Source organism: Vipera berus, assembly GCF_964194415.1.
Source record: "Vipera berus genome assembly, chromosome: 16".
In the NCBI taxonomy this organism is placed as follows: domain Eukaryota; kingdom Metazoa; phylum Chordata; class Lepidosauria; order Squamata; family Viperidae; genus Vipera; species Vipera berus.
The window spans coordinates 9,809,191-9,927,447 of record NC_138219.1 but is presented as its reverse complement, the minus strand read 5'-3'; the positions used below and the strand labels follow the sequence as shown (position 1 = coordinate 9,927,447).

The 118,257-nt window shown below is 57.8% G+C and overlaps 11 protein-coding genes and 1 long non-coding RNA gene across 23 annotated transcripts; 7 read left to right on the top strand and 5 right to left on the bottom strand.

Annotated features, from left to right (window-relative positions):
- Window positions 1-598: 598 nt before the first annotated feature.
- Window positions 599-22,850, top strand: ADAMTSL4 (ADAMTS like 4). 2 transcript variants are annotated; one of them, XM_081340586.1, is made up of 19 exons: window positions 599-710; window positions 1,140-1,214; window positions 9,836-9,995; window positions 10,915-10,978; window positions 13,073-13,722; window positions 13,811-14,801; window positions 15,882-15,984; window positions 16,600-16,736; window positions 16,888-17,092; window positions 17,289-17,449; window positions 17,590-17,689; window positions 18,069-18,371; window positions 18,694-18,823; window positions 19,369-19,573; window positions 19,910-20,083; window positions 20,291-20,464; window positions 20,649-20,828; window positions 21,049-21,193; window positions 21,436-22,850. In XM_081340586.1, exons 3-19 carry the CDS (start codon window positions 9,964-9,966, stop codon window positions 21,573-21,575), a joined length of 3,894 nt encoding a protein of 1,297 aa, XP_081196712.1. In that variant the 5' UTR covers window positions 599-710; window positions 1,140-1,214; window positions 9,836-9,963; the 3' UTR covers window positions 21,576-22,850. The 2 variants fall into 2 exon arrangements, with proteins under 2 accessions (XP_081196712.1, XP_081196713.1); XM_081340587.1 differs by lacking the exon at window positions 19,910-20,083.
- A 659-nt stretch (window positions 22,851-23,509) lies between these two features.
- PI4KB (phosphatidylinositol 4-kinase beta) lies at window positions 23,510-39,437 on the top strand. 3 transcript variants are annotated; one of them, XM_081340604.1, is made up of 13 exons: window positions 23,510-23,689; window positions 25,267-25,387; window positions 28,463-29,391; window positions 32,482-32,544; window positions 34,361-34,588; window positions 35,019-35,246; window positions 35,345-35,454; window positions 35,652-35,756; window positions 35,989-36,112; window positions 36,342-36,607; window positions 36,794-36,926; window positions 37,378-37,498; window positions 37,816-39,437. In XM_081340604.1, exons 3-13 carry the CDS (start codon window positions 28,492-28,494, stop codon window positions 37,995-37,997), a joined length of 2,460 nt encoding a protein of 819 aa, XP_081196730.1. In that variant the 5' UTR covers window positions 23,510-23,689; window positions 25,267-25,387; window positions 28,463-28,491; the 3' UTR covers window positions 37,998-39,437. The 3 variants fall into 3 exon arrangements, with proteins under 3 accessions (XP_081196730.1, XP_081196731.1, XP_081196732.1); XM_081340605.1 differs by having other exon boundaries at window positions 23,542-23,689; window positions 25,270-25,387; XM_081340606.1 differs by lacking the exons at window positions 23,510-23,689; window positions 32,482-32,544 and having other exon boundaries at window positions 24,536-25,387.
- Window positions 39,438-40,981: 1,544 nt separating this feature from the next.
- LOC308675349 (unconventional myosin-Ie-like) lies at window positions 40,982-58,045 on the top strand. Its single transcript, XM_081340595.1, has 28 exons — window positions 40,982-41,218; window positions 44,666-44,803; window positions 45,058-45,147; window positions 45,365-45,459; window positions 45,555-45,642; window positions 45,979-46,068; window positions 46,542-46,673; window positions 46,880-47,014; window positions 47,753-47,885; window positions 48,021-48,217; window positions 48,574-48,654; window positions 49,360-49,446; window positions 49,750-49,836; window positions 50,365-50,532; window positions 50,625-50,710; window positions 51,004-51,085; window positions 52,083-52,189; window positions 52,419-52,517; window positions 52,671-52,815; window positions 52,938-53,052; window positions 53,430-53,599; window positions 53,851-53,996; window positions 54,204-54,350; window positions 54,781-54,938; window positions 55,112-55,192; window positions 55,536-55,719; window positions 55,926-56,107; window positions 56,271-58,045. The coding sequence occupies exons 1-28, from the start codon at window positions 41,216-41,218 to the stop codon at window positions 56,345-56,347; spliced, it is 3,303 nt and encodes a 1,100-aa protein (XP_081196721.1). The 5' UTR covers window positions 40,982-41,215; the 3' UTR covers window positions 56,348-58,045.
- On the bottom strand, window positions 56,862-69,247 carry ZNF687 (zinc finger protein 687). 3 transcript variants are annotated; one of them, XM_081340590.1, is made up of 10 exons: window positions 69,147-69,231; window positions 65,299-65,474; window positions 62,401-64,787; window positions 61,576-61,754; window positions 61,228-61,404; window positions 60,962-61,124; window positions 60,526-60,861; window positions 60,256-60,368; window positions 60,023-60,164; window positions 56,862-59,478 (listed from the first exon to the last, which is right to left on the bottom strand). In XM_081340590.1, exons 3-10 carry the CDS (start codon window positions 64,615-64,617, stop codon window positions 59,008-59,010), a joined length of 3,798 nt encoding a protein of 1,265 aa, XP_081196716.1. In that variant the 5' UTR covers window positions 64,618-64,787; window positions 65,299-65,474; window positions 69,147-69,231; the 3' UTR covers window positions 56,862-59,007. The 3 variants fall into 3 exon arrangements, with proteins under 3 accessions (XP_081196716.1, XP_081196714.1, XP_081196715.1); XM_081340588.1 differs by lacking the exon at window positions 65,299-65,474 and having other exon boundaries at window positions 69,147-69,247; XM_081340589.1 differs by lacking the exon at window positions 65,299-65,474 and having other exon boundaries at window positions 60,086-60,164; window positions 69,147-69,247.
- Window positions 69,248-71,609: 2,362 nt separating this feature from the next.
- On the top strand, window positions 71,610-73,526 carry LOC308675443. Its single transcript, XR_014028124.1, has 5 exons — window positions 71,610-71,857; window positions 72,343-72,461; window positions 72,672-72,782; window positions 72,983-73,091; window positions 73,258-73,526. It is a non-coding gene; the product is annotated as an uncharacterized lncRNA (long non-coding RNA).
- A 376-nt stretch (window positions 73,527-73,902) lies between these two features.
- PSMD4 (proteasome 26S subunit ubiquitin receptor, non-ATPase 4) lies at window positions 73,903-77,504 on the bottom strand. The gene is made up of 10 exons (XM_081340702.1): window positions 77,344-77,504; window positions 77,033-77,173; window positions 76,560-76,674; window positions 76,041-76,127; window positions 75,702-75,770; window positions 75,399-75,614; window positions 75,039-75,147; window positions 74,807-74,938; window positions 74,630-74,697; window positions 73,903-74,271 (listed from the first exon to the last, which is right to left on the bottom strand). The coding sequence occupies exons 1-10, from the start codon at window positions 77,367-77,369 to the stop codon at window positions 74,104-74,106; spliced, it is 1,131 nt and encodes a 376-aa protein (XP_081196828.1). The 5' UTR covers window positions 77,370-77,504; the 3' UTR covers window positions 73,903-74,103.
- Window positions 77,505-79,070: 1,566 nt separating this feature from the next.
- PIP5K1A (phosphatidylinositol-4-phosphate 5-kinase type 1 alpha) lies at window positions 79,071-93,619 on the bottom strand. Of its 5 annotated transcripts, none has more exons than XM_081340625.1 (16): window positions 93,174-93,618; window positions 87,584-87,621; window positions 87,064-87,153; window positions 85,188-85,318; window positions 84,956-85,073; window positions 84,709-84,861; window positions 84,173-84,472; window positions 83,534-83,739; window positions 83,303-83,386; window positions 82,889-82,937; window positions 82,653-82,737; window positions 82,381-82,512; window positions 81,946-82,075; window positions 81,674-81,739; window positions 80,819-80,903; window positions 79,071-80,657 (listed from the first exon to the last, which is right to left on the bottom strand). In XM_081340625.1, exons 1-16 carry the CDS (start codon window positions 93,232-93,234, stop codon window positions 80,655-80,657), a joined length of 1,731 nt encoding a protein of 576 aa, XP_081196751.1. In that variant the 5' UTR covers window positions 93,235-93,618; the 3' UTR covers window positions 79,071-80,654. The 5 variants fall into 5 exon arrangements, 3 of the variants coding, with proteins under 3 accessions (XP_081196751.1, XP_081196752.1, XP_081196753.1); XR_014028111.1 differs by lacking the exon at window positions 79,071-80,657 and adding an exon at window positions 81,381-81,450 and having other exon boundaries at window positions 80,859-80,903; window positions 81,562-81,739; window positions 93,174-93,619; XM_081340626.1 differs by lacking the exon at window positions 82,381-82,512 and having other exon boundaries at window positions 93,174-93,619.
- Window positions 93,620-94,357: 738 nt separating this feature from the next.
- VPS72 (vacuolar protein sorting 72 homolog) lies at window positions 94,358-97,044 on the top strand. Its single transcript, XM_081340703.1, has 6 exons — window positions 94,358-94,551; window positions 94,844-94,996; window positions 95,327-95,435; window positions 95,545-95,727; window positions 96,102-96,246; window positions 96,364-97,044. The coding sequence occupies exons 1-6, from the start codon at window positions 94,393-94,395 to the stop codon at window positions 96,743-96,745; spliced, it is 1,131 nt and encodes a 376-aa protein (XP_081196829.1). The 5' UTR covers window positions 94,358-94,392; the 3' UTR covers window positions 96,746-97,044.
- Window positions 97,045-98,075: 1,031 nt separating this feature from the next.
- TMOD4 (tropomodulin 4) lies at window positions 98,076-104,734 on the top strand. 2 transcript variants are annotated; one of them, XM_081340721.1, is made up of 10 exons: window positions 98,076-98,218; window positions 100,181-100,345; window positions 100,970-101,126; window positions 102,094-102,216; window positions 102,707-102,796; window positions 103,384-103,514; window positions 103,651-103,758; window positions 103,868-104,011; window positions 104,226-104,370; window positions 104,529-104,734. In XM_081340721.1, exons 2-10 carry the CDS (start codon window positions 100,220-100,222, stop codon window positions 104,549-104,551), a joined length of 1,047 nt encoding a protein of 348 aa, XP_081196847.1. In that variant the 5' UTR covers window positions 98,076-98,218; window positions 100,181-100,219; the 3' UTR covers window positions 104,552-104,734. The 2 variants fall into 2 exon arrangements, with proteins under 2 accessions (XP_081196847.1, XP_081196848.1); XM_081340722.1 differs by lacking the exon at window positions 98,076-98,218 and adding an exon at window positions 98,229-98,440.
- Window positions 104,735-105,868: 1,134 nt separating this feature from the next.
- SCNM1 (sodium channel modifier 1) lies at window positions 105,869-108,414 on the bottom strand. Of its 2 annotated transcripts, XM_081340740.1 has the most exons (8): window positions 108,271-108,414; window positions 107,865-107,935; window positions 107,645-107,733; window positions 107,291-107,388; window positions 107,029-107,129; window positions 106,746-106,912; window positions 106,254-106,368; window positions 105,869-106,171 (listed from the first exon to the last, which is right to left on the bottom strand). In XM_081340740.1, exons 1-8 carry the CDS (start codon window positions 108,319-108,321, stop codon window positions 106,072-106,074), a joined length of 792 nt encoding a protein of 263 aa, XP_081196866.1. In that variant the 5' UTR covers window positions 108,322-108,414; the 3' UTR covers window positions 105,869-106,071. The 2 variants fall into 2 exon arrangements, with proteins under 2 accessions (XP_081196866.1, XP_081196865.1); XM_081340739.1 differs by lacking the exon at window positions 108,271-108,414 and having other exon boundaries at window positions 107,865-108,263.
- A 586-nt stretch (window positions 108,415-109,000) lies between these two features.
- Window positions 109,001-111,768, top strand: LYSMD1 (LysM domain containing 1). Its single transcript, XM_081340763.1, has 3 exons — window positions 109,001-109,382; window positions 109,909-110,237; window positions 111,135-111,768. The coding sequence occupies exons 1-3, from the start codon at window positions 109,212-109,214 to the stop codon at window positions 111,304-111,306; spliced, it is 672 nt and encodes a 223-aa protein (XP_081196889.1). The 5' UTR covers window positions 109,001-109,211; the 3' UTR covers window positions 111,307-111,768.
- Window positions 111,769-112,109: 341 nt separating this feature from the next.
- Window positions 112,110-114,653, bottom strand: TNFAIP8L2 (TNF alpha induced protein 8 like 2). The gene is made up of 2 exons (XM_081340764.1): window positions 114,511-114,653; window positions 112,110-113,051 (listed from the first exon to the last, which is right to left on the bottom strand). Exon 2 carries the CDS (start codon window positions 113,044-113,046, stop codon window positions 112,486-112,488), a length of 561 nt encoding a protein of 186 aa, XP_081196890.1. The 5' UTR covers window positions 113,047-113,051; window positions 114,511-114,653; the 3' UTR covers window positions 112,110-112,485.
- Window positions 114,654-118,257: the final 3,604 nt, after the last annotated feature.

Here is a 118,257-nt window from a genome sequence, read left to right as displayed (position 1 = left end):
AGAAGGCAGAGTGCTGACTTTCCTCACCCCTATCCCCAAGTCTGAAAGGGGGGGCTCCTTCTACCTGGCTTCCCTTGCAGACTGGGTCCCTTGGCCAATGAGGGAGCCCCGTCCTTTTCCGCCCCCTTTTCCTCCTGGGGACAGTGAGGGGAACAGGCCGGCCAAGCGCCTCGTTGGGGGGGGGGGAGCAGCGAAGAAACCGCAGCCCGCAGATCTCCAGGGCGCCGAGGGTTTAAGACAGCCGCTTCTCCACCCTCTGGACAGGGACAAGGACCCCTTGATCCAAAGGTCACATGGGGGAGACGGATGAATGGCTGGTTGTTACTTTCCAGGGCCAAAAGGGAAGAGATTCGGATCCTTGCCGGGGCTCCGTTCTCGATTTGCCCCCTGCCCCCCCCTCCTTGGCTCCTCTCGGGAATGCGCGGGGGGAGACCGATCCACGTGGAGGGGGAGCCGAGGGAGGGGGAGGGTCTCCCTTCTCTCGCTCTGCTCCCCCCACCGCGCCTGATGGGCGGGGCCGCGCTTCGAGGGGCGGGGCAGGAGAAGCCAGAGGAGGAGGAGCCTGGGGGGGGAGCGTGGAGAGGCCTGAAAGGAGGCGGGGGGAGCCAGGCCGAGGCTGTCGGGAGGGAAGCGCAGCAGCGCGCCCAGCCCGGGAGAACTCCGGCTCCGGCGGGAAGGACTTTCGCCCCTCCGGGCACCTGAGATGGCAGGTACGGGGCTCGGGCGCGGGAGGGGGCTTCCTCTCCCGCTTCTCTCGGTACACCGCTCGCTTCGCCTTTGGACTGCTCAACCGACCGGCAGCAGCTCTCCGAGGAGTGCCGGAGGGGTCTCCTGCGCGCCCGCTTCCCCTTTGCGCGGCTGCCCCGCTCTGCGCCCGCGCGCCTTGCGCTGCCCGCGGTCCTCTCTCTGCGCCGCGGGAGACCCGCCTCGGGTCCGGGTGTCCCCTTCTGCCCTCCCCGCCCGGCCTCTTCAGCTGCCCCCCCAGCTTCTCCCAAGCTGGGTGAGGCTGAGTGCAGCCCCCCGGCAGGCTCAGTCCGGCGGCGGGCAAACCCAGAGACGAGCCGACGCGGGTCGTCTGAACCCCGCCGGATCCGAGTTTTCTGGAATTCTTTATAAATCGTTTTCCCTTGTCTCTCCAGACGGATGATCAGCCTGTCTCCTGCTGGTCGCCACCCGCAACGAGGCTGCGGAGCGCAAGAGAATTAGAAGAACAGGTGAGCGCGATTTGACCAGCTCCTTTCAGGCGCTTAAGACTCCCCCCCCGTCGCCCTTACCCTCAGCCCAAAGAGAGGAAAGGAACAGGGAAGCACTCTGTAGATGCTCAGGGGCAGCGCCTCAGGCAGCTGTAATCCAGACTCTGCCCTGCTTAGTTTCATGATCTCTCCTCTTTGCCCTGATGGCGTTTTTAAAAATATCTCAGAAGTTTTTCAGAGCAGAATAATATTAAGCCCCCCCTCACCATTTTGATGCCCGCAGAGAGAACCTTTCGTCCTGCCAGCCCCCCCCCCCCGCCCCGGCTTCCACCTGGCGCCTCTCTGCCTTCCTGACCTTGCAAGAAGGAGCAAAAAAACGGGGGCTAAAAAGAAGGGGGGGCTTTGTGGGGCGGGGCGGGGGGGGGGCTTGAAGGAGCAGGGCAAACATCCTGACGTTCCGCAAGGCCCCCCTCTGGCTCGGGCGGTGTGGGGGGGGGCGGTTCTCGGAGCCCGTCCTTTGGACGACCATCAATGGGGCATTCTTTCGCCCTGGCTTTGAAGGCGTCTGGCCGCGGACCACCCGTGAGAGGAAGGACTTAGATAATTTCGGGATTTTTGTTGGGCTGGGGAGCACGAGGCAGGGATTCCCTCCCCCCTCTTCTAAGCCCCGGCTGCCTCCTTGAGGGCCCCTCTCCGCGATGTGTGTGTGTGTGTGAAGGTGTGTGTTGCTCTCCTTTTCAGACCTGTAATGTGATAAGAAGGTGTGTGTGTGTGGGGGGGGGGGGAGTTTGGAAAATGTCAACCCTGCTGATTTAATGGGGGGGAGGGCTCTCTTCCTTTCTCCAGCCTTCAAAAGGGTTTTATTATTCCTCTCCCACCCTCCAAAAACCAGGAGTGTCAAAGTGCATTGCATGGTCCTTTTCAGGTAGACTGCCTCTGACAAGAGAGCTTTGCTGTTCTCTTTCACTGGAAAAGATTTGCTTGTGCCGAATGGGGGTAGGAGGGATAAAGCCCTAACGTGAACTCCAACTCTCTTCTCGCCTTTAAAGCGCTTTAAGAGTGCTAAGAAGTCCTGGAGGGAAGAACTGGGTGAAAAGCTAAAAGTTTCTGGCTTCAGAAGGTTTATCTGTGGAAAGCAGCAGCTGAAAACCCAGGGGGTGAGGTCCTTCTTCTTTTCAGCCCCATATTTTGGGGAGGGAAGCGTCTTTTCTTCCTGGCTTCCTCTGTGGCATCACCTTGATTACCTTCTTGAGCAGGGGGTTGGACTAGAAGACCTCCGAGGTCCCTTCCAGTTTTCTTACACTGTTACTGTTGCCTTCTCCCCAAAGATTCCCCCATGTTTAAGGTCCTGGGAAGAATCCTCCTGTTTATTTCCGAAGAGTTTAGGGTTGGGGGGATTTTCTCCCAGCCCGAATCTATTTTAACCTCTGCTACTTTTGAGTTCCTGTTTTTTTTTTGTTTTGTTCACTTCTGTTGTGGAGATCCGTGCAAGGACTCGCCCGCAGCGCAGCCATGGTAAATGCACAAATAGCCAAAAACAACAGTAGCTGTGCGAAAAAAGTTTTTCCATTAAACTAAGGAAGTTCCACTTGGTGTCCAAAATAACTTTGACCACATTACAAAGTTGACCCTTGAATCAAAATTCCTTGTTTTACAGAAGGTGTCAACCCTAACCCTAACCCTCCCTCCCTCCTAGGTGTGCATATATTAAGAGTTACGTAGCTCTCTGATGTTACAACCTGCACCAGCTTTGCCAATCGGGCATCCTAAAAATGCCTGAGACTTCAGCTCCCATCATGCCCAGCCAATGTAGTTTTTATTTGCTGGGATTTCCAGGTTATTCTTTGGTTGAAGCTGGTCAGATGGGAAAATGTTAGGCTCCTCTGACAGCCAGAGAAATTCAGGAACTCCTCCAATTCCCTATTAATCAATATCACTGCTTGGGGCTTTGCTTGGGGGGGAGCATAATTCGTAAGTGTGTGAGGAAGGGGTGTTAATATATGGACTTGCAACAATCCCAGAGTTCCTGCACCAGGGAGTTCGTTTTTCCCGCAGGATGGTGAGAGCTGGGGTCCAGAAGCGGAACGGAGGATCCCTAGAACCGATAAAGTTTTCTTTCCCGTCGCTTCCCTTCCCTAAATGCGACCACAGGTGCTTGGGAAGAACCCTTTGGGAGCCCAGACTGGAAGGGGCCGGTTTGAAATGGGGGGGGACAAACTTGCTATCCTTCACCTGCCTCCCCTCCAAAAGGAGACAGGGAGGAAGCTCCTGTGGGGTCACCTAGAGGCCCGTCCGAGTCTCCCCCGCCACCAGGCCAAGGGCTGCTGCCATTCCCACGCTTGTCTCTGGGCTGAAATACTGCAGCTGCAGGCCGGCTCACCAAACAGCAGCGATTCTGACCCAAATTTTATTGCTGTATTTATGCGGGACAATCAATTACTCATCTTTTGGCTATCTTTTCTAGCGTTGTTTTGATCCCCATGTGCGCCAGGAAAAAAAGCTCCCATCCTTTCTCCTCCTGCAGCTGTTAGAGTAGGTTTTGCATCTGGGTTGCCCCCCCACACACACACTTTGCAGGGGGCGGGGGCTTCCCTGCAGAGAGGCTGAGGCATCTCCCTTGCTGGAGGGGGGGGCTGCAGGGTGTCTTCGCTAGGCCCTCCCCATTCCATTTTGCTCTGGGGAGACAGGAGGCGCCTTGCTCCCAGGTTGCTTCACTACTGAGCAATGTGCCCAGGGGGGGGCTCCTCCCATCAGCCCCAGGATGGGAAACATGGAGGCCCGCCCCATCCAGAGGACTTTGGGGGTGAATGGGCTCTGGGTCTGCTGGGGGGTGGGGGAGGGGAGGGGCCAGGAGGCAGCTGTTTGTCTCTAGTGCAAATGGGGGCAATGAAGAAAATGAAATTCTTTTCTGTGGGAGGTGGAGGAGTCCGGTGTGAAAATGGACCAGTGTCTTCCTTTCCTTCGGCCAGCCTGTTCCTTCTTCTGCAAAGGGGCTGGTCTCCGGGGGTTAAAGCCCCCCCCATCTCTCTGGGGAGCTTCCCAGGGCTCTGAGGTCCAGCCGGTGGGGGTGGGAGGGCTCAGGGCGGCCCCCAGTGGGAATCGGGGCTTTTCGGGTGTTATCTGAGGAGCTGAGGAATCTCCCAGGATTGTCCAGGCAACGATTTTAAAGCCCATCTTCCCCTTGGCAACTTTCTGATGCGCTGGGCTGCCATCTTGGGGATGGTGCTGGGGATGATGGGAGTGGTCATCCCAGGGAGCTGGAAGGCGGGGGTAACCTTGTGGGCTTGCCAGAGGATGGGATGAAGCCAGGGGGTGCTCAGCTGGGCTGGGCCTCCCCTCTTGCCAGCCGCCGAGCAGAGGAGCTGCGAGGTTCCCCCTCCTTCAAAGGGGGGGGATGGACCACAGTCCCCCCCCTCCCCAGAGGGGAGGGTCACATTCCTGGAGGTGACCCCGCCTTCCCCTCCTCTCCCCAGTGACAGGCGGTGGGCTTTCCTCGAGGTCAGCTGAGCCGGCCCCTTCTCCCAGGGAGTGCTGATGTCCTGCCAGCTCTCGGCCGGCCTCGCAGGGCTTCCCTGGACAAGTGAGAAGCACGACCCATGGCCGGCGGCCGGCCAGAGCCGATGCAGCGAGGAGGGATGCAGAGCGAGCCGCCTGGCCTTCCAAATCCCTCGGATCGCAGCTGCAGAGGCCGGGCCAGGTTAAGCCTGTGGGGCTGGGGCTCTTTTCCAGTCCTGCGGGGGCTGTCCTGGGGGTCAGCAAGACCCCCCTTCTTCCCACTGGACAAAGCTGGAGAAGTTGCAAACAGCCTTGCTGGAAAATGGCCGGGAACCTCCAAAAATTCTGGTTCCTTTAAAAATGAGTCTGAAATTTTGGGGTGGGGAAAATTTTCTAATGCTCAACACTCAGGTGCTTACATGTAGCCTACAACCTCCCCCTCCCCGCCTTAACTACATACAAGGTTTCCGTGTCATGCGTTCCAAAGCTTCGGGGCTTTGCTGAAACCTCTGCGGGGTGTGTGTGTGTGTGTGTTGTTCTTTCTCTTCCTTCCTTGTGCAAAGAAGCTGTAAAACTGGAGGGGCACAGTTTTAAAAGGGGGGGTGGGCGGGAGTGCAGAGCAGAGAGTGGGTGGGGGCCAGATGCCCCACCTGCAATGCAACCCCCAAATCTGCAGATTATCTTTTTCCTGTTGCAATGTCAGCCTCTCTCTTGTCCAAGCTAAATGGGGAAGGGGCTGTGGGGGGGGGAGGAGGAAGAGGAGTGGGAGAGAAGAAAGAGAGGGAGAGGAGGAGGAACGCTGCCCCACTTCTGGTGATCACGAACCCACAACTGGAATCTGTATTTTGTTTTTCCCACTTGGGGATCACTGCTGAGGCTCAGGCTGTGTTTGATCCTTGGCCCCAGGAAGGCCCCTCCCCAAATCCTGGAAAGCTACAGCTGGATCCAGCAACTGCTGAACTTGGCAAAGGTCACAAATGGACTTCCAGAAACTTTCCAGGATGCTGGAGTTGGCCTCCTGCAGGCCTCCCCGGCCTTTGTCCGGCGTTGGGTGGACAGTCCAGGAGAGGCTCCGTCCTTCCTTCCCCACCATTACGGGGCACAAGCAGGGCTGCATTCACACGGATTATCCAGGCCGGCACATTCCAGTGGCCAAAGCCGGATTCCTCAGAGGATCCTGTCCGATCTCTGCCCGCCTGTCCTGTTGCCAGGAGTAAATGGCTGACTTGCAAGCCATGTGGACTAGAATTTTGTTTTTCCTTCTACCAAGTCCACTAAAAGTGTGTTTTTCTTTCTTTTACGGTCTTCAGACTAGCCAGCCCTCCCGGCCCCTTCCCAAGGCTTTCGCAGCACAGCCAGCCAGCAGCTGATCCCCTGCAAAACCAAGTTTGTTGTAACTTGATTTCACGCAGTCACATTCTTCTCCCATCTTGTTACTCCACTTAGTTTGATGAGTTTCTGAAAGAGACTTTCGGGATAAATCAGCCTTCCTGCCTTGGCAAACTTACATCCGGCTCCTTTCATAATTATTTCACTGTTTTCTCCTGTGTTCTGGTGGAGTTTTTGGAGACTTTAAGCGAGGAGCTTTGCAGATGGCTGAGCTGCTATTTTTACTCATTTAGCATACTGCATCTGCAGTGGTCATGCAATCACTAATGTTCAAATATAAATTCAAATTCATCAGCAACATATATGTATGTGTATATGTATATAGGTAGATGTAGATAGGTAGGTATGTGGACAGTACAATATACGAGATAAAATATTAACAGAATAACAGTCAGAAGGGACCCTCAGAGGTCTTCCAGTCCGACCCCCTGCTCAAGCAAGAAACCCTATCCTATTTCAGACAAATGGTCGTCCAATTTCTTTCTGGAAAACCTTCAGTGTTTGAGCACCCACAACTTCTGAAGGCGGGCCCTTCCACTGGTTTATTGTTCTTGCTGTCCTGAAAATTAAAGATAAAACCATCATAAAGTCACCATTATATGGCGCCATAAGGGTTGCAACGGGATAGAGGTTTACTTGTTCAACAGGGGCCGTTGGGAATGAACTACAAGTGTTTAAACCCGTGTTTGTCAACCTTGGCAGGGTTAAGATGGGTGGGCTTCAACTCCCAGAATCCCCCAGCCAGCAACGCCTCCTCTTATTTCATTGCATTATTCCTCAGCCCTCGGGGCCAGCTGGGGAATTCTGGGAGTTGACGTCCACCCATCTTAACCCTGCCAAGGTTGACAAACACGGGTTTAAAGGAGGGAAGGCTATCCGGGACGTTCAGGAAGATTCCTCTGCCTGGCTCGGAGGCAGATTCGAATCCTGACGGTCTGCCCTTGGCAGCTTTGAGGAATGCTCGGAGGGGCTGGAGAAAACGCTGGCATCTCCCGCCTGGCCTCGCGGTGACTTTCTCCGGGACGTGCTCAGCTTTCCCTCCGTCTTCCAAGACCTTCCGTGACTGCTCGGCTTCTCAAGGTTGGCCAAGGCCGGCTCGGCGGAGGCTCCAACGGGCGGGGAGCCTCCGCAGGTCAGGCGTCCTCCCGGGCCGCACCTCGGCCTGGAGACGCGCCCGGGCCGGAGAGCGGAGGGCGGGCGGCGCTGGTTCAGGCGAGGCGGCTTGGCTCGCTGGCCGGGCCGGAGAGGGAATGGCGCCGGCCGAGAGCGCAACCTTGGCGGCCGCCGTTTCCTTTGGTCTCCGGCTGCTTTCCCAGCGAGCGCGTCCTTTTCTCTCGGCCTTTCCAAAACGCCCGCCAGGCGGAGGGCGGCTCAGTCGGTTTTATCAGCCCCCCCCCGCCTCCCCCTCCGGCTGACGATGAAGTAAGAGGAGGGGAATGTTCGCGTTACTGTAATTGTCGGAGCCAAGACGGCAGGGAGGGAGCAGCTCCGTCGACCCGAAAACTCCAGGGCGGCAGTTGTGTTTGCACCCCGCTGGCTGTTTGCTTTGACTTTTAGCAGCAAAGAGAAGCCCCCCCCCGCCCTGCACCCCGCTCCTTCCCCGGCGTCGGCTGCCCTGGCGAGGCGCTCTGCGCGTTCTCAGAAGCTGTCCTCTCCCTTTGCGGTCGCTACCGCTTCGCCAGGAATCCCAACCGCAGCAGCAGACGGAATCTGAGATGTGTTGTGGCTTGTAACAGCAAACACATGTGGATGCAAAAAGCTGGTCAGACCGTTGGCCAGGTGGGTCGCTGGGTTGGAGAGGCAGAAGGAGCCTTTGCTTCCTGCTTTGGTCCGGGGTCAGCGGGTTGCGCTCTGCCCTGAATCGTGGGGTTCCCCCATAGACTCCCTGCCCCAGCTGTTCCCAGATGCTCAGGAGCCTTCCCGATCTGTGAGATCCCCTGCCTGGGTGGTCCATGGGCTGCCTTGCGAGAGCCAATCCTGACAACAGAAAAAGGCCCATCTGGGCATTTCTTTAGCTGAGCAAACAGAGCAAACTTGGTCCTGCGAATGCAGGCTGCCTGCCTCTTGAAGACCGGCAAAGATGGGGCACCAGGGAGACTGCAGAGAAGGGACTGGGGCTGAGGGTCATCTAGGGACCCCCTCGCAGCCCCTTTCCCACACACCTCCAAGCAAGGGTGTTCTTTGGAAGGCCACCTCCCACTCTGGACTGGACCGATGTGGAAAGATAAACCAGGAGTGTGCCTGGTATAAGAAATTAAAAGACGCTTGCTCCTCGGGAGGGAAGCCATGGCAAATCTAGACAGCACACTAAAAAGCAGAGACATCACCCTGCCAGCAAAAGTGCGTATAGTCAAGGCTATGGTCTTCCCAGTTGCAATGTATGGCAGTGAAAGCTGGACCATAAGAAAGGCTGAGCGTCAAAGAATTGAAGCCTTTGAACTGTGGTGCTGGAGAAGACTCCTGCGAGTCCCTTGGACTGCAAGGCGATCCAACCGGTCAGTCCTAGAGGAGATCAACCCTGACTGCTCTTTAGAAGGCCAGATCCTGAAGCTAAAACTCAAATCCTTTGGCCACCTCATGAGGAGGAAGGACTCACTGGAGAAGAGCCTCATGCTGGGAAAGATGGAGGGCAAGAGAAGAAGGGGACGACAGAGAATGAGGTGGCTGGATGGAGTCACTGAAGCAGTAGGCGTGAGCTTAAATGGACTCCAGAAGATGGTAGAGGACAGGAAGGCCTGGAGGAACGTTGTCCGTGGGGTTGTGATGGGTCGGACACAACTTCACAACTAACAACAACAACAACAACAACATGCCTGGTATATTTGGCCTGGACATCCGATCATGGGCAATGTAAGAAAACTCTGCATGGTTCCCAGCGGGACAAAAATACCACTGGACAGATTAGGAAGCGGGCTGGACAAACAAAGGCCTGAGACCCAGTTTGGCAGCCATGGCAACGCTGGCGAGGTCTCCAGACCGCTCCCTTCGGCTACGGCCATTGCAGACCCGCGTTATATTTTGTGGTTGGGGTGGGGAGGAAAAAAAAAAGGAAGAGAGTGGAGAATTGAAACAAAAACTAGAAACTGGTTGATTTGTGGCACTGATTTTTTTTTTAAAAAAGGGTGGAAAGAAACTTCACCCTCCTGCATTTGAAGGATCGCTCGCTGCCCGTTTATACAAGGCCATCCATGAACCTGGCTTGTTCAGACAAATTGTGGCAGATTTAATTCCCCGGCCCGAGTGGTGGGCAGTCTCAAAGTTAGCACAAAGGGCTGCCGGAGGTGGGCAGGGGATTATGGGTCTGAAGGGAAAGAGTTTCTGGAGAGGAACAGCAACTATCTCCAGGAGGGCATTCTAGGGAGGGGGGGGTGTTTCACGTGCAGGAGGGGCCCAGATTGGGGTCTCGGGTTTGCCATGCAGAGGGTGCCCCCAGGCCATTCTGTGTTTTCTTGCGTGTTTTTGAGAAGTTTCTTAATTTCCTCTCTGCTTCCTCCCCTCTCCGGCCCTGGGTGAGTCACGATTCTCCCTTTCGGAAGGTCAGCGCAAGGTTGAAAGTTGAAGAAAAGTTCAAAAGCTTTAAGAGAAAGACCCCCCCCCCAATCCACTGGCCAAATTGACACCCCACACCCCCAGCCCTCCTTCCCTTTTGCAGATTTTGCAGAATCTGTAAGTCAATATTTAAAGCATTTTACACGTTCCGGATATTGACTTTAGCTCTCTGACTCCTTTTTACTCCTTCAACTTTATTGCACTTTTAGGGGATTGAAAGGTTCCTGAAAAGGGGGGGTTCCCCTCCCCACCCCTAAAAGGGATGGGCAGGCAGAGCAAACCTTAGTGGAACAAGGCAGCCTCTCCCTTTCCACGCTGAGACACATCCGGAGAGGCGATGGGAGCAGCGGGCCAAAGCCGGATTGGGAGGTAAGGCTGGGGAGATTATTTGGGGTGCCCAAGGTGGGTTTGGGGGAGTCTGTGTGGCTCTCAAAACTGTTGAGCCTCTTATTCTTCACATGTAAACTGCCATGATGAGGACTAGAAGCTTGCTTTGTAGCCCTTTATTTTCCCTAGTTGAGAGATTTTGCATCTCTGGGGATATTAAGGGGGATGAAAGCATAAATTGGCTTGGATGGATGCACTAAAAGATGGTCAGGGTCATTGCACAACTTTGCCATTACCCCAAACTGAGAGGCAGCTTGGGTTTTCTGAATTTTCTCTGCCTGGAAAGTTCGGAATCGCTCCCCCATCCCCCCCTGCGAAGGAAGGCGAAGGAAAGGAAGGGAGGGGTCTGCAGAAATATTCTGCTGTCAGTTTACTGGTCTTGGGATGACCTGCCCCGTTTGGTGGCCATTTTGACACCCCAGTGGCACATTCTGCAGCAGATTTTGTTGGCCTTGATACAAGCCAGGTGGATGCTTTCTTTGTGTGCACACGGGTGGTGCTTGCCGGGCTTTGAACAAACACACACTCACTTGTCCAAACCCTCAAAATCAGGGGTCTCCAAACCTGGCCCCTTTAAGCCTGGTGAAGCCAGACAGCCTTGAAGTTGCCGCCTTCGGAGTCCCCTCCCTGGTCAGGATGAACGGAAACCCAGAGGGAGGCCAGAGGGAGCCTGTTTTCGCGAAGCACATGCTGGGAAAAAGGAGCCTCGGCAAAGATATTCCCATCATGCCTTGCTCCCGGAGCATCCCGCAGAGCAAGGGAGGCAGCCGTGGTGCGTACAGTTTGGCCACGAGCTTCTTAGCCCTTCAGCGCTTCCTTTTTCTTTTTTTTCAAAATGCAAAGTTGCTTCCAGCCGCGGCAGCCTTGATGAACGCAGTCCTGGCCCTGTTTTTCTTTCTAGGTTTTGCTTGGCCGGCTTCTCGCTGACGTTTTCCCTGGTGGCGCTGAGCCTGGCCTCTGAGAAGGTGAGTCACTGTTGGCCAAGAGGCTTACTCACCCGCTGGCGGAGAAGCCAGGAGGGACCTTGGGTGTTGCGTTTTCCCAGGGAGGAAGCACCGCCTGCCACCTGCGGGCCAGGCGAGGGGCGGCCAGGGGCTCCTGAGGACCATCGACAGCCTTGATTTCCTATGTTGAAACTCCTTCGTAAAGGAGGACGTCTGTTTCTCGCCCCAAAATGCTGGAACCTCTGCTCGTTCCTATGTCTAACACTCTATCCTTGAGGACTGGAAACTTAAAGAAATCAAGTTTGCGGTCGATAACTTAAAAGTCCGACCCTCTTCGAAGTGCTGTCCCACCTTCGAAGTCTTGCAGTGAAGAAGCGTCCAGGAGGAGGACGCAAAACATGGGACAGGCCTTCCTCGTTTAGCGACCGCAATGGGGACCAGCAACTCCGTTGTTAAGCGGAACAGTCACTAAGCGAAAGCATGACTGTGCTTATGATCGTACTCTGCTTCCCTTTGCTTTACAGACCTGGGAAGGCTTCAAAAGTGAGGACTGACTGGAAACCATCGTAACTGCGAACGGTCGCAAACCGAAGCAGTTGCTAAACGGGGGACTATTTGCATTCTCTCTATAAGAGAGAAAAATAAACATTGGGGTTTTGATTGGCGATGGTTTAGGAAATAAAAGGAGGGGAGTTAGAGTATGGAAAAGGTCTTGAGGTTTATTTAAGAGTTTTCCCCTTCAGCTTCACTTCTCTGCATACCTTTTTATGCCTCATAGTTTATTTGAGTGAGAAGATGACAAATTTTGGCAGCCACCAATGAGTTTGCAATTTGGGCTTTATCCTGTGGATTAACTGTATCTTTTAAAAGGCCAAGAAATATTCTTTCTTTTTTTTCTAGGGGCACAGGATATTCTAAATTCTGACTGTGACCCCTCCTCTTGTAAAGAGGTTTTTCTTTAGACACACACCAGTCCTATCGTGTAACTAAACTGTAAATCTCTCTTGCCTGCATACGAGCAAGCCTGATCTTACGCAGTTACACAATTAAACCCAACCAGAATTCATTAGGGGAAGGTGGAACTTCCTGCCTTTTTTTTTACAGGAAGCAGCTCCTTAAAATCCTCACCTGGAGAAAGTCTCTAGAGCCCTGCATTCCTCCCGCTGCAAAAATCTGACTTTAGATCAGGGGTGTCCATCCCTGGCAAATTTAAGCCCGGTGGACTTCAACCCCTAGAATTCCCCAGCCAGGGTGGAAAGAAAGAGAAGGGAGAGAGAGAGACAGACAGAAAAGAAAGAAAAAAAGGAAGGAAGGAAAAAGGAAGGGAGGGAGAAAAAAAGAAAGAAAAGAGAAGGAAGGCAGGAACAAAAAAAAAATAAAAGAAGAATTCTCTGGCACCCCATGAACGAGTGGCACCTTGTGTATTTACTCTCCCTGTCTGGACTGCTTAGCAAAATCGTCTTCATTTTATTAATTTTCCTTTTATGGCTGAAAAATGTGCCCCTTTTTGTTCCTCCCCCCTTCTTGGTGCGCCTCTGACATCACCAGCCCTCCACTGGCTGCTGACCCAAACGCCACCGGCTGGGAACCATCCTGGACACCTCGGCGGGGGAGGGGGGGAAGGGGGGGAAGGAGAGTGGAAGAGGGACAAGGTAGACGGGCCCCCTTGCCTGGAAGGGAGAGAGGAAAGACGGCTGAAAATGCAGAGAATGACTGCAACGTTTTGATGATCCGATTAAGCCCCTGGGTTTGAAGTCTTAGGTTTCTAGCCCTCAAGGCTCAATAAGGGGGACGCTGCGCCTGGTGAAAGGCGGCTTGAGCAGAAACGCTGTTCTTTAGCAAAAACCTGCAAGGCAAAACCCCACGGATGGAGGAATCCTGTGGCTTTTTTGTGTCCATGATTAAGAAGAAACGTAGGAGCAATGCCACAAAGTGGGAGGGTAGGTTGCCCCTAAATCTGGAAGTTCCATTATTGACTTCCAGGTCTCTGGAAGGGCAAATTTCATGTTCTGTAAATGGATAGAAAGAGGAGGAAGGAGTAAAGGGGGGAAGTTGCTGACAGGTGTCGTGCTGAGCCCGGATTGTCAAATTCTTCTGGATCTGTTTTCCCCACAGGTTGCCCCAAGGACGCCTCGGCAGACTTCCGGGGAAGAGGCGGCGGGAAGCAGGGCGCCCGGCGTTTGGGGCAGCTGGGGGTCGTGGTCCGCTTGCTCGCAGCCCTGCGGCCTGGGGGTCCTGGAACGGACCCGGAGCTGCCAGTCCCCCTACCAGCGGGACCCCTGGGCTGGGAGGGCGGAGGGGGTCCCACGGCCACCAGTCTCGCAGCAGCAGCAGCAGCAGAGGTCCCGCTTCAGGGACCGGCCGCCACCCCCGTCCGGACACTCGCCGCCTCACCCTCTGCGCTCGGACAGGAACTCTTGGTCAGCCTCGTCCGTCTACGGGGGAAACCCTCATGGGTCAGTCAACCGCCACGTCCGCCAGGAGGCCGGGGCAGCTGTGGATGGAGCCCCGAGGGACCCCAACCCCTTCTTTGAGGCTACACGATCTTGGGGAAGCCCCCTTGGCCACGAGGGATTCCCCAGCCAGCCCCGACCTCAAAGGCCACCTACTGCTGGGGACTCCAGGACCCCTGCCCAGAAAGTAATCCCATTGTACAAGCCAGCCAGGCAGGGGGGCCATGAGGGGGGCTCGGACCAGGAAGAGGACCCTCCCAGTAGCTGGCCTGATGGCGATCCGAGGCCAGACTCCTCCCAGACAGCCTGGAGGTGAGTCTCACGGCCAATTGGGGGGGGGGGTGTCACCTCTTGCCTTCTGCTCCAACACACTCATCTTGCCCAACCTTGTGCCTTGCAGGTCCCGAGTTCGAGAGACCATCAAGCCTGGCAAATACGGCTATGGCAGGGTGCCCTTTGCTTTGCCCCTCCACAAAGAGCCAGCCGAAGGGGGCGCCCCCCGTTTTAAGCGACACCATGGAGAGAAGACCGGGGAACCCCCACCCTCCTCCGCCCCCTCGCCTCGCTTTCCTGCAGCCAGAAAGGAGCAGCCCAAATGGGCCCTGCCCGCTGGCAAAAAGCCTTGGACTCGGGGCAGGACTCGGGCTGGACCGGAAGGAACGGAGGGCCAGGCAGGAGCCGCCTTCTCCCAGGACCCGCCCACAGCCATGGGGCTGAAGAGGGGACATTTTGGGGAAGGGGACTCGGAAGCCCCAAGCAGCCCTCCCCAGCAGGGTCCCCCCTCCGTCCCTGCAGAGGAGGAGCCCCGAGGCAGCGTCCCAGGAGGGGGGGCAGGACCGCAAGAAGGCTTTGCCTCCGTCTCTCGTGCCGGTGGGAGCAGCCTGGCAGAGGAGGGGGCTTTGGCTCCTGCCCGGGGCTCCTCTTCCCAAAGACCCCCTCCCCCTGGCAGCCCCCCACCACATGCTCAGGAGGACCTGCGCCGAGCCCCCCAAGTCCCAAAGAGCCCCATCTCTGCTTCCCAAGACAAAGGGCCCGGAAGGGGGCCGAACCCACGGGCCACACCGGGGCGTCCTCCCCGACAGCTCTCCAGGCTCAGCCTGGACCCCCACCTGCCCCCCGGCCGGGCCCGTTCTCGGAACCAGAGGCAGCACCAGCCACGGGGGGGCGGCCGTGGCCCCCGACCATCACAACACCTCTTTGTGGACCAGCCTGGGCTTCGTGGCCCCGCCGAGCCGGACATCTGGCTGCTACACCGGGGTAGCCCTGTTCCCTTGCACCCGGGGGGGCAACGGCCCCAGGTGGAGCCCCCCCAGTGGAACCTCTACGCCCCCGGCACCGAGACCTTCCACTGCCAGGGGGAGAGCAGGCAGTTCAGAGCGTGCAGGCAAGAGGTGAGCCCCAGGTGCCCATGGTGCACAACCAGGTGTCCTCCTGGGTACAGATCTGCAGGTTGGGCCAAGCGATAGTTTCAGGAACAAAATACGGGCAGTCCTCGCCTTACCGCCATCCATTTAGCGACCGTCTGAAGGTGCAATGGCGCTTGCAAGACGCCGGACCCGTGCCCTTCCCCATTTGGGCGCTTACCAGCTGGCCTGCACTGGGAGCCAGGGGGCCCCTAATTGCCATTTGCAATCTTCCCAGCCAACTTCCCAACAAGCCAAAACAGTGAGGGGAGCGGGATTTGCTTAACGACCGTGGAATTCGCTTAGCGACTCCTGTAGCAAGAAAGATCGTCAAAATGGGGCTTGATTCACTTCACAATTGCCTCGCTTAGCAACAGAAATTCTGGTCCCCCTTGTGGTAAGTCAAGGATACTTGTAAAGTCTACTCGACTTTTCGTTGAAAGGGTGGCCCTGAGGACTAGAAGCATGAGGGTTGGGGGGTTTCTTTCCAACTTCTCCAGGGCTCCAATCAGCCAGCTTTGGAGGGGGGGGGAAAGATTCCTTTGCTTGGTGAACTGTAAATTAAAACGGAAGGAGAAAAGTGTACATTTTTTTAGTGTACACTTTTGTGCAGGCCCTGGGAAGCTGCTCTTCCAGGCTTCTCTTGGCCGGCGTTTTGGTGTTGCAGGAGGGGTGAAAGGTCACCAGGCCTTTGGAGTGGACAGCTGACCCGTCCTTAACCGAACTTCCCTGCTCCTTTGGGCAATTAACCTCCCGAACAACAACAGGCTTTCCCTGCTTGCACAACAGACCCACAATGCCAAATTCCAAGCGCTGGGGACAGAGAGCCGGAAAGGGTTTGGTCCTGGTTCCTGGCACTACCTTCACCCAACACACGAAAATCTTTTCTAAATTGGCCGGGTCCCCTCCCCAGCCAGGACCTCCTTACCCCTGAGAGGGCTGTTGGGGTGGGAACCTGGGGGTCCCACTTCAGGGCTGGGGGGGCACGTGCCGCCACACCCAGAGGGGGAATTGCAGGCTGAGTGTGGCAGGAGAGGCAATGCAGTCGGCTTCCTTCCTCTTCCCCAGCCGTGTCCTCCGGACCGCCCGGACCCCCGAGCTGTCCAGTGCGCTGCCTACAACAGCCAGGAGTTCATGGGCCGCTTCTACCAGTGGGAGCCCTTCACAGACGGTGAGTAGCTTCTCTGCCCTGCCTCTGGCCACCGGGCTGGGGGGTGGAGGCTCAGCCAGAGAAGGGGGTCTTCCCCTCCCCTCCGTTGCTGATTCTGGTGGCGGTGAGTTCCACAAGATGCCCTCTGTTCAGGCGCTGCATCCCAGGAGGGGACGGGTATGGCCCAAGATGGTCTTTCTCCATTCCTCCCCCGGGGGAGGGGCTTCGAGACATGCTTACACAGGAGCTTAAGCTTGTGCAGGACCCCACCACTCTTGTCCCTTACGGCAGGGGTGGGGAACCATGGTCCTTCTATGACTTGTGGACTTCCAACTCCCAGAACTTTTGGCTGAGGAATTCTGGGAGTTGAAGTCCACAAGGCGTAAAGGGGGCATAGCCCCCCACCCCTGCCTTATGGGGACCCCCTTCCTTGCCCGGATTCTCAGGGTGGAGAATGATAGCTGTGTGGTGCTGGCGCCCTCTGCTGGCAAGTGCTGGGATTGCCCGTGATTGCAATTCAATATTTTCCAACCAAGGGATTGAGAGAGAGAGAGAGAGGGAGAGGGAGAGAGAGAGAGAGAGAGAATGTGCAATTGGCAGAGGATCCTGATTCCCATCTTCCTGGGCGTTTCCTAGTGTGGGGCTCCCAGCGCTGTGAGCTGAACTGCCGCCCTCTGGGCTACCGCTTTTACGTCCGCCACACGGAGAAAGTGCAGGACGGCACCCCCTGCGAGGCCTCGTCCCAGGACATCTGCGTGGCCGGGCAGTGCCTCGTGAGTAGCTCGGCTTCTGGGGGACGGAGAAGGGGTCCCCCTTGCAAGGCAAGGCCAGCCGGGCACTGTTCGGAAGGGCACTCTGGGGAGGGAGATGAAGGAGGTCTATTTCGGGCCCCACCCCGTTCCTCCTTTCTCGTTGGACCTGCAGAGCCCCGGCTGCGATGGGATCCTGGGTTCGAATCGCACTCTGGACAAGTGTGGGGTGTGCGACGGAGACCACACCACCTGCAAACTGGTGGCGGGCAACTTCAGCGAGACCAGCGTCCCCATCGGCTACCACCGCATCTTGCAGATCCCGGTGGGAGCCACCCAGATCCAGGTCCGGGAAATGGCCCGCAGTCCCAACTATTTGGGTATGTCCAAGACGTAGGATACTCACCGGTTACACCGAATTATTCCCAGACGTTCACTCCCTGCTCTCTTGAGGCCAGTTGCAGCCCTTCTCTGGGATGGGGGCTCCTGGCATTGCCCGGCCAGTGTGGCCAGAAGGAGTGTCCAGGGTCTCTGGGGCTGGGCATGGGATGACACGAGCCCCCGTCCTCCCCCCAGCCCTTCGTACCCAGAGCGGCAAGTCAATCATCAATGGAAACTGGGCCGTGAACCCTCCGGGGCGCTACGAGGCAGCGGGCACCGTCTTCGTCTACAGTGACCAGGAGGAGGGCGAGCTCCTGACGGCCGACGGACCCACCAGCAAGGCCGTAGAACTGTATGTGAGTAGGGAGGGGCACTCCGGATGGCCTGACCACTGGAGATTTCGGCGTTCGTGTGGCACGAGGACGTCCTGGGTGGAAATGTGAAAGAGAAGCCAGGACGGGGCAAGTAAGGGCCGCTTTCCTTGCCCCCCCTGCAGATGATCTTCCAGCAAGACAACCCTGGGGTGTCCTACCAGTTCTTCCTGGCTCAGCCGGGGGACCCCCAGCGCCCCCCTCGCCGGCCTCAGGAGGAGTTTGGTGAGCAGCTTCTCCCTCTTCAGGTCTGAGTTCAAGTCTTCCCACACCCGGACCTCTCCAGCTCTGCCATTTTTTCAGGAGGTGGTTAGGTGCTGGGACTGAGGCTGAGCTAAATCCTGGCTCTTAAGTGTAGTCCTAAAGTTGGTTTAGTGACTGTTTGTCCCAGAGTCACGTGATCCCCTGTTGCGACCTTCTGAGAAACGTCACTTAACAGCCATGTCACAAACAGCGATCTGCTTAACAGCTGTGCCAAGGAAGGTCGTAAAACGGGACAAAATTCACTTAGTTGTCCTGCTTAGCAACAGAAAGGTTGGCCTCAATTGTGGACGTGACTCAAGGACTACCTGAGCTCCTAACTAAACCTCCTCCCTCTTTCCAGGCGCTTCAGCCGCGGTGGAGCCTCCCGCAGGCCAGGCAGGTCAGCTGCCTTCAGCCCCCAGACGAAGCCCGGTTTCCGCCCAGCTGCCCCCTCCCTCCAGCCCGTGGGGCAGCCGCCACGACGTGCCTCCCCCTCCTGCCTCAGCCAGCCAATCCCGCAGGAGCCTGGAGACTCTGCAGCGCAGCGCCCGGGTCCCACCCCTGCCGCCTCCCCCACCCCCCGTCCGGCACCCCTCCGGACCCGGCCAGGACTTTCACTGGAGGCGCTTCGGCAACACGGAGTGCTCCGCCTCCTGCGGGAAGGGTAAGTCGGGACGGGCGGAGAGGGCGCTGCCCTTTCTGCCAATTCCTAGGCAGGTAGAGTGCTGCTGAGCAAGGAGTTTTACCTTTTGTTCCAAGCTGCTGGGGTGTTTGCCTAAGCCATCTCTGGAGGAGGAGGAGGATTTAAGATTAGCCTGTCCAAAACTCAGGGCAAAAATGGAACCTGCTGTGCTTGTTGCATCAGCCGTGTGGAGAGACAGAGCCCCCCCCCCAAGTTTTGCTTTGAGTGCTTTTTGAGGCCCCTGACCAACCCTCCACCCCACTCCCCTCAATGTGACGGTTTGCAGCCCTCCTCCTTTCTCCAGGGTTCTGGCAGTCCGTCTTCCGCTGCGTCTCTCGCCTTTCCCAGGAGGAAGTCGGGGAAGAAAAATGCCACCTGCTCCCCAAGCCGATTGCGCAGGACGAGGTCTGCAACACGGAGCCCTGCCCGGCCTTGTAAGCCATCACTCCTTCTCTCTGGGGGCCTTTGAGGAGGGCTCAGCCCGCCCCCCCCCCTTTTGCCTTCTCCCCCAGTTGGGTTCAGCGCCAGAGGGCGAGAGATCCGGGGCGCCGAGGGGCGTCTTCCTCACCCCCCGGTTGGTCCAGTGGCAGGAGGGTCTGTGGCCGAGAGATCTGCCCAGGGTTTTGGATCGGGGACAATTTGAGTAAGGGTCTTTCGAGCACACCGGTGGGATCTCACTTTGCAACCCCCCTGTGAGCGGCTCCCGTAAGGCTGGATCAGCCCCTGGTGGTCTGGAAACTTTTGCCCTTCCCTGCAGAGATGTTATCCTTTTGCACAAAGCTGGAATTCGAGAGCCTCGGGATCTGTGCTCGGGCGGGGGAAGCATTTTGTCCTGAATTGTTTCCCCTGCTGGTTAAAACACGTTGGGCGTCAGGGGCCCAAGGAAACCAGATTATGAAGTTGTTTTCAAAATGTGTGATTGTTCTTATTAGCAAGCTCCCATTTTTGCTCCGTGCTCACCACTCCTTGTCTGTTCCAGCTGGGATGCGGGCGAGTGGTCGGCCTGCAGCAGATCCTGCGGGCTGGGAAGCCAGCACCGCCAGGTCCTTTGCCGGCAGATCTACGCCAACCGCACTACCATGGTACACCCCCAGCGCTGCAGCCACCTGGAGAAGCCGAGCACCACCCAGGACTGCCAAGTGCACGTCTGCAGCCACTGGGAGATCCAGACCAACTGGAGCTCGGTGAGGCCGAGAGGAGGGTGCTGGGGGGGAGGGGTTGCTGCCCAGCCTCGGCCCTGGGCATTGGCGAGCAAGGAAAAAAATGCATTTATTTTTCAAGGGCAGGATTCTACCCCCGTGGTCGATGTGGCTCTGCCTGCCACCCCAGAGCCACCACAAACCAAACAAGTGTTTGCGTCCCCATTTCTCCCCTCTGCCCCAGTGCAAACTGGACACGATCAGAATCGCTGCGCTCTGCCTTTGGCTGCAAGAAATGCGAGAATGCGCAGAGTTTTGGGGTTGCGCCCCTTAATGCCGTGGCTTTTGGCCTCTCTGCTCCTTTTCTCCCCCCTGCTCCAGTGCTCGGTCCTTTGTGGCACAGGCCACCGGACCCGCCACGTGCGCTGTGTCAGTAACCATGGAGAGCTCTTGAGGGACAGCGACTGTCCGGACAACCGCCGGCCCCAGGCCAGCGAGGCTTGCAACATGGGTCCTTGTGTGCGGAGTTGGTTTTACAGTGACTGGAGCAACACAGTAAGAATAGGTTTGGGGCAGCCCCGATCCCTTTTTCTCCCCAATTTTCAGACCTTTCTGAAGATGGTCAGAACTTTTCTATCCTTCTTCCACACCTTGCCGCAGCTCTCTTTTGTGTTCCCCGCCACTTTACTCCTGCGGCTGCCGGAAAAATTGAAAAATACGCAAGACAAAGGGAGCCCTGAAATTCCTACTCTTCTCTTCCAGTGCTCGGCTGACTGTGGCGCCGGCATCCAGCGCCGTTCGGTCGTCTGTCTCTCCAGCAACGCTGACGGACAGGCGGATGAAGACTGTGCCAGTCCCAAGCCAGCCGACATGAGGGCTTGTGACGGTGGGCCGTGCCAGCGGGTGGCTCGGTGGTACAAAGGCCCCTGGAGCTCGGTAAGGGCTGGCTGAGTTTTCCTGGGCTTTGACCATCCGTCCAGCCTCTCTTGGCCCTCACACTGCCGTGGCAAAAGCCGGAAGTGGCTTCCCTTGCTGCAAATGTTGAGGGCGGGGCTTCTCGCTGCCCCCAGAGACCCCTGCTCTTTTCTCTCCCTGGGTGACCCCTGCCCTCCCTCCCCAGTGCTCGGTCGAGTGCGGCTACGGCACCCAGAGGCGCGACGTCATCTGTGTGGGCAAACAGGGGACGCAGTTCAACGTGACGGAGGCCTCCGAGTGCGCCCACTTGGAGAAGCCGCCTTCTCTCCAGCCGTGTGTCGGGACGGATTGTGAGGCCCGCTGGTTTTCCACCGCCTGGAGCACAGTGAGTGGGGGGCAGACTTTTTTTGGGGAGGGATGAAACCTCTTGCACGCCAAGGTACGGAACCCATGTCCAACCCAGACAGGTTTCCCAGCTCAGGAAAAGCTCCATGCAGCCCCAAGGTTTGATTCACGCAGGGACCACTCCGATCCTCAAATAATCCGTGAAGGATGCAGAACCGGGGGGGGGGTTTGACCCCCAATGTTTTCTTTTGTCCCCGCAGTGCTCCAGATCCTGCATGGGGGGCATCCAAGCGAGAGAAGTCCAGTGTCTGACGCAGAACAAGACCTTGAGCACTCTCTGCCCCCTCCACATGAAACCACCCACCAGGCGCCCTTGCAGCAACCAGCCGTGTCTTCCCTCGCTTGGTAAGCATTTCGCAGCCCCCCCCAAGGAAAGTGGGGTGAGAAGGAGGGCAGAGCAAAGGGGGCCCGTCTCTGCTGAGATGGGGAGTGCTCTTTATAGCCAGTTTGGTATTTGGGAAAGGGAGAAAGACCCCCACCCCATTTATCTTCCTCCAAAGGATATTTCTTGGAATTGTTCTCCTGCCACTGAGGGGGCAGCCTCAGGCCTCTCCCCCACCTCTTTTTCTGCCTTTCCCCTACAGCAGATGTGACCTGCCAGGACAAGTATCCCAACTGTGCAGTCATTGTGCAAGCTCGGCTGTGTGTCTACTCGTACTACAAAGCTGCTTGTTGCGCCTCCTGTTCACATGCTCTGGAAAGGCGCCACGCGGACCCAAGCCGGTAGCATCGGCAGTCGGGCTCAGGGTCTGCCTCCTGCCCCCTGCTCGAATGGGGGAGATAACGGAGAGGGGGGCTGGGAAGGGAGCACCACGCCTGGGAAAGTGCTGCCCACCAGCATCTGCATCCCATAAGGAAGCCACGATCTTTTTTTGGGGGGGGCATAACCACAATCCCACAGCAGCAGCCATGCACAGCCAAGCTTTTGCACCGGTTCCTCTCCAGCAGTGGTGATGAGTGCAGAGCAGTGGGGCACGGACTAGCCCATGGACCCTGGAGTTCTCCCTGGTTGTGGCTTATGGAGCTTCAGAGGATCCGGGGGCTTCAGAACGCTCTCCAACCCTTCCATCTCCCTGGAAAGGCGTGCCGTCTTGTGGCATGGTCCCTCACCCGCAGAGGCACCATGTCGTTGCTACCGGTTTTATCTCCCGGACACACCAAAGGCCTTTTGAACAAAGATTCAGGGGAAAAAGAAAACACGAGGATCTGTCCCGGGAACCGTTTCCTGAACTGTGCAAAATTGAATCTCTGGGAAGAAACATCTGCAGCTCTCCAGATGCAGAAACTCGGGAGGAGGTTCGCCACAGCCTCCCCTTCCCACAGCAGCGTAAAAGGCGAAAAAGAAAGGGGGGGAAGAGGGTGGGTGGGTTTTGAAATGATTCAGGGGGCCTTTTCACGCTGCCTTGAAGGGGGAGGGGAAGTGCCCTGCTTTTTCTTTTCTAAACCAGGGGTCTCCGAACTTGGCCACTTTAAGACTTGTGGACTTCAACTCCCAGAATTCCCCAGCCAGTTGAAGTCCAGAAGTCTTAAAGTGGCCAAGTTCGGAGACCCCCCTCCCCCCCCTGCTCTAAACCAAAAAAGGACATAAACAGTAGTGTTTATCAAAGGAAAATTCACAAAGAGGGGCTGTGTTGTGTTACCTTTGCATCATCCACAATGGATACTCCTCCTTTTATGCCTTTGGAACGGAAGCTGAATGTTTTTCTTTCAACCCGAGTCCAGTGGTTGAAACCCCCTTTTCAGTCCCATGTGCTGCAACGTAAAGATGCAGCAGCTGGGCCGAGAATCTGCCCATCCCAGGCTAAAGGGAGGGGGGAATTTTTGTATCTTCCTGGACCTATAAAGTCGCCCCCCCCCATGGCTTTTAAATCTAAGTAGTAAAAGTCCCCACAAAGTGTTCAGATTTTATATATATATATAATATATTTTATATAGAGAGAAATGTCTATGATAAAACTGAATGTATGCCGATTAGTTTTGTCCATCGTTTTGTCCCCTTCATTTTTTTGTCCAAATCTAATTTATTTTTTATTAAAGATTATTTGATTTTGACCAAGGCTGCTCTTGTCTTCACTTCACCCGCTTTAAGGAATTCGGCTGAATTTGCAGGGAGGAAAAGCGGCTGTTTTCTTGCAACCCGCTGGGTGCCTTTGATAAAACGGGGCATCTCATCTGCTGCAGGGACAATGGAGCTGCCCCAGCCAGGCGCACTCTACCTCGGCTCTCTGCAACCACCCCCGCCCCCGCGGTGCTGCCCCCCGGCCCAATTCACAGGATCCTCCAAATGCGTGGAAGTGGATGGGGGGGCCCGCCCTGCCCGCAACGGCTCTTCCCAGCGCGCAAACTGCGCCCCTTTTTCAGCTGCCTCTCCCAACTTTTTTGGGGGGTGGAATTAATTCTGGAAGCATTGCACTTTGAAGCGCATCTTGCACGCGGGCCCGGCGGGGGAGCGTTCCAGGGTTACGTGGGAGCGGGGTGGGGGGAGCGCCTCCCACCCGAGACGAGACGCGCGTCCCCGCCGAGAAACAGCGCAGAGCCGGCCTCTTCGCGCGCGCCTGCGCACAAGCGCCGCTCCGGGACCGGGGGGGGGGAAAGAAGAGCACCGTCGCGCATGCGCACCGCTCGGCCCTTCGGCTCAGGCACCGCCGCGGCCACCCCTCCTCCGCCTCGTCGCGCGGGGCCTCGCAGGATCCGGGGGGGCGACGAGCGGGACCCCCGCGGGCAGCCGCGACCCCCCCTCCCGACCCCTCCTCCCCCTCCGCCCCGGCCCCGCCCCGCCCCGCCAGGACCCTCAGGCGGCGCAAGGGCAGCCCGGCCGGGCCCGGCAGAGGCGGCGGCGCGGTGAGTGCGGCGGGGGGCGATGGGCTCTGGAGTCCGCCCTCGGGGCACCCGGCCCTCCGGCTGGGGGGGAGGGGCGGGGGAGGGAGGCGACTCGCCCCCCTGGAGCCTGGGCGGGGGCGCGCGGGGTGGGGCTGGTGCGCGGGGCAGGGGGCGATGGGGGGTGTAGTCCCGCCAGCTGGAGAGCGCCTGCCCCCCCTGTCTGCCTGGAAGGGGGTCTTCTCTGCCCCCCCCGGACCCCGCAAGGCGGGTGGGGGGCATTTGGAGCGGAGACCCCTCCCCTTCTGCAACCCCCCCTCGCCCCCTTCCCCCCCCGATCGCCCCCCAACCCCTGCCCCTCCCCCAGGTCTCCCCCTCCCCTCCGGCCCCCTTGGGCGCTGCCCCCCCCGGGACTCCAGGGTTGCAGGCGGGGGGGGGGGTTGCAAGGGTCGCGGCTCCTGCGGGCTCTCTTGCAAAACCGCTGCCGGCGGAAGAGGCGCCGCTTCCTCCCCGGGCGAGAGCAGGAGGGGCCCCGTTGCCCGGCCACCCGCAAGCCCATCAGCCGCTTCCTGGCTTCCCCTCCCCTCCCCTCCCTTCGCCCGGGGTGGTGCGCAGGAGGCCGGTTGGCGGAGCCCGGGCAAGGGGGCCCTTTTGGCAGACCGGGAGACGCTCCGGGCCGACGTTGCTCGACTTGGCAGCTTTAAGCCCCTGGACTTCAACTCCCGGCGGCCCCCAGCGGCAAAGCGATGGGCTCTGGAGTCCGCCCCGCCGCGGCGCCTGGTGCCCCTGCTTTGGGGAGAGGGGATGGGGGATGGAGTCGCCCCTTGGAGGCGGAGGCCCCTCCCTGCAGGGTGGGGGTGCGTGGGGCAGGGCTGGAGAATTCTGGGAATTGAAGTCCCCGCCTCTTAAAGCAGGAGCCGGCGGTGTGGATGGAAATCCCCTATTTTGAGGGGCTGCTCTTTGGAGCCCGTGGCGGGGGCGGCCATTCCCATTGTTGTCGATTCTGCCAGTATTCTGCATTAATGCCGGGACGTCCTCTGAAAGTCGGCATCTGAATGCCACCAAGCAAGCTTGGGAGTGTGTTTAAAGCAGCCTTAATTATAATCCTGGCTTTTATGAAGAGGCAAATTGGCTTCTGGGGTGGCGACGGCCTGCCTGATGCTGCCCAGCCAAACAGGTGCAGGGAGCCGGTTTGCGGGGGGGAGTGAAGGGCGAGATCCAAAAGGGATCCCCCACTCAAAGAGAGCTTACGTCACCCCGAGCGTGTCCGCGGCTTGCCCTGTGAAAATCCCCCCAGGTTCTTCATCTTAAAGCGGGGAATCGGGTCGTGTGAACGCGTGCCAGCTTGGATTTGGCTCTTGAACCCGGATCGGCTGCTTTGCCAAAGGGAAGCAATTCCTCTCTCCTTCCACAACAGAAAGGAGGGGCCCCTGCAAGTTGCGTGCGCCAAATGTCCTTCCAGGATTTCTGCTTTTCAAGAGGGATCTTGAGTTACAGGGCTCCTGCCAAAAGTTGGGGAGGGGGAGTGAGACTGGCAGCTGAGCGACCCCTCGAGACTCCCGTTTTCTCCTGACGAGTCTCTCTTTTTCTCCTCTCCCCAGCAGCTCTGAAGAGCACCGTGCGGAATCCCTTTGCCAGTCCTGGAAAGATGGCTGCCCCAACCGGTGCCGTGGACGCACGTCTGAACCAGGCAGCGGGGCCCAGAAGATAGAAATGAAACAGGCAAGTGACGGGTTGACAGCCTCTCAGGATGCCTCTCACGTGACTCCCCCTTAAATGGGCTGAGTAAGTTTAAAGGCCTCCCCAAGTAGCAGCCAGCAGGAGTCTCCGCTTTGGCCTGGGTCAGGCATCACCCTTGCGCCCCGCTTTTTCAGCAAGCCAGCTGAGTTTCTGGCCACAAATTGTGGTTTGCGAGCCACAGAGACAGGGCTGAGTGTGCGGAGGGACCAGTGTCGCCCGCTGCCTCAGACAGGTGGGGTTCAAAGGAGAGGGCCCCCGCCTGAGGAGTGCCCAGCCAAGTGCTTTTCCCACACGCACGCTTGTGGGTGACGCAGGGGCTGGCAGGGGCCATGGGAGAACCCAGGCTGCTGTGAGTCAGCATGGCAGATCCTGCCCAGACTCGCCTCGCTCTGCCTGGGAAAGGTAAGGCCTCCCCCCGTCCTTCCTTCCGAGCGGCTGTGCACGGCTGAGGGTTCAGCTGCCTCTCCCCAAGGAGAGAACAGAGGTGGCCTGAGTGCCTCCTTTAATGGGCGCCAGGCTGTGGGGCATCTCCTGCAGGGGAAGGTCGGGCACCGAGCAGCTGTCTGACCTTGGTTGCACCTGGGAGCCGGTGCCGAAGATCTGTGGGGGGAACTGGATGGAGGGTACGAATCTAGCCTTGGACTCATCTTGCCCAGCTGGGTGGGATGGGGACTATGGAGGGATGCAGTTCCAATTTCATGCTCAGAGAATTGTCTTTCGCTCTGGGTGGGTTTGCCGCTGGGCACGGGGGGGGCCCTTCTCTTTTGAATTGCCAATTTGGGAGGGAGAGGCTGCCACCAAGGGGTGGGGAACCAAAAGAAAGAGGAGAGATGCAAAGCATGAGGGCTAGAAACCTGAGATGGATAAACAGGGGAAGTAGGGCAGAAGAAGGATGCAGCAGAAGAGGTCGAGGTGGTTGTAGGACTGCGCAAGCTTCTGGTGCCTCTTGAGCACCCTGGGGTGAACGGAAAGAGGCCTCTCATTTGTTTTTAAGCGGCCATTTGTTCTTAAAAGAGAAAATGTGCTTGTTGTGTTCCACCAACTGCACTGTTAATCCAGGCTACAGCCCTGACCCTCTCCCCCCCCCCCGGCTCCCCCTGCCACCCCCAACCAGCCCTTGAAGTGAGGGAGCGAGGTATACTTTCCCAGGGTGCACCTTGGGTCTTTTGGGGGAAAAGGGGCGTAGGTGAAGTCTGCAAAGTGCTGAGTACAGGAAAAAGGCAGGCCCTGTAATGGGAACCAGATGTGTGCAGATGTCTGAGCGAGGGGGCGCCTGCGTAGGCCGGCGGTCTTCTCCTGCAACGTGTAATGAACTTGGGAGAGCTTCCAAACAGCCTCGCTCTAAAACTCAGCAAGGCTTGTGAGTTAAAAGCGGCTTAAAAAAAACAAAGACTGGAAGCTTTTTATTGTTCATGTAGTGCGGTGGAACCTCTCTGTTTGGGAGCACTGTACCTGTAAGGAGGGTGGAGAGAGCATCCAGTGGACACCCTTGCAGGACTGAGCCTTGTCTGGAACTCAGGAAATCATTCTGCTTTACCTGGAGCTGCTGAGTTCAGCTTCTCTGGGCCATTTATCCGTTTATAAAGTTTACCGGCTGCCCATCTTCCCATAGGGCAGCTCTTTGGGGGGGGAGGCACCCTGGGTGGGAAGGGGGGGGCATAGGGGTCCCTGCCCCTGACAATCTTGGCCCTAAGAGAGGCTCCTTTGGAAATGAGGCGCCTGCATTTGGGGCTTTGGGGGAAACCCCAACAGGTGGAAAGCCCTGCGGTGGGTGGGTTGGTCCCAGGGACCAGACGGCATCTCCGGAACCTGGAAAAAGTCCCCCAGTGGATTAAATAGATTTTCCTGACTGCAAGCAAACACACACACCCCGTCTGTGCCCCTTTCGGGAAAGAGCAGGATTAAACGTGGGGCTGAGTTTAATCCCGGGACGGGGGCCGCCTGGCTCCTCGCTCTCAAAGCCAAACGGGGGTCTCCGCGGGACCGAGCCAGGCTGGGCCTCGCTTGATCCAAACACGCTTCGTTTTGCTTTCTCCCACCTCTCACCTGTACCGTGCTGGAGCGTGTGAACCCGTCTTCAGGTTGGCCCAGTTTGGGCCTTCTTGGCAGAGGCTCAGGGCCGGCCTCCTCGGATGCGCTTAAGAGGATGATATTTTAATCCCTTTAAATAGAGCATCTATTTTAACTGATGAGCTTTGAAGTGCAGCTCTGCCTTGTGTTTTAAATACAGGGGGGAAAAACCTCCTCTTTGAGGGTCTGGAAGGAGACCCAGCTGGGGTGAAGGTCCCTGTTTTGGCAGAGTCCTGGGCCGTGAAGGCCTTCCCCCTCCTTCTCCCACCTACTAAGGACCTTGGAGTCTCCTCTCTCTTTTTTGAACCTCCTCCTCCTCCTCCTCCTTTTCTGGCTTCTAATTTTGAGCCAGTTAGGAGGAAAAGGAAATGGGGGTGTGTGTGTGTGTGTGTGTCCCTGACCTTGGGTCCTTTTCAGGATGCTCAGGAGTTGATGAGTGCCCACATCCATGCCCAGAGGTCATACGTGGCATCTGCAGGATGCCAGGTTAGGAGGTTTCATGTGGGAACAAGCTGTTCCCTCTTGGGGGGGGCGGTTCTCTGAATGACACCCTTCAGCTCTGCTCCATGGGTCCGCCCTCTGGTGCACTCAGGCCCCATGAAGGCACGGCAGAGTTGAGTCTGTCCACAGCCTGGTTCTGCCCAAGGTTGAGGGGTTCTGGGAGTTGAAGTCCACACGTCTTACAGTGCGGAGGCCGCTGCTTTAGGGCAGTCTTGTGATAGACACACCGGTCGCCAAGAGGAAGTTAAAATTTCTTCTAGATGGCCCAGCAGAAGTGTTTTGCCGTTCTTCCTTCCCAGTTCTTTTTTATTAATTTATTCTTAAAAATGATCAGTTTGAAGTTACAGAGTCGGCCCCCGAAGGCAGCGGCTGATCGTCCGTCTGGGTGTCCTGAGAAGTCAGGAAAGATGGCAGCCACGCCTGACTTCTGGGTGGCCAAAGTGGGTTTCGGGCCCTTAAAAGAGTTCCCCTTCCCCTCTTCTCCAGCTGTGAAAGAGGACAGGCCCACCGTGGACATGAGTCACTCGGCCACAGACACACCCCTGCCAGAGGAGGCGCCGGCGGAGGCCACCGCAGCCCCCCAGGGAGAGGGCCTAGGGGTCATCACGGAAGGGGTGGGCGAGCTGGCCGTCATCGACCCCGAGGTGGCCCAGAAGGCCTGCGAGGAGGTTCTGGAGAAGGTCAAGTCCATGCACTGCGTCTCCCCAGACGGCTCCGTCCGCCCTGAGGACAGGAAGGCCAGCGGCCGCTGGCCGGGCCTGAACGGCGAGTGCTGTGAGATCAAGTGCCTGGACGACCCCCCCGAGAAGATCTGGGAGGAGGACGAGCACCCCCCGAACTCAGTGAAGGGGGTCCGGCGGCGCCAGAGGAACAACTCGGCCAAGCAGTCCTGGCTGCTGCGCCTCTTCGAGTCCAAGCTCTTCGACGTCTCCATGGCCATCTCCTACCTCTACAACTCCAAGGAGCCGGGCGTGCAGGCCTACATCGGGAACCGCCTCTTCTGCTTCCGCAAGGAGGACGTGGACTTCTACCTGCCCCAGCTGCTCAACATGTACATCCACATGGACGAGGACGTGGGCGACGCCATCAAGCCCTACATCGTGCACCGCTGCCGGCAGAGCGTCAACTTCTCGCTGCAGTGCGCCCTCCTGCTGGGCGCCTACTCCTCCGACATGCACATCTCCACCCAGCGCCACTCGCGCGGCACCAAGCTGCGCAAGCTGATCCTCTCCGACGAGCTCAAGCCGGCCCCCCGCAGGAGGGAGCTGCCCCCCCTGGTCCCGGCCCCCGAGGCCGGGCTGTCCCCCACCAAGCGGACTCACCAGCGCTCCAAGTCGGACGCCACCGCCAGCATCAGCCTGGCCAGCAACCTGAAGCGCACGGCCAGCAACCCCAAGGTGGAAAACGAGGATGAGGTAAGCCCCCCCCCCTCCCGGGCCCCGGCTGGGCTTCCTTCGCAGGCGGGGTGGGGGAGGGGCCCTCCTGGGGTGGGTGGGGGCTTCTCTGTCGAGGGGGATTTGTGGCATCAATCGCTCACGGAGGAGGTCGTGTGTCGCTTTACTGGGCTGCTGCTGGTGGGACAGGCCCAGGGGTTGCGTGAACCCCAACGGGCGCATTGATGCGTGTGTGAACTCCCTTTTCTCGTCTTTCCTGCTTCGGAAGGGACCGGCTCATCCTGTGGCCGGAGAGTGATCTGTGTGGGTGTGGGCTCAGGCATTGTGGGGCGGGTGTGCTTGCGCCACGCCGAAGGGAGGCTGTGGGTCCGTCTCCTCCGACTTCCTTTGTGTCTGAAGTCCACATGAAGTTGGACGCCGTGACGTCGTTTTCTTGCCACTGTTGCAGCCTGGAGGGAAAATCCTGACCCTTGGCCACTTCCTTGTGATGCTTAGCAGAAAGCACAGTCTCCTTGCAGGGAGGTGGGCAGTGTGAAAATTTCACACGTAAAGAAAAACAATAAAACAACATTTGTCAGAAAGGAAAAGCCGTGGGCATTTTCTCGGTTCCTGGAGCGCCCACCTGGCCTCGGGGCCTCCGCGCAGGAGCTGACCTGCTTTCTGGGTCCCCCGAGGGAGCCGGAGAAACAGCCCTGATGGGGCAGAACTTCAGGTGAATATTTCATACCTGAGTTGAACCTCTTCGCCACCCCTGCAGAGGAGAGCTGGGGCGGGGGGGGGTGGATGGGAGAGCCTTGCCGGGGCAGAGGAAGAAGAAGGAGAAGGAAGAAGAGGAGACTGGGCAGCTATCTGTCTGAGATGATCTCCTGCTTGAGCAGTGGGGTGGACTAGATGACCTCCACAGTCCCTTCCAATGCTGTTAAGGGGCAGCCCCTGAATTGGTCAGCTGGCTTCTGGAGACCCCCCCAAAATGTAAATAGTGCCATCTCTCTCTCTCTCTCTCTCTCTCTCTCCCTCCCCGCTTCCGATACCCAGCCCTGCGGTCCTGCCTGTTCCACACCGCAGCCCTGTAAGGTAGGCTAGGCTGAGCCATCCGTGGTCGGAGCCGGCTTTGCTGCCTAAGGCCAAGCAGGGAGAAACTTGAACCCTGTTCTCTTCCCTTGCAAGGCCGGAAGGGGGGCTCCATCCTCGGATGCGCACGGCAGGCTTCAGCCGACTCTCCTCGGGGCCTCCGCACTCTCCCTGTTGAACTCCCGGCCAGTTCATTGTTGGCCGGGCACAATGGGCTGATAGAGAGCCGGATGCCGGGTGCCAACTGGGAACTGGCGTGCCTGTTCATGATGGTCTTGGCAGCCCATCCGGGGCCTGGCCGCTGTGCCCGCCTGCGGCTGTTGCTCTCCGTGCAGTGGAGACCCCTGGGTGGCCCAGGCGATCCGAAAGGCCGGCCAAAACTCTTAAGGCCGTTCCGGGACAGTCTCCATAGCCGAGAAGGGAAAGGATTGAAAGCTAGCTTGGAAAGCAAAAAAGCGTTTTAAAAATGTTGGTTCTCTCTCTCCTCTTCTGATAACCAGCCAGGCTGTGGCTCAGAACAGCCCTGTAAGGTAGGCCAGGCTGAGAGACAAATGATTGTTAAATCTGAACCGGGTCTCAAAATCTGATCCAAGGTTGCCTTGCTCCTTCGTGGTCCTCTTTGGGGGGGCCCAGTCCCCCCTCGAAAGCCAAGCCCGGGGGTGGCCCTCATCAAAGCCAGCTCCTTGTCCTGGGACAAACTGTGCCCGGGCCCTCCCCTCCCCCCCCACACCCACAGGTGCCCTTTGGCAGCGAAAGCCGCAGGGAGGCTGAGTCAGAGGAGCCGGGGGGGGGAGGGCATCTGCCCCACCCAGACACTTCCTGCTTGCTTGGAGGGCAGCGGCGTCTGTCCCCGAGGGATGGGTGCTGAGCCAGCTGGGGACGATGGGGTTTGGAATCCTGCCCATCTAGCAGTTGCCTGAGCGAGGAAGCCTGGAGGGTTAGGTGGTTTTCATGAGAGTTGGTCATAGGAGAATGAGATATAAAAAAGTAAAAGAGAAAATAGATTTGGTGAATCTCCCTCCCTCCCCTTCCTTCCTTCCTTCCTTCCTTCCTTCCTTCCTTCCTTCCTTCCTTCCTTCCTTCCTTCCTTCCTTCCTTCCTTCCTCCCTTCTTAAAAAAGTATTCTTCGTTTTGTTCCTTGCCCCCTTTCCTGCATCTCTGGTGTCTCAGTCTGAGCCCCTGGGTCGGGGGGGGGGGTCAGGGCTGCGTCAGGAGAGGGGAATCCCCCACCTCCTGGGGGGGCAACCTGGGGGGGGCGTCTGGTGAGCCCTGGGAGGAACCCAAGGCGGGGCAGAGTCCACAGGGCTGCTTTCCTCACCTGTCAAGTTGTGGCTCAACCGGAAACGTGGCACTTTGGAGGAAGTGTGGCAACTGCTTTCCGCAAGGCCCCAGTTCTCCTGGGGGGGGGGAAGGATGGGGGGGTGGGAATGCAGAAACCAGCAGGGAAGGAGGGGGGAGGGGGAGGCAGGGCCCTTCCAGGGGAGACCAGCCTGGGATCTTCCTTCCTGGGACTTTGTCGGCCAACGTTGCAGGGGGGGGGTTGGTTTGGATGCTGGTTTACAAAGGCCAGTGGGTGCTGCTCTGTTATTTCCACTCTTCCCTGCCCCCCATTCAAAGCTTCCTTTGGTTTAGACCAGCCAAGGCCACCCGCAGGCAGTTTCGCATCTCTCTCCCCCTTGCAGCAGGGAGCTCGTTGGGCCCCACCCCGGCCCCCAGGCCTCTTGCTTCTCCCTGCTAGACCAGTGGGGAAGGGCCCCTGGCCGAGATCTCCTTTCCTGGCCCTCCGTCGGGCTCCGAGAGCTGGTGGAGCTTCCCCGTCCAGGGGCAGTCTAGCTTTTTAAGGCCCCAGAGAGGCTGCCCCTCCCCGGCAGGCCCCACACCCCACTTCTTTGGGCGGGTGCAGTTGGAGGGGAGCAGGACGGGGGGGGGGTTGCATACGAAGAGCTGATTTTAAACTCACCTTTTCTCTCCTCAACTTTCCTCCCTCCCCCTCCCCCCTTGGAAATCCATCCGCCCCCTCCCCTCTCATTCATTTCCCAGGAACTGTCATCGAGCTCCGAAAGTCTCGATAGATCCTTTTGTTCCGATAGATCCTTTTGTTCCGTAAGTGCCCCCCCTCAACCCGTCTGCCTGCCTCTTTCCGTCCCCCCTCCCCCCTTGCGACCAGCATTTCCTCTCTCGTGACTCTCCTTCATCAGCCTGGCATCACACAGCCTGGCATCACACACGCCAGCAAGGCAGATCACCCCCGCCCCCTCCTTGCAAGCCAGATCCTGCACTGCTGGGGGCTGGGCCTCTCTCATCTTCTAGCCCCCCCCAAAACCCCCCCATACCACTCTGTCATGTGCTTGCCCAGCTCTGAGGAATTCTGCATGGCCCAGCACAGCCCCTGCTTTCTCCAAAAACGTCTCAGCTGCTTCTCCCGCAGCCCAGCCCCCCCACTTTTTTAGGATTCCCCTCCCAGCACTTCATTATGATCAATCTTCTGATTCACAGCCGTGCCTGTGAGTCTCCCTGTGTGATCTGAATTGCATCGCAAAGTTCTAAAAGTTTGCAAAGTTTTCTCTTTCGGCCGTTCCCACCAGTGGCCTGCAGAAACCCAGCCAGTGGCTGTCCTAAAAAAAAGAGGAAATGCTGTTTTGGGGGACCCGAGATTTGTTTTTGATTTAGCATGTCCTGGGTTCGGTACGAATTGTCCAGCTCTTCCTTTGCCGCCTCAAATTAAGAATCGGGTTTTTTTTCTTTCTGCTGAAATTTTTACTCGCGCCAATCAATTTTTGTTTTTCCTTCTGCAAACCTCTACTTTTCTCCCCCCCCCCCGCAGTGAGATGGGACGCAGGGAGAGGGACTGGCAAACGGGGAGAAAATCATTGGGGGCTTGGCAAGGGGTTTCAACCACCACGTTTCCTCCTGCCCCTCCGCAAATCACAGCCTCTCCTTCTTCCGGATTCATCCCTCTTTCCAGGGTGGGCGTGAGGTTGATGCTAACAGAAATAGACGTCAATAAACTTACTGGGTGGAAGGGGAGGTTTTATGAGGGTGGGGAGATTTGGAGAGCTGCCCCTGATTTTTGGCGTTGAATAGCTCTCCTCGGTCCCCTAGTTTTCATCGCTTCTGGGGGCCTCATCCTCACCCTGAGCTTCTCCACTGGCCTCAGCTCTGCCAGCAGCCGAGGGCTCCACTGGCAGGGCCACGGGCGGCCCCTGGGAGCTGGGCAGTGGCTCTTGGGGGGGACCCAGCCGGGCACCAAAGGACTGCAGCTGCCTTGCTCGCCTGCTCACCAAAGGGGCTTCCCCACGCTCAGGTCCGAAGCGGAGCCCCTCCCTCGCTGTCCTGGGTCAGGAGGGTCCTCTGCTCGTTGGGGCCCAAGTTGGCAATCAAGGAGGGCGCCTCCCTTTCGGGGCCGGGCAGCTGCCCACCCGTGAGACTGGGGCACGGTGTGGCTGGCCGCCTCGAGCGTGCCCGGGTGGTCTCCACCCCACGTCTTGGTGGGGGAGCAAATGGAGGCTCCTGCGGGGGAAAAAGGCATGAGTGGAGGGTGCGAGTCCTACCCAGAGCTCTCCATCCTGTGGGCGCGTGTTCAGAGCCCAGGACGTCCGGAGCGCAAGGGTCAGCCTAGCCTTCGGCGGGGCTAAAGAGGACGTCCGGTTCCTTTCGCCTCCTTTCTCCTCCTGCCGGGCGTTCTGCAAGCCCCCCGCTCTCAAGTCTGGGGTTGAGTTCAGAGTTCATTGCAAGGACTTTGCTTCCCCCCCCCCCCGGGTGGGGAAGGAGGCCACACAGCTCCCCTTTGGCTGAGCCTGTCGTCCTCCTGCAGCACATCTGGCGCAATTGGAGGGAGGGGATTCCCCGCAAAAGGCTCTGAGATGTGCGAGAGGTGGTGGGTTTCACCTTCCCTCTTTTCCTCCAACGCCCCGCGCAGCCCGTCCGGCTGGCCCCCGAGCGAGAGTTCATCAAGTCGCTGATGGCCATCGGGAAGCGGCTGACCACGCTGCCCACCAAGGAGCAGAAGACGCAGAGGCTGATCTCCGAGCTCTCCCTGCTCAACCACAAGCTGCCCGCCCGGGTCTGGCTGCCTTCCGCCGGCTTCGAGCACCACGTGGTGCGGGTGCCCCACACCCAGGCGGTGGTCCTCAACTCCAAGGACAAGGTGAGGGGGTGGCAGGCGGGGACCTCACTCCCACTCCTCTGGAAGAGCAGCGCGCAGGGGGTCCTCAACGTACGACCACAGTGGAGCCCGGGATTTATGTTGTTAAGGGAGAAATTCATCAGGAGAGCTTTGCCCCATTTTATGACTCTTCTCGCCGCAATTGTTAAGTGAATCCAGCTGACTTCGCTTGTCAGGAGGTCGCAAAAAGGGATCACGTGACCCTGGGTCACACTGCAACTGTCACAAGCACATGCCAGTTGCTCAGTTGAGATCACGTGACTGTAGGGAAGCTGTAACGGTCGTAAGAGTGAAAAACGGACCTCAGTCCCTTTTTTCACTGACTCTGTAACTTTAGTGTTGAGGACTACCTGTATTCATCCAGAGAAGGACACCCCCCCACACATCTCCTTCCTCTCTCCTCCCCCCCCAGGCTCCCTACCTGATCTATGTGGAAGTGCTTGAATGCGAGAACTTCGACACCACGAGCGTCCCGGCCCGGATCCCCGAGAACCGGATCCGCAGCACCCGCTCGGTGGAGAACCTGCCCGGCTGCGGCATCACCTACGAGCAGCGCGCCAGCAGCTTCACCACCGTGCCCAACTACGACAACGACGACGAGGCCTGGTCTGTGGACGACATTGGGGAGCTGCAGGTGGAGGTGAGCAGCCGTGGAGAGGGGGAGGGGGGAAGCGGGGCGCAGGCCGTTCCCGACCCCCCCTCGGGCACTCATGGCCGCCTGCCTCTTCTGCCCTCCAGCTGCCCGAGATCCACGCCAGCAGCTGCGACAACATCTCGCAGTTCTCGGTGGACAGCATCACCAGCCAGGAGAGCAAGGAGCCGGTGTTCATTGCCGCAGGGGACATCAGGTCAGCAGAGCCCCCCTCACCCACCCCCGCCCTGCTGGCAGGCTGGCCCGTCGCCGGGTTTCGCGGCCCGCTGGCCGGTCCTGGCTCTGCTCACGGGCCGCGGGGAAAGGAGAAGGAAAGAAGACGGGGTCTCTCTCAGTCGCCGGGACGAGGAGAGGCTTCCTCTTCCGGCAGCTGAACTCTCCTCCCTCCCGCAGGCGGCGTCTCTCCGAGCAGCTGGCCCACACCCCCACCTCCTTCAAGAGGGACCCCGAGGACCCCTCGGCCGTCGCCCTGAAGGAGCCCTGGCAGGAGAAGGTCAGGTGAGGAGGGGGATGGGGTGGCCTCTTGGGAGTCAGCGAGGCCCTTCCTTGGGACTTCAACTCCCAGAGTTCCGCCTAAGTGAAGGTTGCCGAGGTTGAAAAGTGCCGTGTGGGGCAGCGGGTGCGAAGAGAAAAGGAGCGAGCACCAAGAGGAGAGGCAGGGCCGGCCCTGGTTTCTCTGTGCTGGGGCAGCTGCGGTGCCCGAGGCTCAGCCTTCCCCTGCTCTCCTCAGGAGGATCCGAGAGGGCTCCCCTTACGGCCACCTGCCCAACTGGCGGCTCCTCTCCATGATCGTCAAGTGTGGGGACGACCTCCGGCAGGAGCTACTGGCCTTCCAGGTGCTCAAGCAGCTGCTGGTAAGGAAGGGAGGGAGGGAGGGAGGGAGGGAGGGAAGGAGAAAGGAAGCGAGCGAACAGAGGAGGGGGGCTTTTCTCCACCACAGATGTGATGGGTCAGGGGGCTCCTCTACCTGCCTTTAGAATTAAGACCAGGTGTGTGTGGGGGGGGCGGAAATCACGTCATGGTTTGTGCCGGGGGGGGGGCCCTCGGACTCCGTCTGCCCAGCCCTCCCGTCTTCCCTTGCAGGCCATCTGGGAGCAGGAGCGGGTCCCCCTCTGGATCAAGCCCTACAAAATCCTGGTCATCTCGGCTGACAGCGGCATGATTGAGCCGGTGGTCAACGCCGTCTCCATCCACCAGGTGAAGAAGCAGTCCCAGCTCTCCCTGCTGGATTTCTTCCTGCAGGAGCACGGCCAGTACACCTCCGAGGGCTTCCTCACCGCCCAGCGCAACTTCGTGCAGAGCTGCGCCGGCTACTGCCTGGTCTGCTACCTGCTGCAGGTGAAGGACAGGTGAGGCTTGGCGGGGCGAGTCTGCAGGCGCTCTGCCTCCTTTACGCAGGCAGCCGCTTGGTCCTTAACGTCTCCTGACCGAGATACGTTTAATTCTGAGAAATTAAAGGAAACTCACACGAGGGGGGGGAAGGGGGCTTCCTTTGCAAAAACCACAAGGCCTGATAGTTTTTCCTCCTCCCCCAGGCACAATGGCAACATCCTGCTGGACGCCTATGGCCACATCATCCACATCGACTTTGGTTTTATCCTGTCCAGCTCTCCCCGGAATCTGGGTTTCGAAACCTCGGCCTTCAAGCTGACCACCGAGTTTGTGGACGTAAGTGGGGCCACTGAGGAAACTCTCCTGCTGTTGGAAGTTACAATGGCGCTGAAAACAGTGAATTATGACCGTTCTTCACGCTTACAACCATTGCAGCGTCCTCCATGGTCCCGTGATCAAATTTCAGATCCTTGGCGGCTGGTTCGCAGTGTCCTGGGGATCATGTGATCCCCGTTTGGGATCTTCCGACAGTCACTGGGGAAGCCAGATTCACTTAACCACTGTATTCATAACGACTGCAGTGATTCACTTAACGGCTGTGGCAGGAAAGGTCATAAAATGGGGCAAAATTCTCTTCAGAAATGTCTCAGTCAATAGCAGAAAATTTGAGCTCAACTGAAATAAATCGAGGAGTGCCTATAATGCAGAAGAGTCTAATTCTTGGGGGGCTGGGGGGAGGGTCCTTCCGTCTTCCTGCCTTGCAATTTGCCCCTCACTCCCCCCGCAGGTGATGGGTGGCATCGGGGGAGACATGTTCAACTACTACAAGATGCTGATGCTGCAGGGCCTGATCGCTGCCCGGAAGCACATGGACAAGGTGGTGCAGATCGTGGAGATCATGCAGCAAGGTGGGCCGGGGTCCTCAGGGGAGGTGGGATGTCCCCGCTTTGCCAGGTGCCAGTCTGTCGTGAGCTATGGGGGGGAGGGAGCTGTGGGAAGATGGGGGAAACGAAATCTTCGTGCAGTCTGGAGACCCCTGACAAGGCCGTGGAGCTGGGGAGGGGGCGTAGCTTCTCTCCATCCCTCCAACCGTCAGGGAGAGTTACCAAAACTACTTCTTAAAGTAGGACTGGACAACGGGGAGGTAACGGGGGTGGGCAGAAGGAAGAGGGGAAAGTTAGTTGGCCTCTTGGCCTCTGACCTGCCTTGGCCTCTCGCCCGGCAGGCTCCCAGCTGCCCTGCTTCCACGGCTCCAGCACCATCCGGAACCTGAAGGAGCGCTTCCACATGAACATGACGGAGGAGCAGCTGCAAGTGCTGATCGAGCAGCTGGTGGACGGCAGCATGCGCTCCCTCACCACCAAGCTCTACGACGGGTTCCAGTACTTCACCAACGGCATCATGTGACGGCCAGAGCTGGACCTTCCCCTCCGGCCGCTTCCTCCTCCTCCTCTTCCTCCCAGCCCAGGGTCCAGGGTGGACCGGACAGAGGCCGCTGGGCTGGGCCCCTCCAGGGAGGGGGAGGCAGCTGCTGGAGGAGCCTGGGGAGACTTTGGACTGCAAAGGTGAGGGGCGTTACCCCCCCCCCCCATGAAGGAGCCTGAGGAGACTTTGGACTGCAAAGGTGGGGTTACCCCCCCACACACCCCACCCCCGTGAAGGATCATGCTTAAGGACCTTGTTGAGATTTGTCTCTGGAGGAAGGACAGAAACGGGGGCCGGTCTGCCCCTGGCGCCCCCTTCCTTGGACCTTTTTTATTTCAGTATTACAGTTCCCCTCCTCCTCCGTGTCCCCCTGCTTTCCAGCCCCTCCAGGTGGGAGATGGGAGGGGGGGGCACTGGGAAGGCTTGAGAGGCCCCCTCGGTGTTTAGGGCTCTGCTTCTCCCGTGCAGTGGGGGAGCGCTCCCCCACCTCCAGACTCGCAAAGGGCGAGAGAGAATGTGTGTGTGTGTGTGTGAGTACCTTGTGTCAGTCATGAAGCCCCCCTCCCCTGTGCCCATTTCCCAGTTGGATGCAAGGAGGGGGTGCAAAGGATCTCCCTTTCTTGCCTGAAGGCTCCCAATTCTACACTGCTTGAAGCACAACTCCAGCCTCCCTTGAAATGGGGCTGGGGGCATTGGCAGGGCGTCTCCCCCCCCCATGGATTTTGGCCTGGCCAGAGATGGGGAAGGTGGGGAACTTAGGATGCAGATGATTGGTGAAAGCTTCAACCCCTTCCCCCCCCCCCGCGCTGCTGCAGGAAATGAGGGGTCCGCAAATATTCCCTGGGGGAGCATCGCCCCCTTTAATGGGCCTTCCCCTCAAGACCCCCCGATTCCCAGGCCTGCCCTTGGCCAAAGCAGTTTCCTTCTCCCACCGTCTCTCTCTCTAGGGTTTCTTCCCCCTGGAATGGAGCAGAGCCCCCTTCCTCTTCCAGGAGCTGTGTCTCCTTGCAGGCAGACACACCCACACACCACACCACCCTTGCCATTGTGGAAAAGGGTCCCCGCAACCTCCGTGCAGGACGTACCCCTCCCTCCTTGGGAAGCATGCAAAAGCCGTTTGCAGTATGAATTTTGGGCACGGTTCTGCCGTTCTCATGAGGAGGGGTCCCTTTGCGATTGTCTGTGCGGGGGGGGGGAGGAGAGAGACTCTTGTTGATCCTTTGCTTCGCCGAAACTGTGACTGGTCCTCCACGGCCCAAAGAAAGCCTGAGTGCAGATTTGGAATTCATGCTTGCCAGCTCTTGAGGGCAACGGGTCCCGAAAACCAGGCAACATCGGTGTCTTGTTTTCCTGTCTTTCTCCTCCCCCCCCTCTGGTCCAATCTCCCCCCCTTTCTCAACATGAACTTTTTTTCACACTGTACCAGGTTGTTTGTGTGTGTGTGTGCGCGCATCGCTGCTCATTCCTGAGGCTTGAAGCTCTCCCCCCCCTTTTTTAAAAAAAACAAAATCTGTTAATTGTGGAGTGATAATTAATGTGGGAAACAGCTGCTGGACTGGAGAAGGGAGGACGGGGTGCTTTAACTGGGCCTTGGTGTTTTTAAATTACCTCTGGGCTCCACAAACACACACACCCACACACACAGAAACATAAACACAACCCCCCCCCCCACACACACACACAAAAGAAGGAAGAAGCAGCTGGTAAAGAAAGGGGGAGTTGAAAGAATAAGGCCTTTAAAAGTTTGTCTAAAACACGGTGTTGCACTTGGAAAAACCCTTCCTTGTGTTATGTTAGGAGTGCCCCACGCAATGCCCTGGTGGGCTGCCTTGTTTATTTTTTATTTATTTATTAAATGGATTGCAACGCCCCTCACCCCAAGAGGAGCAGGGCGCTGCAACAGCTTGGGTGGGAGATCAGACAGAAAATGGGGGGGGGTTGCTTCAGGGCTGTGGTGCTGAGCCGGAGGGAGCCCTTGCAGGAGCTTTTGAACCCCCAGCCAACTGCCTGCCTGCGGTCCAGGAGCGCCACCCCTTGCGGTGCCGAGGAAGGTACAACTCTTCCTCCCGTCCCGGCTTCTCTGTGTCAGATTTGGAATTGTGCACCGGGTTTCCTGAAGCAGATGCGCCCAGCTGGGATGGCCTCTGCACGTCTCCTGTGGCCGCTGCAGGAGCGTCCGTGGCTGCCTTCGCCCCCCGTGTGGATCCCTCCCCGGCTGGCAAAGCCCCCCCCCCCGTCCCGTCTTTGCTCTCCTAGCGGTGCGCCCTGCCCTGCCGAGGCTTCTCTGAGCAGCTCCGTGTGGGCGAGGGGGGAAGCTTTTGGAGACGGGCCTTCCGGTCAACTTCCTGCTGGGGTCCCCGCAGGGGAACTTTGGGGGCCAGTGGGGCATCACTCTTAAGGCCCCGCGGAAGTGGGGAAGGGGTTGGGGGGCCAGGGCGGGGCTGGGTTCCTCTTCCCAGAATCGGATCCATTGAGGGAACGGAGGTCTCCAATCTTACAAGCGAAGTCTGGGTCGTGCCCTAAGAAAGAGGGGTGGGCTTGGGGTGAAGCCCCCTGCTGGGACGGTGTCGCTGTGGGGAGCGGCGGAAATGCTGCTCTGCAGACTGGACCCCAGTTTGGAAGCCAGAAGCCCCCCCCCTCCCCGGCCTCCCTTTCTCGCCATCAGCAGCTGGTGACGATTTAGTTCTTCTGTCCAGATGTTTAAGATGACGTCAAAGCTGCCCTTGCAGTCGCGTGCAGAGGGTTTGTCTGAAGGGGCACGAAATCACCCACGCGCCCTCTTGAAGCAAACCGACACCCGCCCCGTTTGGGATCGGAACGAAACTCGGTTTGGGGGAAACTTCCACTCTGCTCCAGCAGGGGGCGTGCGTGCGCCAAGCTCTGGCCGGCAGCTGCCTGCGCGCAGCGCCCGCTCCGCCAGGGGGCGCCCGGCAGCCCCTCCGCCCGCTCCCCCGCCCGCACCAGCCCGAAACTCAACCCGGAGCGCCTACCTGTCGGAGCCTGTCCGGCCGCGCTTTGTCTGCCGCTCCGGCCCGGGGGAGCCGCCCACCCACCCTCCCTCCCAGCGGTGCCGGGGTGTCAGAGCAGAGGCTCCCGGCGGGGGCGCGATGCTGGCCCCTTGAGCCCCCCCGGCCTCCACCTGCCAAGGCGCGCCGAGGAAGCGGAGCTGCGGCGGGCGAAGAGCGCAGCCAGTTGGCACCATGGTGAGTCTTGGCCCGCCCGACGGATCCGGCAAGCCGGTGGGCTCCGGGGACCCTCCTCCTTGGGGGATCGCCCCCTTCAGCCCCCCCTTCCCGCGGGGGGACAGCCCGGTGAGGGGGGAGAGAGAACCGCCAGCGATCCCGGCCGACCCGCCGAGTTCCGTGACGGGGGGGGTCTTAGGCGGAGAGGCACCGTATCGCCCCCCGCCCCACCCCCGGCGGCCGCGGAGGGCCAGCTGAGCGCCGGAGCAGCCCGGGCCGGTTTTTCGCTCCGCTTCCTGCTTGGCCGGGCGCGGGCCGGTTTGGAGCAGCGGCTGAGAAGTCTGTTTATTCTGATTAAGTTCTCGTCAAGTGACAGACGAAGTTAGCTTCGCTGCCTGCCGCCCCACGGCTCTCCGCCCCGGCTGGCCAGCGCCTTTTGGTGCTCAAAGGGACCCTTGAGGTCATCCAGCCCGCCCCCTGCTCAGGCCAAGAATCCCGTCCAAAGGCTCGCTCCGCCTCTGTCCCGGGAAGAACTCTCCGCCAGCGCTTTGCCCGGCTTATCCCGAGACGGAGCGGGCTGGCGGGGGAGGCGCCCCTTCAAGTGGTCCGTGGGAGACATTTTTTGTTTCGAGGGGGGAGGGGGGGAGGGGGGGCTTGCCAGAGGACGGCTTTGCGAAGAGCCTGCCTGAGTTTGTCCTCACTGGGGCTACACGTGCAGAGACGCACCCGCGGAGCCCACATGGCTGGCACAAACCCAGCAGTGAGCTTTTCAGGGTACCACCCAAGTAAAGGTTTGTGATGCTGCATGGCAGAGACACACAAACAGACACACACATACCTGGTTGCAGTGAAGACATAAGGTTCATTTATTGTGAAGGGGGAGAAAGATTATATCTCCAAGGACAGAACAGATCAACCAGCTCTTTCAAATTTCAAATATTTTTGGTAAGGTTCCATGATCCTTGGCCACTGATTATGCTGGCGGAGGCTGATGGGATTGGCAGTCCCAAATTTCTGGATGGGGCCTTCAGCTTCATCTGAGACCTTTTTCGCCCTCCAGGCCTGAATCTGCGATTCAGAGAGCTGGAATATTCCAGCTTTATCATTCAAGAGAAGTGGAGCAAAGGTTAAAGGGAAAGGAATGACCTGGGGCTGGGGGTGGGGAGGGCAGGTGTTTCCCCCTGACTAGGACAAAATTCTGTCTCTTTGGCTCACCCCACCCCACCCCACGGTAGTCAAGCCCTTGCTTTCTGTCGATTCCGAGATTCAGGCAAATAAAAAGCAGTGACCACAAGCATGTGCAAAGTGCCTTCTGGTATTACTAGTGTCTGTGCAGTGGAAGGCGCTTTCAATTTAATCTGCAAACGGGGGGGGGGGGGAACAGAACCTTATTTTTTCAGATCATCTCACCTGCCATGTCCCTCTTTTTTAATGTATAATCTCCAGAAGATTTGAATTTTTCTGCTTGGCGGGGAGGGGCTGATGGGAGCTGTAGTCCAAGAGGAAGGGGGCTGGCTGGGCTTCCCCTGGCTCTCCAGGGAAGGGTGAGCCTCGCCTGGCAGCCACTGTCCTCTGGAAAGGAAAGTCTGTTCCCTCGGCTGGCTAATGTTTAACTGCCGCCCTGACGGGAGGCTGACATTGGCCGGGTGCCTGCGCGGAAGGTGACGCGCACCCAGTCCAGCCAGGTTGGGCCAAATTATGTAGGACCAGGCCTGAGACGGAGCTGGCCTGGAATGCCTGCCTGCCCCCGGCTGACTCCGGGCCTCCCTTCCTGGCCTCTGCAGGGCCCTTCGGTTGGGACAGTGGCAGAAGCCGCCCCCGGCTGATTCAGAAGGGCGAGGCTGACCTGCCAGGTGGTGGGAGGAAGAGGCAGACAGCGTGAATCCTCCCCCTCCTCCTCGCCTTTCCCCTTCCGCCTTCCCCTTCCTTCCTCCTCCATCGGCACCTACAATCTACCTGGCCACGGGGGAGGGGGGTCTTGGGGAAGCCAAGGGGATGCCCCCCATTCCTGCGTGGGGCACTGAAGTCAGACGGGGCTGTTTGCCAGTCCGTGGTAGCTGCAAACTCGGCGCAGGGTGGAGTCCTGTCAGCCCTGCAAATACACTTCACATTCCTTCCCTGGGCTGGAATTTGGAGAAGGAGGTGCCAACCTCGTTAGCTCTTCTGCAGTCAGGCTTGGAAAGTGAGTTAGCCTCACAATCTCCCCTTTCAGAGCTGCTTCTGCTTTGGGAGATTTGGGGTGGTGGGGGTGGGGGACAGGGGAGCGAGAAAAGCTGCCTGGGGTCTCCTATGTCTCTCTCTCCCACCCCTCCCAATGGCGCGGGGGATCTCAGAGGCACCCAAACCACCTCAGCGAAGGGAAAGCCGGTTTCCCAACCCAGAGTTTCTCCGCCCAGGTGATGCAAAGACCCAGATAACTCATCACACGCCTGGAGCGAAGAAACTCAGGATGGCAAGGAAAGGAAAAGAGCAGAAACCAAAGGAATTCTGCCTGTCTTGAACTGGCAATCAGGGCACCGGCTCCAAACAGACCAGGCCGCCTTCACACAGCAGGTTGACCCTCGTACACTCGGCTGGTCGTATCCATCCTCTCTCTCTCTGCCAGAGCTGCTCTCCTCTCCGGGCACCCAAGAGTCAATTGGCCAGTCGAAGCGCCTGTCCGTCCAGCTTCTCCCCGGCTGGTTGCTTGGCAACTCCTAGCCGGCATTGTCTTCCCGGCTTGGCTAGGAAGAAACCTTAGCAACCAGCTTTTGGGAAAGTTTGCAAGACCAAGATGGGGCTGATGGGGGGGGGGAGTCTATCCCAAAAGGCCACCCAGGTTTCGTGGTGCAAGAGAGAAAGGGCTGCCTCTGGATGTGGGGTGCAACAGGGCAAGCTGACCCCCGGCTCAGAAACAAACCTCTCCCCGAAACAGCAAACTTTGATGGCGCTGCCCCCCCTCCTCTCGGAGATTTTCGCCTGTCCAGCAGGCTCAGCCAAGCCCTCTTGATCGCAGCCTGGTGGAGCTAATGAAGGGCTAGTATTTTTAGCCAGTTTCTCAGCTCAAACCCAACAATTTTCTGGAAGGCTTTTCTTTCCCTCGCAGTTGGCAAAAAGTTCTTTTCTGGCCTTTTTACAGTCCTGATTGTTGGAGGGAGTTTTTTGGTGGCTGCGGCTGTAATTTATTGTCAAAAGCGGCCAAAATTTTTGAAGTGATGCTTGAAAGTTTCAAGGGCCTTCGGTGGCCTGGTGGCTACTGGCAATCCCATCTGGGGCTACCAAAAAAATTTAGCCGTAGGCATGGAGTCCGGCAACCCCCGGGTTCTGAAGACCAATGTGGCTTGCAGAGCTGTGCACCATGGGCATGTCAGGCCTCGTGGCTGCTTTTTAAAAGGATTTTGGTTTGAAGGGGCCCCATTTCTTTCCTCGATTCTCTAAAAGGGGGGAAGGGGAGGAAGCCCCCCCAACTTCCCCCTCCTCGCCTTCCAGGGCAGCAAAGAGCGATTCCACTGGCAGATGCAGAATGTCAAGCAGAGCGGAGTGGACGACATGGTTCTCCTGCCCAAGATCCACGAAGACGCCATCGTGGAGAACCTCCGCAAGAGGTTCACGGACGACTACATTTTTGTATCCCTTTCCGAGGCTCCCCCGGAGAAGGAGAGTCTCTGTGGGCAGAATTAGCACCAGGGAAGGTGCTGGCGGGCACCTATTGGGAGTGGAGTGGCAGAGCCTCCATGTATAAGAGGAGTATACCTCTGGCAGGAAGCCTCAGGGGGAGGGAGCTGTGGGGATGGGACGAGGCAGAGGTTCAGCCCCACTGTTCCCAACTCAGAGCCTCCGAGTCCCCTTTTTGTGCTGCCCCTTAACTTGGAAACAAAAAGACGTACATCGGGCCAGTCCTGATTTCGGTCAACCCCTTCAAGCAGCTGCCTTACTTCACAGACCGGGAAATCGACATGTACCAGGGGGCGGTGAGTGTGTGTGTGGGGTGGGTGTTTGGGGGGGAAAACCCTGCTTTGCACCCATGTGGGGGAATCTTTGCTCCCAGAATGGGACCTGGGGACAATGAGCTCCGAACGGCAAAGATTCCATTTTGGGTCCAGCTGGACTAGATGACCTCTAGTTACCCACGGGATGTGCTGAGATGCTCAGGGCCTCCATCTACGTGTGTGTCTCTCCCTCACCCAGGCCCAGTACGAAAACCCCCCACATATATACGCCCTGGCGGACCAGATGTACCGCAACATGTTGATTGATGGGGAGAACCAATGTGTCATCATCAGGTGAGGCTGGGGGCTTCACTGGGGGGGGACAATTGGGGGGGGTCTGTGGAAAGCTCATTTCAGGCCTGATTTCCCGCCCCCTCTTTCTCTCCTAGCGGGGAGAGCGGAGCTGGCAAGACGGTGGCGGCCAAATACATCATGGGCTACATTTCTAAGGTGTCTGGCGGAGGGCCTGGCGTTCAGGTGAGCAGCTTGCCCCGGCGTGAAATAAGCCCCCCCCCCGCTGCCCCCCCAGTCCAGCTCACATTGGGCTGGCAGCGGGCAGAGGGTCTTGCACGAAGGAGCCCATTTGGGTCTCGTGTGAAGGCTCTGAGCTAGAAACTGGGAGCCTGGGAGTTCTAGCGCCACCTTGGGCGTGAACTGGCCAGGTGACCTTGAGCTGGTCCACCTCACAGGGTTGTTGTGGGGAAAATAGGAGGAGGAAGGAGTCTGAGGTATAGTTGCTGCCTGCAGTTGCTTATAGAAAGAATAAAGGCAGGATAAAAATAGGTAAAATAAATAATATTTCTTCCGTTTCAGCATGTAAAAGACATCATCCTGAAATCCAATCCTCTTCTGGAGGCGTTTGGGAACGCAAAGACTGTGCGAAACAACAATTCGAGTCGATTTGTGAGTGCTGGCGGGGCCTGGGGTGTGTGTTGGTCAGATCCTAAATCTTATCAAGTGTGTGCACAACTGGCTTCTGGTGACTCCGTCTCTACGTCCATGAACCTTCCTTAGAAACAACGTGCGAGTCGTTTAAAGCTCTGCCTCCTACCAAGGCGTTCGTTTCTCTGGCCTTTCCAATCCAAAATGCTTCCCCAGGATCTCCTGGTGGTGACTCATCCAGGCCTGACCCTGAAGAGCGTTTCGAGACCAGCCAAGCTTGGATGAGTGCTGCCCCCTAGTGCTTCTGGTGGCAATTACAGGGTCCAAAGAAACCGGTAAAAGCCTCATTGTTTCTAAGCCCATCACCAGACACACAAAATTGAAAATTTAGGCAGGCGCATGAAAATTCTGGATGTGCCACAGAAAAGGAACAGAGAGGAATCCGAGGAGTGCAAAAAGGGGGCAATTTAAGACCCTCCCTGTTTTTCCCCCAGGGTAAATATTTTGAGATCCAGTTCAGCCGCGGTGGAGAGCCAGACGGCGGCAAAATCTACAACTTCCTGCTGGAGAAATCCCGGGTGGTCAGCCAGAATCCCGGAGAGAGGAACTTCCACATCTATTACCAGGTGGGTGAGTGGCTGAGGAAGGTCCCTCCGCCCAGCAGGCCCCGAACGTGACCCTCTGGATGGGAGCGACTCCCAGCCCCATCATCCCCACCCTTGCCCATGGCTGTCAGTCCTGGGCACCCTGCTGCAAACCAAGAGAGCAAAGGTTTTGTCTTTCCTTGCGGCATTTTGAACCTGACTCCTTGGCCCCCATTGTGTGAACGCAGCTGCTGGAGGGAGCCAGCCCAGAGCAGCGGGAGAATTTGGGGATCACCAGCCCGGATTACTACTACTACCTCAACCAGTCGGCGGCGTATAAGGTGGACGACATGAATGACCGACAGGAATTTCAGGAGACTTTGGTAAAGACGTGGGAACCGAAGGGGCTGATTCGCACCCCCGTTTTGAGAAAATGCAGCCAGGAGGAGAGGGTGGGGGGAGCTTTCCTCAACCCCTGAGTCTGCCATCCTGGACTACATCCCCCATGATCCCTGGCCACCTGCTTTCAACCAATTCCTCGATGGAATTGCAGCCTTTCCAGGCTGCTCAGCTTCCTACCCTGAGATTGGAAAGCAAACCTGCCCCCCCCCCATTTAAAAACAAGCATCTGTCATACGTGAATATTTCTCCTCTCATATTTAACTCAGAGCCTCTCCTTCCTCCGGAGGGAGGCCCGGGGGAGCTCTGGGGCAGGGGGAACGGACCCTGGGTGGGCAACGAAGCTGGTTTGGGTCCCAGGGAAAAAGAGCCAGTTGGGGCATCAGCGAGTCCCTTCGGAGTCGCTTAGGACTTTTGCCTCATGCCATTTTGTCTCCAGGAAAACGGCCTTGGGATGCTCCCAGTCTGCACTGAACATTTCAGCAGCAGAAAAGACCCCAATTTTACTCTTGGGGAGTGGCTAGAGCTGGCACGGCCACTTTTCAAAAGCAAAGTTTATCAAAATAAACTTCTAGATGAAAAAGAGAGCTGAGTGGCTGAGCCCATGACTTTGGGGTTAGCTTCGCTCTGGCCGTGCCAGGGGGAGCCCTGTTTACACACGGCTGATATTCCTCCTCCTCCTCCTCCTCCTCCTCCTCCTCCTCCTCCTCCTCTTCCTCCAGACAGCCATGGAGGTGATTGGCCTCTCGGAGGAAGAGCAGGCGCTGGTGCTCCAGATCGTGGCTGGCATCCTGCACCTTGGCAACATCACCTTCCACGAGTCGGGGAACTACGCCATGGTGGAGAGCAAGGATTGTGAGTCCAGGCAGCCTGGCCAGCTCCAGCCGGGAGCAGTGGGGATTTGGGGGCCACCCGCAGGGCTTGTCCTCTGGGCTGGTGGTGAAAATCAACAGCCAGTTGAGCTGCTGCCCCGTCTGTCCCTCTCCGCAGTCCTGGCCTTCCCCTCCTACCTCTTGGCCATCGACCAGCAGCGCCTCCAGGAGAAACTGACCAGCCGCAAGATGGACAGCAAGTGGGGCGGCCGGCAGGAGGTGATCGACGTCACCCTCAACGTGGAACAGGCCAACTTCAGCCGAGATGCCCTCTCCAAAGCCCTCTACACCCGCCTCTTTGACTACCTGGTGGACGTGAGTGGCCGGCTGGACCTCCACTCCCCCCACCTGGGGTTTCTGAAGCCGAGTGCAGGGCTTAGACGGGCGCGTTGCAGTGGGGTAGATCTCAAGAGGCAGCGAGGAAAAGCTAGAACACCACAGTCAAGCGAGGGAAAAGGGTGGTTAAGACATATGAAGTATAAATAAACATAAATGCAAACTGCTTTGGTAGCCTGGCCAGGAAAACTCCTGGGCCCACCCCGCATTCCTCCTTCATCTTCTCTTCTCTTCTCTTCTCTTCTCTTCTCTTCTCTTCTCTTCTCTTCTCTTCTCTTCTCTTCTCTTCTCTTTTCCTTCTCTCCTCCTCCCCTCCGCCCGCATCCTCTTCCCAGGCTGTCAACAAAGCAATGGAGAAGGAACACCAGGAATACAACATCGGTGTCCTGGACATTTACGGCTTTGAAATTTTCCAGGTAAACCTGCAGCACAAGATCCTCCTTTCCTGCCCTCCCCCCCCCCTCGTGTTGAAGGAGAGGCCTTCTCAGGCCAGCCTCTTCCCTGGCCCAGACCGTCAGTCGGGAGTTGAGAGTGCATTAATTTCACTGAGCCAATGGGTGCCACCGGATGGGCATTGTGGCAGAGCAACCCGGCTGAGCCAAACATGGTTTTAGGAAAAAGATCCGTCGTGTGTGTGCGTGTGTGTGTGTGTGTGTGTGAAAACAGCAAGCCTCTTCCGAGAGAGCGATAGGAGAGGCATTCCATCCCTTTCTGCTTGAGCAAAGGGAACAAAGGCCTCTTTGCAAGGGAGTCCCACCACAGCAGCTTCAGTTCATTATTCCATCCCTGTGGGTGCACAGTGCAAATCTCTGGATGGCTAAGATCTGGAAGGGCAGTTTTGTGTTGAGCCTCAGAAATGATCAAGAGCAGAATTTCATAGCAGGAATCCGTGAACGGCCCAGGAAGCAGCTCCCGAGAGACGCTGTTCGGAAGTCACCTTGCAGATCCCGTAGCTGAACCAGCCCGGAAGCAGTTGCCCAGTGACGCGACGCTAACATTTTGCACCCTTGCACGCACTCGGGAGCTGAATCGTGGCAGCCCAAAACCAGGCTGCAAAGCTGAGCAATCCGTTTTGTTGCGCCTGGCGTGGCCAGTCTGAGTTTCTCCTTCTCTCCTGCCAGAAAAACGGCTTTGAGCAATTCTGCATCAATTTTGTGAACGAAAAGCTCCAGCAGATTTTCATCGAGTTGACCCTGAAGGCTGAGCAGGTGAACGTCTTTTTTGCAAAAAAAGGGGAACCTTTTGCATTTTTAAAAATCGTGCCCTTGGGGCAAAAAATCAGAAGCTTGGACAGGGCAGCGATGTGTGAGTTGGGCGGCCATATAATACATAATGAGAATTTTTCAGTGGGAAAAACTTGCCAACTTAATCCGACTTAACCAAAGTCAGATTGGCAAACTCAAGAGCCAGAAAGCTCAAGGCCAAACTCAGCGAGACTCATGTTTAATTTTGGGGCAGTTTCTCCCTGTTTTAACTCTTTCTCCTGTTCTCTTTCTTCTTCCTCTCTGCAGGAGGAATACGTCCAAGAAGGCATCCGATGGAGCCCCATCGATTATTTCAACAACAAAGTCGTTTGTGATCTGATCGAGAACAAAGTGGTCAGTAAAAAAACCCTCCTTGTAAGGTAGACCTTATTTACTGACAGAGCTATTTGTAAGGCACCACTTCTAGGGTGCTGAAAAGGACCCAAAATCTTTCACTTTTGGCTCTTCTAAATTCCTTGCAAGGCGCCTTGGATTTTATAGGCTGAGGTGCTATTAAAATAGGAATTCTAAGGCGGCTTGAGGGAAGAACTGGCCTATACAGAGGAAGAACAATTCTTTTTATTATTATTATTTTAAATTTCAGAGCAGAGAAAAATATTACCTTGCTTTAAATCTGCAATGAAACAGGCCAGTTCTGGATTTGCACAGAAACCTGGTTTTGTAGGAGGAGAAAAAGACTTGCCAAAAAGGCAGGCGATGGGTAGTACAGAAATCTGATAAACCAACAGAATAAGTAAAAGGAGGGTTGTGTTGTGATTGGGCCAAAGGACGGAATCAGACAGGACTGTGAAGGGAGGCAGAATTCATTGCTACTGTTTATGTTGCATTTTGCTTTTGTCTTCCTTGTCCCCCCCTTCCCAGAACCCCCCGGGGCTCATGAGCATCCTGGACGACGTCTGCGCCACCATGCACGCCAAAGGCGAGGGGGCTGACCACACCTTGCTGCAGAAGCTGCAATCAGCGCTGGGCGCACACCCCCACTTCAACAGCTGGAACAAGGGCTTCATCATCCATCACTACGCTGGCAAGGTCAGGGCCCCGGGGACCCCTGTCCAACCCGTGGGGACCCTCCCCTCCCCAGAGCCCAGCTGGAATTCAGAGCCCCTCCCCCGGTTCCGCAGGTCTCCTACGACGTGGAAGGCTTCTGCGAGCGCAATCGGGACGTGCTCTTCACGGATCTGGTCGAGCTGATGCAGAGCAGTGAGATGTGAGGGTTGTGGGGGTTGGTGGGGAGGGGGCTGCCCGATCCGATGACCCTGGAATGACTTTCTCCCTCCCAGCCACCCACCTGCTCTCCCCATTTTCCTAAACCTCCCTTCTGCGCCAGTCTCTGTGGCAGCCAAAGGACTCTCTTTTGAAGCCTCTCTAAATAAACTTTTAAGAGCCGATTCCCTCAACCAGGGTGGGTGAAGACAGGCAGGGGGGTTAAACGGCTCTTGGGTGCTGGGGAGCAATGATGGCTTCCTCCTGGGGAACTGAAGCTCTCTGCTTCTCCTCCAGCCCCTTCATCCGAGATCTCTTCCCCGAAAGCCTCAGCACGGAGAAGAAGGGGCGCCCGACCACGGCAGGCAGCAAGATCAAGGTAATTGGGCCGGGGGGGAATCTGTTTGCACATAGGGCCGTGGGGGCGAACCTATGGCGCATGTGCCACAGCTGGCAGGCAGAACTCTCTCGTTGACACGTGCGCCGTCGCCCTAGTCCTAGGCCTTCAGCTGGGTTTTATAAACACTTTTTGCTTTAGGCCTCCGCCACCATGTGCAAAAAATAAAATAAAATGGTGATGTCCATTTTGCTCTATGGGTTCATGGTGACCTAACCCTAACCCTAAGTGGAATTTTCCTCCGATGGGATTTTCCCATGTATTTTACCAGGAAACGTAGATGGGGCAGCCTAGAAAAGTCAGTGTCCTCCTAACCATACCCAAGAGCTCCGAGTTTGTTGGCGATGTCCATTTTTCTCTATGAGTTCACGATGACCTAACCCTAAGTGGAATTTTCTGCCAATGGGATTTTCCCATGTATTTTACCAGGAAACATAGATAACCCTAAGTCCATGGTGGCGAACATATGGAATGCGTGCCACAGGTGGCACGCTGAGCCCTCTCTGTGGGCACGCATGCCATCGCCCCAGTCCTAGGCCTTATAAAACCTTTTCGCTTTAGGCCTCTGCCGCTGTGTGCAAAAAAAAAAAGGTTCAATCAATCAATTTCAACTTCTCATGAGAAAAAAATGATCTTGCAAAGTTGGAATTAATTGATTGAACTTTTTAGTGCCACCCAGTCTGTTGTTACCACCGCAGCCACACACACCCAATGGGTCATGCCCACCAAATGGGCCACATCCACCCAATGGGCCACGTCCACCTGGCACCCAATACATAAGTGGGTTTTGGGTTGCAGTTTGGGCACTCGGTCTCTAAAAGGTGCGCCATCATTGACATCGGATAATGATGATGATAACAACAGCCAGGTTTTTTTCCTTCCTTCCTTCCTTCCTTCCTTCCTTCCTTCCTTCCTTCCTTCCTTCCTTCCTTCCTCCCTCCCTCCCTCCCTCCCTCCCTCCCTTTCCTTCTCTCCAAAGAAACAAGCCAACAGTCTGGTGGGCATGTTGATGAAGTGTAGCCCTCACTACATCCGATGCATCAAGCCGAACGAAACCAAAAGGGCCAGAGACTGGGAGGAGAGCCGGTAAGACTGGTGCCATGTTGGCTGGGGAATCCTGGGAGTTGAAGTCCAGGCAGGCTGGCTGGGGAATTCTGGAAGTTGAAGTCCGCACATCTTAAACTTGATAAGATTAGGAAACACCAATTTAGACAGAGAGCCCCCTTCAGGGACCCACTCTTTGTGCCATGGGTCACGGCAGCGAAGGAGTAGAAAGGTGGGCACCAAAGACCCTCCATTTTTGCCCCTTTCCCAGGGTGAAGCACCAGGTGGAATATTTGGGGCTGCAAGAGAACATCCGGGTGCGCCGGGCCGGCTATGCGTATCGACGAGTTTTCCAGAAATTCCTCCAGAGGTGAGAGCTGGCGGCCTTTCTTATCACCCCCAAAACCTGCTGTTCCGCCTGGATCTTCTGGGCATCTCTGAGGAATTGCTGTGTCCATGGTGCTCAGCTTGGACTTAGGGCAGCACCCAAGAGGGTCCCAGCTCCCCTCCTCCTCTTGCCCAGGTACGCCATCCTGACCCCAGAGTCGTGGCCGTGCTGGCGTGGCGACGAGAGGCAGGGTGTGGTGCACCTGATGAAGTCGGTCAACATGGACCCTGACCAGTTCCAGCTGGGACGGACCAAGGTGTTCATCAAAGCCCCCGAATCGGTGAGCGCCGGGAGCCCCTCCTGGGAGTGCAAAAAGACAGTGACTCTCTTGGGGAGGGAACTGGGGACCGTGCCCACCTGCCTGGCCCTCAACGCTGCCGTCGCTCTGGGCTCTCCCTGCAGCTTTTCCTTCTGGAGGAGATGCGGGAACGGCGCTACGACGGCTTCGCCCGGGTGATCCAGAAGGCCTGGCGCAAACACGTGGCTGTCCGCAAAAACATGCAGATGAGAGAAGAAGGTGAAGGGGGGCAGCAGGCTCAGGCGGAAGAGTTGCAGGCAAAAAAGGTGGTGCTTTGGTTGGGCTTCAGCCCAGGAGCCACCCGGGAGCATCCCCTGCCACCTCACTTGGCTCCAGGGGGATGAGAAAGGGCAGAATCCCCACCCCACACTCACTTTCTCTGCTTTGGTGGAGAATTCAAAATTGGGATTTTAATTGTCCTGCCCAAGTGCAGTGACCAACCTAAGCCACCAGAGGGGAGCCTTTACCTGTCCTTTGGAGAAGCTTATCTGCTGCAGGGCCAGGTGGCCTCTGAGCATGTGAGGAAGGACTCTCACCTTGCACCCTGTGCCTATTGCAGCCCGGCCTAACCCCGATTTTTCCTCCCCTCCCCAAAGCGTCCAACCTTGTCCTCAACAAGAAGGAGCGCCGTCGCAACAGCCTGAACCGCAACTTCATGGGCGACTACCTCGGTCTGGACAACCACCCGGAACTGCGCCGGTTTCTGGGCCGCAGGGAGCGGGTGGACTTCGCGGACACCGTCACCAAGTACGACCGGCGCTTCAAGGTCAGCTGCAACATTGCCGGATCTAGCCGCTTCCCCGTTGCCTCCTCTCCACGTGCATAAGATAGGCCATGCCTGTGGCTGGAGGTTCTGCAGCCTCCTCTTTTCAAGACCTTTCACGGCAGAATTTGGCCCCGGGGAGCTGCCCTCTCAGGATGGACGGGCACCTGGGCACCGCTGGCCAGGCACATCGGGAGAAGACCCCGGTGCCAGCCTTCCTGGAGACTGAGCCCTCCTTTGTGTCCCTCTCGCAGACGGTCAAGCGGGACCTGATCCTCACCCCCAAATTCCTCTACCTGATCGGGAGGGAGAAGGTGAAGCAGGGGCCCGAGAAGGGGGCCATTAAGGAGGTCCTCAAGAGGCAGCTGGAGGTGGAGAAGATCCAGTCGGTCTCCCTCAGGTGAGCAGAGAAGAATCGGGGAGGGAGAGGCTTCCCTAAGCCTTTGTCCTCTAGGGAGGCTGTGGGACTCCCTGCCACCTGAAGTGGGGAAATCCCAAACATTTGACCCCTTCCCAGGGGCCTTTGCGGAGGGGGAGCAGTCCAAACCTGACGGCTGCCATGCAAACAGGACCCCTCCTGATCACGCTTGCCCCCCCCCCATCCCAGCACGTTGCAGGACGATTTCCTCATCATCCACGAGTGCCAGTATGACACCGTCCTGGAGTCCGTCTTCAAGACCGAACTGCTCAGCCTGCTCTTCAAGCGATACGGGGAGAGGGCCCAGAAGCAGCTGCCCATCAAGTTCAGCAACCAGTACGCAGCAGCAGCCCCCCCCCTTTCCCAGGGTTGGGGGGAGCAGGAAGGGGCACTTTTTCAGGACCATTTCCTGCTGTTAGGGATTCTGGGTTAGACTGCTCCTGGACGTGGAGGGTTTCCAGGCCACATTTCTAGCCCTGGTTAGGGAGAAGAGAATTGTCACTACAAAATTCTCCTTTGGGTGACTTTCTCAGGGAGACGGGGGCAGCCCTGAGCTGTCCCCCCCCAAATTAGGGATGGGACACCATCAGGAGATTCACACATCCCAGAAGGCGGAGGTTGCAAACTGCTTAGCAGAGACGAGTACTGAGGACCTGAACCCAACCTTCATGGGGCGCTCTGACCTCAGAAAGGAGCACCCCCGTTTCTGCCCTTGCCTGCGTCCCCCCAACTCCCTTTCTCTCTGCGTGTTTCCCCACCACACCAGGCTGGAGTTCAAGGTGAAGAAAGACGGCTGGGGGCCCTGGGGGGCAGCCGGCTCCCGCCAGATCCAATTCCAAATCTGCCAGGGGGATCTGGCTCTCCTCCGCACCAACGGGAAAGTCCTGGTGGTCAGCATCGGGCCTGGCCTAGCCCGCAATGCCCGTAAGTCGGGGAGGGAGATTTGAGGCTCGGGGGGGGGGGGAGACGCTGAGCCTGCATACCTGGTGGAAGCCCAGCCAGACAGCGACAGAGAAGGCAAGGAGCGCACAGACACACGTTTGGCAAATTTTTCAGGATTTGCAAAGTTTTCAGGACTTATTTTGCAAACTTTTCAGGCCCAAACCGGAAGGACACCAGAAAAAGCCAATACTCAGTGGGAGGCCCTGCCCTTGGCTGGAATGCCCAGGCCAGCACAGGTAAGTTGCGTTTCCTTGCCCACCGAATCGTGGCTACATGCCAGCTTTCTTCTAAGCAGGGATTTTGCTAATTGTAGTTTGTGGAATGACTCGATTCTCTGGCTTCCTTTAAGCCAAGATTACCTAACAATGCTTCTGACTAGGAACTGGCCCCCACCCAGCAGGACCCCATTTGCAGGAGCCAAAAGCTGCCTCCAGACCAGCAGGCGGGTGTCCAACACGCCTCCAGGTGTCCAAAACCCGTTTCTCCGGTATCTTTATGCAGCTTGGCCGTCTCTCTTGGGCACTTGCCGGACATTTTGCGCTTGCAAGAGGGCAAATCTGGCTTTCTCCTTCTGTGCAGGCTCGGCGTGGGGCGGCCACGGCCGGGGGACAAGGCCCTCCGTCCAGCAGCGCCACTCCATTACCCGCCAAGCCAGCATGGAGCAGCCCAGCCTGCCACGCCAGGGAGCCAGTCCGCGCGCCAGAGCCTTCCCTGCACCGTTGGACCTGGGCTTCATGGATGTCCCGGATCAAGGGGTAGCTGGGTGAGGGACCTTCCATTTTTGCCAAGAGTTCGCTTTGTTCTTCTCCAGCTGGCAAAGTGTCTCAACCTGGGCAACTCTTAAGATGGGTGGACTGCAACTCCCAGCCAGCTATGCAATTCCTGGCTGTGGGGCAACCGGGAGGGTTTCATTCCCCTTTGGCGCGCGCCCAGCAACATGCCAGGGAGCTGATCACTTCCTCCTTCCAGCCTCCGGCGCCACCTTAGCAAGGAAGCCAAACCCCTCCCAGGCGGGGGCCGTGCCAAGCCGAAGCCAAAGCCCAAACCGCAGCCCTGCCATCCCCGGTGCCGGGCTCTGTACGCCTACGACGCCCAGGACACGGACGAGCTCAGCTTCAACGCCAACGACGTCATTGAAATCGTCAAGGAAGGTGAGGCCTCCCGGGGCATCTTGAGGCCATTCGCACAGCTGCTTTGCTCGGTGGGCTACTTGCAAGGGGTAGGGGCTCCAGGGGCTGGCCAGGAGCCCCCAGCCGGGTCGGAGAAGGTGTCCAGTAAGTCCCAAGCGCAACAAAGGTGTTCTCCTCTTTCCAGATCCGTCGGGATGGTGGGAGGGCCGCATCCGTGGCAAAGAAGGGCTGTTCCCAGGGAATTACGTGGAGAAGCTCTGAGACAGGCCGGCACTGCCCCTCTCCTGCACTGGCACGAGGGACTGGCCCACGGCTTTCGCTTGGTGGATGGAGAAGACCTGCAGCTTCCTGCAGGATGCAGCCGACACTCGCAGGAGAGCAAGGAAAGGCGCCTCGTTGGCCTGGAGGAATTTGGTGGCACCCGGTGCCCTCTGAAAGCGGCCAGCCAGGCAGGAATGAGCGTTCCGAGAAACAAACGGCTGTCCGCCTGTCTTAAAAGCCACACCAGTAGATGCCAGCCTGGTGGACCTTTAATGTGTGTGGGGGAGGGGGGAAATAGGTCGCCGGGAAAGAAAAAAAAAGAACTCTAAAATGTTTTAAAAGCAGAAAAAATGGGAAATTCTAAAACAATGTGGCAAAGCCTCAAACAACTGTTGGACTTCCAAAGGTGCCACGCTGAGAGAAGAGCCCCCCCCGCCCTGGGGGAGCTCCTGAAATTGGTGGGCCACGCAGGCAAGGTAGAGGATGCGAGTGAAATAAATTATGTACATGGAGGCCCTTTCTGAAAATGGATTTTATTTATAGCCGCATGGGTTTTTTTCCTTTTCTTTTTTCTAAAAATAAAAAAAAAATCACCTCGTGTTCCCTGGGAGAGCCTTCCAGATTAACATTCTCATGATTGGCGTCAGGGGAGAAACTCCGACAAACCATGATTAAGGAAGCAGACTGGGTTAGCGTGATGCGTGCATGGAATTTACTGGCCGAAACCTGGAACTCTGCAACTCCAAAGGAAGCGCCTTTGGCCCCTGGGAAAAGAGAAGCCACAATGCCAGTCTACGAGGGAGAGACGTACCCGACTCTGGGCAGGGTCCCCGTGTCGGGAGGGGAAAAGCACCCCCCCCGAGGCCTGAAGGCCACCGGCCTCTGGCCTGCCAGAGCTGCCCAACCATCCCCTGGAGCCCAGGAAATTACTCTGCAGGCTTCCCTAACCCAGGAGTGCTGGTTGAACAGGGGCCTCCTAATAAAAACCTAATTATAACCCATCTCCCACCCCCTTTTTCTTCTTTTTCCTCTTTTAACCAACCAGCAAAGGGTCTTTCTGCTCACAGGCAATTTTCTTTCGGGGGAAATAATCAGTTAGCACCAGTCAGTCAACCTGTTTGCTTTCATTCATTCCGTTGTTTTTTTTAAAGTAATATGTTACATGATTGGTTTAAAGGACACGCGTTAGTCTGCATTAGTGACAACTCAAAAAGAAAAAAAGGAGAAAAAAGAGAAAAAAAAACCAAACCCAGGAACTAAAATAAACACAAATCAAGAGAGACCCTCCCCCTTCCCCAAAGGAAAACACCTTTTAAGACAAAAAATAACCAAAGTCGTTTTCATGATTCCAGGGTGGGAGCGAAGGCCCAAAGCACAGGATCGAGCCTCTCTTGAACTCGCAGCCGTCATCTAAACTGTTCTGATGAGGGAGGGGGGCATCTCCGGCCTTTCCCAAAGGCTCCTCTGGCAGTTCCCGGGTGGGAAGGCGGCCTCGGAATTTGACTGAGGAGGGGGCTAGAAATTGGGGGGTTTGGCGGGAAAAGTGAAGGGATGGGGTGTGGGGGCAAACAGACTCTAAAAATCTCGGCGGCAGAGAAATAATCCGATTATCCTGATCCCTCCTGGCACCGAACTAGGGGGCAGCCATCCATAAAGAGGCTGGGTAGACTTGGCTGCCTGCCCGTTTGGAGAGAAAGACCCCCCCCATCTTCTGCCCACAGGAACCAATCTCGGCCTCTTCCACCCCCCCCCCAGCTGCAGCCGCCTCGCCCGGACCCTGCAAACACCGGACTTTACAAGCCACACGTCTGTTGCCTGTGCAATCAAGGCGTGGCCCTGCCTGGTTTTTTGTCCCCCAAAGCACCGGCAGCTCCTGAGGTATTCTGGACTCCAGCCAAGAGGAAGGGACTGGGGGCACTGCGAGGTGAAGACCGCCCCCCCAATGCTAAGGGCGCGAAATGGGGACCAAGAGCGTACCTCCAAATTCTGGGACCTGGAATGGTTTGGAAAAGGGAGAAAAGCTCTTTCCTGGTTTTAAGTTGGCCATCATTAGCCGGTGGAGGAGACGTCAAGCCGGCTTCCTTTTTTTCCTGGGACAGGCCTGAAACAAGCCATGATCTGGCCAGGGAACAGGGGGAAACCGCCCGAAGGCAGACAAGCATCAGAAGCGAAAAGAGGCGGTAATTCCTCTCTCTGCGGACCTCCAGGAGCCTCAGGGCAGGAAAGGAAAACCGGAGTGGTGACGAAGAACCAGCGCAACCTGCCTTTTACGCAACACGCGTGTCCTCTCCATGCGTCGTACTTCAACACCCATGTTGTTGAGACAGGACGGGATTAGGAGGGCTGCAGTCCAGCCATCCCTGCCGAAGGGGAGACGGCCGGCCTGCAGGGCCAATTCCCAGGGAGGGGGGGGGGTGAGGGTGCATCCAGCGCTTCTATGCTCCCTGCGACTGAGGCCCGGCAAACTTTCACCACGAGGGGGGCGAAAAAGGAGAGTGGGAGAGCCCCAACCTGCGCCACTCCCGAGAGCAGCCACAGAAAGCTGTGCCAGGACGATAAATAAGGCGCCATCCCTTGTCTCCGTCACAGCATCTCGCACTCAAGCCACGGAAGGAGCCAAAAGGGGGACGTTCCCCCCCCAAGAGGGCTCTGGAGCCCGGCTAGTTCTCGGCCCCCCCGGTCTGCCGGGCCTTGATGAAGGCCATGCCGTGGGTGCGGAAGTGAGTCTTGAGGTTGAGCTGGGTGTCGAAGCCTTTGCCGCAGACGGTGCAGGAGAGGCTCCCCTCGGGGGCGGGGGGGGAGCCTTCCTCCGGGCCCCCTCCCTGGGACCCGCCGGCCTCCCCCGCGGCCCGCTTCTTCTTGTGGGTGATGAAACGGTGGCGGTTGAGGGAGACCTGAGAGGTGAAGCAGAGTCCGCACTCGTGGCACTGGTGGGCGCTCTCGCCTGTCCGGTGCCGGGGGATGTGCTCCTGGAAGTCGGCCGCGGTGGGGGCGATGTAGCCGCACTTGCGGCAGTGGTAGAGGGGGCGCCGGCCGCCCTTGGGGGTCTTGGAGGGTGGGGTGGTGCTGTCCGGCTCTTCACTGCACGAGTCCCCGTCGTCCGAGGAGAGCTTGCGTTTCCGGCCGGGCACCTGCAGGGCAAAGGGAGAGGACAGGATGGCCGAGGCCGTCTGGCCGGGGGGGGGCGCAGGGGGGGCAGCTTTCTCTCCCTTAGGCAGGACGGGAACAGAAACAGAGAGCGCTGGGCCTAAAGGAGCCAGACACAAGGCTGGAGAGTCCTCAACTTATCATATTTAATAAGCAGGCATAGACATAGAATGAAGGCTGCTGCTAAGCTTGTAAGCCGCCCTGAGTCTTCGGAGAAGGGCGGGATATAAATGGAATTAAAATAAATAAAATAAAAATAAATATTTCATTTAGCGGCCGTTTGAAGTTAACCATGGCTCTGAAAAAAACAACTAGGACCGTAAAACGGGGCAAAAGCCACACTCACAACTGTCTCGCTTAACAACATAAATTTTGGGCTCGGCTGTGGTCATAAGCCGAGGACTCCCGGTCTCAGCAACCGAGCCACGTTCCGGCTCTTGGAGAACCGTTCCCAGCCTGCCTTTCTCAGCCTCCCCTGAATCAGCCTCTTTTGGGGCGGGAGGGGCCCCCCCGCCTGCCCCCACCTACCTGGGCGTTCCTGGAGCCCAGGCGGGTGGCCAGCACCTCCTGGCTGCGGTTGGCGTCGGTCACCTGGATCCCGTGCCGGACCTGGATGTGCTTCTCCAGGATGAGTCGGCTGCTGAACGTCCGCTTGCCCTCGGTGCAGTACCTGGAGGGGGGGCAGAGCGAAAGGGAGGCTGGGGTGGCGGCCAGGTGAGCCCGGGGCCCTCCCCGCGCGGCTGGGGGACGGGGGCACCGACCTGCAGGGGTAGACCCGCTTGATGCCCTCGTGGTTCACCCGGATATGCCTGCGCAGGCTGGGCGCGGAGCAGAAGGATCGCTCGCACAGATGGCACGGGAACTTCTTGACGCACTGGGGGGGGGGAAGAGATCTCACGGTGAGGGAGGAAGATTACACCCCCCCTCCCCAAAGTGGATATGACCCCCCCAACCGCTCTCCCTGGCTGGCCCGGGGGGGTGTCTGCTCAGGCGAGAGGAGAGCCTGGCGAGGCCCCGCAGGCGCCGCTCACCTTCCCGTGGACCTTCTTCATGTGCACCACGTACTCGTCCCGCTCGGGGAACCAGGAGTGGCAGATGCCGCAGGTCCAGCCGTTGCTCCGCGAGCGCCTGCCCAGCTCCGCCTTGCGCTGGAACCGGCCCCGCTTGCTCTTGCGCAGCTCGGGGGAGCTGGGGGGGTCGTCCTCCGAGGACGAGGAGGAGGAGGAGGAGGACGACGAGGAGGGGGGGGCCTTGGAGGCGGGCGGCGAGGGCTCCTCGGCCGGCCCCGGCTTGGGGGCGGCCTGCTTGCCCGGCTCCTCCTCGGGCTTCGCTGGCGGCTGCAGCTGCGGCTGCTGCTGATGGTTGTTCTGCGGTCCGGAAAGAGGGAGGGAGGGAGGGAGGGAGGAAGCGGTCAGGCCGGGCCCTTCCCTGCCCCCCTCCCTGGCTCCGGCCGGCCCACCCCCTCACCTTGAGGTGCTCCAGCATGGTCCGCTTCTGGGCGAAGAGCAGCGGGCAGTCGGGGCACTTGAAGACGCTGACCCGCTGGTTGAGCAGGTGCTGGTCGAAGTGGGAGGAGAGCAGCGGCTTGTGGGTGAAGACCGTGTCGCACATGGCACACTTGTAGATCATCCTGGGGGGGGGGAGGACCGTAAGAGGGGGAGGCTCCTTCCCGCCCTCGGGTGCCCCCCCGGTGAGAAGCCCCCCACCCCGCCCGGCAGAGTGCGGCCCCTCACTTGGACTGCTGGCTGCTGAAGCCCGGGTGCTGGGTGTAGATGTGGGCGTGGGCGCTGGGGGCCGACTTGAAGGCCATGGGGCAGACCGGGCACTTGTGGAAGACCTCGCAGTGAGACGTCTGGATGTGGGACTTGATGGAGTTCACGCCGCCGAAGACCACCGAGCAGCTGGGGCACCTGGGGGGAGAGCGGGGGAGAGCTTGGGGGCCCGGCCAGCACCCGCCCTTCGGGCCCCAAGCGGGGAGCCCATTTTGCCGCCGCCCAGAGAGGGGAGAGGCGGAGCCCTCGGTCCATCCGCGGGAGGGGGGGTGGCGGGTGAGAGCGGCCCAGGGCCCCGCCCCCTCCTACCTGTAGCCGATCCTGCGGGAGAAATGCAGGCAGGCGTCCTTCAGGTGGGCGTCGAAGTTGGCCAGCAGGAAGTTCCCACCGCACTCGGGGCAGACGTGGGGTGGACGGCTCTTGTGCATGCGCTGGTGGGCGCTGAAGCTGCAGCGGTTGGCCATGATCATCGGGCAGCTGTTGCACACCTGGAGGGGGGGAAGCAAATGGGGGGGCGCTCCTTTATCAAGAGGAAAAAGTCCCGCCTGGGCTTGCCAGCCGCCCTCCTCTGCCCACGGGTCACGCTCTGCTCGGGCTGCAGGAGACGTTTGGCGCCGTCTCCAGATACGGGACCTTTCACGGTACAGGGATGGTCCTCGCTTAGCGACCGCCATTGGGATTAGCCGTGGTTATTAAGCAAAAGGACTGCGAAGTGAAACTGTGACTGTGTTTGCAGTCTCCCTTCAGCTTTCCTTTCCTTTGCAGGCCCGGAAACGGTCCGTGCGAGGACCAGGGGCAAAGTCGCTTTTCCATCATCATCGTTGTCGCCACTATGCGAGGACTAAGCCGTGCAAGGCTTTCTACAGAAGGAGCCACCCACGGGGAAAGTGCCCCCCCAACACCCCCCCCAAAGCAAGCTTGCAACTCAGGGCTGGCCGCCTGTGGTCCTCCAGGGCAGCCGGGCTTCAACGGCGCAGGAATAACCGAGCCGGAAGGGGCCCCAGAGGTCTTCTAGTCCAACCCCCTGCCCAGGAAGGAGTCCCTGTGGCTGTCCGGTCTCATTTTGAAAGCCTTCGGGGGGAAGGCCTGGGAGAGCCGAGGGTCCAACCCACCCGGCCCCTCCCCCTCCCTTACCGTGGAGCCGGCGCCTCCGGCCTGCTGGAAGTGGGCAGCCAGCCCGGCCTTGTCCTTGCACTGCTCCTTGCACTCCAGGCACTGGCAGGAGTTGGTGGCCGCTGCCTGGTCAGCGCTGCCGGCGCCCAGGGACAGGAGGGGCACGTCCTGGGCGGGGCCCCCCTGGGCCGGGCTGGCATCCGGGGCCGACCGGGCCGGGGAGGTGGCCTTGCTGGCGCTGAGGGAGGCCAGGGAGACCAGCGGGGCCACATCCGGCTGGCCGACCATCTGCTCCAGGGCGATGGGCCGCATGACCAGGTGGGAGCACTGCATGACCAGCCCCTTGTCCTTGTGCTCGCGGGCGTGGAGCAGCAGGCTGCACTTGTTGAAGAAGACCAGCCGCTTGGCGCAGTGGTTGCAGGTCACCTCCACCCGCAGGCTGCGCCGGTCGTAGTGCCGGGCCAGGCTGCGCTCCAGGGCGAAGGCGTCGCCGCACTCCAGGCAGCGGTAGCCCAGCGGCGGCAGGCTCAGGCTGGACTCGGCGGGGGGCAGCAGGTTGGGCTTGTAGGGGGGCAGCAGGTTCTTGCTGTTGAGGATCTTGTTGAAGGCCTCCACCAGGCTGGACTGGCTGCGGGAGATGACCGTGCCGGCCACGGGGGCCGAGGCCTTCTGGGGCTGCAGGGCTACCACTGTGGTGCCGTTGACCTTCTGGCCGGCGGGAGCGGGCACGGCGGCCCCCCCGCCCCGGACCTCGGCGGCCTTGGGGAGGGGCTGGGGCACCAGGCTGAGCACGTTCTTGGCCAGGGCTTTGCTGGGCAGCACCACGGCCTTCTGCTGGGCCACGCTGGCCGCCATCAGCATGGCGCTGCTGGCGTTCTGGATGGTGGAGACGGGCAGCACCGTGCCCCGGAGCCTGGTGCCGTCGCCCAGCTGGACGCTGACCACCTTGGTGCCCTCCGCCACCTTCACGGGGCTGGGCGCCAGGGCCCTCAGGCCGGGCTGCTCCGGAGCGGCCTCTTCTTTCTGGCCAACGGCAGGGAGCAGGGCGTCCTCGGCTGCCGGGGCCTCCGGGGACAGCTTGGCGAGCCCCGGCTCCGAGTCCGACGAGACCCTGGTCACCGTCCGGGTGATGCTTCCTGAGGACGTCTTGATGGTCTTGATCCTCACCTTGAGGGGCCGTGAGGAGCCGGACGAGGGGGAACCGGTACTCTGGTCCTCCTGCTCCCCGTCCTCCTCCTCCTCCTCCTCTTCCCCCCCGCTGGAAGGGACTGGCGGGCACTGCAGTGGCTTTTCCATCGGCTCTTCCTTCAGGGACCCACCGCCGGGGGGCTGTGTGGAGAGCAGGGGCCCAGGACTGGCTCCCTTTGGCGGGGAACCCTGGAAGAGGGGCTGCCCGGGGCTGGAGAGCGAGTGCTTGATCTCGGGGAGGCTGCCCAGCTCCCCCTCCGGCTGGGCGTCAGAGCCAGGCCAGGGGACCCGGGGGGAGGCCTCCGCGGAGTAGCAGGAAGAACCGGGCTTGGGGCGCCCCAACGGGCTGGAGCCCTGGCAAGGCATCTCGCAGTCCACCTCCTGCTTGATCACAGGAGGAGCCGGAGGAGGAGGAGGAGGGGTCAGCGAGAGGCCCACCCCACCAGGCGGACACGTTTCGAAAGGCGGAGGGAAGGCCGGAGGGGATGGGGCTCCCAGGCTCTCCTGGAGGCCTTGGGGGCAGTCCAGGGAGGGGACGGTGGACAAGGCGGGGGCTGGGACGGGGGCCGCCCCGGCAAGGCCTGGCTGCTCCTTCCCCTGGCCTCCCCGTGGCTGGTCGATCAGGTCCGCCTCCCCCTCCTTCTGGGGCTCGGGGCTGAAGGGGGAGAAGAGGTCCAGGCTCTTGGGGGCCTTCTCCTTCAGGGCCCAGCACTCGCCGTTGGCGGGGGCCGTGGGTTCCGGGGAGGCCCGGGGCAGCTCGGGAGCCGCAAAGCCGTTCTGCAGTAGGCGGGGGCCGCCCAGGCCGTCCTTCAGGCGCCCGTCCCCCGGCTCCAGCTGCTCGGGGCAGACGGTGTTCTTCACGATGACGCTGACGGTGGTGATGTCGGCGTGCGGGAGGACGTGCTCGGGGGCGGCCGCCTCCCCCGGGACCGGGCGGATGGGCGCCTCGGCCTCCTCGTGGCCCGGATGGATGGCCTCGCTGGTGTCGATGTCGGGGATGTCAAAGGCCGCCAGGAGGTCGTCGAAATCCGGGGTCTTCATGTCCCCCATGGCGAGGAGCTCGGAAGGCTCCGGAGCCCAAGGAGCAGCAGCGAAGCCCCTTCGCCAGGGGAACCGGATCAAAGCTGCCCCTTGCCGGCCGCGGCTGCTCCCCCACGAGCTGGAAAGTGGGCCGGCCGGCCGGCCATCTCCCCACGGAGGCCCCAGGCAGACGGGTGGAGCTGAAAGCCAAAAGCAGAAGACGGGCTTAGCGCCTTCCTCTGAGGGGCCGCAACCGAGCCCCAAGGCAGGGGGACAGTCCCCGCGACAGGCAGGCACAACATTCCGGCTGGGCGATTGCCGAGAGGGCCGCCTGGCACGTTACCTGTAGCTGCGCAAACCTGCTTGGGGAGGCCTTTCGGAGCCCAGAGCGAGTGAGTGCCTGGAGCGAGCCAAGGCTTTGATCTGGGACGCTTCCCATCCTCCATCAATTCACAAATTACAGGGCAATTAATTCTTAATCACTCTGGGCAGCGCCCTAGTTCATATAATTTTTATTTCTTGGCTAATCTCGGGGGGGGGGGGGTCACCAGCACCCGTCTGCCCACCTGACATTCTGTGCAGCCAGCGGGCAAAAGCCGCCTCCTTCCCTACCAGGAGGAGGGGAGAAGCGAGGAGAGCAGCGGCCGGCGAGGGTGCCCGGTCTCTCCAGCCACGCTGGCAACGGGCACCCTGCAGAATGGCAGCACTAACCTGGCAAGGAAGCTCCCTGGAGACCGGGAAGATGGGCAGAGGAGCTGAGGAGGGGGGGGCGGCGGCTGAGGGCCTCTGGCTTCTGCCAGGCCTGTAAGCCGGGTGCCGCCTGGGGGGAGAGGCTGGCCTGGGGGGAGAGGCTGGCGCAGTCGCTCTGCCCAGCCTCCCAGCGCCAGCTGCAGAGGGAAGAAGCGGGAGGGAAGCCTCGCGGAGGAAAACAAGCACCCAACTCCCCCGGGAGGGGAAGGCAGGGCTCGGCTCCTCTCCAGCCCAGGCCTGCCAGTCACGTTGGGCAATTATGTCCCCTCTCCCCAAAGGCGCCCTGCTCGGCCATCTGCTGACGCGAGAAGACCAGGGGTTAGGAGCGCCCCGTGGAGCACAGGGTGGAGCGCAGGCAAGGCTGAAGGGGCTCCTGGCGAGAGATAAAACCAGGGCTGGCTGGATCAGAGGAGGAAGGGAGGGACGTTGGGGTGAAGAAAAGGCTCCGCCATGCCAAGGGATGGCAGAGGGGGAGGCCCCTGCCCTTCACTCACCCCCCCTTCTCTGCCTCTGGAAGTGGGGGAGGCCTATGAGAGGGACGCAGGGACCCCTTGGAGGGAGAGGAAGGCCTGACCCAGGCCTTGACGCTTCTGCCCCAAGGAAAGTTAAACACGTGCCAACCCAGTGCCACCGCGGCACAGCTCCTCAGCAGCGGCCCCAGCCCGCACGCCAAGCCTTGCGGCATCGGCGCCTCCAGCAGCAGATTCGCCCCGAGTTTCAGGCCAGAAAAGCTGCACTACTTATCGGCTGTGTCAGCTGCTGAGCAGGGCCCGGTGCCAGGCATCTTGGTGGGTGCCCCTTATTTTTTGAAGCAAAGGCAGCCGAGACGGGGATCCCCTTCGCCCAAAGGCTGAATTTGGCACGAAGGGAGGCCCGGGGACCACGGGTGTATAATAGTGTGGTTGTATTGCCTGCTGAGGAAGGACCAAGGACCAAGCATTTTAAACGGGTTCTGAGCAACACGGGCAGGGGGCTGCTGGACCCCCATTACGGGTCCTCCCTGTTTCAGGAAGACTTTGAAATAGCAGTTGCAGCTTCAGACCAAGTTATTCCACAGCTGCTCCCCCCCCCAGCTGTGCTAAAGTTATTTTATAAGTGCAGGAACATCTGATAATCTCCCACAATGGACAAAATCTACCACCGAGGTGACACTCAAGCTTTGCTAAGGGCGATCACTCACAATCCCTGCACATCAGTCCCAAACAGACCGGTTTCCTTGAGCCAAAACAGAGTCTCACCAAGACACACACAAATCTTCCTCTTCTCAAACCAACAACAGCCCTGCTCACAACTGTTCAGGCAGAGCCAGGCAAGCAGTACAGGAAGAAAGGCTCTTGCTCTCTCCAGATTTAAGGGGATTGCCATAGCTGATTTCCCGACCTCTTAAATCCTAAAGGCTGGGCTTCCCCCGGGAGAGATTTAAATTTAAACCAAGCCATTGCCAGGCGCAGTCTCTGAGCAGGGCATTCTAACAGGCAACAGTTAGCTGCCAGTCTATTTTGCTTCACGCCTGCCAGGGAGTCACACACAGCACCCAACAGCCCGCTCTTGGGAACAGCTGCCCCCCCCGCTGGGAATCAGCGCTTGTCCAGAGCAAATGTGCAACACAGCTGCCCCCCCCCCACTTTGCCTGATTGCAAAAATTAAAATATGGACCCGCCTGATGGAAAATTACATGGGTATGTCTTTGGGGTTGGAAGTGTGGCATAGTAGGGCACTGAAGTCATTGGGGGGGGAGCAGAGTATCAGAAAAGGAAGCCCCAATATTTACAGCCGGCAGCTGGGCATGGGGGTGCAAGGGGTCCTGTTCACCCGCACCCCGCCCAAGGAGAGCAGAGGAACCATTTCTTCCTGAGCACGGCTCTACGTTTTGGGAGAGGGCGGGAAATTAATCCAGAGGAAGAAGCTGGGGAAATAGTCACCCTGCAGAAGCTCATCTGCTGCTGAGCGGCTGTTAACCGAGATGCTATTTCACGGCCCACCGGATGGATCTTGCAAAGGCGGCTTCCCTCTCCTGTGCCTGTTTATCCTCCCTCCTCACACCCACCCTGGAATACTCCTGGGGCAGGGGGCTGAACAAACACTTGATGTGTGAATTTTCCAGCCGGAATGCGTGGCTCCCTTAGGGGAGACGTTCTCCTTCTTCCCCAGCCCCCCAAAGCTGGGCAGATCACCCACTTTTCAACCTCCCCACCTCTGATCTTCTTTTCTCCAGCGCAGGGCTGGAAATCCACCCTGGAAACAGGCTGGGCGAGAAGCAAGTTTTTTTCACTGCCTTCACGGAGAGTTCGCTGTTCCAGATTAATTAACGCCCACGGCAGCTGCCCACCCCCAACCCAGCCGTGTCTGGCAAGAGATTAAATTCCAGTCCATTTAAGAGAATTAAGACAAGACCATCTGCTAACTTTAAAATACTGAGCGGGGAGGCCAGGAGAAAATAAAAAAAGACTCAACGGTGGCCAAGCTCACTCAAGGGGGAAGGGAGGTTAATTTTAATGAAAATACAACAGCGATGGGCTTCTTAAGCATAACAAACCCAGGGCAGGAGAAAGAACCATGGGAGCCCACAGTGGGCATTATCATTGGGCATAAAGGGCGATGACCACTTTTGAAAAGCAACAAGTGATTTAAGGCATTTCTGGATAGCACCAATTCAAATGCAAAAGGCAGCATTAAGTGGTTCGCCTGGAATCCAAAACTAAGCAAAACCTTAGCAAAAACACCTAACTTTCTAACCAGCCCCCCCCCCCCCGCTCCACCCCTCCCCGATACTTGGCATCTGATTCACAACACCCCTCCCCCCTTAGAGACTGTAGCTCAGAGAAAGATGCTACAGGAAGTGGACACCTCAAAACCCAACAACGCCCCCAATGTGTGGCGCTCCTTCCCTCTCCTCTGAAAAAAGCACAATAAAAAGTTTGGGGTCCTTTTTAACAAATGGATAAATTCAATATTTGCAAACACACCTGTGGATACTTTCAAACTCCCAGACCCAGGTAGATGCCTGTATCTAGGCAACTTTTAATTTTTTTAAAAAAGAAAAAAAGAAGGCTTGAACAGGTCCAGGGCAGGTAAGGATTTGTGGACAGGAGCTTTGGAGGTTATAAAGTTATACAGGCAAAGCGCTTTAAAATTGTGAAATATTTTTGCCCCCCAAAGAGCAGCCCTGCCTCTCTTGAGCCACCAGAGAAAAATGCTCCGTTATCAATGTTGGGAGGAAGGTTTGCAGGACCCTCAAAACTCCAAATCTCCCTTAATTCCCACCCCTTTTAGGGGGGGAGGGAGAAGCCCCAGGAACCCCCCCACGAGCTCCTTCAAAGCGTTCCCCCCTTTTTTAGGGCTGCCCCCCCACCCAGATCCGCCCCCCAGGGTAAAATATCCACCCTCCCCCCGTCTTTTTTGGCATTAATGAGATTTTACGTCCAGGGCATCCATTGAGAGACAGAATTGGGAGGGGGGGTCAGTCTCTCTGGTTGGGGAGGGGGCAAAGCGACCCCCCCTTGCAATTCTCAGCAGCCCCCGCCCTCCAGGCAGGCTTCCACTTTGGGGGGGGGCTTGTGTTTATTTCGGAAGTTCCCCTTTTTAAAAAAGGCAGACTGGGGGGGGGTTGCTTCTGACTGAGGTTCCCCCCGGCAGCAGGAGAGCAGGCGCGGCGGGCGAGGATGATGGGATCCGCAGTCCGGGGGAAATGGGATTTGTAGTCCAAGCCCTGGAAGGCCGGGGGGGGCGGCGGAGGGAGACCCCCCCGCCCGGCCTCACGCCGCTGCCCTGCCCCCCCCCCGCCTTGGGCCGGCCCCACGGCCTCCTACCTGCGCGACCCCGGGCCCCTCGGCGGCCCGGCGTGGGGGCTTCGCGGTCGGCGCGGCGCCTCTCTCGATTGCTCTGAGGGCCTCCGCCTCCTCGGCCGCTTCCTGCTTCGCCCCCCCCCGTGCTCGCGAATTGCCATTGGGCCGCCTGCCCGCCACTCCAGAGGCTTTGCGGCTTGCCATTGGTCGAGAGGGACGTCACGCAAGGGTGGGAGCAGGCGCTGCGGATGGCTATAGGGTCGAGGGCCGTCACTACAGAGGGATGCACCGCCCACTTCGACCGCAGTACTTATTGGAAGCGAGGAAGCAGAGGGGCTGGCCTGTTCCTGTCGCCTTGTTAATCTATTGGTTAAACGGCCTGCCTATCGATGCTCGGCGCGCCTCATCCGGTGGCCGTGGAGATGGTTTTGTGCGACCCAGCTGGGGGAAATAGAGACCCCCCCATTGGCTCTATTGGCTAAAAGTGCAATAGTTGTCCAAGGGCTTATCGTCACGATTGGCTCTTATGAACGTCACTCAGACTGACACCGAATGTCGCATTTCAATTGGTGAAAAGCCGCCGCAGGCGGGATTTCTATTATATTGACTCATTGCTTGAGAACACAGCAACTGCAGCAGGTGTAACGAATCGCCTATTGGTGTTCGACCGTGGAGAGGCGGGGCTTTGTCTCGTAATCCCGTCATCCTATGGCGTATTATTCCTGCCGTTCAAATGAATTGCCCGCCTTCTCGCCCGCCCTCAAAGGGCTTGAAAAACATGAAAAAGCACCAACTCGCAAGGCATGATGGGAGGCGAGAGGCAGTGGGAGCCGCGCAAGGACGCCTGGGGAAAAAAAATGACGGGCTCCTGAGGGAGAGGAGAGCGCAAAGGATTGTGGGCGATTTTGGCCAACCTGCACTTCCGGCGAGGGGAAAAAAGTGCTGTTTTAAAAATATAAAACTGATTTGTGCTTAAATCCAAGGCAAGGACGACGTTTAAAAATTGCCTTAGGCTAAGGGTCTCCAAATCTGGCAACTTTAAGACTTGGCTGAGGAATTCTGGGACTTGAAGTCCACAAGTCTTAAAGCTGCCAGATTTGGAGACCCTTGGCCTGGAGGAAGGAGACCTGGTCAAAACGTTGGCTTCCTTTCCTCTCCAAGCCAAGGCTTATTGCACAAGCCAGCAGGCAAAGTCTTATCCACGCCAGTATTTCTCTGCCTGGCCTCCCTCGCAGGGGTGTTGCTCAGATAAGACAGGGAGATGGCTGAGAAAACCAGGAGAAGCCAATGGATAAAACTTTGCAGCAGGTGGCCCTTGCACCTGCAGCCCTGGTTGCTTTTTCAGCTATGCAGACCAACTCTGCAAGGCAGCTTCGTCCATGAGGACTGGAACCTTGAGGAGGCCATAGTCTCAGCCTCCTTGAAGCGGCTTTGTCCTTTGTTCCTCCATCTGCCTTGGTGCCAAGCCAGATCTTGATCTCCCTGGTCGGCAGCCCAGCTTGGAACAATCTTCCCTTTGTCCTCCTCCAAGGCCAGGGTCTCCGTCTCCCCCTCCCCGAGGCTGGGCTTGGACACCTTCCGAGGCTGCCGTGACGAGGTTCTTTTCCCTTAAGGGAGAGCGGTGGCCTTGCTTGGGCCAAGTCGGGGCAAACGGCCAGACTCGGAGCCTCCCTTTCAAAACGCGCCTTGTTCACCATATCAGGTGGTGCAATCCTACCTGAACAAAATGCCAGGAAACGGAGATGGGTCTTCTGTCCAGCCAACAGGTCTTCTCAGACTCCGAAACAAAGGCTGCCTTCTTGTTTCACCTCTTTCTTGGCTTTTCTTGCAACAGGAGAGGTGAAATGGATGGCTTTGTTTTCAGCTTGGGCTTGTACTTCTCCCCTGCGCTCTTTCAACTTCTGTTCTTTTTTCACCTTTTAGAAATAAATTCCTTATTCAATGGATTGCAAAGGATGCTGCAGCAATACACTGACCTTTCTTCTTCTCGCTGTGGATCTTGGCCAACAGTGACCAAAATAATACTTTTTGGGAGCATGGGAAGAGATAAAGCAATAATCCTTACCTCCCAAAAATTATCAAGATTTTGAATTGCCTAAACTTAACTTTCATAACTTTCTTTTGAAAAAGGAAGAGTTACCCCATAGTATCCCCAGTCTCTGCAGTGGGATGGTCTCCCTTTTCTCTAATAAAGGGACTTTCTTACCGGAGAGGGACCTTCCTTCCTCATGACCTTCAAACGAACAGGGTGACAAGGAGGAGCAGGATTCCTAGCTCAGAGGGTGCAGAGCTGGGAAATTTATAGAGGTGCATTGTTCGCCTTGGCTCCCAGCTGGGTGGGTGAGGCTTTCACAAGTCAAATGCTATAAAAGAGGCAACCTGACCCCCTTTTGCTTACCATCGTGTGCTTCCACCCGGAGCCCAGCCCCAGGGGATGGCAAATGAAGAGAAACGCCCCGATAGGAGGCCGGGAGGGCTGCACCTGAACAGCCCTCCTTATAAGTGGGGTTGAAGGCATACGGATGGGACTTTTGTGATTATTGACCGTGGGTTGCGTTAACCGTCTCTGAACTTCTCAATTGGTTTGACAGTCTTTCCACTCTGGTCTCGAGCTAAGCAAGACTTCCACAGGGTTGAACCACAAGCTGGTGATCCTGACAGTGGGTGCCATCGTTGCTCTATCCATCGCTGGAATCCTAGTGGCGATGTTCCTGGGACGAACATTTTGTCTCCAGGTACCGAAAGGGAGGCAGCAGCTGGACTGACCGATGCTGTTTCTGAACGCGCTAATTAGGACACTCATTAAGAAGGGGCTTGAGAATGCCAGGTTAAAAGAGGGAAGTCACACCCAGCCTCTGACCCAGGAGCCCTATACAGCATGATCAAAACACAGCATCAGCAAAGGCATTGATGGCAACATCCCAAAAATGCACACGCTGTACCAATATTGTGAAGGAGCAGGATAACCCCAGAACAGAGGTGGGGACACTGCACCCCATGTTGGGTTCATAAAACAATCAACCCAAACAGGTTATGATTTCAGTGCCTCTGGGGTGGAGGGAACCACAGTAAGGCATTGCTGCAAATGAAATTAAATAGGATTGTGCCTCGGTGAGTTAGCTGGCCTTTCAGTTGCTCCGCTGGAGGGGTCCAGGTGGAAGGCAGCCTTGAACCCAGATCTGACAGTCTCCCCACTCTTTTTCCCTCCCCATACTTGAAGAGGGCTGCCTTTGGCTCCTCTCCACAAGTTAACGTCCAAAACGAAGCGTCCCTGCCGTGGCTCTCAGCAAATTCGACGAGCAGGGCCTGTCGCCCGGCATTACCTGCGATTTGAGAAAGGTGAGTCACGGCATCGGCTGGAGCTTCGAGGGGTGAACTGGGGTGGTCTCTGCCCTTCCCCCCCCTTTTCTGGCCTAGCCTCATTAATTTATCCAAAGCACCCTGGAAGGATTGAAGGATAGTCTTGAGGGCTTCCCCTTCAGCATCTCCAGAGCAGGGAATTTAAAGCCCTCGCCAACGTGCCTTGTAAGGGCTTGAATTTCTCTCCAGCGCTTGATGGTGTATCACGGCCAGCCGGAAGGGTGTGTCACCCACAAAATGGACCCCTCTGCACTGCTGCCGTCCTGCCAAGAGCTGGAAAGCTTCTTCCAAGCTGTCCTGGTAACACTTTGGGGGTGGCAGGGATGCGACTTAATCCCATTACACAGAGCAGGTGCTCCCAGATGCTCTACGCCCAGCGGTCTCCCAGCTCTGCTTCTCGCCCTTTCTCCAGCACTGGGAAGCAGAGAAATGGGGGTGAAGGGGAGGAGAGGGGTGACCCTGAGCCAAACCTGCTCAACTGGTCCCCAATTCTCTTGCAGAAAAACATCACCATGGGGATCACCGCAGAGGTACAGATGATGGGGACGGGGGCCCTGGTCACTTTGCTTTGCAACAACAAGCCAACATACCTTGTCGGAAGCTCAGCATGTAAGTTGCCTGGACGGGTCAGGGTGGGCAAAACGGGCCTCCCTGTGCAACCCAGGTGTGTGTGTGTGGGGAAAGAACGCCAGGCTGTTTCCCAGCCATAACCCCCCTCCCTTCCTCACTCCAAGAAAGTCAAACCCTTTCTTCTTTTTTAAACTTTTTTCCCCAGTGGCTTTTCAGACAAGCAGAGCTGCTTAGGAGAGAGATGCCCCAGTCCCTTCCTGCTGAAATCTCCCCCCAACCCCGGAAGAGGCCACAAGACGGTTGCACGGCTGTAGAGATCAAGCCACAAGGCGGACCGTCTTCTGCTCCTTTTCCCTTAAAAAATCACTGACTTTGTAGCGCTTAATAAAGAAGCATTTGGTCCGGATAATGTGACTCGGTTAAACCTCTGCGTTTCCAAAGTTCCCAACTCTTAAGAGAGCACTTGGGAAGGCAGTGGGAGTCTGTTCACAGCCACTGATCTTTTAACTGTTCAACTAAAAATAGGAGGCAGTCAGTTTTAGCAGACTTAACGAAGCTTAATCACAGGCAAAAGGGTTTGTGAACTGCAGTTCACCTCATCGGATGCAATTCCAGGGATCTTTCGATGTTTGGCTACCACAACCTCACATGGCTCTCCTCCAGCAACCTTCATAAGCAAAGTTACACTCTATACACTAGTATATAGTTATACAGTATAACTCAAAGTTATAGATCTAGCTTCAGAGGGACAAAATTTCAGCTCAGGGCAAGGTTTACACACCACGTCCGCTGCTTGGGTTTGATCCCCTGGGGATACTTCAGGTTCCTGCTTCAAAGAAACACCCCAGTGCGGAGAAAATTTAAGGGTTTTATTTAAGGGTTGAACCAGAAGCAAAACGCGAAAAGGACCCTCCCACCCCCGCTGGGACCCCACGTCCCTGCAGACAGACAGCTCAGAAAGATTATGGAAACCGAACGTTACCAGGCCACACAACCTGCAAAGTGTGTGGACACAAGGACAAGGAGGGAGTCAGCCCCCTTCCCCCCCCGCTCATTTCTTCTCTTCCTCCTTTTTCTCCTTGTTCTCCTTTGAAGCCTGGGAGGCCAGCGAGCCCATAGCGTTGCGGATGGCCTCGTTGTTGGGGTCCACCCCTGGGAGGTTTTCCAAAACGCTCTGGAGGAATTCCGGGTCCTGCATCACATCATAATCGTCTTCTTCCTGAGGGAGGGAGGGAGGGAGGGGGAGGGGTCACATGATTGGGTTAGTCTGGGACTAGGGAGCAGACCGCCCCCACCCCCCGAAAACAGGCCTTCTGTAAAAGCTGGGTGGGCAGGAGAGGAGGACCGACCCAGGAACACGTACACACCCTGCCAGAATTTCCCCTCCCGCATCGCTGCCGTCCGAGACTTCGCATTTAAAAATAAAAAATGGCTTGGTGAGCTTCCCCCAAGCTGCAACAGCAGCCTTCAGTAAAAGGACGCTGGGCCCGGGGGGATCCTGTCTTATGGGACCGCTCCCCAAGTAATTCACCCTCTGGGTCTGGAGAGGCCCCAGCCTGGCCCCACAAAACTCAAACCTTGGCAGGTTCCGACGTGTCCATGTCAGCCGAGCTCTCGCCCTCCACCGACTCTCCTTGCCCAAACTCTGCAGAAAGAGGAGGGGGGCAGAGGGTGCAGGTCAAGCTTCCCAGCCCTGGACGACGGGTGGCCGTGAAGGACAGTCTGCTGGGATGGCCCCCCTGCTCCCCGCTCACCAGCTCCCTGGAGAGACATCTGCATAGCGTAGGCTATCTGCTCCTCTTCGGTCATGGTGCTGAGGTCCGGCAGACCAGCGCGGCCAAATTCCTGCTGCCCGATGGTCATTTTCAGCAGAGCGTCGTCTGAATCTGAGACACAGGAAAGGAAAAGGGAGAGTCCTGGTTTGGGGGGGGGGGGGGCTGGGCTCTTTGAGGCTGCACTGAGTGAGGGCTGAACGAGATGACTTACCATCCCCGCCCGTGGCAGGAATACCGGCCTCGGCAGCCGATGCGGCAGCTGCTCTTCGAGCCTCTTCCTCCTGACGCTGTCGCTGCTCCTCCATTGACACTCGGAGAGCCTGGAGGGGAGAGGGAAACACATCAGCAGCCCCTTCCCCAGCAATGCTGAATGGCCAGACAGTTTGGCATCCCTTTACCAGAACTCCTTAGACCAGGGGTGTCCAACTGTGGCAACTTAAGGTTTGTGGACTTCAGCTCCCAGAATTCCCCACCCAGCACAGCTGCCTTAGACAACCACGGTTAACGCAGGCATTCTGGGAATTGCAAACCAGGCCCCAAGAGGTTGGAGAAAGCAGCTGGCCTGCCTTACCAGTGCCAGCTCTGGGTCAGCGCTGGGATCCACGCCAAACTCAAAGTCGCTTGCCCCCAGGCCCAGCATGGCTCCTCCCTCTCCAGCCAAGATGGGCGAGCTGATGAGGGCATCGGCCAAGCTCGGCCCAGGAGGCACCGTCACCAGGTGGGAGCCGGTGCCATCTTTGCCATTCAGGGTGTTGATGAAAGCCGTCAGCTTGTCCGTGTTGACCTCCTACAGAGCAGGGGGAGGAGAAGAAAAAGTCAGGGATATCAGCACAAAAACGTGAGTTACGTTACAGCCAACCTTGGGGTCCCTCACCTCTTCTCCAAAATTGATGATGTCCACGTTCACCTTCTCCTTCTTCAGCCGCTTGGCCAGTTTCACCAGCTGTAAACGAAAGATGCGTTTCGAGCGCCAGAGGCATCGGACCCCTTTGAAGGGAGCAACCTGAGCCCAGGAAAGACTCTCCCCCTGAGCATGCTGAGGCTGGAAAGTGGCCTTTCCAGAGGAATCCCAGTGAGGAATGCTGGGACTTGTAGTTCAGTGGCATTTCTGAAGTTTGTATCCGGATTCTATTTAAACTATCCCTCGGGACGGGAGATCCCCTCTTTTCAAAATACGTTGGCAAATGCCAGGAACGCCCTTTGCGTCACTCACGTCCTTCTCGTTGTCTTCCACGGGACTCCCAACGAAGGCAATGATGCGCATTTTGTGGTTCTTCCCCTGGCGGTGCTTCAGAGCCAGCTGGAAAGGAAGGGGAGATTTAGCGGAGGGGCTGTGGCTACTTCCACTCCCCCCCCTCTTCCGGTCCAGCCCGTCGCTTTCTCTCCCTGGCCTGGGTCTCGGCTTCTGCCTGCTGCACCAATGCCCCGAGAGCCTCTTGGCAAACTGCAATCTGAGAGAGACACCTGCCAAGTGGGGCTGCCTAGAAGTTCTCCCTCCTGGTCCCCCTCCTTCACTTACTGGATGATGCCACCCAGTTTTAAGGGCCCGCCTGACACCGGTCCGGGTACTGAGGAGGGAGAACTCCACAGTTTTGCTCAAAACTTTAAAATCTCCCCATTTGACAGTCAGAGCTCAGGTCTCCTAGACGCCAGCGGGCACAGCCAGAGTCCCTCCCTCCCTCCCTGTCTGGGAGGAGACCTGGGATCGGGGGTGGGGCACAGGGGGTCTTACGTGAGCCACTCGGATGCCGGTGCAGAAGGTGATCCTCCCTCTGGGCTGCACCGAATGCAGCTTGGACAGGATGCGGCCCGTGTCCGGTGTCAGCGTGGTCAGCACCTCGCAGTTGCTGCAACAAAGGCGGGGGGGGGGCAGGGTCAACAAAGTCCCCCATTCAAGCAGACCCCAGGGAGGGGGAGGTCTGGGAAAAGCACGGCAAGCAGGGAATAACGGCGGAAGGGTCCTCGGAGTGATCTAGTCCACCCCCTTCCCCAGTTGCTGCAAAACAAACAGGGGGCCAGGCTCAACGACCCCCCTCCCCCCCCCCGGTGCAAAGCAGACCTGGTTTGGGGAAGACGCGGGGAAGACGAGCCAAGCGGGGAACGAGGGCCACACGCTGGGCCAGGGGGCTCGGAGGCCATCCAGCCCACCCCAAGGGCCCCGGGTGCGGGGGGGGGGGCAGGGGAGAGGGGGGGCAGGGGACCCACTTGGCCAGCGTGATGAGCCCCACGTTGTTCTCGGGGTTGGAGCGGGTCTTGGAGTGGCAGACGATGTTGACGGCGTCCTGCTGCGCCTGCAGGCGGGTGGGCAGGAAGTCCCCGTTGCGCATGTACTCGCTGTTGTCCACGCTGCGGGGGGGGCAGAGGGGGGGGTTAGGGGCACTCGGGGAGCCCCCAGGGGCCCCTCCCTCGGCGAGGAGGACGCCCCCGCCCCGGCCGTGACTCAGGGAAACCCGCCCCCGCCCCCGCCCGCCGCTCCCGCCCCGCCCAAGCCGCCCCCCCCTCCCCCCCCCGCTCACCAGACCATCGTGCTCTCCAGCACCATCGCGGCCCCTCCGCTCGCCCCGCCGGCGCCCCCGACTCCGCTTCCTGCGCCCTCTGTCGCTCCGGCCGCCCGGCCGCTGCCGCGCCACCAATCAGCGTCGCGCTTCTTGGCAGGTCGGGGCGCGGGGCATCCCGGGAGGGGTAGTTCTAGCGCCTGCGCGGGGGCTTTCGTGGGCGGAACGCGCAAGCGCCGACTCTACTTTTTTTTTGGTTTAAGGCGTGCTACATACGAGGCTATCCGTATACATCAGAATAGATCTGGAAGGGACCTTGGAGGTCTTCTAGTCCAGCCCCCTGCTCGTGCTGGAGTCCAGTCTGGCTGTCCGGTCTCTTCTTAAAAAATATGTAAACATGTAGGTAAAGGTTCCCCCGCACATGCGTGCTAGTCGTTTCAAAGCCAAAGAGCCGGCGCTTGTCCGAGGACGTCTCTGTGGTCACGTGGCCGGCATGACTAGACGCCAAAGGCGCACGGAACGCTGTTACCTTCCCACCGGAGTGGTCCCTATTTTTCTACTTGCATTTTTACGTGCTTTCGAACTGCTAGGTTGGCAGAAGCTGGGACGAGTAACAGGCGCTTACTCTGTTACGTGGCACTCGGGATTCGACCCGCCAAACTGCCGACCTTCTGATTGACAAGCTCAGCGGCTTAACCCACTGAGCCACCGTGTCCCTTATGTGTGTGTGTGTGTTTGTATACACACACACACATATACATATATATATATATATATATATATGTGCATATGTATGTATGTATAATATATACAAAAACATCTATATCCACGCATGCATGTGTACATGTATTATGGTGATAGCTTATTTGATGCACAGGGACGTTTATCATCCAAGTGGCCATGCCCCACTCCTGCTGGCTGGGGCTGATGGGCGCTGGAGTTTAGCCAGCCCGGGCAGTGGGGAGCGCCAGTCACGGAAGCGACTGAAGGAAAGCCGAGGCGCTGCCAGGTGTGTTTTATAAAACCAGAGCCCGACACGGCACAAAGACGACGAGACCAGATCTCAGCTGAACAGAGAAGGAAACGAGGAGGTTCCTGCTACTTCTATAGACGCGAGGCGGCTTCGGAAGGGACGCATCTGATTGGCACATCCGCTAATGGGCGGTGTCACCGGAAAGCAGGCACTCGATTGGTCGCTGGGGAAGGACCAATGGGGCAGCCTTCAGTGACAGGCCATTGGCTAGGAACCGAACAGCGCGAAGTATAAACGGGTCCCGCGGGCGCCGCTACGAGTCCGATATGCGTCCCTACCCGCTGGACCCAGCAGAGGACTTGGGTGCCTAGGTTCTCTCGCCTTCGGGAGAAGGCAAAGCCTTGCGATCCTCGAAGTGCCTCCAAATAAATAAAGCAAGCCTCTGGAGAGCATCGGACCTGGGGATGTCGGGAACGAGATATAATTGGGGGCAAGTCATAATCGGATGCCTGGGGCATTAGCGCTCCTTATGCCCCAATCTCCCCAGCCAGCTCCAGGCCCAGCAGCCTTGGCCGCTTTAAAACTGGCTGGGAAATTCTGGGAAGTGAAGTTCTCTTGGATGGCCACTAATCCCACCCATGCAGGGCAATTCAGATACCCCCCTCCCCCGTGATGCCAGCTCCATTCTCCCCACTGCCCAGTTTGTCCCCCAAAGTCTAAAATGATGTTGCAGTCCGAAAAGCAATTTCCATGGGGAAGAAAGAGGCACCAAAAACAGGCTTGAAATATAAGTTTATAAATTACAAACTTTTGTGGCGGGAAACTTCCAAATCAGTCTAATGTAGACAGTTCCATAGCATGTAATAGTTTGAGGAGATTCAAGGCTCAAATTTAACAAGACCCCCAACCCACCCCCAAAAGGCAGATCCCATATTCACAAACAGCCATGTGATTGGTTATACATTGGCGTTTTGAGGTGTAACAGATGCCCTGCTCTCTTGCAAACCTTTCTCAAAAATAGAATTTATTTACCCTGATCTCACTTTAAGGACTGAGTTGCCCCTTCATCCATCTTCTCTGCAGCCAACCCTGAATGCTAGTCTGTTTCCCATCAAATGCTTCACAAAAATATCTATAAAGCTCACTGAAAAAACAACTGTCCTTTTTTCCTTCTTGCTCTCCCTCCGGAACTGGGTGGGAAGAAACGAAGATGTGTTCTCCCTTCCAGACAGTGATATGTTCCTCTTGACGCACCAAAACCTTTTCTGAATAATTACCACTACCAACAATTCCTCCTCTTGCTGCGGAGGTTTTGTTAGGGCCAGAAAAACATGCTTGGTGCAAGGAAAGCCACGTTGAGGGTTGCTTTCTCCAAACGCAACCCATGAGAATGCTTGAACGGGAGGAAAAAAACATCCCCCTCCCTACGTGCAAAAGAACTAAGGGGTGACCATTCTTGTAGCTTGCCAAAAAAATAGCCAGAATGGAGGGAGCTATAAAACGAGGGGGGGGGGGGAAGGTGGAGCAAATGAGCCCTGACTGTAGTGAAGTTCTACAAGCTTCTCAAGAGGGGTTTTAATACTGAAATCTCCCACCGCCACAAAGCGAGCGAGGAGGTGAAGTTTGGTCCGTCAGTACAACAGTGAAAAACTGTACTTGGCAGCATTAAGAAAAGCGATCACATCTGGACTCCCATCACTTTGGGCAAGCCTTGCAGGTGGGGCTGACCAGCCAAGGCCCACGAGAGTGTCCTGGAGCAGGAAGATGGGCGTGGGGAGGCTCCTGAGCCCCCTTCCACGATACAGCACTGAAAATGGGGCTCCCCCCACCCCAGATACGGCCTCACAAAAGGCCTCCAGATATGGCAATTTATGAAAGAAGAAGCACGTCTAAACTTTAGAAAACTAAAATTAAGGGAGAGCGTTCCTCCTTTGCCATCTTCTCCAAGCGGGCAGCATCGGCTTCCACACACACACCCTCGGGAGGAAGTGAGTACGGAACGGTCGTTCCGGGGCTTGGAAAGAGGGGCTGCGCTGGTGCCCCACCTCCTCTGGACGCCTCTCTCCTCGGGAAGCCCCGCCAGGCTGGGCCGCCCTGGCCTCTGCTTAGGCTGGCGTGGGCCGGACACCGAGCCCCCACCTTCCCATGCACCCCGGAGCTGGGCGCTGTGGGCTGGCTGGGAGGTCTGAGTGGGCCCCGGGCTTCCGCCTGCTCAGTTCAAAGGAGTTTGTGGCCTCAGCAGTTCCAAAAGGGGGCAGGGGGGCTGGTCCCCCCCTTCCCCCCGCAAAGAGACAGGCCATGCAGAGTGTGGAGAAGATCTTCTGCTAAGTTTCCCTCTGAAAAATACTCCAGGGAGCCTTCACTGAAAAATCAGAAAAGAGGGAAGGAGGGTCAGACGGGGGTGCTCGAGACGGGGTGGGGGCAGGCTGGATTCAAGAGTCCCAGGGGGACCCTTTCCCCTGTGTCCCCTCCCTCCAAACGGTTACACAAATGGGGGCAGGGGAAGGAAGGAGAGAAACTCACACAATTGATTTCGCTTTCGGCCAACTCTCCAGGCTGCTGCATCGGCTCAGAAGGCTGCCCTGTGGCCGAAGGGCTGGGGGAAGCACTGGGGGGAGGAAAGCAGAGGATGAGCGGGGGGGGGGGGCACCTCCACCAGCCCCATCTCTCTGGGCCAAAGTGGTCTTTCAGGGACTTGTGGCCCCTGCACATCCCCGGCACAAGGGAGGGGGCTGCCCGTTCTCCTGAAGCTGCTTTGGGGCAGGGCTGAGTGTTTGGGGCAGTCCTTGGGGGGGGGTGAGCCGGGGGGGGGCAGAGCAAAGCACATGACCCCGACACACACAAACACACGGAAAGTTGTTCTTGCTCCTGGTCCTGCGGCACAAACCCCTGCGCCATTGGGAGCCGCAATCCAGCTGCAGAGAAGGGCCCGGCGCCCTCCATGGCCAGGCACCTTCCCCGGATCAGAGCAGCCCTCTCTGGCCGGAAGGCAGGGCCGGGGCCCCCAGGAGCACTGAGCCCCTCCCCTGGCCCTGGGGGCTTGCTTGGCCCAGGGCCCGGCCTGCCTAGACTCCGCCTCACCTACTTGAAAGCATCCTGCACTATCTAGCTCCGTGGACCACTTGTCTGAACTGACAAACTCTCCGCTCTCTGACCTACGTGGAGATTGAGAGACAGACCCCAGGTCAACTGGAGGGGGGGGAGGGAGACTGTAGAACAGAGGGTTCCCCCCCCCCCCGCTTTCCAAGGGGTTTTCAGAGAACTACACTGTTCTTGAGAAAAGTCCCCTTCGGTCACCAAAGCCGCTCCTGCAGATCCAGAAAGACGGATGAGAACGCAGAGGCTCTTTCGGGGGTCTCCAATCTCGCCCCCCCTCACCTTTCCAGAAAGAGCACAGCTGGGTCCTTGGGGGTATCTGGGGGGGGCGCTTCTGCCCCCACTGAGCTGAAGGGAGAAACGGGGGAAGAGTGAGTGCCAGGAAAAGTGAGGCGCCTGCGAATCGGCCCTCCAAAATCTCGCCCCAGGGTGGACGGGGCCACTCTCCCCCCTGGCTGTGCTGGCCAAGCAGCCCAATGGGCTCCAGAGACCCTCCCCGGCCCCTGTGGAGCCTTGGTCCGCCCCTCCCCACCCTGTGGGGTAGAGCAACTGACCGGCTGGCTGGCGAGCTGTGCCCGGGGCTGCCCAGCGAAGAGGTGGATAAGGTGGTTGCTGCCGAGTCGCTGTTGGCCTCTTCAATGGGGGGCGTCTGGGGGAGCAGGTCGGGGCGCCCCAGCTGGGAGCCTGAGAAGGGGAGGGGGGAGGCTGAGCAACCCTGGCTGGGCCCAGGGCAGGGCTGGCCACCTGGTCAGGGGTGGAAGGGTGATGGAGCGGGTGGGGCATCCAACCCTCTGGACTTCAACTGTGCTGGCTGGGGAGTTCTGGGACTTGAGGTCCACAGGTCTCAAAGTGGCCGAGGTCGGACACTCCTGGCTGGGGGGGGGAGCTACCTCCTCCCCAGCAGAAGGCTGCCTCTTTGCTTCCTGCCAGGGCCAGGAGGGGGCTGAGTGTGGGTGAGAAGAGCAGGGTTGCAGGCAGGGGGCGCCCACCTGGCTCCATCTCGACCTCCATCGTGACCTGGACTCTCGTCTCGCTTAGGCCCTGGGCGGGGGTCCCAGTTTGGCCCGGCCGACGAGGAGGACCCATCCCGGAGCGGCTCTTTTTGGAAGGGGAGGATTTCACTTTGGGGAGAAAGAGACCAAGCTCAGCCGGGAAGCCTGAGGAGCCTCTGTAAGGCTACAATTAGGGGGGCACAGGAAGGAGAACCCCCCTCCCCATGCCAAACGGGCGGCCATGCCAGCCGGCCACTCGAGGGACTCACGAGGGATCTTCTTGAAGACCGCCTGGCACATAAACCGCTGGAATCGCTCGGCATAAAAGCTCGGCCGGTGAACCGAGACCGTGTCCTGCAGGGAAGCAGGCAAAAGTCACCCCAAAAAGAAATCAGTGTGTGGGGGGGGGGAAACAGAGGATCTGCCTTCTCCTCCCCCCTCCCAGACCTCCCTTTTCCCCCACTTGCTCCGTCCCAAGACAGGAGCGACCATTCCGGCCCCTTACCCCATCGTGAACCAGGGCTTTCCAGGAGTGCTCCAGCTTCTTCATAAACCTGAAGAGATCGGAAGGTGGAAGAGCAGGTTACAAATTTAGCTTTAAAATCAGCCCCTAATGCCCAGCCGGACTCTGCTGCCCCTCTGCTTCGCTCTGGCTCCCCTCCTTTCCTCCCAGGCTCCTCTGCCTGGCCGGCTGGCGGCTTCCCACAGCTCCTGCCGCCATTCTGCACTTCCAGCCTGCTTCTGCCACCAACCGCAGAGCCTCTGGCTGGGCAGGGCCGGCGCCAGGGCTGCTCTCTCAGCCTTAATTGCTTCCTGCTGGCTGGGTGAGGGAGGGAAACCTCCCCGGGCCTGACTTCCTCCATTAGGGATGCACACAGCCAGGCTGGCATCCGGCGGGGGAGAAACCCGGCTGCTTTACCTGTAGGACTGCAGCACGTCGATGATCCCCACGTACAGGAGCAGCCTCTCCCCCTTGGCGTTTCGGGATGGGATCCCGCCCATCCTGCAGGAGAGAGCAGACGGAGGCACGGGGTGGGTGGGTGGGGGAGGACCCCGACCCGGGACACGTCTCTCCGAGCCCCACGGCTCCGCTCGCAAAGTGGCACAGGGCCTCGTCTGAGCGGCCCCGTCTCTTTGCCGCTGCACTTACTGGTCATCCGTCTCGATGGTGCCCCCCCGCCGGGCCTCTCCCTGGATGGCCTCCATGGCGGTGGAGTAGAGGGCCCTCTGGCCGGCCGGCCGCCTTGTGTCCATCAGGGAAGCCCCGTCGGCTACTGCCCGTTCTCGCTGGGCCAGGTCCAGGTTGTGGATGGCCACCAGCAAGCTGTAATCCATGATCTTGAAGCTCTGCAGGACCTGGGGGAGGGGGGGGAATAGAGGCAAGGAAGCCCCCCAATTAAGCCACGGTCCTGCTGGGTCCAGGCTGGGCCGCCTTCGCTCTCTTTCCCCCCTCTCCGAAGCGGCGAGATCCCAGCTCAGGCGAGTTGAGGATGAAAGGCAGACTTTGGTCCAGGAAGTGATAAAGAGGCCTTTGCGCAAATATCCGCTCGCCCTTCCCAAAACAGCTCCCTGCCTTGGAGCCCATCTCAGCCCGCCTGCCCCATCTCGAGGGCTCCTTGGTCCACCCCCCACTCGTAAAAGTGGATTCGTTCCTTTCCCGTATTCTGAGACAGCCGCTCCGTTTTCCGGCAAGCGCTTGGATTGCTTTGGGAAGCAGGAGAGCTACAGCCACATCTCGCCCATCCTGTCCAGCAACCCCAGGACCCCCGAACCAGCCAGCCCCACCTACCAGGCAGTCCCTCTGCAGGGTCTTGCACAAGGCGCTGTGCATGTCGGCGTCCAGGAAGAGCCCGTCGGGGACGTCCTGCACGAAGTCCAGGTCCTTGTAGGTGGGGAAGACCTTTTCGCGCTCCTTCTGCGAGGCCCGGCGCTTGTAGGTGGAGCCCTTCAGGTCGTACTTCTGGTGCATCCGGACCGAGCGGGGCAGCAGGTTGTTCATCACCACGATGCGGATGTTCTTGCCCCCCGCCTGGACGCAGTAGAGGCCGTAGAACTTGGGCAGCAGCGTCCGGGGGTTCTGGTTCAGGTTCTGCAGGGGCGGAGGAGAGGGGTGTCCTTAAGGCAAAGCCCCCCACCCCACCCCCCGAGGCGGCTCAAGGAGAACAGCAGCCACCACCGAGTCAGCGGTGGCCGCGAGGATGGGGAAGGGGCCAGGAGACGGTCAGGGGCCCCTTTCGGAGGGCAGAGGGTCCCCCGTCTCCTGGCCCCGGGGGCCTCTCGCACCCCCCTCCCCAGGAAGGGGCTCGCCTCCCCACAGCCGCTCACCATGTAGTAGCCCGGCAGCAGCTTCTGCAGGAACTCGGCTTCCTTGTGCTGGACCGTCTTGATGATGAACTCATCGTCGCTGGAGACGTAGAAGATGGAGCCGCTGGCGCCGGAGTTGGAGAGCTCGATCAGCGGCTCGCTGCAGAGGGAGCACTGGGGGGAAGGGGGAGGGGATCAGCCCTTCGGACCTCTCCTCCCTGCCCCCAAAGGAGTCCCCATCCGAGGGCCGCCCCTGAAGCCCGCTCACCAGGTAGTCGTCCGGCCGGATGCCGAAAAGCTCCCGGAAGTAGCGGAAGGCCACGGGGGCGTAGGTCTTGAAGCGGAAGTCGTTGTAATGGTGGGCCGGGGTCAGGTTGCTGCCTTCGCTGCAGGGAGGGACCGAGGGAGGGAGGGGAGGTCAGCACCGCCCATCGGGGGGAGGGGGTGGCAGAGGGAGCAGCGGCTGCAGAGGCCACCTGGCCGGGCAGGCGGCAGCTCACCTGGGGAAAAAGATGCTCTCCACCACGTAGAAGTCCTGCATCAGGACGTCCCGCTCTGGCTTGGTGCTGAGGCTGCCCACCGTGTGGGTGATGCCCAGCTGGATGGCGCCTTTGAGAGCCGAGGAGGTCGTCTGGAGGGGGCGCCGAGGGGAGAGGGGGGAGAGGGGAGAAAAAGAGCCGGTCCTGATTTGCAGGTGAAAAAAAAACACGCCCTTTTGCAAACACCTCACGGCTCACTTGGGTTTCCTGCTGCCACATCAGCATTTTAAGGTGATTTTGAGTCGGTTCTTCCTTTGAAAACCCTCTCTTTAATCTGGCTAGACCTGCCAAGTCAGGGCTTTGGGGGGTGAAGGGAAGGGGAGAAACGGGGAGCCCTCGATGGCCGATTCTCGGATGAAGGAAATTCCTGACTGGTCCCATCAAGGGGGGAGAAGCGGCTCTGCCTTAAGTGTCTGAGGCCTCTCCAGGAGAGCCGTTGGGGATTCCCCTGCTGGAGCCTTCGGTAAATCACTGGGCTGCCTACGTCAAAGACGGGCGCCTCCTCCTCCTCCTCGGCCCCGGTGCCTGGAAATCCCCTGGCTGCCTTGGCTTCCTGCTTCCCCTGCCAGGCAACCCCAAACCGGCATCCCCCGTTCGAGCTGGGAGGGGGGGGCGGCCAGCCCCCTCCCAAGCCCTGAACTGTGGGACCGTCCGCTCGTCTCTCTGGGAAGATCAGAGCAGAATCCCCAACAGCTTCTTGCTCCGGGGAAGGGGGGCTTCCAATCTGGCTGCTTCTCCCCGCCAAGGATGCCAGGGAGGCGCCCTTCCCAGAGAGGCCAGGGGCAGGTCCCCCAGTTCAGTGGCATGCGTGGAGACTTGTGCCAAGCTACATGCGCTGGGTGCCAAAACGTGCCGCAGAGCTCTTCCCGGCCCGGGAGACAGCTGAGCCGTGGGGAGCTTGAGCTGGGCTCCCTCCCCATCCACACCGCCCTGATCTCGGGGACCCCCTCAGACAGGGAGTGAGGAGCCCCCTTAGAAAGAGGGCTGTCCCCCCATGTGAGGGACCCGCTTCAGGAGCGGGGGCAAAAATGATGCGCAACACGGCACTGGAAGCAAAGCAGCTGCCACAACAGGCCAACCACACACTGCAGGCAAGGGAGGAACCCACAAAAGGGTGAAAACACGAAGGGAGGGAGGGAGGATATTCCTCTCAAGGATCAATTCTGCCAACTGTTTCTTGGTTCTGACGACCACAGAAACAACAGGGGAGGACTGCTCCAAACTCTCCCGGGCATTCTTCCCCCCCACCCACCCACAATCTTTGGGGTCCCCAAGCACCCCCCACCTCCACAGTCTCAGGCCTATCTCAGGGCACAGCAAGGGGGCCACTTACGGAAAGAGGCGGCGTCCGAAAGGACCCATCCCGGCTAACATCCATTTCAGAGCCAGCTGCAGCATCCCGGCCCAGATCCCAGTCCCCTCAGACCCGGGGAGCGTCAGAGTATCCCCCGCACGGAGGGTAAGAGGAGGAGGAGGAGGAAGCTACGCCCGCTCCGGAGAGCAGGCCCGCATTTTGGGTGGGGCAAAGGAAACCCTTCGAGGGAATCCCGGCGGGCCCAGCGGCCCCCGTCCGGGACAGTCTCCAGAGGTCGAAGGAAACCTTCCTCCCTCTGGTCCGCTAGCGAGCGAGATCCCGACCCAGGGGCCTTCCGATCCCTGGGATCTGCTCTGCCTGGGTCTGCCGGTAGAAACCTGTCTCTGAAACCGCCGTGCACCTGGGCCTTTATGCCGAGCAGGGTGACTCAGAGGCTGGAGAATGCAAGGAGGGGGAGGAAGGGGAGGGGAGAGGCAGGCCGAGGCGGCAGCGGCAGCCCAGCCCCAGCGCCCGCCAGCCTACCTTCTTGTAGGTGGTCTCTCCGCTGGAATCCACGCTCCGGTGGCCTTTCTTGATCGTCTGCGAGGACCCGTGCCCGGAGGAGCCTGGCGCCTGGGAGCCGGAGAGGAGAAAGGGCCGTTTCCAAGCCTCCCACGGGCAGGGCGGAGCGGGTGCCCCCAAAACGGGTGGGGGCAGCACCTGCCCGTCCGTGAGGCGAAAGAGGGTGTGTAGCTTGGGGGTGCCAGAGACAGGAGCACCCCAGGCAGGGAAGCCTCCAGGGCCAGCCCCTGCTTTGCGAGCTTCTCCGTGCTCCACGTTTACAACAGGGGGGCAAAGTCAGAAGGTGGGGTTTTGCACCAGAGCCTCGCCATCCCAGGCTGCTGCCTTCAATCTCAGCTTTCCCAAGGCCATGAAGCCCCCCACCCGTCCCCAGCCCAGCTCCTGAAGGGCACCATCTGCCCCCCACCCGCTCTTTGTCAGCACTTGCAGCACCAGCCCTGGGTGGTGGCGTTCAGTTTTTTTAAATTTAATGGAAACTCACCTCCAAGGACTTTTTGAAGGTCGCCGCTCCTGGCGCCCCTGGAAGGGAAAGGGGGGGTGAGAGCTCTGGCAGAGATTAAGCTGTCCTCCCGGGGTTGACTGGCGGGGGGGGGGGTAGGGGAGAAACAGGGGGAGCGACGCCCTCCTTCCCGAGGGGAACCAGCACGAATCCAGCCCGGGGCCTCCGCTCTCGCTGTCTCCTGCCGCTCCAGCCCCACAGGTCTCCTGCCGAGGGAGCCCCACGCATCACTCGGGGCTGAGTCACCCCCGAGATGCCAAGGGCTTAGCCCCTGGGGCCACGGTGTGGACGCGACACAAAGCCCCCTCTGCTCGGCCCGAGGAAGGCCTGCCAGCAGAGGCCGGCTCTTCACCGGGAGCCCTCCGGGTGTCTTTGGCCAAGGTGGACAAATGCCCGCCCCACTTCGGCCAGGATCTGCCCCTCTGCTCGGGCTCTGGGTGGACCTGGGTGCTGAAGGTGGCCGCCCGTTCGCTCGGCTCCCTCCAGGGCAGCCCAAGTTAGAAGAGGGGTCCCCAACCTGGGCCGCTTTAAGACCCGTGGACTTCAACCCCCAGAATTCCACAGCCGGCATGGGAGTTGAAGTCCAGAAGTCCTAAAGGGTTACACACACACACACACACACACACACCACTCTAGCTTGGGCTGCCCTCTGGCAGAGGGGCCAGGGGAACAGCGCCCTCTGGTGGGCCAGGACAGCCACAGCAGCACTGTAAGCCCAGCGGACCCTGGCCACGCAGAAAGGTAAAGGTGTCATCAGACCAAGCCGGTCTCTGAGGCTGCAGGCAAAATCTTGGCTCAAGGAGGGGATCCTGACCGGCCCTTTGCAGGGGCTGGGGAGGGGGGGGCCTTGGTGGGGAGCCAGCTTCATTTTCCAGCCTTCGGTAGGCCGACTGAGAAGATGAAGGTCTGTCAGAGTTGGCAGCGATAACAATTTGGATAAACGATGATGACTCAGTTTGAAATTCTTCTGCTGCTGGTCTTTGCTTTGGGAAATTTGCAAAAGCCACTGACAAACGCTGGCGAGGCAGGGGGTGCGGGAGACTGGGGTCCTGCCATGAGCAGATGGGCTTGATGACCTCAGGAGACCCTCGGCTGAGAATCCGACTCTTGACAGTCGGGGTTCCACACAATGTCCAAAGAACGGAGCTGAGGGACTTCGCTCTGGGTCTCTTCCTTCGCAATTCGGTCCAGAGCCAGACGCCCTCCGGCCACTTGTGGGGAGGAGGGAGGCTGGTGGGGGGGGAAGGAGCGGTGCTTCACCCTTCGTGCTGCAGCACGTGGGGGGAAATATTTAGCAGAGGGACACCCCTTTCTCCCCATTTTCTCCCAGGCATCCCTATCTGACGCCTCCTGTCTCAAAACGCACCGCAGGGACCTTTTTCTCCGCCTTTTCCAGTTGGACTGGGAGAAGAACCAGAGGAGACCCTGGCCAGGCCCAGCGCCACGCCTCGGGCCTCCAAGCGGGAAGAAGACGTGCTGCAAAAGCAGGCGAAGCTCGGCCAAACCATGCGCTGAACTTGCAAAAGCTCGAAAGGAGACGATGCCGGTGTTGCCAGCACCACGTCTGTGGCCAAAAGCGGCTGAACCGCCACTGGACTAGCCACGTTTGACACAAGCGGGCGGGTGGAGAAACCGGATTAGTTGCACATGTTCCTATCTCGGTCGATTCCAGAGTTCTAACAAGCTTGCATCGAGAAGGGCCAGCAAGGTTAAATCCTGGGGGGAAAGTTCATTGTCTCAATGCTCCCAAGAAGACTTGGGACTCTTTGAAGGCTCCAGCTTTCCATCTCTAAAATGGGGATACGTGTCCCCAGGGAGTGGCCGGCCGAGCCTTTCTGAGTTAACCCAGAAGGGGCATGAGTTTGAGGCTGGGGACTCTTTAAGGCCGGGAGGGAGCGAGCGAAGCAGCTGCTTCATGTCCAAACAGCCCTGGCTGGGGGAAGAAGCCAGTGCGTCCCCCGGTCACTTCCACACCACCACCGCAGGCAATGAGAGGCCAGGCGGGTTAGCAGAGGAGGAGGAGGGTCACGCGCAGGCAGGCCTCGGTTTTACCCATACATCTGCGTCTTCGAGAGGGCACCACGGAGCAGCAGAGGAAGCTAAAGGCTGGCAGAGAGGAGAGAGAGAGAGAAAAGGGGAAGCCACAGAATTTTTCAGGAAGGAAGGAGTTTGCTCAGCAGATAGTCGGGATCACGAAGGCTTGAAGTTCAGTTAGAGAGGAAGGGAAGTCAGGCTGTCGATGAAAACCACCGCAAAGGGCGAGTGTCACTGGGGATTCACCTACAAGTAGGAGCATCAGCCCCTCCCACACATCTCTGCGCCGCCCCCCCCCCCGCCAGCTTCCTTCTGCATCTCCCCAGAAGCAAAATATCCCAAGAGGCCAGGAAGTTCCTGGTGCTCACTGACCTGGGTTGTTTTCTTCCAGATGTTTCATGACCCAGCTAGGTGACGACATCAGTGCTAGAAGGGAGCATGTGCAGCAAACCCCACTGGTACTGATGTTGTTACCTAATTTGGGTCATACGACGTCTGTAAGAACGGAGCTCGGAGAGCACCAAGCACCCCACAGCCACCTTGTCTCCCTCTCCACAAACCCCCTTCCCTTCTAGCACTGATGCCGTTATCTAGCTGGGCCGTGAAAGGGCTGCGAGAGCCCAATCAAACCCAGAGAGCATCAAGGACCCTGAGCTACAAGTATCCTCCTTTACTGATGTTCCAACAACCAGGCCTGGACTGACTATAGTTTTAAATTTGGTTTTATTGGGTTAATTGTTATGTATTTATTACACTTATGGTTTAATTCTTTTTTAAATTTTGTATTTTATGTTTTTTAACTTTTTATTGTTGTGAGCCGCCCTGAGTCCTTAGGGAGAAGGGCGGCATATGAATTTAATAAGTTTTAAACTTTGTTTTAATTTGTTGGGCTAGCAATTATTTTATTTTAATTCTATTTTAACTTTTATATTGTTTTTAAACTTTGCCCTGTAAACCGCCCTGAGTCCTTAGGGAGAAGGGCGGCCTATAAATTTAATAAATTCAATTCAATTCAATTTTAATAAATTCAGTACTGAGCGCAGGAAGCTCAACAGCAGAGACTTCACTTTCTGTCACCTTCCCATCTCATCATCCCCACCTCCGCCGTGCCTGCAACGCCCTGCCCTCCTTCCAACAACTCCTGTGATGAAAACCCGGAACCAGCTTCTCCGCTTGGTGAAAGGGCTGCGTCCCATTTTTATTACGCTCACAGATCAGCCTAGCCAAAGGGCTGCTTTCACCCTTTGGAAAGCCACCTTGTAACCGCTGCTGCTAATGAAACTGAGCATCCCCGGAACAGCCGCTTAGATTTCCAGAAAAGGGAGCCGCCCAGGCCAGAACGGCCTCCTCCCATGTTGACAGCCCAGATTTAGAGCAGCTTCCCCTGAAGTCAGAAAGGGAAGCCAGAATACATCTGAAGAACAGGCAGGCAGAGAAGCCGGCTGACAGAGGCAGCTTTCGGAGGCTGGGAGAAAATGTTTTGCAAAGTCAGCTCTGCTGCTTTTGACCTCTGCTTGCTCCGCTTCCCTGCTCGGGAGAGGAGCAGGGTGTGTCCTCTCTCTGAAAAGCCAACATCTTCCCCCTGGTACAAAGCCTGGAAAGGAACGTGCCTCGCCCCTCCTTCCTTCCCTAAACTAAGGCTGAAGAACAACTGTACAGGAATATTAGGAGACATCAGCTCCACGGTGCGGGAGCTACATCCAAGCCACCTGAGACTCAAAAGAGAGAGAAAGTAAACGTGCCTCGTTTGTCCCCCTGGTTAAAGAGGGAGCAGGCAGCTTGGAAGAAGAGAGAAGATTCACATTGAGGGGAGCATCCAGAGGACTTCAGATCAGAGGCAACCATAAAACGTTATAAAAAGAGGGCGGCACATATTCTGCTGAGTTTCGGATCGAAACGCTTCGGTGCAGAAGCTCCCACAAAAGGTCCTTTTAAGCCACATTAAAGGGAAGGCGAGTGGCTCTGGGTCCACCCAAGGCCACCAATAGGCGTTTTATAGACATTTGGATCCCACAATTTTGCAACAGTCGGTTGCAAAAATCAAAATGGCACCTTGGAGGGGAAAAAAGGCCGGATTCAGACCTAAGCCTAAGTTCCAAATACCAGCATTGCAGCAGGAAGAATCAAGGCCTATTTTTAAAAGGCAATGCCTAAAATAGCTTATTTCACCACTGAAGATTTTGGCTGCCCTCGAGGGGAGCAGCGATAAGGGAGGAGGCTGAATAAGCAAGATTTCTGCTGAAAAAGAAAGGGGGTCCTTTGGGGTGGAGGCCCTAATCTTCAGAAGCTCTTCCGACAGGTTCAAGTATTGTGGAAGCCGAAAGGAAACCACCTAGCGTTAGAGGCGAGAGTAGAAAATAGCAGCCTATACCCACAACACAGAAAAATCAAGATTTTTGCCTGGCAAAGGCATAACAGCTTTTCAAATTTTCCATTGCATGTCAGGATTTTATTGTTTGACGCAATTATGAGACACATAAGAATCAAGAGTACCAGTTTCACCAGCAAAATGCCTTTCCAGTTAATACATTACTCTTCTTTAAAAAAAAACAAAACAAAAACAAAGCTTGCTTCTAGTTTGGTTGCTGAGTCAGGAAACCCCAGGCTAACATCTGCTTTCTTATCAGCCGTCTCTAGCTGGGGATGAAGGGGGGGGGGGGGAAGCAGAACTGTATAATTCATGACTTCTAAGGAACAATTGGTTTTATTTCAGCTCTACAGTTCAGAGCCCCGAATTAGCGGGAAAAGAGATCAGCTTGAACAAATGGCCTCTATGGATCAAGATGATGGCTGGCAACCGTGGGGCCAACTTTTCATGCTCAAAATGAGCCAGCAAATATTTGCCAGAAAACAGAGATGCGGTTTCCATCCTGAGCCAGCGAGACACTGGGGAGCCAACTGGAGAGGGGGCTGAAGAAGGCTTGGGGGTTGCCAGCTGCTCTAGCCCCCCCCCACAAAGCTTCCCCCCAACACACCTGGGGAAAAGCTCCTGGGGGGGGCGCTTCGGCCCTCTCCCCCTGGGGGTTCCTGGGGGGGGTCAATGGGATCCTGCCAGCCCACCTGGGAAGGGGAAGGCGGGTGAGGAGGCAGGAGGTCCCCCCCAAGGCCCCAGAGACCCCCTACAGGGGGCACCCACATTGCCATGGCAACAGCTGCCCTGCAGAAAGAGGATCGCCCCCCCTCCAATTGGCACCCCCAAAGGTGCCTGTCCCCCTCTCTCCTCCGGGGGGGCAGACCCCCTCCCCCACCCCTCCGCCCCATGGGGCCCTTGATGGCCAAGGCGGGGGGGGGCTCTGCTTCCCCGCCCCCCCTCCAGGAGGCGGAGGAGGAGGAGGATCCCCCACTGGAGGCTCCCCAGCCCCCTCCCCCCGGCCACCTCGGCCTCTGCCCCCTCCCACGGTCCCACCCCAGGGCTGCCCCTTGCCCTGCCCGGACCCCCGAGTCAATGGGGCTGCCCTCGACCCCCGCTCCAGGAGGGGGCAGGCGGGGGGCCCAGGCGAGCGACGGGAAGGCCCCTCAGCCCCCCGGGGACCCTTACCGGTGGCGGCTCCGCTGCTGCTGCTGCTGCTCCCCCCGGACTCGGGCCCGGCCGACGCCATCTTAGCGCTTCTCCCGCCGCTCCGCCTCCCTGCCCCGCTTGCCCTCTCGCCTCCCCCCGCGGCGCCCGGGTGGTCTCGCCCGCCTCGCTCCGGCCGCCGCCGTGGGCCGTGCCACGCTCGCCTCCGGAGGGGTGGCCGCGCCTCCTCCCGGTCGCTCCCCGCAGGTGCCTCCTCCCTCCCCCGGCTGCCTGGAATGGGCCCGCCCGGCAGTCGTCGGGAGAAACCACTTTGCGCCGGCGGGGGGGGGCAGAAAGAGAGGCAGCGCCGCCTTGTTTATGCTAACGGAAAGCGGACCGTCAGGAAAGGGGCGCGGAAATGGGTGCCGCGCAGGCGCAGAAAACAGAGGGTCGTGGATGGCCGCATCAACGTTGCAGTGGGCGCGGCCTCCCCCGCATCAGAGAGCGTGCTCCTTCCGAACGGGAGGGGGAGTCCTGCGTGGCCCTGACGTCGCAGGCACGCCCGTCGCCCCAGCAACGCCGCCAACGTTCTGTACCCGCCTCCAAAACGTCACGAGCCAGGCCAGGGTGACGTCAGACCTCAGAATGATTTATTTGCAGACCCTACAATAAATTCGTTTTATTCCATCTTTGGGGAAACAGGCCGAAAGCAACGCATAAAACTCCCCGGAGAAATCCAGCCACTCCCTTAGCCTTATTATTTATTATTATTATTATTATTATTATTATTATTATTATTATTATTATTATTATTATTATTATTATTATTATTATTATTATATCATCATCATCATCATCATCATCATTAAGTCCCAAGTCTCCAAAGTCCCTTCCAGCTCCATTCTGATTGATGGACTGAAATCCCCCGCCGCGCAAAAGGGGGGAGACGCAGCCCCAGCGAATGAAGCCGCCCAGGAGGCAAAACGGAGCCTCCACGGGCAGCGGCAGCCTACCCGGCAAAGCCCTCCCCTCTTTCCCGGGGCGCCGAGCCAATCAGGGGAGCCGCCGCCCCCGTTAAAAGAGGGCCGGGCGCGGCGAGGGCGCCCCCGCCTCCATGGGCGCTCGCCTGGCTCCGGCCCCGATCCCCGCCTCGGCGCTCGACTTATCGCGCCTGGCCGCCCGGCTCGGCGCGGCCTCCCCCGCAGTCGCCGCAGTCGCCAGCCGAGCGCATCGATCCGGGGCAGGCGGAGGCGGCGGCGCCATGGCGGGAGCGGCGGGCTCGTCGGCCTCGGCTGCTGCGGCGGGGCTGGCGGGCGGGCGGGCGCCGCGGCGGACGGCGGGGAACCGGCTCTCGGGGCTGCTGGGGGCGGAGGAGGAGGAGGACGAGTTCTACCAGACCACCTACGGGGGCTTCACCGAGGTGGGCGGCGGAGCGCGGGAGGGGGCGGGGCCGCGCGGGATTGGCTGGGAGGGGGGCGGGGGGCGGGGCTGCGAACCCTCCCGGGACCCGCTTCCCCAAGCGGTCGCCCCCGGGCCGGGCCGGATTCCCGGACCCATCCTCCCCTGCCCGGCTGCTTTCAGCTGTCTGCGGCGTTTCCCCTCTCGCTGCTGGGGAGATGCGGGACCACCAGACCCATCCCCAGCAGACGGGGAGCGGATGGGCCTTGTAGTCCCAGAAGGATGGGACTCGGGAGGCTGAACTCCTTTGGCAGGAATCGGGCGACGATGAGTACAAGGGGGACCAGTCGGACAGCGAGGACGAGGTGGACTCCGACTTCGACATCGACGAGGGGGACGAGCCCGGCAGCGACCAGGACGACTCGCTGCCCAAGCGGAAGCGGAGGGTGGTCACCAAGGCCTACAAGGTGAGACCCTCCTGGGCAGCGCCAGCCCCAGAGCTGGACGGGACCCTGGAGGCCATCTAGTCCAACTCCCTGCTCAAGCAGGAGACCCTGACCTAGACCAGGGGTCTTCCAACTTGGCCCTTTTATGCCTTGTGGACTTCAACTCCCAGAATTCTTCAGCCAGGAAGTTTAAAGACCCCTGGTCTAGGAAAAAACTCTTTTAAAACTTCTTTGCAGACTTCTTAAAAACTTTTTTAAAAAAAACTTTAAAGAAACCCTGTTCTTCCAGGCCCCTAAAGACTTTTCACCCACTTAGTGACATGCCACTGTGTGAGTCTGAACCTTTTGTAGGAACCCATCAAAAGCCTGAGGCTAAAGAAGCCCGAGGCCGCGGCCAGCAGCTCCCAGAAGACCAGAGAGGAACGATCGGCCCCCGCAGAACTGGAAGACACAGTGGACAGTGAGTGTCCATGGAGGGGGGGTGGGTCAGAGGCTTCCTTTTCTCCCAAGCCTGGCCTGAAGCCCCCTTGCTCAGCCCCTCGGCTCCTCCTCCTCCCTCCCCTCGACAGGCCGGAAACACATGCGCCAGTCCACCACCGAGCACACTCGCCAGACGTTTCTGCGCCTCCAGGAGCGCCAGGTGCAGTCCAGGCGCAAGAAGGGGGGCGGCCCCAGCTACGACAGACCCCTGACCCAGGAAGAGCTCCTGAGGGAGGCCAAGATCACCGAGGAGCTCAACTTGCGCTCTCTGGGTAAGCCGGGGCAATTTGCTGGCAAAAGCAGATAGTCCACATTGAGGAAGGCAGAAGATTTTTTTTTCCTTTAAGGCAGTTCAGTGGCTCTCAATTACTGACCTGTTTTTGAGGGGTTTAATCTGTGTTCCCGTCATACTTAATGCAATGCGTTGGTTGGCATGATGAACGCTGTTGGTTTCTGGGACAAAGAGGTCAGAAATAGCCATTTTGAAAAGAGAAACGCCTCTGTTCTCACCTGTGTCCCTGGCTCAGTCTGTCTTTAAAAAGCAGGAAGGATTCCAGGATTTGGGGGCCTGAGGTTGCTGGGTGGGGGTCAAAGGTGGGAGCCCTGCCGCTGAGGCCCTCCCTGAGAGCTTGGCTCCCTCCGGCAGAGACCTACGAGCGCCTGGAGGCGGATAAGAAGAGGCAGGTGCAGAAGAAGCGGAAGTGCCCGGGCCCCACCATCCGCTACTACTCGGGGACGATGCCCCTCATCTCTGAGCTGGCGTACAAGGAGGAGAACGTGGACGTGGAGGGGTAAGCGCCCCTCCCTACACACACACACGCACGCACGCACACACGCACACTTACGTCCGAGACCCCAGCTGGGCTGGGGCCTGAGACCTGATCTCCGCTTCTTTCTCCGGCTCTTAGGTTAGAGCAGGAGGGTCTTCAGGAGCCCCCCTCAGCCGCTGCGCCCGCCGCGAGATGCTCCCGCACCTTCATCACCTTCAGCGATGACGACACCTTTGAGCGTGTCTTCCCCCGAGCCCCGCCCCCCAGGCCGCCCGTCAAGGAGATCTGTCCCGTCACCCACAAGACCGCCATCTATCGGGACCCCGTCACCGACATCCCCTACTCCAACATCCGGTCCTTCAAGATCATCCGCGAGGCTTACAAGAAGTACATCACTGCCCACGGGCTGCCCAGCGCGGGCGCCTCCGCTGCCCTGGCGGCCGGCTCCCCCATGCCCGAGCCCGGCCTCCGGCCCACCCGGCAGAAGATCATCATCAAGCAGAGCGTGCCGGCCAGCTGAGCTCCCCACAGCCCCTCTGTTTCCGCCAAAGGGTCTCCTCGTCCCTCGCGGAACTGATTCTTTCCTAAAAGATCCCTTTATATATGTTTTTCCCCTCTCTGTTGTGACTCTTGGTTGTTATTTATTTTCTGTGCTTTTGGGCCTCTTCTGGGTCTGTTGCAGAGGCTGCACTGAAAAGGGAGGGCTTGCCTTTTGGAGGGAGGCTGGATTAGGCCAGGGAAAGCTATAATCCCAACAATGGCTTCATTCTCATTTGCTAGTATCTTTTTTTTAAAAAATAAAATAAAATGATAAATACATAGCTGGATCGGAAGTCCTTATTTTTAATCGAACTGAAACTCTTGAAGCTGGAACAGATCTCCTGGCCAGCATTCCTGGGCCGCCTCACTTTTAGGAATAATTTCCTGAGGATCAGACCGAGAGGGTCCACGCTTATGTGCAAGCGCAGAGATTTCGGGTGTAAGAAAGATCCTGAGCAGGCAAGGATTGGCAAAATGCAAACACTGATTTCCTCATTTGCTGGTGAAATGGGGTCGCTGGAGGTTCCTCTCCCAATAACGCCATTGGTGAATGAAAGAACATAACGTTTTATTAGAAATATTGATGTCAGAACTCGATTAGCTGGATGGACAGCCTTACTCCTGCTGTTTCAACACGTCCTCGCTCACACGCCTGTGGGAAGCAGCCTGGTCAGAAAGTGTAGCCCTGTGCGTGGCTGCAAGATGCCACGCAGAACCTCCAAGGTCAGGGGCACTGTATCTGAAAACTACATGCAAACAGCGAGCGAGGGCTGTTGTGTCCCAGTCCTGTCTGCAGTTTTCCTGGAAGCCTCTCTTGGCCAATGGCGAAAGAAAGGTACTGATTTAGACAGGCTGGGGGCTGTTTTGATCCCCGGGGGGGGGGCCCTCTTCGGCTCTGAGCAAAAGCAGGGAGGTTTGGCGATCAGTGGAGACTCCAAGTGCAGGGGCACTTTGCCCCATAGTTTAAATCCCTTGGGTGATTATTGCTCAGGATTGCAGAGTGTCTGTTTGACCTCTATGGGAACGAGGGGTGGGAAAGCACGCATAGGTTTTTCTTAACCCCTTTACAACGATGGATGGATGGATGGAGAAAGAGGAAAAAAGGAGTAAGAAGGAGAAAGGGAAAAGGCAAGAAGGAAAGGGGAAGAAGGAAGAAGGGAGGAAGGAGAAAGAGGGAAGGGAGGCAGCCTCTCTCTCTCCTGGGCCGGCCGTTCCCACCGCGGCCGCTGGAGGAGGCGGGGGGGGGGCGCGGGCGGGGCGGCTGCGGCGTGATTGATAAGCGAGTCTGCAGGGCGATCCCGGCTCCGGCTCCCCCCCCGCCCTTCTGCCAGGCTAAAATAAAAAAAGCGCCGGGCTCCCCCTCCCCTCGCCTGCCTCGCCATTGGCCGCCCGGCTGGGTGCACACCGGCGGGGGGGCGGCGGGGGGGCCAGGCAGAGGCTGCCGCCGAGCAAGGTAAGGCATCCGGAGCCCTCCCGGCGCTTCTCGCCCCTCGCCGCCGCTTCGGCTCACCTGGCCGGGGGGCGCCGGCTTCGGGCAGGCTGGGTCCTGCGGAGGGGGGGTCTACCTCCCTGCCCGGCGAGGGTCCGGCCAGACGGGGAGAGTCGGAGCGCCACCCGCTCGCCGAGGCTGCTCCCGGTGCGGATCCGGCACCGAGGCTCCCTTGCGAGTCGAGAAGTAAACAAGCTTCCTTTGATCTGGGCTTGGCGTTGCGGCTACCTGGCCACACCCGTGATGGAGGGCGGGGGGGGGGAGCTACTCCAGGACAGGAGGGTCCTCTGGGGGCAAAGATTTGGGAAAAGCGGGGGGAGGGGGGAGAATGACTCCTGGGGCTGGGTGAATTTAGCGTTGAACTGGTCTAGCCTCGGAGAGAAGAGTTCTGGGCTCCAGAGGGGAGTTAATAGGGGGGATAGACCTGGGGGGGGGCAAAACGGGTCTGCAAAGAGATCTGCTCTTGGGAGCAAGAGTGCCTCTGAGCTTAGAGTTGCTTTCGGCTCCAGAACAAGGGGGCTTTCCTGCACAAAAGAAGCCATTTCACCACCACCACAAGAAACGGGTGTTTGTCTTGAGAATAAACTAAAAGCATCGAAAGATGTTGAATTTCTCCTAAAAATGCTCACCCGTAAAATAAACATCCATCTTCCTCCAGATTTAGTCTTCCACAAATCTGAAATGTCCGGCATCCCTCATACTGGACACATGCAGGGTTTCCTCCCCCAAGAGTTGGACGGGGGTGTGTGCATTTGTGTGCAAAATATTTTTGGCAACTTTCTCGCAAAGTTGTAGATAGAGCAAAGCAGAAACCACAGACAGGAAGCTTAAGTGAAAGGTATCCCCTTGGTGATCTCCCCCTCCCCATTGCCAGAGAAAAGTGGGATGAGTCCCACCACACCGGCTTCTTGCAGGTCACCAGCGGCCAAAGCAGAAGTTCAACCCTCCGGCTCAAATTTCTACCTGCTGGCCGCTGCGAAATGTGAAGGAAAGGGAGGAGGGGAGGGCCTGAACTGGACATCTGCTAAACTCTTTTCTCCAGGGGCAAAGCCGCTCTTTTAGTTGAGAGTTGGTTGGGTGGCTGAGTGGGTGGGTGGTTTTTTTCCTCCTGGCATTTTCCCAAACGTTGCGTAGGCTCCACTCTTTGGGATCAACTGAATATTGATCCCTGAATTGCGACAGACTGACCAGCAACCAGCCGACACACAGTGAAGTAGTTTGTGACCTCACAACTCGGGAGAGGGAGTTGGAAAAGTCTTGCGGGTGCCTAAAATGGTGGGGAGGGGGCAGTCCAGTTGAGGCTCGTCCCCTCTGCTCAGCGGCCACCTCATATCTGACTACAGCACCCGGGAAAAACGGTGCACAGCGCAGACTTCCTTCTGACAGCTTAGATTTCCATGTGCAGGGAGCTTTGGCTACCATCACTGCCCACCCTGCATTTCTCAAGACTTAAAAGGAGGCCCTGGGGGGAACTGGATCCCCGGCTGCAAGGCGGGTGGCAGCAGAGTCAGCTGGCCCCGTAGCTCAGTCAACACTCTGCTCCTTCCTCCCCGCCATCGGCAGCTGGCCAGCCCAAAAGGCCAAGACCGTTTCCAGCCACCTCAGTGGCTGAGAAAACTCTGGAGGCTGCTAAAGGCTTCTTCGCCTTGATTCCTTGGCCCAGATCCTTCAAACAAGTGGGGAATCTGCAAAGGACGGCATGAAAAGGCCCCAATGCCAGGTTCATCAAGCCATTCCCCCAAATTCCAGGAAACACTTGTGCAGAGTTTAGGATGATAGAGCATTCCGAATATAATGAGGCAGGGAGTTCCACTGATCCATCCACTAATAGGGCCCCCTGTTGCTCCGTAAGCAAGTTTGCCGCCAGTTCTTTGGGCTTCCTGTAAACTGTAGCTCTTCGTGGGCCTGGATGGGTTTTTCTTGCAGGGGAGACCCTCCGCCACCAGCCTCTTGGCCACGCTCGCCATGACGACTTCCTACCGACAAGAGCTGGAGAAATACCGAGATATCGATGAAGACAAGCTGCTCAAGGAACTCTCCCCGGAGGAGCTGAATCAGCTGGACCTGGAGCTGCAGGAAATGGATCCAGAAGTGAGATCAGGGGCTGGGGAGGAGGACTCTCGCAAGCTCTGGATTCCGTTCTAAAACTCCCCAAATCAGAGGATTCGAGACAGGAGCCTCTTCCGCTGGGCGAGTGGAGAGTGGGCAGGGCTGCCCTTTTAAATAGCCAAATTGTGCCATCTTCAGTTTTTGGGGAGAGCAAGAAAGTTGTCACTTCTCTAGTTGTAACTTGCCCTATGGTAAGATGGGTGACCAACTTTATAAATAAATAAAATAAATGCGTCCATTCATATTGCTAAGCACATTGTGCTTTAGATTGTAAGCCGCCCTGAGTCTTCGGAGAAGGGCGGGATATAAATGGGATTAAAATAATAATAATAAAAAAAATTCCACACATTTTTAGGGCTGCCCAGCTCTCAGCCAGCCTGAAAGATTAACAATCCCTAACATAAAACCCATCACTCTGCCCCCCTCCAGGTGATCCTGCCCCCCCCCCTTTGAGCCTGTTGGGTCCCGTTTAGACTCCTGTGCCAAGGCCCACTGGTGTGCCCCCCCCGAGGTGCCCAGTGCTCCACCAGGGGGGTTTTTCACCAGGCCCGGAAGAAGATTTTGCTATCGCCGTCCCTGCACCCCAATTTCTGCTCCTCTTCCTAGAACATGATGCTCCCGGCTGGGCTCCGGCAACGGGACCAGACGAAGAAAGACCCCACGGGGCCGCTGGACCGCGATGCCCTGATGCAGCACCTGGAGAAGCAGGCGATGGAGGTGAAGGAACGGGAAGACCTGGTGCCCTTCACGGGGGAGAAGAAAGGTAAGGGCCGGGCTGCCCACCTGGGCTCCACTGTCCATGCCAGCAGCGCTCGGAGGAAGCCTGGGGTCCCTCCTTCCCTCCCCAGGGGGAGGAGGGGGGAGTCACCACAGCAGAGAAACCGAGGGGAAGTTTTTCTTCATCCGCTTTGCCATCCGTGCCTCTATTATGTCTGGAGTCCAGCCCTTGGACCCAAACTTAAGATTTTCCTGAAAATCCCCCCTATTCCTTTCGGGGGGGGAACTTCCCTAGATTCCTTGTTTACCAATAAAGGAGAATATTTGTAGCTAAAGGTTGAAATGAGGGGTCGTTGGTGTTCTCTGAGCTTGGTTGTTTTCTTGGAGACGTTTCATGACCCAACTAGATAACACGATCAGTGCTTGTGAGGTTTGCTGCAAAAGCTCCTTCTAGCACTGATGATGTTTCCTAGTTGGGTCATGTAACGTCTGCAGGAAAACCACCCAGCTCAGAGAGCAGCGAGGGCCCCTCCCTTGTTCATTGTTTTAAAAGAAAATTAGTTCCTGACCAAATCATGCCATTCTCAGACTGACACCTTGATGCGAGTCACTGAAATACTAAACATTTTTCTTTCCTGCTCAACAAGGACTTTTGTTTCAAGCAGATCGGACGGGATCCGGGCTGGTGTCCCCACATTTAAGCCAAAGGCAACTCTTCCTTCCTTCCTTCCGTAACTGAATCGTCCAACGTCTGGCTACTATTCATAAATCTGGAACTTCCTCTCTGTCTCCAAATTGCCGTTTCAGGGACATGAGAGGGGGATCGATTCCAGACAGCGGATTGCCACCGAATCGCTGGGAATCCCTACAGTGTTAATGTTCAACAGAGGGGGAAATGAGGGGGTAATGTTGCAGAGCTGATAGATGGGAAGGAAGGAGGAAGGGACATCTGACTTCAATTTATTTGCACCCACATTTCCGTTCTTCACCCTTTTCCGTCTCTCCCTCCGCAGGGAAGCCTTTCATTCCTAAAATTCCCAAGAAAGAAATCGTCAAAGAAGAGGATGTGATTTTGGAGCCGGAACTGGAAGAAGCTTTGGCCAATGCCACCGACGCAGAGATGTGCGACATCGCAGGTAAAAAGGGCCCACAGACGCCAAAGAGCGACCTGCACCCAAGGTCCCGTGGAGCTTCCCCAGCCAGGGGCAGTTGGCTGTGAACTGCCCTTTGCTGCCGCTGTTGTGGGCAGGGTCCAGTCCCACTTCGGATCAATGCACAGAAAAAAAAGCTTTGATTTTGGGGGTGCAGCTCCTTCGTAGATCCCGCAGGATAGAAATCCCTCCGCATTTTGCAGCGAAGAGGCCTGGCCCGGCCCAGAGAAACAGGAAGGCAGGGGGGGGGCGTCAGCAGCCTGCCCCACATCCCCGCTCAGCGAGGAAGTCTCTCCCTGTGCAGGTGTAACCCGATAGGGCGGCCTCGTCTCTGATTTTAGCCCCTGCCTGGCACTCTGCCAGCTCCTCTCTCGGTCGCTTGCTCCACTTTAGAATCGTGCCTGATTTTGCAGCAAGCCTGGTTATTTTTGAACCCGGATTCATCTGGGCTTGTTTTCCTTCTCCTTCCTTGCAGCCATCCTGGGCATGTACACACTGATGAGCAACAAGCAATATTACGATGCCATCTGCAGCGGCACCATCTCCAACACGGAAGGCATCAACAGTGAGAGGAGGCTTGGTTTGGGCTTCAGGGAAGAGAAAGGCTTAGGAGAGGAGGCTCTTTCCTGTCAAGTTTCTAGCCCTCATGAGAGCCATGCCTTCCCCTGCCTTGGCTGCGGGAGAGACAGAATCAGGGACGTCACTTTGGCTGGTGGAAAATCAGGGTTTTCCTATCATGTTGTTACAGGGGACATTTAACAGTTTGGGCAGGTAGAGAGAACTCGATTCCCTGACTAAGCATGGCTCCAAGGAGACCACCCATTTGTCTCGATTCAAAAGATCCCCCTTCCCAATTTGACCAAATAGATCCCCCTACTCGGTTTTCCAGCCCAGAACACCCCCCCACACACATTCCGTCTGGGGTCAAGTGACTGTCTTGCTTGGCCAAACACTGTCTCGTCCACTACACAGCTCATCATCCCCTGCTCCCCTCAAAAGCCAAGGGGAGGACCACCCTGGGGGGCAGAGGAGGGTGGTCTTCAGGCCAGGAGCCTCGGCCAAATATTAGGACTTGAGGGTGAGGTCAAGAAATGAGAAGAGGGTCACCCAGCCCCCTTTCTCCCCCCCCACCTCAACTCCTCTTCTGTGCAGGTGTCGTCCAGCCGGACAAATACAAGCCTGTCCCGGATGAGCCCCCCAATCCCACCAACGCCGAAGAAACCCTGGCGAAAATCCGAAGCAACGACAGAGGTCTGGAAGAGGTGAACCTGAATAACATTAAGGTCAGTGTCCAATCGCAATGGGACCCCGCGGTGAATTGGCATAAAAGGAAAGAGCAATGGGGAGGGCAAAGGAAAGCATGACCGCCCAAGGTGTCCCCTCTACAGAAGTGGACTCCCCCCCTCTTCTCTCGGGCAGGACATCCCCATCCAGACACTGAGGGAGATCTGCGAAGCCATGAAAACAAACACGCAGGTGAAGAAGCTCAGCTTGGTGGCCACCAGAAGCAACGATCCAGTGGCCCAGGTAAGCGCCCAAGATCCTCTCCTGGGGACCGGCACCCCGAAGCCGTGGAGTTTGGCTCCCCGTGGGGGCCGATCCCCCAGCGATGCTCTCCTTCGACCCCTTTTTCTAGGCGGTGGCCGAGATGCTAAAGGAGAACAAAACTCTTCAGAGCCTCAATATTGAGTCCAACTTCATCACCAGCGCGGGGATGATGGAAGTCATCAAAGCCATGAAGGAAAACGGCACCTTGTCCGAACTGAAGGTGGACAACCAGGTGAGGGGTCTTCAACTTTAAGCAGGTGGACTACAACTCCCAGAATTCTGAGAGTTGAAGTCCACCCAGCTTAAAGTTGACACTGTTCAGAAGTCAGATGTCATCAAGTCAGACTTTGGGGTCCTGCATTCCCCCAAATGGGGAACAATTACATTTTAGACACCACCACCCCCCGCAAGTTTCCACTTGACACTACTTCTCCCCCCCCCCGCAGCGCCAGCGGCTGGGCGACTCGGTGGAGATGGAGATGGCCGCCATGCTGGAGAACTGCCCCTCCCTCACCCGGTTCGGGTACCACTTCACACAGCAGGGCCCGAGGGCCCGGGCCTCCATCGCCATCACCAGGAACAACGAACTGCGTAGGTTGGCCAAGAGTGGGGAAAAGAGAGAGAGAGAAGGAACAATGGGGTGCAAGAAAGAGGGAAGGGAAGGGAAGGGGAGAGGGATGAGCTAGATCAGTGGGGGGAGGGATTTTTGCCCAGCCACCTTGCTTTTCAACTTTTTTTCTTTTTGACAGGACGCAAACAGAAAAAGACATAAATTGAAGGGCACAACCCATATTTCCTGCAGCTCCAGCATCTCCCCATGGCTATCCCGCCAAAGCAGCCCAACAGCCATTTTGGGACCCATGTGCCCAACTCAGGTTTCTTCCTCCCTTCACCTCCGAGGGCCCCCCCCCGTCTCTCAAATACCTCTGTAAATAAAGCGATCTGAACGATGCTACCCCCTTTCCCCCCTCAGTGCCTTTCTTTCCTTAACCGAAGGGGCCTGGGTCTTTCGACCGGAGGGAGGGAGGGGCTTCATTTAGAACTGGCTTGGTTCTCCAGTCCTCAGCAAAGGCCGCTGAGATCCTTCTGAGATGAAAAAAAAATGGGATTATTGAACATTTAAGCATCATCGGATTTCTTTGCTGGGGTCAAGAAATGGCTCCAGGATTTGGGGAGGGTGAGAGCTGTCAAGGCAACGGCTAACAACACAGGGTGAGGGGAGAGAAATAAAAAGCAGGGGTGGGGGAGGAGGACAGACAGACCCAGAACAGGAGCAAATGGCCTTGCTTTTCCTCTCTGCTGGCTGGGCTTCTGATGGCCCAGGGCTGCCATCCCCGCCTGAAACCAGAGAAGACTCGGGCTGGCCGCTGGCCGAAGAAGCTGCCACACAGGAGAATTATCCCAAGCAGGTGCCGGGTGCTACCCCCACCCCGTCCTTGAGACACGGCAGGCGAAATGGGAGAACCCCAGGGTCGGGTTGCACAAGATCCTGGAATGGTTCCTGGAGGAGGAGGAGGAGGAGGAGGAAGGGGAGGGGGAGGAGGTCCCAGGTCTCTGAAATTCCCAAGGACGGTGCAAATCCTTTCCTGCAGGGAGCGTGCGAGGAACAGCTTTTACAATAAGTAAAGAAGATTACAAAGAAATTGCTTTTAAAATTGCTCTATCCACAGGGTCATTCAGGCACCGGATTACGAACTGTGAGTAGGAAACCGAATGGGAATTTTAACAACATTAACCTGGCACCAAGTTTCCAAATTCTCAGATCTAAATTCTCTCGGACAATCAATCTAAACGAATTTGGTCCTTTTTAGTTTCCAAAATAGAAAATCCGATCCGTGTCTTGGTGGTTCTGAATGCAGCGCGCGACGTAAATAGAAGCAGCGGCTGAACTCCCGAGGCCAAGCCCAGCTCTTTATCCGTCTGGCTGAAGAGCAGCAGTTCCCCTCAATTCTATTTTTAATTTACTTTAAAGATGTCTTAATGGCTTTTTTCTCCAGCCGCTGCCTTGCTCAGAAACTGCTTGGAAACCTCCCAACGAATGCATTGTCAGAAATGCACCAATGGAAACAAAAGGCAAACTGCAACCAGAGAGGAATAAAAGTGAATAAAACCGCGCTACTAAAAGCCAAGAAACGAAGGTGGAAAAACAACGCCTTAAATGCAGGAAGGTCACAATGTCCAGGCCCAAAGTGTCTCATGCGTTTTCTGAGAGTTGTGCCATTTAATTCCTGATTTCCGGGTGTCCCTCGCACACTTCCAAGGCACAGCCGGTGGGGGGGTTTCCATCCGCCATCAGGACGGGGGCAGCACCGGGGGCTCCTCCTCGTCTGAATCAAACTCCACGTTCTCATCTTTGACCCATTTGCCTGACCCATCCTGAATCCACCCCGAACTGCAAGACAGGAAGGAAATTGCGCTGAGAAAGGAAACTCCAGAAGAGCCCATAATCCTCGTGGGATCTTCCCCGGAGTTACCTTTTCAGCTTCAGGTAGTGCTCCAAGGCGCGCTGCTTCTCCGGATCATTGGGCTCGGGTGATTTCCGTGCGGTGCGCCCCTTTCCTTGACGGACACGCTTCCTCTCTCGAGTCTCTGTGAGAAAGAACAGCCATAAAAATGCTTTGCTTGTGGGTGACACCACTGTGGACGGCAAAGGTGTGTGGTTGTGCAGATGCAACCAGCCGGGGTTGGTTGGTTTGTTTATTACAAAATGTATGTGCTGCCCATCTCATATCCAACGACTCTGGATGGCTGTAAGGCAATAAGCCACGGTTATGCCAGGTTTCACGCACAAATGCTTCTTGGACCTAAACAAGATTCATGTCCCACGTTCCCTTTTCCTGGCTAACTCTGATCCTTTCCCAGCGCAGTTGCCTCTTGGCGTTTACGTTCCCTGCGAGGTGGACCACCCATCTCTGCGCATTTTGTGCCTGGACTTACTGTCGCAAGTTCTCGAAACGGCTTCTGACCTGTTGTTGAGAGTCTGCAGCCGGAGGAATGGAGGGTGGGGCCGGCTTCCTCTTCAACCTGCCGTTCTTCGTCCACCGAATCAGAACTTGGGGGTTTGGGCATCCTGGTGGTCTCGGCTGCTCTGAAGCCGGCACTCGCCCCCGAAGTGCTGGCACCGGCCTGATTCCTGCACCAGGTCAGAAACGGCAGAGATCCAGCCTTTAATATTAACTGACCTTCCTGGCAAGATGAAAGCAGAGAAACAGCAGTCGGCCTTCTCCAGATGTGGGTCTCGGCTCTCACCTTTTGGGGCGGCAGCAACTGCTGTAGGGCACGGTTTTCAGCAAGGCATTCTGGGTGATCCTCCGCGTTTGGGCCAGCAAAGGGGCTGGTCCCTGAGGCACCTAAAAGGCAAAGCCAGAATCTGGTGGGTTTTTAAACTGCCAAATACCCAGCAGTGATTGTAATGCATTTATTTCAGAATAAGGGCTTCTTCTTTTTTCAAGAAATGAGGGAAAGAGCAGCGGGGCTGTCTGGCCAGGATCAGAACGCAGCTCGGATCTACCTGGGTGCCACTTTCTTCGGCGTCCAGGTACGCCTGGTGCCGTCGCTTCTGAACCTCGTTCTCGAGAGAACGCTTCTTTCCGTAAAACTTCTGCAAACCTGTGAACGGGGAGGGTCAAACAAGAGTTCGGCAGCCGGTCTTTTAAGCCATCTGGGGGGAAGCAGAATCTCAGGGCCTCAGTCTTCCCCATCTGTAAAATGGGACTAAACTCTCTGCGGTTTGTAAAGGCGTGCTAACAGATTTGGCAGAGAGCCCCACTGAGTTCAGACTTAGGGTTAAGTCTTTACCCCGGTGCTGAGTGTGATACCAAAATTAGCTGAAGCCCCGAGCCTGGGAGGATCCTGGCAGACTTACCGGCTAAGTGTTTCTTTCCAGAACGATGCACTGTGAGCATGTCCAGAGTGTCAAAAACTGGCCTTTGGAAGCAGACGGTGCAGGAATACCTAGAAAAGGGAGGGAGCAAAGTGGGACCGGGCTGTGGGGACAATCTTTGCACGCACACACACACCATATCTTGCGCACAGAGCCGTCTTAGGATCCGCACCCATAGCCCAGCCAGCCAGCCAGCCCTCACCTGCCATCACGCAGCAGCAAGGCTTCGTCCGCGGGGATGTAATTGGCCAGAAGCTCCGCCACCCTCCGTTTCTGCACAGGGAGCAAAGAAGGCGGAAACGGGGGGGGGGAGATGCTTGGGGAATCACGGGACAGAGAGACCCCCCGAAAGTGCTCCTGGGCATCTTTACAACAACCCCGCGAGGGAGAGTCGGTGGCTGTTGTCCTGCTCCGGGGAGGGAGAAGGGGGTGAAAGGAAGAGGGCGCCCCCCCCCCGAATAGTGGCCTTCCCGAGTGCTGGACTGCAATCCCCATCTTCTGGCTGTAGGTCTGCACTCTGCACATGCTCCGGCCCGGGCTTTAAAGAGCACGTGCAGAGAGCTGCGAGCAAAGGACGGGGGACCACCCGCCGAGGACCCCTTCCTCACCTGGAGCACCTGGAGCTGGCTGGGGTCGTCGCCCTCCCGCTTGAAGGACATGCTCCCCCCGCCGCCGCCTGGGAGAGGAACGGGCTCTCTTCCCGCTGGGACTTCCGAGCCCCGACTACATTTCCCAGCAGGCCGCGGGCTGTCCGAGCCCTTCCCCGCTCCGCCAATCAGGGCACGATTCCTGGCAGACCGGCAGGGGGAGCCTTTCTCGACTTGCAAGCGAAGGACTCCATTTCCCAGCAGGCCGCGCGGGAAGCTCTGTTTGCTTTGGCTGCTGCGAAAACAGAGCCTGGAAATCTTGCAAAATGATCCTTAATAATAAAGGATTATGAAATTATCCTTAATTATTATCTTTTTCCCTCCCATTGCAATGAGAAAACGCTCCTAAATTCGGACGGATGAATCCTTAGAGAAAAAAAAAGGAGCCCTTCGTTCTACGACTACAGCCCCCATCCTCCTTTGCGGGAGGGGTAGCATGGGCCATGTAGTCTGCCCTCTGGGGCTCCTCTGCACCCCAAACTCAGGGGGAAAGCCGGGAGGGGGCGGGCACTTCCATGGCAAACCAGCCAGGATCGACTCCCGAGGAATATTGAAAACATCAGAACTTATTTGAGGTGGGGGGAGGAGAGGCTGGGGGAGGGGGGTGCCAGGACCACAACTCCCGGCAGCCTTTGCGGGCGATCAGCTGGCCGGGAGGGCGGGGCCAGCCGGGGCTTCTGCTCAACTGCCTGTCGGAGCGCTGCGGCCGCGATCTCGGGCGGGGGGCGAGGAAGAAGAGGAAGAAGAAGCGGGGCGGGGGTCGCCATGGGGCCGCGGGGGACCCCTCTGCCCGCCGCACGGGAGCCCCGCACCCCCCTGCCGGGGAGCGCCTGCTGAGATGCCCCGACGGGCGGCGAGGCAGCGGCTTCCCTCCGGCCTCGGAGCCAGCAGCGGGCGGCGGGATGGCCTCCCCCTCCGGGCAGGGGTCTCCGGGCGCCGCCGGGCTGCTGCGGGGGACCCGGGCGCGCTCCTACGGCAGCCTGGTCAGCTCCCCGGTGCGCGAACGGCGGATGGAGCACCAGCTGCGCCCCGGGGACACCCTGCAGGGCCTGGCCGTCATGTACGGGGTGACGGTGAGCGCGGGGGACGGGTGCATGCCCCCTCCCCGGGCTGGGCTGAAAAGGCAGCCGCCTCTGAGCATGCACAGAGTGGGAGAAGGGGCCGACGCTCAGAGTTAAATGGATTCGAAGGAGACAGTCCAAGCCCCCCCCCCTCCTGGTTCTGAAATAGACTGCCTCTCCCCGTGGAAGCTCCGTTATTGTGGATGCCCTTTATCCCATCTCCCTTTTAAGCCCTCCCAAGCTAGGCAGCTCTTCTTCTATACCAGATCCCCAAATCTGCAGGTTTTTTTATAGCCACAACTCCCATAAGCCACAGCACCACAAGGTCAGAGACTGCTGGGGCAGAATCTATCCAAAATGTTGCCCCTAAAATCAGCCAGGGGACTCGGGCTCTACAATCTGAAGGTCACCGACTTAAAATTTGGCAGAGAGGGCCGAGGGATGCTGTGTCTGCTCGGGGCGTATTTTTTGACCGATGAGGACTAGCAGCCTGCTTTGTCCTCCTTCCACCTTGCAGCCTTCTCCATTCCTTTTCCAGACGGAGCAGATCAAGCGGGCCAACCGGCTGTACACCAATGATTCCATCTTCCTCAAAAAGACTCTCTTGATCCCGGTGCCGACCAAGCCCAAAGCCTTGTCCAATGGACTGAACCTTGAGGAGGAGGAGGAGGAAGAGAAGGGAGGGGAGGGGGAGGCCCTCCCACCCGAATTGACCAAAAAGCAGAAGCAGCCCCGGAAGAACGGCTCTTCGGGGGGGTCGGTCCCCAAACACGACCTCTCGGCTGCCGATTTCCTCTTCAAACTGGATTCTGAGATCCGGCGATCCAAGCAAGCGGCGGTCAAGAAGCTGCGTGAAGGGGAGAGCGGGTGAGTTGGAGGGGGTTTGCAGGTAGCAGAAGGGTAACGGGGTGCGTGTTTATTAGTGTGTGTCTACATGCAGGCAGTGCAGGCCCAGGCTGCTTGCACGGAGCACTATTTTAGGTAGCTCGGCACAAGTGAGCCAAGCTGCATTGGGGAATGAATAATTTGAATCCTTTTCTTCTCTGGAGGCAGAAGTGTGGAAGTGTCTGCTTGGGAGAGGAAAGGCTCACCGCAGCTTTTTATTATGTTCGCTACCTAAAAAACGTGTAAGGAGGGAAGATCTGAGTCAGGCATGGATGGGGCACCACCAGGTAATTCCAGGCCAGCAGGATATTAATGTTTCAGCGAGGTGTTTGTGAGGCTCACCTTTTCTTAAACCTGGCTCATCGTTCAGGCCTCTATGTGGGCCACCAGGGGGCGCCCTTGCTCTGAACAGGTTCCCTCCATAGGATTCTGACATTTGTGTGTTTTTAGGTTCTTGCAAAAGACACACATGTCGTAACAAGAGCGGTGTTTCCCTCCGACCCCAGCTGGATTCTTATTTTATGTATTTGGCTTAATTTCTACGGCCGCCCATCTCAAGAAGTAACTTGAGATAGCTCATAGTTAAAAACTATTCAAACAACCAGACGGTACAAAATGAATATAGGTGGCACCAAGTAAAGCTATTAGTATTGACAGTCAGGCAACCGAGGAGGTGGCTTGGCTTGGTGGTAGAGTGCCCCTCGCTCTGGAGGTTCGGAATCTGTGCCACTCAGTTCATCCACTCAGCCAAAGGCGTTTTCTTGAAGTGCCTCAGTTTGCCCTCCCGAAGAAGCCAGGATGGCACTGCATGTCTTCCCCACCCCCCCCCCCCGGCACCTGGGCTCATCCCTCTCTCTCTCTTTCTTCCCCCCCACACAGGATTTTGGGGGAGGCAGCGGGAATGGGCCCCACGCCTTCCACCTCCGGCTCCTACCAAGGCGAGCCTTCCCCCCGGAGCCAGCAGCGGGGGGTCCTTGGCCCCGTGCCCCTCACCAGGATCGCCCGTGCCGACGCTCTGCTGGACCAGGAGGATGAAATCTTCAAGCTCTGAGGCCCCCCCCAAGGCCGCCGGCATCACCCGGGCCCCCACCATGCTACGAGGAGGAACCGATGCAGCTCTGGCTTGAGTTCTGCTCTCCTTGGACACCCCCTGCCAGTCGGCCAGGACGATGGACACCGGAGTGGGTCCCTTGCTTCACTTCAGCCCCCCCCCATCCCATCCTCTCTCCCCCTCCCCGGTATTTATTGCCTCAAGTGCTTCTTTGCCCAGTAGCTCGACCTTGGGGGGAACAGCCCCACACCTACGCCTCCTCCAACTGCCCTCCCAAGCTAGGTTCGGGCCCCTCCCGAGCCTCCCCGAGGGCAGATTCCTGGGAAGAGCTGTGGAGTATGGGCCAGAGGGGAAGCTATTGAGCAGCGCTTCCCTCCCCCCCACCCACAGTCCGTCTTCTGTTTTTTCTTGGCTGAGATTTGTGGCCCCTATTCTCTTGATTAAACAGGTTTTGCGAATTGGGTCTGCTGCCGTTGTCTGTGCTCGGTTGTCTGAATGTTTTCAAGCAGGGCTCCCCCCCAAAAAAAACACCCTGAGGGCTGTCAGCAGCCACAGGAATCCCCCTCCCCCCCTCAGCGTCCCAAGGAGTCTCCCTGCCGCGTCTCTGAGTGACTCCCTTGGTCAGCTCAGGTTGATCTGAGCGGGATCCGGTGACCTGCCCGATGTTCCTGCGGTGGCGGCTGCAGAGAAAGGTCTTCCTTCCTGGGGGGGGGGCTCTTGTCTCTCCTGGTGAGTCCCTGGCTTGAGGCAGCAGCCTTTTTTTCCCCCAAGAGGAAAAAAACCCTGAAACACAGCACTTGAAAACCCAAAATAAGTGTATTTTCAGATTTTGCATTCCCTGAGACAAAAATTCCAAACACAGAGGTAGGAAGGAGATGGGATGTGTGTGTCGGGGGGGGGGCTCTTCTGACTTCCCCCCACCCTGAAAGCCGAGCTAGGAATCCATTTCGATAATATCCAGAGGCTCAGAAAAGCACTGCCCCCCACCTTTCCAGACAGTTCCGGCCAAAGGGAAATGGGGGGAGGGTCCCCTGGAGGGTACAAAGCAGATGCCAGAGCCGGCACTTTCCAAGGCACAAACTCCCAGGCATGGAACCGGCGGCAGCCTAAAGTGGCTGTGAGTTCCCCCGGCTGACCCAGAGACCACCCCCCTCCCCTCCCCTCCCCCCCCCGGGGGAGTCACAGCTTCCCTTGGTCCATGAGCTGGTTCAGGCCCTGGCAGACCCGCTCCAGGTGGGGCTGAAATGGGCTCCCGGGGCTGTAGAGCCGGCCCAGCAGTTCAGCGTCGGCAAAGTGGTCGAAGACGTGGCGGATGCGGCCGTGGGACTTAGGGGTCAGGTGCTTCTCCACCAGCCGGAGCAGCAGGTCCCGGCACTCGCCCAGCAGCTGCACCAGCACGTCCCGCTCGAAGGTGAAGGCCACCTGGTGGAAGCTGACCACCGTCATGGCGCCCTGGCGCAGCTTGCGCTTGAAGTCCTCGGCCACGGCCAGCTCGGCCTGGCTGAAGCGGCCGTTGCGGAAGAGGACGGAGACCTTGACCGCCACCTTCACCAGGTCCTTGATGACCTTCTGGGAGGCTGCCCGGTCCTGCGTGTGCTGCTTGGAGATGCGGTAGAGGTCATCCAGCACCGCCCCGCTGGTCTCGTCAATGAACATGGTGACGGTGGACTTGCTGGCCATGCGGCTGAGGAGTTTCTTCTCCGCCTGCAGGGCCAGGTTGCGTGAGCTGAAGGCCTCCATGGTGGCTGCGGGGGAGGGGGAGAAGGAGGGTGAGGGTGGGGGGGCGCCCAGAGGGACGTTTCCAACCCCGTCAGAAAAGATGAGAAAACCTTGCCACCTGCTTTTTTATGCAGCAGGAAACAAGGTTATTATTATATTCTTTTTAAAAAAGAAGTCAGTTTTGTCTGCTGCCTCAGATCTGTTTTTTGACATTGAGGGAGTGTCTGAAATGGATGCCACATTAAGTAAAGCTCGGCTTTTCAAACACTTTTTTGCCCATTCCGCTGGTTTGCTTCCTCTGTATACCAAGCAGTTCCCCTTCCGGCCTCTTTGTTCCTTTTCGCCCGAGGAAGAGACCTGTGTGTCACCAAAGCTGGCCCGTTCTGAGTGGGCCCTGGCAGAAATATTGGAGAAGAGACGGGAGCCTTTTACCCTTCTGCATCCAGTGCAGGATTTGCCCCTTGCCGTTTGCAAGGAATGGCTTGGATGAGCCTGCCTGCTTTAAAAAAAAAATCCCCGCCCCCGCCCCCACTTTCCTCCTCCTGGCTACCGCTTTCCCTGCTCCAGGTGCCCTGGGGGGGGGCTTCCTGCTTCTAGCTGCATCCTGTAGCCTTTTCGGGTCTCCAAGCAGGGAGGCGCATTGGCCCTTAAATGCTGAAAAAGCCAGGAAAATGCAGAGCCAGCCAGAGATGGGGGAGTAGAACTTGGAGACAGGATGCTACCAAGTCTGGTCCACATTTTCTTCCCTGTTGCTCTTCCAGAGACTCCGAGGGCTAAAGGTGGAATCTCCTTTCTCTGCCTGGAAGGCTTGGAGGAGAGAGAGGGAAAGGGTGCCTCTGAACATCTGCAGAGGGCTGTGCCCCAAAGACCGTGATGAGTAGGCTGCAGGCAGCCCGGTCCAAGAGCTGAAGGAGAGACCAGAACGGAGGGAGGGAATCGGAGTGCGCGCCTGCTAAGGGGCATCCGGCGTGAGCCTCTTCGCTTTCTGACGACCCCCCCAGCCCCCCAAGTTGCGGAACCAAGACGCTGGAGGCGGCGGAGCTCGGCACGTGCCGCCCCAGGGCCGAAACGGAAGCCCGTTTCTCACGCGCGCCTGGCACGCCCTGTCCCCTAAAGGTGGGTCCTCGGAGGAAAGGGGGTGCGGAAGGGGTGGCCCGCCCTGGGACGTCTGGGGGGGTGCTCATGGAGGGGAAAGGAAGAAGCACGCTTTGCATATGCCCAGAGGCACGCCTAAGCCTCTCCAAGCCGCCTTCAGCCTTGAACGAAGACCGCGCGTCTTCTGGCGCACAAAAACCCAATTTTCTGGCAAGCAGCAACTTCCCCCATTTTTCTTTCGCCAGCCCGGCGACTCAGACCTGGGGCCGGTTGCAACAGAGGCGAACGAGGGGGGCGAATTAAGCCCCACTCCCCAAAGGAAAGGACGAGCCTCAGTCCCCTTCCCCAAGAAACCTCCCCGGCACCCCAAAGCGCGCGGCGCGCACTCACCGGAGCCCCGCACTTCTGCTGGCGCACCCGAGCCGCCCCAGCCGGCTTTGCACCCCGAGGGCGGGAGAGGAGGCGCGGGAAGGTCCCCCCGCTCGGCTCCCACCAAGACTTCCTCCCGCGGCGAGCCCGCCCCATCAGCTGACCCGCCGGAGCAACAGCCGGCGCACCCCAGGCGAGGCAGCCTCGGCGCCCAGAGACGCTCCCGCCGGGGGCCAGACGGCAAAACTGGACGGTCCGCATAGTTGGCGCGCGGCGTCACCCGGGTGCCCGCACAGCCACGGCCGCTTCCTTCCCCAGAAGGTCTCGTCTGAGGCCTCTGCTCGCTCTCTGGGCAGACACGTGTCCGCGCCTGTTCTCCTTGCTGGCGGGGTCGACCCAGGTGGCCTTTAGCGCCCCCCCTCCCTACCTGGAAAGTGGGGGAGCTCTTGCAAACAGTTTTGGGAGTGTCGAAAAGTGACCCCAGAGGGATGTCAGGGTTAGTTTGATGCCAGGAACTTTCTGCTGGCCAGCTGTGCCTGTGAAGTCATCTGGACGGGTCTCTCTTGCAGGAAGTTTATGAGTGGGACTGAAGTGGCTAAAAGCAGGGAAGAGGAGGAGGAGGAGGAGGAGGGACCAAGTTTGTGAGCATAGCTAGAGATCTCTGCTTGCAGGGAACATAGTTGCCCTCTTCACTTTGAAACACTGATTGTGGCCCTGTACAACTTGGCTCACTCACGTTAGCCGCACAAGGCTGGAGATGCTTTTCCCTTTAGGTGGGGTCTTCAAGGTTTTCTTTGCAACTGTGCACCCCCAAATCACCTGGAAGCAAGACCCCAGGACAGAGTGACTGTTGAGCTGAATTTCCAATACTGAATTCCCCTCCCTCCAATTTTAACCCTAAATCTGGTGTGTGTGTGTGGGGGGGGGGGCGGTTGTCCCAAAACAATTGGATCTGACTTGCTTCCAAAGAGACTGAAACTCACAAGACACTTGCGTGCTTCAGGCCTCCTTGTCAGAAATGTGGTTTCTTAAAAAGCAACACAACAGCACAAATTCTGGCCACTTCCCTGTCTGTTTCTCCTTTTCTCTCTGAAACCTTCTCAACAGGCAAAGAGACAAAACTCTGCAGAGGAAGCCAATCCCTTCTCAAGGTGGTCAGGGAAGCAAGCAAGGGCAAAATTAGGACGGTTGTACACACACACACACACACACACACACCGGCCTTGTGCACACAGGCTCTTCCACCCCTGTTTACGGGCCTGGGGTCTTCTGCCTGCCAGGACTGGGCTTTGGAGGCTCTGCTTACCCACCCCGGCCAGAAACTTTAAAGCCGGAAGTTTAAAAGAGGAAGAGTGGAAGGAAACCACAACAGGCAAAAAGGAAGTGTGTGTGTGTGGGGGGCGCTGAGGAGAAAAGAGGGGGGGATTTTGCAAGAGAGTGCGCCATCACGATTACAGTTCAGTCTTGTTTTTCAGTCTAACTGTTGGAAGGCAGGAACCCCCCCACACACACACACAAGGGTCTGGGTCAGGGGAGAAAATCTGCTTTTTTTCAATCAGCAGCTGTTAAAAGTAAATGTTAGTAACCACACAGATGCACACAGTTCGTAATTGGCTTTGTTTCCGGCTTCCTGTTGGGGCATTTTAAGGGCTGCCCCAAAAGCATAACCCCTCAACATTCCTGTACAAAATGAGAGAAATGATCTGGGCAGCTTCCTAAGGTCTGGAAACTTGACACAAACATACAGATTAACTAATCTCCATCTCCACACCCATTTCCTGCTTTAACTGTTCCTTATCTGCCAACCCCCTTGATGTGAGAAAGGCACCAACAGCCTTCAGGGGGCAATTCCCTAAGAATATTGCAGGGGAATTTAATTCATTTCTTCCCTTTGAATGAGGCTGCCCAAATAACTCAGAGTAATTGAAAGCAGAAACTTAGCCAAGGCTGAAATCTGAAAGAGGCCCAGGGTTCAGCAGCAGAACCATGAGGACTAGCGATGCCAATTTCTTCGTTTTAAAGGAGATGACAAGGAGTGAGAAAAATGGGTGTGAGACTGTGTACAAGGGGGCCTTCCAGCTGCTCCTTTTGAAGATGGAGTTTTCTCCCAGGCAGAAATGGGGACGGGGAGCCACTTACTCTCAACCCGCCCCACCTTGCAAGGTTGCTGCGAGCGTGCAAACAGCTCCAAATTTGCAGAACCAACCTGGATCCATAGCTAGATCTGCCTGCAATTGTGGAGCAAAAGGGGCAACGGGGCCATCCCACATCCGGCCACCAGAGGGCGGTGTTCACCACCCTTTGGTAAAAATCTGTTTTAATTCCACCAGAGATCCTGAGCTGAATTTGACTAAAGGGATGAAAAGCGCCAGCAATTAAGAAAAATGACACCCCCCGCCCCCCAGCTCTGTCTCCCTTGTTTATTCCCTTCCTGGTTCTGTTTTGTAAGATTCAAGTTTCTAGTCCTTTTGGTTGTATTGCCATGAGACTTCTGCCTGCTCTGGTGAACCCAGAGGCTCAGGACGGAGCAATCCCTAAACCGTGGGGTTTGGTTCCGAGTCCCCCTCCTCCTGGCACCTGCCACGCGTGCCAGCGTGTGCCTCTGGTTTAATACGCCCTTCCAGCTGGGGCACATTCTTCCCTGCCTCCACACTTCAGCCTTGCCAGGTGGTTAGCGGAGGCGTATTATGAAGTTCTCCAGGTGGGCACGTCTCCCCCTTGCGTGTTTTGGCATCGCCAGTTGCCACCTCTGGCACAGCTGTTCTTCTGTCCCCCCCCCAAATCTTAGGGTGTTTGTTCTCTGGGCTGGAAGAAGGAAAAGTTAAGCCTTTTAAGCACCCCACCACTTTGCATTTTAATAAATTCCTTTCCCTTCATATTATTTTTCCCTCCCGGTGCCCCCGGGAGAGCCAGATTCTGAAAATAAGAAATTGAGGTGGTGGGGTGGCTGAAGAGAGAGAGGAAGAAACAGGCGGAGGACATGAATTGATCAGGCAAAGTCTTATGAGAAATTATTGCTTTGGGGACTTTAATAAAACAGGGAGCGGCATTCTGTGCCATCCGGTAGGGAGGGGGCAGAATAAATTGTGGAAAGCTGCAAAATTGGAAAGGCTTTCAAGTTCCGAAGCAGCAGACTAGGGAGGGCATACCAGCTATTAGGCTCCAGTTGAGAGAAAGTATTACTTTCCAGAACTTTTCTTAATTTACTTTCTTTTTTCTTTTTTTCTTTCTTCTTCCTTCCCTCCTTTCTTCTTCCTTTTCTTCCTTCCTTCCTGGGGGATGGGCAGCCAAGGAAAGGGGAATGGAGCCTCCACCCTCAGGAGCAGTCTACCAGAACATACATCCTTTTCTTGAACTCGGAGCAGCAGGAACCTCTGGGTCTTTGGTTTTTGCTGCTTCCATTGTTCAAAGAGATTTACCCCAGGGAGGGATGCAACCTCCGTTTTATATCACGTTGCCCCAGTTTTCCTGGAGGGGTGGCACGGCTTGACCAGATCCCGAGCACCCCCCTCCTTCAATGGGAAGCTGTGCAGCAAAGCCCACCCTGGCTTTATCCACCCGGAAAGAAAATGGCTTCGTTTCCCCTTTGCAAACATGCTCGGTGACCTTCCCCACAACCAGAGCAAAAATAAATAAATATGAAACGGCCATTGAAAAAATAATATTGACCTGCAAGCACGGAAAGAGCTCGGCGGCTCCACTTCCAGTTTTACAATGCCTTTTCCTGCACAAACGCAGCTATTGTGCATTCTCTCGGCTGGACATCAT

Bases quoted from the DNA above. Each gene is read 5' to 3' on its own strand.
- ADAMTSL4 (XM_081340586.1), top strand. From the start codon at position 9,964: ATGGGAGCAGCGGGCCAAAGCCGGATTGGGAG. The intron at 14,802-15,881 runs GTGAGCCCCAGG...CCTCTTCCCCAG, and splicing joins TCAGAGCGTGCAGGCAAGAG to CCGTGTCCTCCGGACCGCCC. The intron at 18,372-18,693 runs GTAAGTCGGGAC...TCCTTTCTCCAG, and splicing joins CTCCGCCTCCTGCGGGAAGG to GGTTCTGGCAGTCCGTCTTC.
- PI4KB (XM_081340604.1), top strand. From the start codon at position 28,492: ATGAGTCACTCGGCCACAGACACACCCCTGCCAGAGGAGGCGCCGGCG. The intron at 34,589-35,018 runs GTGAGGGGGTGG...CTCCCCCCCCAG, and splicing joins TCCTCAACTCCAAGGACAAG to GCTCCCTACCTGATCTATGT. The intron at 35,757-35,988 runs GTGAGGAGGGGG...TGCTCTCCTCAG, and splicing joins CCCTGGCAGGAGAAGGTCAG to GAGGATCCGAGAGGGCTCCC.
- LOC308675349 (XM_081340595.1), top strand. The intron at 44,804-45,057 runs GTATCCCTTTCC...GGAAACAAAAAG, and splicing joins TCACGGACGACTACATTTTT to ACGTACATCGGGCCAGTCCT. The intron at 54,351-54,780 runs GTACGCAGCAGC...CCACCACACCAG, and splicing joins CCCATCAAGTTCAGCAACCA to GCTGGAGTTCAAGGTGAAGA.
- ZNF687 (XM_081340588.1), bottom strand. From the start codon at position 64,617: ATGGGGGACATGAAGACCCCGGATTTCGACGACCTCCTGGCGGCCTTT. The intron at 61,405-61,575 runs GTAGGAGGGGGC...CTCTCCCCCCAG, and splicing joins TCCCGCAGGATCGGCTACAG to GTGCCCCAGCTGCTCGGTGG. The intron at 60,862-60,961 runs GTGAGGGGGTGG...TCCGGACCGCAG, and splicing joins CCATGCTGGAGCACCTCAAG to AACAACCATCAGCAGCAGCC.
- PSMD4 (XM_081340702.1), bottom strand. From the start codon at position 77,369: ATGGTGCTGGAGAGCACGATGGTCTG. The intron at 76,128-76,559 runs GTAAGACCCCCT...CTTCCTTTCCAG, and splicing joins CCGGCATCCGAGTGGCTCAC to CTGGCTCTGAAGCACCGCCA. The intron at 74,272-74,629 runs GTTTGAGTTTTG...TCCCTCCCTCAG, and splicing joins ACACGTCGGAACCTGCCAAG to GAAGAAGACGATTATGATGT.
- PIP5K1A (XM_081340625.1), bottom strand. From the start codon at position 93,234: ATGGCGTCGGCCGGGCCCGAGTCCGGGGGGAGCAGCAGCAGCAGCAGC. The intron at 87,154-87,583 runs GTGAGTTTCCAT...TCCGGCTCCCAG, and splicing joins CCTTCAAAAAGTCCTTGGAG to GCGCCAGGCTCCTCCGGGCA. The intron at 81,740-81,945 runs GTCAGTTGCTCT...TTCTCCCTTCAG, and splicing joins CACAGCTCGCCAGCCAGCCG to CTCAGTGGGGGCAGAAGCGC.
- VPS72 (XM_081340703.1), top strand. From the start codon at position 94,393: ATGGCGGGAGCGGCGGGCTCGTCGGCCTCGGCTGCTGCGGCGGGGCTG. The intron at 94,997-95,326 runs GTGAGACCCTCC...AACCTTTTGTAG, and splicing joins TGGTCACCAAGGCCTACAAG to GAACCCATCAAAAGCCTGAG. The intron at 95,728-96,101 runs GTAAGCCGGGGC...TCCCTCCGGCAG, and splicing joins GCTCAACTTGCGCTCTCTGG to AGACCTACGAGCGCCTGGAG.
- TMOD4 (XM_081340721.1), top strand. From the start codon at position 100,220: ATGACGACTTCCTACCGACAAGAGCTGGAGAAATACCGAGATATCGAT. The intron at 101,127-102,093 runs GTAAGGGCCGGG...CTCCCTCCGCAG, and splicing joins CTTCACGGGGGAGAAGAAAG to GGAAGCCTTTCATTCCTAAA. The intron at 104,012-104,225 runs GTGAGGGGTCTT...CCCCCCCCGCAG, and splicing joins AACTGAAGGTGGACAACCAG to CGCCAGCGGCTGGGCGACTC.
- SCNM1 (XM_081340739.1), bottom strand. From the start codon at position 108,187: ATGTGCAGAGTGCAGACCTACAGCCAGAAGATGGGGATTGCAGTCCAG. The intron at 107,389-107,644 runs GTAAGTCTGCCA...CCCCGTTCACAG, and splicing joins TGGAAAGAAACACTTAGCCG to GTTTGCAGAAGTTTTACGGA. The intron at 106,172-106,253 runs GTAACTCCGGGG...CCTGTCTTGCAG, and splicing joins CACTACCTGAAGCTGAAAAG to TTCGGGGTGGATTCAGGATG.
- LYSMD1 (XM_081340763.1), top strand. From the start codon at position 109,212: ATGGCCTCCCCCTCCGGGCAGGGGTCTCCGGGCGCCGCCGGGCTGCTG. The intron at 109,383-109,908 runs GTGAGCGCGGGG...TTCCTTTTCCAG, and splicing joins CCGTCATGTACGGGGTGACG to ACGGAGCAGATCAAGCGGGC. The intron at 110,238-111,134 runs GTGAGTTGGAGG...CCCCCCACACAG, and splicing joins CTGCGTGAAGGGGAGAGCGG to GATTTTGGGGGAGGCAGCGG.
- TNFAIP8L2 (XM_081340764.1), bottom strand. From the start codon at position 113,046: ATGGAGGCCTTCAGCTCACGCAACCTGGCCCTGCAGGCGGAGAAGAAA.